The sequence below is a fragment of the Takifugu flavidus genome, chromosome 19, assembly GCF_003711565.1.
Source record: "Takifugu flavidus isolate HTHZ2018 chromosome 19, ASM371156v2, whole genome shotgun sequence".
NCBI classification, from domain to species: Eukaryota; Metazoa; Chordata; class Actinopteri; order Tetraodontiformes; family Tetraodontidae; genus Takifugu; species Takifugu flavidus.
In genome coordinates this window covers 5,827,946-5,934,446 of record NC_079538.1, presented here as the reverse complement: position 1 = coordinate 5,934,446, position 106,501 = coordinate 5,827,946, and the positions used below count along the sequence as shown (strand labels likewise).

Below are 106,501 nucleotides of genomic sequence, written 5' to 3'. Positions count from 1 at the left end.
AGTGATACCAGAGTTAGGGTTAATGTGTTAGAGTGTTAGTATGTTAGTATGTTAGGGTTAACATGTGATGTTCGCTCTGCAACTTCAAAGGGACCAGTCCACCTGGGCTCTGACCACTTTCACTTGATGACTCTCAGAAGAACCCACTCAGCTGTGTGTGGAATTCCTGGATCCTCACTGACTGTGGTTACAGAGGTTGCCTGTTGGGAGAAAACTGAGAGAGTTGTTTTTAGTTGAACAAAATAAGATTTATATTTCATTTTAGTGCTGGGCTGGCCTATGGATTTCCTGCTCCTGGTCCCGGAAAGGGGACACCCCTCTCGCGCTCAAAGGGGGTGAATCCTGTTCGGGAGCTTAACAGAGCGTCTTACTGACATCCAGGCTATTGGAAGCGCCTGTGTCCATTTCATTCCACTGTGAGCACCTATGTTGCCAATTTTGCTCTTCAGTGTTTGATTCATTCTTTCTACCTGCGCCTAACGCCTTCTCTACTTCTTGTAAATCTTTATTCTTAAAATGAGTTCCATTATCAGACCTATGAGTTCCATTATCAGACCTAATTCGTGGAAACCATGTGTCGGATTAATCAAAAATTTAATAACACTTTTGCATCTTCTGCTTTTACGGGAACCGCCTCTGGCCAGCCAGTGTATGCATCCACTGCCACCAAGAGGTATCGGAACCCATTGACTCTATCAATCATATCAGTGAAATCTATAATTTTTCTTGCCCTGTCATGGGGGCAACTGGAAACTTGCCCTCATGTAGTCGAATTGTTGATTTTACATTAAATCGTGTCCATATTGAACATTCTCTGCATCATTCGTGGTTTCCCGCAGTGTTCTCAGGCCGTGGGCCTCTTCCAGAACGGCATCTACCAGACCGGGCGGAGAGAACAGGTCTTCCGTCTGGGCCCCGCCAAATTCCTTCAACTTTCACAGCCCCCCTTTTCCTTCCAAACTGGTTTTTCATGTGGAGACGCTTCTTCTTGATCACAACTAAGTCTTTCCCTGTCGTATCTTGGAAGCATTTCATGAACTGTTTTCTCTGCCAACAAGAAATTGTAACTTGGTTTATAACCTGCAGCCTTCTTTGCTGCCTGATCTGCAGCCTCATTACCTCTTCCCTCCAGAGAGTTCTCTTTGCTGTGACCTTTGCACTTTACGACTGCGACCTCCGCTGGTTCCATGAGTGCCTGTGTCAGTTGCCTCATCTCTGCCTCATGTTTTATAGGAGAGCCTGATGCTGTATTAAAACCTGCCCGCAACCATTGACAAAGTTCTAAGTGAATCGCTCCCACTACATATGCTGAATCTGTATAAATAGTGACTTTCTTTCCTTTTGATATTTCTAACGCTCTAATAACTGCCTTCAATTCTGCAAGTTGTGCTGACTCTTTACCTGTTAGGGTTCCTGTTTCCACTTCCTCAAAATCCTCTTCTGATTTTCTAACTATTGCATAGGCAGCTTTCAGCCCCTCTTGTGGGTGTCTGAACAACAGCCATGTGAATAGTATTTCATCTGGATCCTTTAACGGCTCCGCCTTGAGGTCTACTCTGATTTTTTCATCTTTCTTCACTTTCTCCTCACATCTATGTGGTTCGCCCTCTCCATACCATCTGCCATGATCCCTTCATGTGTGTATGTTATGTGTGGTGCCGTTAAAATCTTGTCCATCCTGGTCTGCCTAAGTGAGGTCATGGTGAATGCTGCTGAGCTGACCAGTGATACCACATTATGTGTGTTGTAAGAACTGTCAGAGCGTAACTAAATGTGCTGTTTTTGTAAAAGTTTTGCTACCCCTGCTACATGCCTTACACATGGTGGCTGCCTGTTTTCAATGGGGTCCAGCATTATACTTGCATACATTAATACTTTCCTTTCACTCCCTTTTTTCTGAAAGAGAACACCATTTACTGTATGTTCTCCTTCAGAAACATTCACCATTGCACGTAGGGGCGTAGTTTTCTGAATATGTAGGAATAAAATGTCTACTATAGCTCGTGAGACCCAGAAATGACAACATTTCCTTTACAGTCTCTCATACCACTCATTTTGTTCAGCAAAGTCGACCTGTGCAGCCACACCTTCAGGCCCAACACACAAACACAGTGATGTAATCATCCAGAAATTTCCCTATAACTTTTCTCTAAACGCATCCTGATACACCTCATTATTCTCACGGTCGTAAAATAGGGTGACATGATAGGGCTCAACTGGCGGGGCAAAGGGACTCAGCATCGACAGCCAGGGCCTCCAGCTCTGAAACAATGCCACAACACCGACACCAGGTGAGGTCTCAGGCTCAAGTTCTCCCCAATAAATATCTGCCCACACCCCCTGTTCTGGAGAGGGTGTCGGACTCATCAGCATTTGTCTCTTCACACCTTGGTGTGAAATACAGCAGTTCAGTTTCATTCCATTAGGAAATTGCACCACCAGACCTTTGTCTCCACACAGAATTGCTACTCCTGTCCTCACCAGGAGATCTCGTCCCAACAGGTTGATAGGGCAATGTGGTGAAATCAAAGGGGTGCAACACAGTCTGTCCAGCAAAACGAGTCACTAATGGCACAGAAAACGGCAGTCTCTCCGGGCTCCCTGAGAACCCCACAAGCTCGACGGTGTCAGATGAGATCAGCTCCGGTGATAAATTCCATGAGATGGTGGAACACTGCCTGGTACCTCCGGGTAGTTGTGATATGGACAGTCCCTTTGCCAATGACCATACCCTTTGGAGGCGTGACACTGATCTCGGCCTAAGTACCCGCCTATCAAGCCGTATCCCTGCCCGCCGTGTCTCCCACACATGCCTCCCCTTGGACTGACCCAATACGGGTTTATCGGAGCAAAATCTTGTTGCGGACCTAACTGATCTGGCTGCACCTGCCGAGAAAACTGCTGAACCATCAGCTCTGAGCATCTCAAGCCCTCCAACACCCTGACGCAGAAGCTCGTCCACCCAAAAGACAAAACACCGAGACACAATCAGAGTAACGCAGCGAGGAACAGCCAGACCTGTATATTGGGGAGACAAAACAACCGCTCCACAAGCACATGGCTCAACATAGAAGAGCCAACTCCTCAGGCCAGGACTCAGCAGTTCACCTGCATCTGAAGGACAAAGGACACTCGTTTGAGGATGATAATGTACAGGTTTTATCCAGGGAAGATAGATCGTTCAAGAGAGGAGTGAAAGAAGCCATCTATGTATAAGTCGGAGGACCATCATTAATTAAACAGAGGTGGAGCTCTGGGACATATCTTTAGATAGAAGAGGCCATTTACACATGGCTACTAACCAACCCCATCGTGTCAGGGGATGTTTCCACGACCCGCATTATGAGGGGTGGAGCCAACAACCAGGTGACTGAAGCTCCAAATGTATTAGTGGCTCCTGAAGAGCAGAAGTAGCTGGAACTCCATAACAGTCAGCCAGAACTGATGAAGCCTCTTGGATGAGAGGTGACGTCTTCAGGAAACTCCAGTTGCTGTGATTCAACTTCCAGAACCCATTAAGTGTTCTATCCACAGTTTTAGAAAAGTAATCTAGATTCCTCTCTAGTTTAAAAACACTTTGATGAGTGAGCCTAATCCTTAAATAGCACCTGTTTGTTTTCCACTCCTGTTTTACTCTCCACTGGCTTTTGGGGCAGTGAGTGAGATCTGGCGGCCTCTAGTGTATGAAAGGGGCCAGACAATCAGTCGGTTAACTTCAGGTAAATCAACGAGAGTCTGCTCTGGCCATCAGCCATATCTCATATCTTTGCAAAACATTAAGAATTGCACTCGCTGGCTTTTTATAGAAGCTGGATTCACTGAATTATCAGAGATAAACTCAAAAAAGATGCAATAATGGGGCTTTTTTCCACTCAAAACCACTTTGGAAACGGTTCTTTGATCATCATCGTCATTATCGGAGTAACTTTTAATAGCAGCCTGCCTGAAATGACTCCAGTCAAATGAGAAGCAATTCGTGGCTGCTGCGTTTCCTACTTCATAAAAGTGTCAGCGAACGCACCTCCTTGCAAGTCTCCAAGCTCAGTCACGTCAGTGGGGAAATAGATTCAAAATAAACCACGTTTACAGTTATGGAATGCTGCAGGGAAGAGCTGCATATGCTGAAAATAAAAGCTAGATTAAGCTCCGGCAGATGGATTCGCTGTTCTCTGAAACATCAAGATCAAGGTGGAAAAGTGAGAAACGCAGCTTCATTCCCTCTGCTCTTGTTCCTCAGACTGTGCGCATGAGGTAATGATCTTCCATCATCCAGTTTGCTTCTGAAGCCTCGGGAAGAAAAAGCTCACCATCAGATTGAATTTCCCGTCAGCATCCACCGGTGATGTTTCGCTCCGTCCTACTGATGAGGCCTTGATCATAGTTGCCGTAGCTTCTACGTCTATGTCAAGACTCCTGAGCCTTGTCTCCCACACTTCCATGCAAAGGTCACAAAGAACTTGCAGCTTTCTAATTAATTGCTGATTTACAAACATCTGTGACTAATGAGATCTTTTATGTGGGAAATTTTCCAGCGACGTCCTGGATTAGCCAGTGTCTCGGTGACAGTGACCCAAAGTTTGCTGCTCCCCATTAAAGATGATTGAAAACTAGCAAACTCGTTCCACGTGGTGCGTTTAAATGGAGTAAACCTGCGATTTTACCCTCGTTTACGGGCAGCACAAGCGGGATGCGACGTCACGGCCCTGTTTAACGACCGCACACGGAACCGTCTCTCTGGACCAGCAGATGTCAGGAGACCAGTATGAATACATTTCATTTGGGTCATAAAAATACCTAAACATCACTGAGAAAATGAGACCCACTTGTCTCTCCATCTGAAGGATCCTCTGCTTCCATCCTGTCCTCTCTCTGCATCCCCGACCCTCTCTGGCCTTCCTCTGGGCCTCCTGCCTGGCAGTTCCACCCTATCACAGACACATTTACTATCCTGTCTCAGTCCATGCTAAGCGGCTCTCTAACTTTCTCTCCAAAACAAGCTGCTTGTCCTCCAAAAGAGATGATACCAATAGGTTTGCATGACAGGAATATTTAAAAGTGCAGGTTGAAAGGACCGCCGCCAGGGGATTGAGTGATGCATTCATTGTCATGTGGTCATCGTAACCTGCCTACGAGTCCATGAACACACGAACCATGACATCAATTCCAAACACACCTTTGTTTTTCCGTTACAGAGTTCTGGATAAAAACGCAACTTCTTCAATCTCAAAGGTAAAATGTTTAGAAGTCAAACACGCTACAAAATCCTCAAGAGGCTTTGGTCGTTTTTAATCGCCTCGTTATCGCAGTTGTCTGAATGGCTGAAGAGGCGCATGGATGATGGTCATGTAAGGGTCTTCGTGAGTGGAGACAAACCCTTAAAGCGGATGAAGTGGTTCCTTCAGCCGTGAGCCACGTTTAAATCTAGCGTGGATCTGTACCCCTTGAATGTTTCCCTCTGCCTTCACTAGAATCTGCTGCTGTCTCTACGCTAGTCCCCCACTCGAGGGGTTAGCATATTCATGAGCAGGGGTCGAGCAGAAAATTGCGCCCCCAGTTGAGATTTCGCATCACCTGGAGACATCAGAGGTGGGCTTGTGGACCATATCTGTAGCAGACCACGATAATTATGCAGCAGCAGGAAGGGATTGAAGAGGAGGATTTCCTGTTCAAACTTGTTTGAGAGCATTCTGTGACGCAGCTTCATGCATGACACCCAGAAGCAGCTACCCGGGTACCTGCGATCCCTCATCAACTCACATGCACAGTGATTGTCTTTAATGTCTAAAAATATGATTCCCATCTATCACATTATGCATGCACGCTGCAGACTGGGGCGCCAATCTCTGCCTGCACCTCCTACATATGAAACTATTATTAAGGCTGCCATAAAGTATGGATTCCATTGATTCCATCAGCTTATTTTGTTGCCGACAGATGATTTGGTAACATGCGCCATGCTGAGAACTGAGATTTTTAGCCTGTGGGGCGGTTTGACAACCTGACTGTTGTACTGTGACAGTTTTCTGCGGCTTGGTTGGCAGGCTGACCTGTGAGCGAGCAGCGATGGCTCAAGTAAATCTTGCAGCCATCTGTGTCTCGGAGACAGTACAACATTTTGTCCTCTGGTGACTCAGTCTGAGACTGCAGATCAGAGAACAGAGCTCAGGGAGGGGGGAGAAGGGGACAGCGGAGTGAAGGAACCGGTGATCCAGTTGTAATTTGGCTCTTTAAATGTTCGGAAGCTAAATGCCAGAGTCCACATTTTAGAGCTGCTCTCTGAGCGCCTGATTGCTGCTTCAGCGGATTCTCGTGCATAAATAACCACAAGTGCTGATATATAGCAGCTATGTATCTTTATGAGGCGTTTAGTTTCCAGAAAGCTGGGCGAGGGTTTGGAATGGTGCCGGGATGAGCCTGATAATTGAAGCTCTGAAACATTTAGAGAGGACAGGCAGCCATACTGCACAAGGCTGCTGGGCTGATCATCACTTCCGCCATCACAACTTGCTTTTCCTCCTCCTCCTAAATCAGCGGCTCCCAGTGAGGTGGACGGCTGGAGGCTGTCCAGAGACAATGGGCTCAGGAGGCCGATATTTAACAGCATCCTCCTCACGACAGCAGCGTTTTCTGACACCTTCTTACCACATTTTTCTGCCACATTTGTTCGTCACTTCAAAGGTCAGAGGCTGACAGACCAGTTCAGGGATCATGTTAATAATACACTGTATTATACAGAAATTAAAATGTAATATGATGACTGTTGTCCCCCCCCCCCCCCCCCCCCCCACACACACACACAGTTACAACAAGCTATATTGCTTTAAAGTAACAAGCAATACAGTTCAGATTAAATAAAAGATTTGTTCTTTATAAAGTTATTATAACTAAGAGATGTTTCCTCTAGCAAGATAAACTAACCAACACTGTGTAATGTTAGCATACCCCCCCCCCCCAGGTCCTGGAACTGAGGGAACCTGCTGGTGATAATAATTACAAGGCAGCACTTTTATTTGCTTATATAGCTTATTTATATATCTTGGTGGGAGCTGAGGTGATGAATTCTGAGGCATTGGTTCTGGTTTTGTCCTGTTTAATCATTCATTATCAACAATTAAGAGGGATCTATGAATAGCTTCTCAATCCAGGGTTATGACGGGTCAGAAACAGGAAGTGCTAAGTGGCTCCCAGGGTTCGTGTTACAGCGATGCTGGAGGCAGATCAGAGTTCACTCAGGACACATAATGTATTTTACAGCAGCCTCACATCCCGAGACTTTTCCAGCGTTATTCCGCTTTTAATGGCATCTTAAAAGGATACAGAACCTGAGCCAGAGTTTCTCAGATGAACACTAAGAGCCTCACTGCTGATCTACGGCTGATGTTGATTTATTCACCTCCATGTTGTTCTTCCTTCTGGATTTTTCCTGAGCTGTAGTTGAAAATTGCTGATACTCTTGCTAATTGCTCCGTTGTATTTGGAGACTGAGGAAACTTTAAAGTTCTTTGTCGTGTTGCTCACTCTTCCAAGGTCGGGGAGCCTCCGGCAACTGGAACTCACCTGCGTCCATGGTTGCTGAAGAGTTCTGGATCGAGTTCTGGATGGGTTTTTCCCGTTTTTTTGACAGTGTCCTTGAAAGCCTCATCAATTCCACAACCATCCATCAGATGCTTGTTTGTTTGCTCACAGCGGCTTCATTTTTCTCTATGATGTGATACTTTTGTGCTCGTGTCTATTTTTTCATTGTATCGTTGATCCTTTTATGCTGTTTGCGTCTGTTGTTACTCCCACAGTTGTCTCACAGAGAGAAAATCTTACGATCAAATGATGCTCAGTGGTGATTTTGGAAGAACAAGCACACGAAGAAGTAATGAATGGAATCAATGCTTATTGAAATTCAAGTAAAAAAAATGGCACTAATTGGGTCAGATGGGAGAGAAAATTCTAGCTAGTTTTTTGATTATAAAAATATATATATTCTTAATTATCTGCTTTGTTTAAAATAAAGAGATCTGAGTCTTCCCAGTATTTCATAGCTATGGGAGCATTTTTACGAGCCAGACTTCTTGGCTGTGCTGTGCGGTGATAATAGTGCTGATGCCGGACTGCAGCAACCTGCACCTCAGCGCGGAGAAGGCCTCGCCGAGCACCAACCGTCATGCCAAGCGAGGCAGCAGCCAGGATTTACTCAAAACGGAGCCGACGGGGACTGAAAGGAAATTTAATACATCCGAAACCAAAATGAGAATTTTTGAAGAGCACACAATCCTCGCTGCTGACATATTCTTTTATCCCTTCTTGTCCTGAAAATTATTCTCTCAGACAATCAAACATAAATCATCTGGGTTTTTTTGGGTTTTTTTGTGCAGATCTCTGTAGATAGTCTGACGGGAATCATTTTCCTTCAACACGAAGAATCTGGCGAGGAGGACGCATGTGAATAGGCTGAATTAGTAATTTTTAGCCTGGCATTTTGAGTCTGAAATATCACATTATTTGATAAGTTGCCATGACATTTACAGCATGAGTTTGAAACTTGGATGATTCCTAACTTTTCTGTGGCAGCATTAATGCAGCTGGTTTCAAACCTGTTGAAAACAGAACGCACATGCGCAGTTTGCATTAAATATGGCTGATTTCGCTGCCCGCCATTCCCCTAAATGATCATCTCATCGGCCCTACGTCAATAACAAAACTCACATAACTGCGAGGTGCTGTCAGTCTCTAACATCACGTTTGTCTTCACCAGAATCCCAACACACTGTCCTTCAGCCCTCTCCTTGTTCCAGGTGATGTGAGGTGCTTAGGTTTCCTTGTCTGACTTCCCTCCGTTGTTATTACAGTCACGTTTCATCACTATTTGTCCAATTATCTCCTCTCTTCTGCGCGTCTGCATACAGAAAGTCTCCATTGTCTCCAGAGACCAGGGCATACGAGCTTTTTATACATTTGCTTTAATTAATTACTGTTTTGTTTGGAATTCTGGACCTCCAATTTGTTCCTTTGGCAGCCTAATTACCCAGGACTGTCATTTCTGTGGTATCCGTGCAGCCATACGTCAGGAGCTTATGGTTAGGAACTATCCTGTCTACATGTGTGAATATACTGTACATTCATTAGAATACTGTTTTTAAAAGGAAGATGGCAGAGTTGTGGAAGAAGTCATGAAAATGCCCTGCAAGCACAAAAAAAGGCAAATCCTGCATTTGTTTATCTGTGCAAATCCACACACATGAAAAGAGCAATAAAGTTGGGCGTCCCGGATGGCTGCGGACGCTCACCAGTGATGCATCTGTGCTGCTGATGCTGCCTTTGCTTCCTGTGCTTAATATGGGCGAATATGCAGGTTTACACTGACTGGGGGAAAAGCTTTTAATCCTAAATGAAGTCAATGAACCGGAATGTCTCCTGCATGAGTACAACACAAGGACGCGTGTGTGTGTGCCAGAATACCAAAATACTCATTCTACCAGCGAAGTAGGGCCATGTGTTGAAATGGGGCTCCACAAGTTCAAAGGACTGTTTGAGGGTTGAGACATGGTTTTAAGGGGGAGGTGGGAATTGGGATTATTATGGTTTGGACCAGGCCAGGTAATGCATTGTGTCTTTAAAAGTCCCTGTTGGTGTGTGTTGTTGTGCTGTGTGTGTGTTCCCTGTCTCAGAGGCACTTTTGACACACACCAAAGATGTGTCAGAAATATCTGGCCCTCTCGCCCTGCAGCACTTTGGAATTCCAGCTCGGCACAGTTCAAATGAGGATTCCCACCTATGAGTCCTGCTCCGGTCCCGTCCCAGTGATGCTGGCATCATCCCTCCTGGGGGCTTCATTCTTCAGGGAGAGTAGGAACGCAGCGAGGCCAGCAGCGCGCCATGCTGTCGGCATGTCAGATATGAGCAGAGCAGGCGGCACCGGGGCCCGCTGGGATGTTTGAAGGTGGACCGAGAAAGGCTTGAACCTCGGGACTCACCTGCAGACCCCGCTGCACTGGGAAAGACGGAACCTTGAAGTCATTGAAAGTTATTGATCAAAATGAATGCAGTTTCTCCAGAATCACATCACCCGGGTCACTAACGCACCCACTCTTTGAGGAAATCACGAGTCACGAATCAAACTCGTGTTTCTGGACTGCGGGGGGGGGGGGGGGGGGTTGAGGGGGACCACCTGGAGAAAACCTGCAAACGCCACGCAGAAAGGTTCGTGCTGTTGCTGCGAGGAAAAGGGTAAAAGTATCCTAAATAGCTGATGGCAGAAATGTCTGTCGTATGGCTCAGTTAGTGGCTCAAAATCAAAAGTTTTTAGAACCAGAAAAGAGAGGAAACAATTGTAGCTGGAGACCCTGGAAGAGCAGCAGGAACCAACCTGGATCCTGACACAACAGTGTGCCCCTCGTGCCCCTGCATGTCTCCCCCACATCATGCCTCAGGTGTTCCTGTAAATTAAGGGCACCTAAATTTAGCATTTTAGAAAAAAGCCTCTGGGTCACAGTACGGCGGATAAGATGGCCGGAACAATGCCAGTTGATGGGATTTATTCTGAGACAGGTAAAGGTCAAACCCCAGGAAACCAAAGCAGCTCAAGACGAGGTCTGAAAATGTCAAGCAAGCGACGCACAAAAGGACAGAATCAAAATACCAAGGATGCAAATAGAGGAACTCCGCAACATGCTGCTCGTGTTTGGCATCAGAGAGCAAACGTAGTAACGTAGGTGCCATCAACAAAAGCAGCAAGAGGTGGTTCAGAAGGAAGGAATGTTATTAAGATGCTGTATTATCTCACCTCATGCTGCCTCCTGACATTAATGTGACCAAATGAGAGCCTACGCCCCGACTTACCTGCCGCTCTGTGCAAATATCACATCTCTCCATTAAACTGGCGCGACCGCCTCAGAAAAACTGTTGGCATGACAACGGAATGAAATGTCTTGTCACGTGACGCAGCCAAGGTCGAGCAGACAAAGCAGGAGCGCACGAGTGCGTTCTCCACAGGGAGAGACTTCACAAGAAGCAGTCAGTGACACACGAAAACAGGGTCCAATAACGAGATGTTCTGTGCCAGTTACCTCAGGGACGTCCATGAGGAGGTGGGGGTGGCGGCTCCACGGGCGGCTGGAGTGGGCGCGTGTTCCAGGCCAGCACATGGCAATCTGACGCGTGTTCCAGGACGGTGAGGAGGGGGACGAGTCAAAAATGCGCAGACATGGAGAAAACATCGATAAAAATCCCGGAGTCACGGCAACCGCGTGTTTTTCTCCCCATCTTGGGTGCTGAAGGACAGGCTCCTGGTCAGACCTGACGGGGTCACGGAGAGCTGATCCCTTGATTGAGTCTGAGCGCCAAGGAGCTCCAGTCGATCACAGCCCGGTTCCCCCCCGAGACACCAGCGGGGGGGGGAGCTACCTTTACCACAGAGAGGTCCAGATTCCCCGTCAATACATGCAGCGTCATTATGCAGAGCCCTGTCAACATTACCATAAAAACACCTTTCATAGCTTTGGTTACAAGCAAGCTGAAATATAAAACTTTGGAAATCCTCCTTCAACATTTCCAGATGTCAACCTGGCACGACTGCGATAGCATAAAAGCATCATATTGATCTGCATCGGTGGCGTGGACTGGACCAGAGCGATGGGGAAATGATGACCTTTTTAGCGGAAACACGCCCGCGTCTGCAGCTCTGATCCTGCCGGAGGTGTGTGAGTGGCCTGATACTGCCGGGGAGTCGTCATTGCTGGAGGGCTCTCCGCTTGGGTCCCCGAGGTCACGCTGGTCTGATCAAAAACCAGAATTATAGGATGAAGAAGACCGAGGATCTGGCCAGAGCCCTGGCCTGGGACATTCGAGAGCACAAAGACAGAAAAAGACAGCAAATTACAGCAAAATAAAAATATTAAAGCCAGGACATATTGATTGATTCCTATTTAGATTTATATTATATTATTATATTTCTTGGGATGAGATCTCAGTCAAGTGTCCCACCTGGCGATCTCGTTGACCTTGGGTCGCCAATATTTCTATTAGAACTTCATAATTCCCTCATCTCTCATGGACCTCAGATGCTCAGCTGCTGTTTGAACTTGTTCACGTGCGGATTTCTTTTGTGAATTTACTGAATAAAACTGTTTTTCCCACTCAATATTGTGACTCCAGTTTTCGTGTTTGCAAAATCTGCCATGGCGAGGTGATGAGAGACATCTGCTGTAAAACAGACTTCTGTGGTCTTCATAAAAGAGCGTCCTCTGGGGCTTTTTCCTTCTTAAGGACGATGCGGGATTACAGCCGTTATTCCGCGTCCTCGTCTCAACGCCGCGATCAGACAAGTTTCCAGGCGTCACCACACAGACGGACGTGCGTTCGCTTCCTGTTTTATGGATTTGGCTGCTGCTAAACTGAATTCTGCTGGTTCTTCTGTGGATGCTGCTTCCTTATGCACAGTTTTTATTACATTTAATTCACCAGCTGCTCCAAACTAGCACTGAATCCAAGGAAACAGACTGACACTGCAGTTAATGTTGATTTTTGTTGTTGTTGATATTTGTGTTGGTGGCTTTTTTGGGGGGGAGGGAAGAAAACGGCATCTGCATGTTTTTAAGAGGCCCATAAAGGAGACAGTTACTGCTGGAGTGTCTTTACATAAAGCTACAGAAGGCTGCTTCATTTAGCAGAAGACAGCTGTGGGGGAAACAGCTGGCACCGCTCTTTCCTATAAATTCAGCCATTTTATGCATCGTTTGAAGCCACCCCCGGCAACAGCAGGCTTTGTGATCCGACGTTCCGAGATGCTAGACATTCATCAAGGAATTGTGCAGTGAAAAAGTTTTGTGATGTGACACTTAAATATAGATTTTAGCGACCTGTCATCACCATTAGTGTGGTTGGTTTGATGAAAAGGTCACTTATAAACCCCAAAAACAAACAACACAAGACGTCGATAATCTCCATTCAGTTAGCCAAGCTATGCTAAGCTAAGCTAAACGGATGCTGCCAGTGGGGTGTTTTTCTACATTTCTGTGGCCATTGAGTTGCTTCTTTAGAAATAATTTATCTGACATTAAACAGGCGGACAAACGCGGTCATTCAGGTTCATTTCCTTTCATCAATCATTGGTATTCCGCTACAAAACTGTGCTGACACGCTTTGAGTGGCCTGATCTGATTTGCAATCACATCCTCATTAAAAGAGGATGAATCCCTGCTGAAATGCAGATAAGAAAACATTTTACCGACCTGCACCTGGAAGCGTACATGGAATGCCTGAATCCAGGACCCCCCAATTCAGGAAAAGTTATATAATCCTCCCCTCATTATAACTTGTGTCCTCAAGGAGAGAAAATGGTCTGTTTTTGTTTCCAGAAATAAACTTCAAGTAGGGAAACTGCAGCAGGATTGAACAAGACGTGCGTCATATGAAGATGAACCATGTTCTATCTGGAGGTGGCTGGTGTGTGTGTGTGTGTGCCTTCCACGTTAGTGTGGCGCTGACGTCAGCAGTTCAGATGGTACAAAATGTACAGACCCGCTGCTGCCAATCATTCACACGTCCCAGAGGGAAATAAACACAATCAGAACAGAACAGAACAGAACAGAAAACCGAGCATTAAACGTATTGAAGGTAGCAAAAAGGGGGTTAGTAGTGAAGGTTAGGCGCTGGGTAATGGATCATGTCTATGAAAAGTCCTCACAACAATAGAACACATGTGTGTGTGCGTGTGTGTGTGAGCAGCCACGGACGAGGGAGGTGTAGATGGTGTTCAGGTGCACCGATGCAGACAGGCTGAAGGGAGGGTGGTGGCTGGGAAGCCAGTCGGTGCTGCTATTGTGTGTGCTGTGTGGATCGTTACTAACCCCCCCCCTTGTGCCTCAAACCAAAAAGACTTTGCTTTTTTGCTGTGCTCCTCACACACAAACGCTCGTCTGTTTACATTCGGGGAATTTTTCTCTGTTGGTGCAGCGTTAAATATCAAGTAAGTTCAATTTTAGCTGTCAGCGTGGAACAAATGGATCCAAGAGGCCTCCCTGGCTCATTCTCATACTTTCATTTCCAGTCATTTGCAATCTTTGACATTATCCCTCGAATCGCACTTTATTCGAGCTTTTTCAGAATGATAGATTATTACTGGATATGATCCCTTGCTTCCGTGCTGGAAGTGTGGCTCCTAAAGGTTAGGAGAATCCTGCTGTTGGACGAAGTTTGGAGGAGCTCCAGCTCGAGCTGGAGCTCCAGATCTGCTCAGAAGGTCGGAATGTATCGAGGATCCATCCACCTTCTTGCTTTCCTCCCACAGTTGGCTTTGATGCTTTGATGTCAGGGAATCTAGCCTGTCGCATCCCTGCCGTGACCTGGATCAACCTCTCCGTGCGTCGCTTCCACGGAGGCCTGTTTCCGCTGCTCTGCTTTCAAAGCCCGACTCCTGCCGACACGTCGCTTTAATTACAAACCGCTTGAAACTGCAACAATATCAAACGTCTCTTCTCCCTCCAGCCTCTGCCTCAAAGTCATCTGCGGCTTTGATTTGAAGTGGAAATGTCGTTTAGACAAATTGGAATGTGAAAAGCTATTTGTAGCCGGAACCACTGTGCACAATAGCCGTGCGAGAGGTGTCCAACACTTGTGTTTTCCATTTCTATGTTTTCTATGAATTTAGAGAAACGAAGGAAGAAGATGTGAAGGCGTGTTTTCCATATTGCGTCCCCCGCCTGATGCTTTCTGGGAAGCGCCAAGCGGGGTTCCGAAACCCACTCCAACGACTGGGGGTTAAATGGAGCCCTCCCAGTCTGAGTCGCTCATCCTTGGCTTCACCACACCTCGCCGGTGGCAGCAACGGTGCCATTAGCATAGCCCGGGGGCAGGTGCAGATTCCCCAGCTGGGGAGGCCGAGGGGAGCGAGCGGCTCTTAGGCAGCAGGGCCGACCTGGTGACGGTGGCGCTGCTGATTTGGCTTCAACAGGCTTTATTAGCAAGCTGGAGACAAGCACCAAGTATCCACGGCAACGCAGCGGCGTTCTTTCATCAGGGTAACAAACATGAAACGTGAGAGCGGAGCGTGAGCCTCCTCCCACTCCCAGCTCCTCGGAGGACGACGCCCGCTGAACCTCTGAAAATGTCAGGTTCCTGACGGGTTGGTGACGGTTTCACACTTACGTCCAGCTTAGGCGCAGATGGAAGGACCAGGAGGGACGTTGCAGCTCTGACCGACTCCCTGGGGGGAGAAGACGGCGAGGGCGGAGGTCGCCACGGTTGAAGGAGGGCAGAGCTTTAACAACTTTGAGCTCCGGAGAGTCATCACAGACAGACGTTCAGCACAAAGGAGCTGTCGGTAATGATTCGTGACGTTCACATATTTCAGATATTTTAACTCTTTTTTGGTGAAAAAAGGTCCCGTTCATCGTAAAACTGGGACGTTTGAAGCAAACAAAAGCCAAGTCTCGGCTCTGCTGATCTAGAGCGAGCTGCCGCAACGAGCGCCGTTTCCTCGGTGATGCTGATAAGAAAGGGAGCCGACAGAGATGGAAGCTCCGCTTCATCCACGGCGGCTCACCACACCGCGCCTTCCAGTGGGCTCTTTTTTTTTTTCTTCAAAACTTTATCAAGTGGAGAGGAAGGTTGGTGGCTGCGATAGGTGACTGAAAATCTGCAGTTTCCTCTTTGATCATCTTCAAAAACATCAGCCGCAGTCGACCTCGTAAAATATGAGTTTGGTCTTCAAAGCCACGTCGCCTTTCTGGCCTTTAAACGAACTCGATTTTCACTCCGCACCTTGGATGAGGATTTGATCTGTAACATACTGTACATATATATATATATGTGTGTGTGTGTGTGTGTGTGTATGTGTGTGAGACGGATTTATCTAAACTGATTTAAATAAACTGAAATGTTCGGGTGTTTAGAGGTTTGTAATGTAATTCAAATATCATGGGTGGAAAAGCATAATAAAAAAACCCCCCAAAAACAGTTTAGACTAATTTTGCAGGTTTTAAAATCAAACCCGGCCACTGATTAAACCCTTCAAATCAAATTGTTCATACTGAAATGATGGATTTTAGCACTAGAGCTAAGAATGCAAAATAGCCTGCGAGCTTGCAGAGCCAGGACAAAGAAAACACCCCTAGACTGCCCCTAGTGGTAGTTAGCAACATAAACGCCTCAGAAATGGGGGTTTGGGGTGTGATTCGGGCACCCCAAATGTCTCCCAGATGTGTGTCTGAATGATGGGCTGGCCACACAGATTTCTGTATTCCTGCAGCCCATGTTGCTAAGTCTCCTGCCAAAATTGGATATATGAAAGGAGACGGTTGCGTAACACACAGCTCAGACCTCTCCAGATCTCATCAACACGCAGCCCCACTTTTATTTCCATGCTTCCATCGCCTGGATGCCGCTGGCCTGAGAAATCAAAGGAAAAGGCTGTAAAATCTAACCTCATTTTGAGGCTAATCCCTCCTGATTTAATAATGATAACAGAAAAAAACAGTACAAACAAGATTTATCTGAATGATATGTGGCCTTGTTGCCGACAGCCAGCTTTTAAACGCGTTAGCGAAAGCACAGAATTCAAAGTGAAATATTTGTTCAAGGGTGCGGGGGTGATCGACAGCCAATCAAAAGCAAACACTCGGGGAGGAACGATTCAATGGACCATCAAGGTCAGAGCAACGCACCCCCCTCCCTCCCCTGAGGATGGGCGGCAGAAGGTCCATCCACCAGAGTTCGCCGAGAGGAGAACCCGACTGTGGTGCTGCCCAGCAGGTGGCTAAATGTCAGGAGCGCACTGCCTCGGCCACGTTGGCGATGCGGATTCATGGGCGTAAGGCGCGCCGCGAGGCTCGTTCCCCGTCTCTGTCCAATGAGCGTCATCCTCGTCCAAACGGGCCCAAGCTGCCATTTTAATGGCAGTCGTCCTGCCTTGAGACAGCTTAAACATTAGCATTAAAACATTAGCATGCACACGTGACTGCAGATGTGTCCGGTGCTTAATCTTAAATGTGGTCCTATTGGAACAGGAAGCGTCTTTGATGGTGTAATATGATTAAATATTAGGCCGTTTAACGCGCATTAATGAAAACCTTCAGGCATTTATGCGCTTGGATTTCAGTCGGATGGAAAATGTATTTTCCCAGGGAGTGAGGCGATGGTGAAATGATAGTTGGGCAGAGGGAACCGCATTAACGCGGCCATTTCGGCAACATCGAGGTCCCCCCCCAGCTGAATGGCCCGGAGCCATCACAAGCAGCCACCTCCTGATTGCTGCTTCTGAGGGAGATGGAGGAGCAGAGGTGCAGTTCTGTTGCCATTCTGCACGGACGGCAGCCCATTTGCTACGCCGCGCCATCGTGCTTCACTGTCAGCCGAAATAGCTTTGCGCCAACGTGTGTAATCAAATGTTGAATTTCACCGCGGTAATTGTGTCGTGCCAGTCACGGGGTCGATTGTTGATTGATATCATTAATCACGTGATTCTGACCCAGCGAGCTCGGGGCTGCTGAGACACGTTTGCAGAGGTTGCCTTCAATTTCTGCAGCGGTGGAAATCAATCAGTTCCAAACAATTCTGGGATTTCTATTGATTTCGTCTGAAAAGACAAAACGCACAAACACATTCAACTTCCTTCTATTGGAGATAGTTTTTTCTGAAGACGCTTGAGCATGAGGCTATTGCTAATGCTAAATGACACAAAAAGTTGCCACCAATTCAGTAACAAATATACCACAAAACAGCTTAATTTATCCGTATATCTGAACACTTTCTCAAGATTTCCAGCGTTTAGATTTGCCGGCATGTACTTCTCGCTGATCTAAGGATGAATGATCGGCGGCGGCGGGTTCGCGTCCCCTAAAAGCCGGACAGGCAGGAAACGCGTCAAATTACCCTCCTGTGAATAAAGGTTACGGTATGACATTATTGGATCACGCTCCATTACACATGATTTACACTTGATCTGTGGCAGAAACAGAACTATTAGTCAACATGCAGATGCTGTTATGGAAGGACCTTCATAATCTCTGGTAATATCACCCGAACACCTGAGCCAGGAAGCGCTGGAGCCCTAATGAAGGTGTTTTTCTGCATCTAGGCAGTCAGAATAAACAGAGATGGGCCTTTGTTGCACAGTGGTAGGTTCTCCTCCACCCCAGTGAAGCAGCATCAGAGTGAATGATGCAGTAACCCCTGCAAAGAGAGATTATTTGGCCAGAAGGGTTTGGAGTGGAACCAGTTGTGTGTAATATTAGACCGGGCGGCCGGTAGCTGAGACCCAGAGGACGCACGGTGCTTTATTTGAATGGATTTTAAGAAGAACAAAGAAAAAACAAACTGGTCTCTCACGCGTTTGCTGATGTGTCGGCGGCGGCGACCTTGTGGCCGAAAGGTGAGCGAGGATTTGGTGACTATCAGCCAAGTTTCATGTGCAGCCACAGGGCAGGAAGCCTGGTGAATGCAGCTCATCTATCTGCTATAAGGAGCACAGTCGCCCCAGGCACTGACGCACACACGATTTGTAACACCCTCGCACATCATCCTGACTTACATTGATTCCCTCTGTGCTCATCTACATGCTTGCATGCCTGACTGATCACTCTTTCCACCTTCACCGTGAAATAGGAACAAATCCTCACATTTGGGCCTAAAAAACCCGTTTCATTGTCTTCCACACCTCCCAGAATGCATCTGTGACAGACAAAAATAGAGAAATGACATGCTGTGCTGATGTTAATCACAGTTAATCTGCTGTACCGTGCAAATGGTGAAGAACTGTTGGGCTCTTATGTAAATGGGACATCATTTTCTATGAAAATAGGATCAAACAGCGGCTGCGACACGTGAATGCAAAGTTTGTATTTTGCACACAGATGGATGCATTTATACAACAAGGACTGTACATAGAGATATTTTCCATCTTTTTTTTTTTTTTAAAAAACAAACCAAAAACCAAACAAACCTGCAACAACAGTGGGCGATACACTGTGCAGATGGGCAACAGTCTTTGCAACATGCAACAACGTGGGCCACGCTACAGAGGGAAAAATGTCTCCTGGCAACAAGGCCTTCCAATAAAAAAATAAAGTGGCAATGATGAGCTTGTTGAAGCATTATCTATCATTAACCCTTCACAGTGTGCTCTGGTTTAGAACCTTCAGCTGTGTGTGTGTGTGTGTGTGTGTGTGTGTGTGTGTGTGTGTGTGTGTGTGTGTGCTGGTTGGCCTCTCCGTCCACCAAAGTTCCTTCAGGCACAACCGTTTGTAAAAGTCCTCGCTGGACGATTCAGCATCACCATCCTGTCCCCTGAAATCAGTGTTTGCTGGAGTGCTGCTGCGGCCCGCTGCCATGGAAACGGCCCCTCAAAGTCCCGCTGGGCCCCCACGACGATCGCCCTTCCCTCAGAACAAACTGTTGGCCGAACATTTCATGTTGTGACATCGTAAACGATAAATAAGTAAAACAAAGGGGAAAAAAAACCAATGCAAGATGTCTGCCAATTTAATAAGAACAATAATTAAAGCCACAAACATGTCTGGAAGCTAAATGTCTGATAAAGCATCGCTGCTTCTCTTTTCTATGGGATGGGCCGGGTGGCTCTTTTGGGAGGAGGGGGCGGCATCAGCTCAGAGTCTGGATCGGGTGGGCGTTTCCGGTTCTGGGCTTGGATGCAGTGATCCACATACTGCAGGAGGTATTCCTTTGTGACGGGGTGCTTGATGCTTTTACACACAGCTGGAGAGAGCAGAAACACACACACATTAGAAATGTACAACAACACACCAGAGCAGCTGATCTGCATCACAAGCATCAACATTAAGAGATGTTCTGCTTCTAGGATTCGGGTTCTTTCTGGAGCTCAAGACTCGGGTGGCAGCGGGAGACTCACTCGGTCCATTTGGATACAACAACTTCCATTTTAACAGTTTAAAGCCCCCGTACTTGCAGGTGGCCTCAAAGTCTGGATTGCTGCTTGCGTTGTTGTGTTGGAGGAGTTCTTTTTCCATTTCCCGGCCCAAACGTACCACGCTAGCATTCCATAAATGATCGGGCTTCTGTCTGACGAACGACTGCAGTTAGTCGCAGATTTAGTTGTTGTGCTAATGTAAGAAAAACGCGGCGCAGCGATGCTCATCATCCGCCTCCTGCGGCTGAATTGTCCCGACTTCAACGTTTTGGTCCCTGGATCTTCCCCTTCATATCTTTAAATGCACTTTTCCTTCAGATTTTAGCAAATCTAAGCGGGTGACTAATAAAGTTTGGGCAGCAAAGGTCTCACCCATGGCTGTGTCGTAGGAGTTAGGGAAGCTCTTGTCCACCCTCTGCCTCATGAATACCCAGCTGTTGTTGGCGAAGGTGCACTCGATGATCTTGTTGTCGTACTGTGTCAGCTCTTTGGTGACCTGCACGGACGGATCAGAGTGACAGGTGTGTTTGTGAAGAAGAAACCAGCCCGGCTTCATTTGCTTGTCGGCAAAAGAAGAACAAATCAGATGTTAAATCTCAAGTTGGGAAGAGAATCACATGACAAAAGAAACCATTCTCAAAATGTTCCACTCCATCAACGGTGAAAGAAAAGGAGCAGCTCCATTATCCTTAATTATGGCAATTAAAAAAAAAAGATCCGTAAATGTTGTGGAATTCGACAAATAGAGCAAAAAGATGTGACTTCATCATCCATTAACCTCAGAGGGAAATCAAGCATTGCGTAATTGCAGTAATTAAGTTCTCCAGAGACCTTTTGCAGCTATTTAATGAGCAACATTAACCTCATTTGGCCATTTTTATGATGATTTGCCTTCAGCAGAAACAGGCTAATCATCACATCTGCCTGATTAGTAATAGCTAACGAGTCTTTTCTTAAGAAGATACCATCATGCATCAACATGGGGAGTAAAAAAAAGTTCATGTCTTGCCCTGACAGCATCTTTGCCCCATCAACAATGTGACAAACCAGTTTCCTCCCAACAGGAATGCAGACACCTGTTCTCCCGTTATCACCTTCCAGCTCCTCCCACAGGATCACGCAGTCCCTACATCAGGCGCCGTCTGGGATTCAGCACCTCGCTGGACACGGTGTGACGCCACTCAGATGCACGGAAAATGGCAAACGGTGACGAAGATCAAGCGTGAGTCAAGGAAGACATTTGAGCATCTGCTGTTTGTGTGTTGAGGGACTGCGAGTGTCAGGGAGAGCATTCGGGAGGTAAAGGACACCAACGGAGCGGGGACACCGGCGTGCTGCCACTCAGATATGTGCAGGGATTAAGGAGTGATGACTGTCAAATCCCTGAAGACTAGGTTTGATTTCCAAAAAGGCCACCAAAAGGCTAACCGTCAAGGTTGAAGAGCGACCGGCGCTCAGGTGTTTGACAGCACGCTAAAATGGGAGTTACTGGGTTCTAAGAAGTGTGAGCCATTTGGTCTCACAGTTGGGTTGGGCAGTGTGATGACAGAAGGTGGGGGGAGAACATCACGACCTTGAAGTCATAAGCCATCGTCTGGACCGCCGCTGTTTACAATTCTGATTTATTCCTGCAGTATTTCTCGGGCTGGAACATTAGAAGATCGAGGATTAAACGAGTGAGAGGACCTCTGAGTTTTCCTGCGGTGCCAGAAGGCGGTGCAAGCAGGCCGGAGCTTTTCCTCGTGCTGTGTGTTTGAAGCGGGGACGAGTTGGCTGCCATTTCACGCGGCCACTCTGCGTTTAATCCATCCAATTGGGTCTTATTACGGACACACACTTGGGAAGCTTGAGCTGCTTATCGGCCAGTGTTGTGCAGCAGCACGGCTCCTCCTGCCCTTTTGTGCTCCACTGGCCATTTATTCAAATGAAAAAGCTTCAAATTTACTTTAGCTGACTTTGTGGTGAGCAGCTGGGGATGAAGGAACAGTGTAGCACGTGTTTAATGTGCTAAACCCGTTACCCCCCAGCTGGGTGGTTTTCTTACGCATTTAATCATGTTTCTAATTTTTACATAGAAATGAATGGTGGCATCAAATATAATTTACATTCAAAGCTGGTCGACGCTGTTACTGGTTACTGTCAATGTTATCCTGACAGGTTCGATTCTCCACCGAGCTGCAGCTTAGACAGTCTTCCAAATAGTTGGAACATTTCTGAGCCTGTTTCTGAACGACACACAGCACCAGGTTCTGGCACAGTCTACCTGGGTCTTGGAGGCACGGATGAGCATAGATCTAAGGGCCGTGTGTAATTTCCATACATAGCCATGCTGTTTTCCCCAGGACCGCTCATTGACTGACCCTGCCCTAAATTAATCAGACCCAGCCCCCGGGTCTGCGACGCACCAGGAACTCGGGTCCATTTTAATAACTCGACTACTTTAATCTAGAAACTAGAGGAGTGGGGAGGCAGAGAAGATGCAACAATATCAACTTCAAGGAACACTCTCTCACAGGGAACGACGCAGATGGATGCAGCAAAGATAATATTCCTACAAGAAAACGACATTATATTCATATCAATGGATGATTAAAGAAAAAAAAAACGTGAATCGTCGAATGCATCGACTCAGGCCAATTACAGCTATGTGTTGCTTTGTTATTTACTAGTAGGAAGCAGATGATGCCTATTGAGTCTGCATCATTATCAGACTGGCTCTATTGTATAAGACCTGAGGAGGAGAGAAAAACAAGCTCATTATGAGCAACTGGGGCAAAAGGAGCTGGATCAGGTTTGAAATGTCAATAGGAGATGAACATACTGCTGGCAGAATAATGATCACCACCTCCCAAGATATTCAATTCAACATATGGATCTCTTTGTCTTTGAAGAGCATGTTGGGTCGTTCAGAGAATTAAATTATTAAGCAAATCTTGTCTAATTCAGAAAGGTAATGGGCACATCTCGCTCAGTGACATTCTTTTAAAAGTCAATCAAATCACTCAGGGTGAATGAGCTGAATGGACATATAGTCCTGCACGGGGAGCAAACCTGATGGAGCAGCAGAAATGGACCAGATCTGGAGTCAACGGACGTTTATTTTTAACAAGCTCTACATACACTTTCAGGTGGGAGTCAGTCGGAGAATGTTTGAAAGTTAATCTCTGCAGGGTCATAATAATAATAAAATATGTGGACACACAGGCTGCGCAGACAAGGTACCACGTTCTACTGTGTGTCCCACATGTCCCGGGCTGGCGTGTTATTAGCACTTTTTACCATAAATACACTTTACAGCCTGATGGCAGCAGATGATCCCAAGGCTGCAGCAGCTTTCCCTTCGGAGGATCACAGAAAGTCGGCAGTAACCTTGTTCTATTACGGAGCCTCACGGCCAACACACGGGAAACAGTACTCAGATGTCAACACGAACATAAAATGTGGCCTTGAATGGGATTATTGAAAGCATAAACACAACTGCCACTTTTTTCTATAGGTACACTGTTCAATTGCATGTAGCTATTTAGCCAATCAATGGCTGCCATGGTCACCGTATTCAAGCTCCAACCGAGCCTCAGAATGGTAGAGAAAGGGGATTTAAGTGACTTTGTACGTGGTATGGCTGTTGATGGCTTGAGTATTTCAGAAGCTGTTGATCTACTGAGATTTTCACCCACAACCATCTGTAAGGTTTTCTAAGAACGGTGTGAAAAAGAAAGCATCCAGTGAGCCAGTTGTGTGGAAGAAAAAGCAGAATCGCTTCTCTGACAGCACATCGAACCTTGAAGAAGACGGGCTACAGCAGCAGAACACCACGCTGAGTGTCACTCCCGTCAGCTAAGATCAAGAATGTGAGGCTACAACTCACACAAGCTGACCAAAATTAGACAAGAGAAGACTGGAAAAGGATTTCCTGGTCTTACGAGTCTCAATTTCAGCTGCAACATTCGGACGGGGTCAGAATGTGGCACAAACAAAATGCATCCTGCCCTCTATTTGTTCAGGCTGGTGGCGTCTTTTGCTGCTGAGCCTTCAAACAGCAGGATAATGCACCGTGTCACAAACCTCACACCCTCTCAAACGTGTGCGGAAAATGACTCCATCACAGTGGAGAACCTGTGAGATGTGGTGAAACGGGCATCACAGATGTGCAGCCGGCAAATCTGCCGCGTGATGTCATCGTGTCAGTACGGACCAAACTCTCCGAGGAGTGTTTCATGTGTGTGAAAGCTGAAATGTCACCTTTAAAGTTTGCAAGACATTTCCAGAATCTCTTCCAATGTGTTAATAATGGCGAGCGCCGGCACAATGGAGGAATTCAAGGCAGCCGCACATTTTACTTTCTCACCTTTATCTCTGCGAAGGGCTGGTTGTAGCTGCCGACGTAGAGCAGGCCGTAAGTCTTCGGAAGCAAACTACCAAGATAGAGAAGAAAACCGTTAGCACCTGCAACAGTGCTGTAAAAAAAAAATATATATATATATATATCTTCCATTTTTCAGCTAGTAACAGAAAGCAGAAATGTGAGATGACACCTCTCCCCACCCTTCTGTCTCTGCACAGCTTGATTAAAAAGAAGAAAAAAACTAATTCATCTTTGATTACAAAGAAAAAAAGAAGAAAAAAATAAACAGCGTAGGGGTGAAGGTTTATTTAAAGCAGTACGCACTGCAGAATAACTGGCACAATGCTCAGAGTGTTGGTTGTGCTTCATGTAGAACCCTAAATAAGTGTTCATGCGAGCTCTCAAGCCAGAGTTCTCTACCTGACTGATGTTTTAATCACACTCTCCAGACTTCCCTCCACCCAAAATATCCCCCGTGTGCACGTTAACATTTCCTGAAGCTATCACAAACAACCAGCTCCATATAGAAAGTGTTTTTAGAAAGGAGAGTATGGACAATAAAGCTAAATTTACAGCCAAACAGTAGTGGTGACACAGCCAAACAGAGCAGATTAGATTGGTCAAATTGAAAGAATTCTGAGAACACCCCACTTCCTTATCGATTGCCTCCTGTGTAATAACAGTTCACACAACCAGGAAGGAAGCAGCAGGAGACAAGAACAGCCAGAGTGGCGCAGTGATGGACATGATCCCTTACTTAACGCCTAAAGAATGTCTGCTACCATCACAGGTTTGATCTGTACCTCTGATGAAGATGCAGTGGTTCAAATAACACAGGAACTGATGACAGTGGCACTGGGAATGAGGGGGACCTATCTGAGTGCACCATACTGCTGTTGTAGCTGGTGCTGCAGGTTTGGCGGTTTGATTTTATCTTTAAAACTTTAACAGAAGGCAGATGCTTTCATCAAAGGACACATCTACTTGAGGCATGTGTCACCTTCTCGCTGTGACACAAGGGAAAATAGGTAAATCATTCCCAATCCAAGACTAATCAGCGGCCTTGGACGTGGACAGAACAAATGTGGAAACCCTAACTTTTAGTTTCCCATCACGCTCGGTTTTATTGTGTGACGGTGCTCAGATGACATTTGTCATCTGTCTGCCCACAGATCCTCATCATCCTCAACCTGAGTGTGGACTTTGACAAAATCCCATCGATGGGCTAATATACACTGGATTATCTGAAACACCCCTAAACTTATTTAAATCATGTCTCTCTGACTGTACTCTTAATCCAGCTCGAAGCATTCATTTCATGGCAATCCTCCCCACTCTTCTGGGGTACCCCAAGGTTCTGTCCTTGGGCCCCTCCTTTTCCTTATCTACCTACTCCATCTTGAAGAATCAGAATTCTTCTGATTAGCATCAAATCCACCCTATTGAAGCAGAATTTATCCGTTCTTTTTGATAATGGCTCAATTTTCTCCTCCCTTGTCTTTGGTTCATCCATAAACCTCAACTGCCTCCTTGACCACCATGGGGTCTGGAGTCTTATTACTTTCCTGCAGGATCCAGAGTACAGAAGGCAGGTTCCATCCTCCACTCCTTCATGTTTGTGCTGAGACAGCTGGTATCATTTGAACACAACTGCCTCCCCTCTCTCCAGTGAGTAGACATGGCCCCTACAGCCTTAAAAAATCATGGTCTGCAGAATGCTTTGGATTTTACAATTGCCAGAGTAGAACTTTAAATAATCGGACCCTGGCATGCAGTGTGTTGGGGGAGGAAATGTGATAGAAAAGGTAAACTCTCTGGGTGATAAGATTCTAAAGAGCACCAGTTCCATCTTCGTGACATTTGACAGCCCTGACTGTGAAATCCACTCCACGAGATATAGACTGGGTCGCCATAACAACCCTCATGTCAATTGAGTATGGAGACAAATAACACAAACCCTTGGATGTTGGAGTCTCAGTCCACCCCTCTTAAAATTATTGAAGAGTTCTACCTCAAATGATCTAGAACTCAAGTAATTTAAACATAACCCTCTACATCTGGTGCAAACTGTGGCATGTTTTATGATAGAGGCGTGATACTCGTCAAAGTTGCACAGCTGGATTCTCCAAAAAATCCTTCAAGGCTGAATATGTGGGCAGATTTACAAGCCCTCCGTGTTAATTTTTTACATGTACGCCCATCTCTTTCCCTCATTTAGGAGACAGGAACACACGATTAGAAAACCCACACAAGACACAGTGACATCTGATGATTACTACATGATCAGTAAAATGAAAAAATATATCTCCATTTAGGGAGAATATCCGAACGTGCTCAGTCGGCAACGGTATCTGTCCGTGTCCTCCCACGCAAGGGGAGGAGTTACAGAAGCGAGGAGCTGTCCTGCTGGCCGGCGGTGGAGGAGGAGCATCCGTGCCCTGCTGTGCTCCTCGCAGTCTGTTGTCGGGTGGTGATGACAGGCGTGTGGCTACAAAGCTGGGACAGTCACCGAGGTCACCTGGCCCTCGGACAAAAAGGATGGCGAGCACGGCTGAAAAGCTCACAGCGGTGACGAGAGAGCTGCCCGCGCACAATCAATACAAAAAATAAATAAAAAATTGAAAAAGCAGCTTTGTGTTGTGCAGCCTGAATAAAACAAGAAATTGTGTTTGCTCCATGCTGTTCCAGAAAATACTAAATTATTCACGCAATCACAGTCACAGTTACAAGTCAAAATTGAAGACACTTGTTGATTTAGATTACAATGACAGCACCTAGAACGATGCACTTTAATGTCTACCAATGCATATTTAACCTTAGATCACTTGACAAACCTCGGCACCAGGAGCTGCAGTGAGGTTTGGAGGTCATTTTATGAACTAGTGCATGAGTGAAACCCTTTAACATACATTAGACTTAGAGGTTTATTCAATTACAGTTCAGTTTCAGAGCGACAACACTGTATGCAAGTTCTGTTGTACACTATCAAATATCCTGCATGTCCATGGTGGAAAGAATACAAGACAAATTGATCCACATATCAGCGAGAAAACACATCCAGACCCGGTAATAACATGCTGGAATTTCTCCCCCAGTATAGAAACGTGTTCTGTTTAAGGGGCTGAGGGTTTACAATGTGCACCATTTGGTCTGAATAATTTATGTTTCTGATGAAAATACACATAGAGGTGAGGGTCAGTCATACTTCTCTTTGCACAAAGCTGAATGACAAATGTGAACAAAAGATGAAAAATGCTGCAGTTTCATTCAAATCAAAGCAGGATTCTATTACCACACTAGTGGTAATAAGATACATATAGCAAATGTGTGCTCCCCAAGCACCCCAGTGTGCCATGAACCGATAGGTGCTGATACTGAGTGTTTCCCCGGCAACAGCAACTTACCCTTCTCCTGTGACTTTGGTGATCTTGAGACGGAAGTCCACGGAGTTCAGATTGGGTGGCTTCCACTTGAGGATATCGTCACACTTCCCGGGTTTGTACGGCTGCGGATGGGAGGGAGAAGAAAGGAGGAAGATTTGGGTGACTGATTGAGATAAAGACATGTTAGAGCTGCATTAGAGGTGACACTGATAACCAGCAGTTTCTGTTGCTGGTCCTCCACAGCTTTAATGGCTGAGTACATTTTGGGAGCGAGGCATAATTTTCAAGCCGCAGTCAAAGTTAATGAGGCTCATGAAATTAGGCTCCAGTGTAATACACTCTTGGTGTCTAATTATGCAGAGAAACAGAATAAATAGAACATGGGCTAAAATTCAAGCAAGAAAAACCTAATTAAGGAATTTGTGAAGGCCTGCGCATTTCCTATTAAATAATTATAGCTCAGCTTTGATGTCACAACAGCAGGATGGATTTCCAAAAGTGTTTGGAAGCATTTGACGCAAATGGGATTTTACCGTGACAACATTGGTGCGAACATAAGACCACGACCCCAATGGGGCGTTCTTCCCTTCCCTCAGATTGCTTATTTATGGGAGCCTGCCATTTCTGTGGGCGAGAAACAGGAGCACTCTAACATGAGACATGGGGAGGAATGGCAGGTCTAGGAGGGAGCAGATGATCAGACTCCGTCACTGTGGGTTGCCCGGTAACTGAAGAGTACGTGTGGGGAAGAAGACAGGCTTCTTCAGCAGAACCTCCACTGTCACTGATCATGACCACAAAAGGACTGCTGGCCCCGCCCACAAAGGTCCCAAAGGCTCAACAACTTCTCTTAATCATCAGTGGCAGAAAGAAACGACTCCTCCACAAACAGAAGCACAAAAGGGTGAGATTTATTCTTGTTAAAGAGTGTTGCTGCCTGATGCTTCATGTCTGAAAATGAGTGTTCAGCTGTAGCAGCAGGTGGGATAAATGTGTCCTCTGGGCAATAATGAGTCTAACCTCAACCCCGAACCGACTTCTGATTCATGATTAAACTTGCTTTTCCTTGAAGATCTGAAAATCAGAGGAGAAGAACTCCAGTGAAGAACACGCGTGATAGACCATAAAGCTCTGAAAGTACTTGGGTATTAAGAACACGAAAATCAACTATCTATAAATGACAAACCATAAAGCAACACAGAGAAGCGATGATTTCTAACGGTAGAGACGTTAAAGTGAAGGAAACAGGAGCGTGAAGTAGCCTTCAGCCTGCGTGGGCGGAGGCCTTCATGCATCTTTGAAACCAGTGGACTCCATTAAATCTATCAGCACAGTTAGTTAAAGAACAAAAAACGCACGTCTCGTTAGGATAATAAAAATACTACCGATGAATGTATCTTTTCTCATTAAAACGTGTGGGTGTGGATTGGAAAGGTGTTAACAGAGCAAATGTGAGACAAGCTTGTTCCAAACTTTTGGGGATAAAGTGCTCCCTTAATTTAGATGAATCTGAAGAGCCATGAAACCAAATTTGCATGCCTGTGGAATAAATAAGCCACCTTCAACGTCGGCCAATAAATAAGCCACCTTCAACGTCGGCCATAAATGAGAAACTGCTGCCGGTTGTGCTCGCTCTATTCATTACTGTTATTTGTCTTGTCAAAAACTGTCTGTGCATGTAAAGCAAGAGGCGAGAAACTTTTAAACCTGACCAATGTGGAACCCATCTATTATGGAGGAAATTAATTTTCCTGTGGTGAATTTCCGCTGCAAAGTGTTGTTTTGATTCTTGTATATTAGAGGAGAAATGAAAGAAAAAGCGACAGGAGAATAAAGTGACAGGACACAAATGTAGCAGCAGGGATGATCTGGAGGAAAACAAAAAGAGCACAAATGTTCCAACTGATCACCAGAATTAATTGCTGATCTCATTGGAAATATGTAGAAACATGACTTGATCCAAAAATGGTCAAAGGTGACAATTGCTCTTTAGCTTCCATTAAATTAAAAATCAGTATGTATTTTAAATGAAAAAAAAAAAAAAATCAAAAAGCTGCGATAGCTGTAAATCTCTTCTCACAGTGGCTGATTTTGCAGTTGTCAACTAAACATTTTCATCGACAAAGGAAAATAAAAGAGCCAAAGTAGCTCAAAAAACTGCAAGGCAAGACTTTCTAACTCCCAATAGCAACCGCAGCTTTAAAATAGCACAGACTGGACAGTGGGACAAGCTATGCATGGAACCATAAAGCTCCTCCAGAATGAATCTGTTATTTCCTTTGGGAATGCAACTAGCAGCAGTTAAACATAAATATCAGTTTGTAGCCATTTCCTGGTGTCAATATGGTCCCATAAAATAATCAGAGCAATGGAAGAGAAACTGCTCTGAAAACCAGAAAAGTCATCGATCAAACGAGTGACATGTTGCAGCTTTACGTCTTCCCCTCTAAACATTGAGCGATTGCTTGACCGAGGACAGTGTAATTGCCAACATTGAAAAAACAGACAAAACTACCATCGCCATATTTTCAGGACATCAGTCTGTGCTTTCTCCCCCCTTTTTTCTGTCCAGAAACAGGTGTTTGCTCCGAGGAGCTGGGCACACTGCTGATTAGGGTCTAGAGGTGGGACAAGTCCAATAAATTCTGCAGAGGATGTCTCCCTCTGTTATGGCTCAGACAAACCAGCTGACCTCTTGCTCTGTGTGTGTGTGTGTGTGTGTGTGTGTGTGTGTGTGTGTGTGTGTGTGTGTGTGTGTGTGTGTGTGTGTGTGTGTGTGTGTGTGTGTTGGGCTTTTGCATTTGGACACACAAGACCAGATTCCTCATTAACTAAGGGGAAGAAAAGCAATGAAGCTCTTTCAATTCAATGATATCAATTGTTCCATGGCTGGAGTTCAACTTTAGCATACTTGTCTATGTTGATGATGATCATATTTCCCTGGAGTAGACATGAAATAATGTAATTTAAACAGCTGAAAGAAGACAGATTTGTTCAGGGCTGCCATGTGTTTGATGAGATAAACCAGCTGCCTTCAGGCTACAGCGGTCAGCCTTTGAGTTAATGTGACCACGGTAGCATGACACCCCTAAGATTAACCATGAGGCCAGCCTTATCTCACTCACACACCACCAGATGAACTTCTCATTGGCAAAAATGCTGACAAAACGTTCACATCGAGCCAAACTCTACAAAACATCTTGTAAAAGCAACGGAGGTATTTTCAAAGGTGTAAACTCGATGTTCTGTTTTTAAGAGTTGATGGGTCTGTATACAATTAAAGCAATCCATCCATCTTACAAAAGAGATAAACAAATAAAGCCCCAAAGAATTCTTCCATATGGACAATATAGAGGTGTCTTATGAGCTACCGCACAGCCCACATGGATAATCCCCATCGCCCATGGCCCATCTTTAATAAACAATGGCTCATATGGTCTTGATATGAGGCCGATTTTATTCAACACAAACTCATCACTCAAAGATTAAATTAGGGAATGGATTACATTAACGGCACTTTGTAAAGCGCATTTATTTTACAAATCATACAAATGTCATGCATTTAAATTATTGGCGCTGTGTGTTGCTGACGTGAGCCTCTCAAAACCTACCAAAGGTAATTTTGTTGAAAATGACAGACATTGATGCAGAGGAACATATTAGCAGCAGTTACGCTCAAATACAGTCAGCACGCAGCGGTTCATTCGTATTCAGCAGCGTGTGTCACCCTGTCATCACCAGGCCTGCCATTACAATTCAAAACAGCCCCTTCGGCTGTGTTTACCTGCATACCAAGCAAATTCCGTTGCTAGCAAGGTCACCATCACACGGTTGCTGTTATCAGAACCCCCCGGAAGAAGCAGGTTTATTGCCATTGTTCATGTAATACACAGTATTACACAAACTAGGAATGTGTCATGGTGTGACGCTGCGACAATCAACATAAAGAAGACCACACTAGAATAAGTTAAATAAAATAAAATAAGACAAAATAAGATAAGACATATATACATTATATACATAAATAGTAGCTGCTGGTGTTTGCAATTCCTTCTGATTGGGGACAAAATTCTTTGTTTTACGTGCCCAGCCTCAAATCCCAGCATTTTAATGATGCCGTAGCAGAAAAGCCAATTAGGGTTGGATTATATATTCTCATCTTTCACATCAGATGGCTGAATGTTTGCATTATCTGTTTGTCACATTAGCCTTGACGGCTTTCGCAATAGTTTTCACATATTCCCAAATCAGAGCGACCTCACAGCTTAATCCGATTATTGCGGTCAGTTTGATGTGGAAGACTACCTGATGAAACGGCATTCAATGAAACGAAGGACTTATAAAAACAGAGGCCAATGCGTGTCTTTAATATTTTCTTTCTAAGAGAACAGCACAACAGTCCTGCTGAGTGCAAACCGCCTGGAAAGAGCACCTGAAGGAAATCACACAGACTTGTAAACGAAAGATCTGATCCATGAATGTGATGTGGATGATTCCGCAATTTCTTCCGTTGGGTCGATAAATGCCTAATACAGCCTTTTATCCAAGCAGCTACAAGTGCTTTCAACACCTTTCCTGTGTTGCTCAGGATCCATCAAATTCGCCGAGGCTGCAGGCGACAAGATGCCCTCAAATCGATGGCTAGCTAAAAGACAAGCAGGAACCCCAGCGCTCCAAATCACAGCCACTTATTTTCCAGCTCCCTAGAATATAATTTCAAAATTGAAAGCCTGTAAAAACCGTCTTATATATCAAGCAATGCTTCAACATTGTGAAATGAAACGGTAAATCGATAAACAAGCCATGCTGGAAGCATTTTACGTCATTTCCTTTCCACATAAATCTGAAATGGGAATCTTGTGAACTTGACTCAGTAAAGTTCTAAAAGAAAGAAGACAATCAGAGAGAGAGAGAGATAAAAGTTGAGGACTGTGGAAAGCCATCTTCTCCCACTTTCATTTGCAGTTCTCCTGAGAGCTATTGCTACCTGATAGGCAGTTATACCCCATATGAAAATTACTTCACAAATCACAAAGTAGAAGTCTGAAGATGCTCAATAAGGGACAAAACACACCGACTGCAGAACGGCTAATTTACAAGCATTATTTGCCTTAGAAAAACAGAAGGTTATCCTGTAAGGCACCATGCAGCAAATTCATTAAATAGCTTTCAAGAAACATAAAAACAAAGAAATTATTTCCATTTCCGGTCTCAAACCGGTCGTGTGCATCCACTGTTAAGCTCCACCTGACCGTGTGAGAGATGAGGTTTTGCAAGGTTCTCAAATCAAATCAAATCAATCTTTATTTATATAGCGTCTTATACAATCAAAATTGTTTCAAGGCGCTTTCCAGAATCCCAGGGCCTGACCCCAGACAAGCAACAGTAGCAAGGAAAAACTCCCCTTTAACAGGAAGAAACTAAGATGTGACCTAATGATTAGACGACCCCCTAAGTATGATAATTTGTCTGTCTATGATAGTAACTGGAACTACAGAATTAGTAGCAATAAGGTTTTTCAAAGAGGTAGGTTTTAAGTCTGATCTTAGTGGCGATGGAGTCAGCCTCCCGTACCTGGACAGGGAGCTGGTTCCATAGCAGGGGGGCTGGTAGCTAAATGCTCGGCCCCCCATTCTGTTCGTTGAAGCTTTGTGTAATTGCAATTTCAGCGGGGTTTTATGATTAAGGTGCCTGAGAATCAAGATGCCCACTCGAAGTGACAAAATGTGCACAAAATAGCAGCCAGAGTAAAACACAAAATGGAAAAGAACATGGGGCATTTCTCTCAAATAAAAGGAGGAAAAATGGTATTTTACAGAGCCTAAATCAAGCAAAATATGAGACAAAAGACTCAGATTCCACAAACTGTAGAGGTTCTGTCAGGGAAATCTGAAGTATTGAACCAGTGAAATTCAATAAGAAAGATAATAAAAGCTTGCCCGGATGAAGAAATCGCAGTCACAATTTGGGAAGTAATACTGTAGAGTAGATGGGTGTTATCTTACCCCACATGGCTGAAAGATGAGTCCATCCACTTCATGGCTGACCTGGGAAGTGAAGCTGCCTTCCAAAAGCTGAAACAGAGATGGAGAAACATCTATAATCCCGTCTAATGAAGCAACAGCTCGTTTATGACAGAACGGGTGGTTGAGAGGTTGGAGAGGAGACACCTTAAAATGATCAATTCATCATAATGGTGTTCCCATCAATCAGATTGTGATTGTTCCTGGTTGAACACTGACAGGATGCCAATTTCATAGTGTAAAGGAGCCTTTTCTCCTCTGACATCCAAAATGACTCCAGTTTAATGCACTATGCGTCGTTGACAAGAGCAATGATGAGATGTTATATTTCCTGATCTGTATCCAACAAAGTCAGGCTCCGAAATACACTAAAGCACAAGTTTGTTCATCAAAATGAGGGCTGTCTGACACGGAGTGACGTGTTGTGGGTACGGCCCAATGCGCACTACTCGCGAATATTTGAAAGAATTAAAATAAAACCATTCACATTTAAATCTACTTATTCAAAGTCTTTAACAGAGTCGGCAAAGTATTATAATGGAGGGCAGGATTACATCAGAATATCTAAAGTTGCACAATCTTTTTTTTTAATATATATATATATATAAATTGGATCCATCCTAAACCTCAGCAATAATTTATGTGATAGATGAGTGTGTCTGAGAGATCGATATCTGTAATATAACAGATCATGTGGAGGACTGAAATAGAAGCAAATCATTATGTCCCTAATGACTCAGAAGAGTGGATTTCAGATCTACATTTACACCGTCTGCCACAGCTGAGAAAAGGAGCCGCCGTCACTATAATAGGAGATGACAGGAGATGAAGCAGTCCTAACGTGCAACTGATGCCCTTGTTCTACATTACCAAGCACGTGAACAGCCCAGACGAAATTATTTATGAGGAGGAATGACACATTTCAAACACTAATCGCCGTTTTATCTTAATTTGAATGTTTTCATCTGGCACAAATAGAAAGAAGCTCGATTGATGAGCCTTTTCTCTGATGTCCGGTTTGTCTATTACCGGTACTTTTTTCTTTTTTTTAAATGCAAAGGGGGAATTTTTGAAGTGTAATAGAGACATCGATAAGAGATGATGAAAGAACCGCTGCTGCAAGGTGCTTAAATGTCTTCTGCAAAAATAAGGCTGGAGGTAACAGCACTAAACTATTGAACCTACACATATATCAGGATATATTTATATATATTTATTTTCCAAAAAGTATATAAAGCACCATCCGAGCTGCCTCATCTCAGCTCTACAGAGATTGATCTGCTGTTTTCTGGGTGTGGAGCTTGTATTTCTTTTTGATCCTTGGCCTGTAATCCTGCTTTAAACTGTCTGTTTGTTCATCCCATATTGCAGAGATAAATGAAACTTGATGTTTAGGAACAAAACCACACAGATTTTTATACGAATATGCTCGTGCATTCTGAACACCTATATATCGTTGTCACTTGTGGTGAACGTATTCCTAAAACCATAGAGGTGGACGGGATTGGAGAAAGGGTGACGTCAGAGGTGAAACTGGTGCCTTATGTTTGACAACCCAAAGTCTTTTAGCTGCTTTAGCAACATTGTGATATTGATTTTGATTGAATTAATCACTGAGAGTTTCAAACTCCTCAGAATATGTCTTCCAATAACAGTCTACAATAACTTGAGCCCTGAATGTTTGGTGTTTTTGTAAGCCTTTTATGTAAAAACCTGATTGAAATGCTGTAAAAGTAGATATTCTGTATATTTGTGCAGAGGATAAATATCTTTAGGAGGCAGGAAATGGGCCTGGTCAATAAAATGGAAAGCAAAGGCATTAGTGCATTGCAGTGAATATCAAGTATCATATGCAGCCATCAGGGTGAGTGGAGAGAGAAAAGAACACGCCACACGGGAAGGTACCGAAGTCTAGATGCTTCAACTTCTCTCTTCTAACAATCAAACTATGATATTTTTCTATTAAAGCCAGGATAAAAATGTTTTCTGTGTCGCATTTGGTTTCATAAAACCAAACCATGTTTTTTTGGGTATTCCTTTTGTATTCTTTTTAAAATGTTATATTGTTTTTCCTCTACGTTTGCTCCATAAACCTCCATTATGTCTTCATGATTGCTTCTCAGCAGACTCATTTTGTGGCTGAAGTACAGTAAATGTTGACATCTGGACCAGACGCAGGAGCCAGTAGGCATTGCTGGATGGAGACCAAAAACAGCCTGAGAGACTAACTCGTGCCAGTTTGATGACAGGAAATCCATTACTGAGGAGATCTGTGGAATTTCCCGATGAACAAATTGCTTTATATTTACTTGCTGAAGCCACTGTTAGAGTTTCTATCACATCAACGTGGGTGCTGTTATCTTTATAAAGACATCTACACCAAAGCAATGGTGTCCATCTAAATAATTGAGTAAATAAATAAAAATAAAAACGTTGGAGCAATGTCATTGTAATAATAAAAAGTCCAATCAGAACAGGACGGTTAAAGAGGGGAAGACAGGCGGTTATTGGTTGTTCTGTAGCACGTGTCACACACAAGGATCGCCTCGCTGGTTTTCATCCCCGGAACAAAAAGCCTGCCCTCCGTGACATGGGGGCTTTAACAACACTTCAGCATCTTCATGGACCGTGCCGCTGTGAGATTTCATCCACAGCCGTCGAGGACATGGCGAGCGCCTGCTGTCTGGCAGATAGCAAAGCTGCTCGGCTGTCAATAGCAATGAGAGCCAAGGAGAGTCACAGCACAGGACGTGACCGACTACCATCATCTGTCCTGCTGTTGCAGGCCGCTAACCAAATAATAATAAGACATAAGTACATTTGTCCGACCCCGTTCTTCTAAAACTGCTCTGCCCTGCTGTGAAAAATGCCATTCCTGTATCTGTACATTCTGTCCAGCATTTTTCCCCAACTGGTCTGTCACAGATTCCCAGCAGGCCATCGCGGAGACAATTAGTCCTTAAAAAAAATCCCAGAACACATGCTGGTAGACTTCAGCTTGAGAAATACCAAACTCTCCATTACGTGTAAACTGTCAAATACAAGCAAGAGGTTTTAAAACAAGCACAACATTTTTGCCTTGAACATATAAACACCTTCCAGGATGTTGAGGATATCAATACAACTGATCTGTAATTAATAATTTATGCCATTAAAGGGCAAAGGTGAGGCATGCCGTAGTCCAACAATCGCTGTAACAACAATTAATAGTTTGCGTGACGTCACCAAGACCACAGCAACTACCAAACCAAATTGCAGCTGCCATTTGCTATTTTGTATTAACTTTAATATGTGGAGTTCTTTAAGTTCCTTTCAGCTAACTGATGAGCTCCTCTATGTCACCCTGATAGAGTGAGGATGGAGCCACTTAGCATCAGAACTGAGGGGTTACTAACACACAAAGTGAACCAGGCGGCCTTTTCGGAGAGAATGATGTCACACTGAACATGACACAGGGTCCAGGACTCTCACCGGGGTTCCACTGTGACAACATCATTGGCCCTGATAATATCAGCTTGGGCAGATAACGAATAAATGTTGAGCCGCGCGCACACACACACACACACACACACACCACACACACACACACACACACACACACACACACACACACACACACACACACCACACACACACACACACACCACACACACACACACACACACACACAGACACAGACACAGACACACACACACACGCGGCTCGGCGTACAGCTGATGCTCAGCTATAAATCCAGCCATATTACCTCCTGCACTGTAGTGTAGACACGGCTTTTTTCTTCTTTCTGTTATCGGTGTTTCACACTCAATGAATGTGTGCATCCCTGTCTCTGGCAGGGAGCGCACGTTGCTTTCGCTGTTCTGGCCACTTAATCTTCTGAGTAACTTTCCTGTTCAGTGACATGCACCACAAAGTGGAGTCATAAAGCAGCGGGGCTGACAGCAGATCTAATTTGGTGGTAAAATCTATTTGAAGCGCCTTTTAAAATTTAAAGATTGATATTTGCCTCCACTGAATTGATTTGCACATGCAAAAAGGAGCGTATCATTCTATTAGCCAAGAATTTACGGTAACTGTATCCATTGAGCACAAAGGAAGAACAGTAGAGACAGTTGTACAGATGATGCTCCTTAAAAAAGGAGGACCTGCATAATAAGGTAAAACTGGTTTCCAGTTAGTTCCCACTACTATGAGGGGTACATGTACATTTATCTAAAACAACAGACATTTGTTTGCTGAATGTGCAAAGAAGGCAGCAGGAAATATAGTGCTCTTCAGCATAATGAATGAGTCAGGGCAGATGACACGAAGCTTGACAACCGTGCTGACACGAAGGGATGTAGCCAGACTCAAAAGAACCGATGCCTTTATGAGGGAATGGCGTGTAGGCGGCAAGTTCTGGGAGTTCCATTTCAGTTCTCTTGCCATCTTAGCACACCCACCCACCACCTCCGGTGAGTACAGTGAACCTTGGACGAACGGTGAGAAGACTTCCACTCACAGATCCTCCTATAGTAGGGAAGTTCCCCGGAGCGATAATGAGGCGAGGGGGAGGGTAGTAAACCTGTTTTTATGGTAAACATTGTAAGGAATGAACCAAAATATATTGTTGATTGAATATATCATTGTGCAGATGAACATCAGTCAACATTTTTTGAGGCCTCCAGTGAACTTCAGACAAAAACAAGCTGCTCCATGAGAAGCAAGTTCTTTCCTCCTGAGACTTTAATAGTCTGTCTGCTACATAATTGCCTCTTTTTCTTAATCTTACTACAACAACAATAGGAAACCCTGAACGCATGTTATATAAATTTCCTAGAAGGAAAAAAACAGCAGAGGAAAAATGAGACAGATTCAAAATGCATATGTTGATGATACACATTTTTCCTTATGTTAAATATTTCTCTTGCTTCCATATGTTTAAAGTGAGCTGACAGTGAGCAGTGGAAGATGGAGTGGGGGCTGTATCAAAGAGTATGGATTTATATTCCAGTCAGTATTCATATATTTTACTAAGAAAAATGAGAAATATGCTGAAATACTTCCAACTTTGCAATTAGCCAATATTCTCAGGTTGGGAATGGAGGGTCCAGTTCTAATAATTCTCAAGTTAACCCTTTTTTTAATTTAAAAAAATTATTTATACACATTTGGTATCAAACACAAAACCACTAAAAGCAAAAGAGCTTCTAACGGAACACTATGGAGCCATTCCACCGTGATGGTGAGCTTATCTCAGATGACCTTTTTTTAAATGCATGAGTCGCGTATTTCAATCCATATCGATTGCTATTTCATGTTCGGCTCTCGTAACACGATCCGCCTCAAATACTCGTTCAAAGGGTCTGTAAAGGCCATATAATGAAAAATCTGAGTCCATTAATGAGCTATTTTGTTGTGTCAACATTCTGATTTTGTGCACGGAGGCTAAATGGATCTCAATCCTACCGAGACAGCTGTGCACTGGGTGACCATTTTAGCCGTGTTTTGCAGAATCTAAAGTTAATAAAATGTCAAACTACAGAAGATATTCTGAAAGTACCAGCGCATGGACCAATACATTCATTTTAAGAGGTAAATGGGTGCCAGTTAGGAGAGGAAGGATAAAGCAGCGATAATGAATGCACAGCGGTGCAGAGCGCAGCCCCCATACTCACACATGCTCCTACAGACAGCAGACAGACAGTCAGTGTGAAGAGGCAACAACAGAGAGGCCCTCACCACAGACTGCTGGTCTTAACCACCACAGGAGAAGAGATTCTACTGTAGTCATCTTTAGTTTATTAGAGAGCAGGCCTACCCTAACTTGTGTGAGGATGAGCTTGATATGTCAGAACCGGAAGAAACAAACAAGACAGAAGCTCCGCATTGTAAAACTGTAACTGCTGCCCTCTTGGGGGTAATCAGTGTAATAAGTAATAAATTAACCCAAAGGGTTGTTCTGGTCTATGAATCTTCCTGTGGTTCAAACTAAGACATTTATGCACATCTATGTACCGTACATGTGACTCACTGGTGACTTTTTAATTCTTTCAGTAGTTTTAATACCAACATTTCCCTTCGTCAATGAAAAGTAACCGCTCGAAGCTTCAATGCCAATTTTTAAGACAAAATGTCGTCTGTCCTCTTATCAACAACCCTTATGTACCTTGAAAGACAATTTCACTAAAAATTCAAAACAACAGGTGCAGAAGCAGATGGGGATCTAATCAGGGGGAACCTATGTTTTGGGTAAAGAGGATATGGCCACCGCAGGGGTGAAAGAGAAAAAGCAGACGGCAGACGAAAGGCGGTGTAGGCGGTGAAATCCAGAACAAATACAAACTTCGTAACATCTGAAGATACCTGACCTGACCCTAAGGAAATATGGTCTCTTCCTTGACTACATCAGCTTTAAGCCTCGGGGCCACAACAAGAGTGGCAAAGCAGAACATATAAAGTGAGTTCCTTATACCACCTCCTATCCATTCCCCCGCTCTAGTGATCCAGAGCTCAAGTACAGAGACGTGCCAGGCACCGTCTGATGTTGCCTCCCGTCTTGCTGGAAAAATAAGAAGCTTTTTGAGTCACTAAATCAAACAAACAGTCATGGATATCATTTGATGTGTAACCTCTTATACAACGGCTGACATGATTCTCCAGCGAATGAGTGCAGCAGTCGTAGAAAGAGAAGACATCACGCTGCCTGCTTCCTGAAACCGAGAAAATATGCTAAAGGAATCTCCATTTCAGGTCACTGTTTCTAAGAGTGGTGGGGACGTATCCACATATGGTAATTCCAGTTTAGTCTGGGCGAACGCAGCAGCAAGTTGCTCGTCTTGTGGCTCTTAAGCACACAGAAACCACAACGGGGAAGTTACCTACCAGTATGTGCATCCATCGGCTGCCAGAAGAAAAGAATCTCGGTAATGAGTTTCACACCGAGCAAAACTAAATGAATGAAACAAAGACCATCTGAATGCTTGACAATTGCAAGTCAAACAAGAGCCTCAGTTGGGCATTAACTTTAAGAGACCTTATTAATAATAGAGCCATTGGGTTCTAATCTTATCCTGAACCTGGGGTGGAATTAAATAGTGAAAACAGTGAAAAGGTCTGGCGAGCTGGTCGAGAGCAACACATAGGTGTTCATTTAACATGATTGGAAACTCCTGCGAGTCCTGCGCAGACACAAAAGGTCAAACAGAGACCCTCAAAAAGGTAAATCACACATCTTTGAAAAACTAGAGCTGATATTGAGCGAGGAAAAGTATGATAAAGTGTTTTTAAAGGTTCATGGCTGATATGCCAAAGTGCTTTGAAAAGGAAGACGGCAGCTGAGCCGCGTGAGTCGACTGAGGTGAATAAAAATGATCACATGCTGGCAAACGCATTAACGGAATTGAATACTTTTTCAGCGTGTTGAACCACATCTGTGATGTTATAAACTGTGGAGCACTGTAACGGTAACGCTGATGTTTTTCTAATTTCAGGAGCTCTTTGACTCCATGAATCTCTACCTTTTAAATGGATTCTCGATGGAATGCCGAGTGCACACAGTGAGCAAGAAAATGGTATTCCAGTCTCATTTTGACTTCCATTAAAATGGAGGAGACGGCTCTCAGCAAAGCAGAGATATTAGTGATTTTAGTAACAGGCATTGGCACAGAGACAATAGCGGTTTAATATGCAGCAATGGTAAGATACAAATTCTAAAACTATATTAGGTAACACAGGCTAGGGCTGTTTGTTTAGTATGATAAAAAACATTTGCACTGTTTTATTCATATGCTGTACTCGTGTGTGTTGTTTTAATAAAGCCTTGGTGGTAAATATAAGGGGCATTCTATTTTGCATTCTGTACTGTATTTATACACATGCATTCTATTGTACAATGATAATATAGTCTGCTCTCTTCTATTCTACACAGAATCCAATAACATAAGTACCGAATTCCAACTAAAAGAAAGCATGTGTTAAGGGGCAGCTGTTCAATTGAAGTTCATAAGGTGGTCGACAAGAAAATGCAATGTAGTTATAATCACTCCACAAAGCTACTGCAGCTGCCTGATGAGTTACCATTAAGACACTCATGTTGTGTTATTTTTTCATGCAGCAAGAACAGCTGTAAAATAGATTTGTTATGGAGCCAGTTCACAGTAAATGTCAAGTAAATGTTAAACACCACCTGAATCCTTGATTGCATGATAATAATACAGCCCCTTGGTCACAGAGCTGAAAGAAGAGCCAAATTATTCTCTCCACACAACATTTTCTGTCTGTCCAAACTATGCATTTGGGAAATTCCCCAAATTTCTAATCCAGTTGTCAGATTGCTAAAGCTCTGTATGATACAAAGGGTCTTTGTAGTGTAAATGGATGAGTTAAGGGAGCAAAGGGAACAAATGGTCTCGACTGGCAGGAAATGGCAGCATGAATTTTTAAGTGTTCGAGATGAAAAAAAGCAGACTGCTGATGTACAAAAGCTCACACAATTTGGGTCTGTGAAGAAATAACCCTGAAAGGAATTTCTGGTCAACGTGCAATGAAGTGGGAGATTGTGCAGCTTTGAATTAATGAGCTAGACCCCCGCTTCACTCTTTTAATATCTGACATAACAGAGCTATGACTGTATGAGCAGCAGATGGCCAATGAACAAAACAATAAAGCAGTCAGAAACCAGACAGAATCGGAGCGACTTAATTTCTACAGCATCAGAGGTGACCCTAAAATGCATACTGGGAAACTGAAAACAGGCCACACTCCAAGATCACTGCTGGCAAAGAATGAACATAAAGACGACAACAAAAGAAAACACTCTCTGCTATTAAGGGACTTTGATGAGCCTGGATTGAGTAAAACATCAAAATAATGGTGCGCCAACCTTGCACAGGCTTGGTATCAGAGCAAAAATGCAGGATGCTGATGAAAGCTCGGCAGTTGTTTTGAGGATAAAAGTGGTCCTTTGTTTGCCGAAAGAAACATATCTGAAAGGTTATTAATCACACCAAATTCAAGTAAATCCCGAGCTTCGCTATGATAATCTTCTTTGCATTTTCAGGGGGAAGAGACACGGCAAGACTAAAAAAACATTACATTCAGCTTTTTTCTGTCCAAATGTACACTAGGCCTCGCATCAGCAGTCAAGAGTAATCCTTCATATTACACCCATTTCCTTCTAGGTGTAACTATTTGTACTTCAGGATGGATTCTTATAGGCAATGTGTAAAGATGAATATTACTGAATGTGCTGACAGCAGTCTAACGAGGAAGTCTCAGAGACATCAAGCACAGGATCGCTTCTTATATAAGCATTACCAAGCAAGATTGAAATTCAGTTTATAACCTCATGGGGGTTTCATAGGTTACTGTTTGGACAAGGAGAAATAACTACAAGTAGAATCTTTAGCAGCTACTTAGATTATTCCAAGAAAATACCATTCTGGGTCTGATGCTGAACCCAGATTTGGGATGCAAAAAGGCCACAATTCAAATTGATAGTAAGCACGTAATTAATGGTAAATATGTGTTCCCTGAGCTGTAAGGTGTCCCTTTAAGGTGTACACCAGTGCTGATACCTTGTATTTTAGTGGAATCTTGAAACCAAGATTGATGGCATGAGGAAGGTGGAAAGAGAAACTTGAGAAGGATAAGAAAACTGTGGTGATGTTAAAGCTACAGTACCTTATTATTAGTCAGATGGTGTGGAGGTAGTGTTACGGCGTTAATGAGTGTGCCTGCTACGCTATATGTACTGATGAGGAGATCGCTGATATGACTACAGGATACATTCTGATGCATATAAAGTCACAGAATGAATCGGATGCATCCCTATGACACCAGGAAATCACACAACAGAGGAATTAGAATACACTGGGAAAAGAACCAAAGATCTTGTCATGACAACGACTGGATATTCCTTAGTGACCAAATCTATAATCCAATCTTAACCCAATAGAAATGCTATTCAGTGACTGAAGATAAAATTAAAGGTGGGAAAAAAGCAAAAACAAGAGGGTCTATCTGGGCAATTTAATGTAGAGTGAATTATATGTATTTCCATTCCTACAGCTGCTCCACATACAAGCACCTAAGCCTGATGGTTTCTTATGAAGGAATAATCTCTGTATCCCTCAGCACTAAAAGCAGGAAGGTGTAAATTGAATTGTTATCTGTAATGCAGGGTTAATAATATTATTGGAAAACATCACAGCAACGTTCATTTTACCTTGCGTGATGCGTGAATGTCAAAGAAAGATTTATGTCGGATACTGAAGGGCTCCTTGGTTTTGTCAATCTGTCCAGACTTCATCTTTTCCATTCGGGGAGTAATGATTTCTTTTTCTATGCACAGCAGACGGATATTGAAATTGCACTGGCCAACAGGCTGTCCCTGCAAAAACACAAAAGCACAAATTAAACCATCTTTATTCTCACCACCAAGAGCTGTGAAAGCCTGTAAATCAGAAAAGCATGCGTGGAACACATAGTGCTGCGCTCCATTCTAACCATATTCTAACCATAATAAGGCAACGTTGTAATGTTAATATGAAGGGTTGAGAGTCAGAACAGATTTTGTGAAGTATTGTTATACTACAAATCCCAAGCATAGTTTATGAATTTTTAAGTTGACCTAATGCTTAAAATGTGTTCCTGGTCCAAAAGATGGAGAAAATTATACTGGCAACCCAAAATGATGCCTTCATCTGCCGCATGAAAAAATATGCAGTTTTCTTGAGAGAGAGCGTTGAATTTCCAGTACAGGTTACTGGTGTAACAGCTGGTAGCGTATCCCACACATTTGGCAGCGTGTGTTAGCCATGACATGCAGACAGAAGCTGTAAGAGCGGCTGATCCAAGGCAGGCACTATCCATGTGTGTTCAACAAAAAAGCAGATAAAAATCTTATTTAGATATCGTAACAATCATAACATGAATCAACAGTTAACATGAATAAAAGGAAAAATGCTCCCTGTAAATATATCTGCAGTCGCTATGAAAGGAAACAATTTTTACATTAGGCTATTTACATTGAACCTTATTACCAAAATTTCTATTCTTCACACATTTGAAAGTCTAATCAGATTACAGGATGCACATTTAATCCATATACGGGGCTGTAATGATTGCCACATGCCCTTTAAGTGACAGAGCAGTCTGTAATGCCTGTGGGGGCATTATCTGATTGAACAGGGAGTCAACGCAGCCGAGCAAACGCAAACAATTACCGTTTCATCAGGAGATTGCGAGAATAACCTTTTAATGTCAAGACCAAAGGTACCAGGTGAAGTGGGTGAATCCTGAAGCTAAAGTAGCATACAAATAAAAACAATAATCTTGAGCTCCCCAGCTATAGAAAAAAACACGTATACAAGCAAGAAAGTCTTGCGAAAAGAGCCTATACTTTCTGATCTGTATAGATATTCCTATTCTGTGTGTGTGTGTGTGTGTGTGTGTGTGTGTGTGTGTGCAAGTATAAGCTAATATTATTATATTTTGGTTAAAATCATAAATCTGATTAATTCTATAGATTATTGTTCAATGAAAGCTCAACTACCAAGTCTGACAGCGTTGCATTCATGGTATTGCCTGGCCCATATTAAAGGACAGAAACAACTAACAGCATAGGCGATCTATATATAAATGCACATTAAATGTTAAACGCAAAGAACTGCAGAAGCAAAACTAAAGCTTTTTTTGCTGAGAGGCTTGAGGGGCTGGAAGAGTGACTAAAAACACATTACATAAAGCTGACGCGTAGGGAATACTTTGAAAACGCTCCTTTCTTTGACAGTTCAGAATTAGTGACATTATACGGAGGTGAGAAATTAGCATCAGCCATCAAAAGCTTATAAAGTGCAGCTGTCACTGGGCTAGCACTGATAGTGGGAGCTCTAAGCAAGCTTCTGAGGAAACAGAAGCAGACAAACAACACGATGCCTCAGAAATTAAAATCTGCATTCATGTACTCCTGCTGGGATCTGTGTGTCAGTGTGTGATTAAGTATGCGTCACTCAAACTACCCCACTCTGTTCTGTATTATCCTGGCCACACGTACCAGTACTCCCATAAAGCTTTTGGCAGATATTTGACACCTCCGAAGACAGAATATGTTTTTTTTTTTTTACTTTAACTTGGATCCAACTAATGAAAGTTGATTTGAAATATTTGCATATTTTCCAACGTCACCAAAACGAGCTGGGGTCTTAATTAACTGGTCTCTGTCTTGGGGAAAAACCCAATTTGTGTCTCCAGACTTTGAGGGTGTATGCTGTATAAATTACCACGGGCAGAAAGAACCTCGCCTATCTATTGTCTTTGCTCCTTTGACTTCCTTAATGTACATGTGGGCTGCAAGACTCAAATGAGCCCCGCAATCATTCTAGGGCAACGGAAAGCTCAACAAACCACACACTTTTAGCTGGATTTTGTGTAGCAAAACCTATAAAAGAGGTATTTTCAGAAATAGATTCTGGCTAAATAAAAAAAATAACAGCAGTCACTTGCATATATTGTGATTTATGATCACATTACCAACACTGACAGTAAAGAGACCAGAGCCAGAGAGCAGAATAATCTGTTTACAGCATATCCAGCTCAAGCCCCAATGAACTGAAAATTGTTATAATGAAAACTCTGTTTAGTTCTGTGCCGTCGGAACACCCAATCCTCTTGTGCCAGTTTTACACCCTCGATCTCGCTGCCTGAATCTCTGTATATTTATATACTCTCTGCCAATAAAACGTCTAACAGACACTTTAACCTAATTTAAGCTCACGAGCAAAAACTCTGATTAAGTCAAAGACTGTTACCACAGAAAAGCCTGAAACCATGAAGATTTAGAGTTTCAATGTCACAGAAAGCTGCTCTCCCCTCACTATAAATCAAAGCGGCCACCACATACTCCAAAGGACATGTCTGTTAATGAAATAGGGGTATTAGGTACAATCAATAAATCTAAACTGATAAATTGACTACCGGTAAATGGCAAATATACAGGTCATAGATGAGTAGTATTGAGAGGAATCTTGTGACTGACACTGCTGTGCTCGTTTGAAATAATCATTTAATAATTTGAGTCATACAATGTCCACTCTTGATGTGCACTCCTTTCCAACACAGCAGGTCTTGGCTGGGAGTCCTCACATCATTGGCTAATGCTGATGAATGCAGGCCTGTCAGGATTATTGGACTTGGCAGACTTGAGTGGCTCGATAAGCTCGTTCTCACCTGAAGAACTGCAACCATTCCCCTGCACGTCGATTCTAGGAAAACAGTTGGAATTCCCCTATGGGGTGCAAACTAAGCTCCTACCTTAGGGTCAACAAAGACAACTGGTGTTAACAGTATATTTAACTAACACATATCATATCGCATCCTACGATTTTTATTTACAATTAGGGTCACTGCTGCAAGATATCGTGTGTAATTCCAAAATAAGGGCATTCTTTTCTTTATATCCTTTAGAAATACAACTCACTGCAATCTAGTAACAAATAACACAAGCTCTCATCATTTCCAATTTGTGGAATTCTGCCATTATGGGTAAATGCCCTCAGGTGGTACAAGTTCTGTCCTCTTCCGACTTCTTTGACAACATGTCCTGGGTCCTATTGATGACAGCTGGATGGTGAATGGGTGGCTGTATCCCTGCTTTAACATGTCAGCAAACACTAAGGACAAACAGATGTGCAGCATTTGCTCCTCTGTTTGTCTCAAAATAAAAGTGAAGCTCTTGGTGTGACTGTTTTCTTGCTGGTCCTGTGACTTTGTTCCCGACAAAGAGAGTGAGAGGTTTGATTAACACCCGCGTGCGACGGAGTCTAGAACCCGCTCCTCAGCCAGGGTTAAATTAGAACTCAAGGTTAATCCAAAATTGAGCCAAAGCTGTGAATCATATCACACTGTTTCTACTTGTAGTCATGAAGTCGTCAATAATGCAGTTCTCTGGGTTGTTCTAACGGGCCCTTCGACGGCCAGCTGCTGGGAGGTGACTGCAGAAGGTGTCGGCGTGTTGTTGAACGTCAGGAGTTACAAACTACCGGTACGCCAGCAGTCAAACGTCTAATTTGAAATTAACGGACCTAATGCCAGTAAAGTACACATATCCAGGCAGATATGCCCTTAGCAATATATAAACACTTCTTTTTGTTCAGACTTTGTATTTAATTCTGCCTAAGCTCAGAGGCAGAGCTGTAGCAGAACACATGGCTTCATTATTGTTTCTAAGATTCTGGGTCTCCTTGAAGCCACTCAGTGTAGATTGGCAAGGTGAAAAAAAGAATTTTTAAATTATTTTTGACATGAGGCTTCACCGTGAAGAAAACATAATGAAAGAATGAAGTGTGAATACTTCTCATAGCCACTGTAAGAGATTCATTTGGCAGCTAAACTGACAAGAAATCTATTTCTTTTGCAGCTGACAAAAGAGGATAAACAATAAAAAAAATTCTTTACTAATTAATTTTTTTCAGTCGGAATCTTGTCTCCTTAAATTAGCTTTTATGGCGAGAGGAGATGATTTCTCATCAAAATAATTCCCAGTACTGTGCTTTACCTGACTGAAATCACTTGAAACGAGCACCCTGCTCTGGCAGGAGGTGTCTTTTTTCTCCTCCAGTGCTTTAAGTAGAGTCGTACCTCTGTCAAGGGTCTAAGGATGCAGCCGAGGTTCAACACACCACAGATAATAAGTCTAATAATGGCCCGCTGCAATCGATAAAACTGTTCCTTGGTAATGGAGCAGAGGAGGTCATGTAGCCTTACTAACCCCTGCACCAGCTCAAAAGAAACCCCACTTCACCACTGGAGACCTTACTGAACTGCTTGTTTGTGCCCATGTTCTGACTGATGGTGAAAGGAGCAGAAAGAAAAGCAAAGTATAACTAACAACCTTAACAATGCCTGAGGTTTCCATCAAATCTTAACAAAGGGGATGGTCAAGACTTGCTAAGAGCACATTCAATGCTTAGTTGTGTCTAGAACGTCATTTACAGGTGAGTTATGTAAAGGAATACCAATAAAAGGCATCATGAAATCAGTTTAATGCTGCTGTAGAGGAAAACGCCAACTTGAAATTGTAAAAATACTCATCAGAGTGACCAACGGCTCTAACGGCGCTGGCAAGGTGACTTAAAAAAAAGCCAACCAAGTCATTTTATGTGTGACAGCCTGAGTAATATTGAGTCTGGGTCGGATGCAACCAGTGTTGATTTGAGTCCTGGTACTCTGGTCCTTCATCCCAGTGTGTGACAGTCTGCACAGCACAGCACTGTATTTTCTAGCATTCGTGTTGACAGGCCTGTTCATGCCGCTGCAACTTGATTTAGTATCGTCTTTGAAGCAAAGATGTGAATATAAAGATTTCCCAATAAACACCTCAATTCCATGTTAATGCTTTTTCTTGACTTACAGCCCTTTTGTTATAGATGGATATAAATCTTGACAGAACCAACAAAATTTCCGATGTCCAAAAAAACAGCCTTGTCAAAGCTGAGAGTGTAACCACACTGTGACCTGGGGCGACTGGATATCCCAGAGAGCGACAATACATTCTTTGGTAGCGCTACTCACATTGAATTTAATGATGTCGTATATCAAGTAGCGCGGGACCGGCTGACCATTCACCTTGTCGATGATCATCTCCTGCAGAAAAAAAAATTAAAATTCGGATCAGTGGAAATGGGAAAAGGTGACAGTTGTAAATGTTCAGAGGGAGATGCCTGCAGCAATGGGAGGACAGCAAAGAATCAGGAGGGAAGTGTGTGCTGGGGTTCACGCTACTAGCACATGAAGCAGAAATAGCCCCATGCATCCATTATGCAAGACGCAAGTTGGGAGTCAGGTGCAGTGATGGCGAAGGACACCCAACAGACATGATCGACTCTCACAGAAACGGTGCACGATCGTGACTGCAGCTGCAGCAAAGCGCAAACATTCCTGGCACTCGAGTAGCGCATCTGAAAGTTTGGTTGCAGCTCCTGCTTTGTTGGGGTTAAATAAACAGCCAAACACTGCATTTAGAGAACTATATTTATACCTTTTTTGCTCATAAAGTATTTAAGCCTATGCTGCACCTTTGTAGCTTTTGGTAAAAATGGGAGCTGACGCAAACACAATATTTTTAGGACTAAAATGATTGCGCTGCCAACATGAGTGAGCTGGGAAAACAACAAACAAGATACTTAGTTATTAGAATATACAAAATGTGTTTATTAACTGGTGTTATGTAAGGCAAACTCAATTTAACCGATGAAGGAAGGGTAAGGGTAAGACCAGAAGATCATATAAATAATGAAATATATAATCTCAAAACAACAAATAAATGTACCAGGATTCAATTGCAGTGAAACCACAAGGGTAAAAGTGCCTAGAAGATGGATGGATGATTGCCTCAATAACAATGTTGCTTCAGACAGGAGCCTTTTTTGGGCCCCGTGGCCCCTATTTCTACAGCTGCGGAGTTCTATCTGCCCAGAATGTTGCCGAGCTGATCCTTGAGCAGTTACTGCCAATTTGCATTAATACAAAATACAATGTGGGGTTTCACTAAATATAATTGTGGTTGGCTTGGAGCAGCCATTGTAAATGGTTTTCAGACATTCTGACAACAACTTCATACATTCTGATATAGAGGAAATTGAAGGTCAGATGTTTTAAATATAACAGTGGCTCCACTGCTGCCTGGAGGTGTCCAGGGGCATGCATTATGGCTCTCCTAGCCACAGACTGTGCAATATAATAAGATTACTTTACTCATGTGAGCATCATGGACTCATATTAAGGCTTTCTAAATGTCGTTTGCACAGCTTCGTAAACCACGGTGGTGCCGTTGACTAGCTTCTAACACGTTTTAGTTGCAGTAGAGCCAGTAATAGCAGCACATCATCTGGACAAAAAAAAACCCATATAGATAATTTTCCGAATTTACATAACTGTTTATTTATGCTGCCAAACTGCTGCAATCACAGCGTGGAACACTGCAGCGCATACACTACACAGCAGATGCTATATGGTGAGATGTGAGGTACTTTATTTTCAGAGTGGTTTGTGAGAGGCTTTGGAAGACGTGAAGTCATTTCTAGGGGCTCTCTGTCATTGCTATGCATCCAACGCACTGAACTGTTGCACTGATAGACGATAGCAGTAGACGAATACATAATGAGGCGAAAGGAAAACAGGAATGTGTGTGCATTCGTTCAGAAATGGCTGTAAAGCCTTAAACGCTCTGCTACAACACATGTTGAACAGGGAAAGAGCTGATCTTTTGGGGTGAATATTAACACATCAGACAATAGAGCGGGGCTTGAACAGGCCTCGTGTTTAACCAAGCGTAGCTTCTCTGAAGTGAGAGTCTGAAGCTCCAACAGATGATTTAAAAAAGAAGGGGAAACTTATCTTATTCAAAGAAATTCTGGGTTTATCATTAATACAAGATTTTTAAATTTGAGATTTTATTTAAATTTTCTGCCAACAACAGCACCTGGCACTGAGAAGTAAAGAAATTTGCATCATCCAAACAACAGCAACATGTCAATAACACCACTTTCACACTGAAATTAGCTGCAGGATTTTCTAACGCGGGTCGACCCACCTTTGCTCAGAATTTGGGCGTTTTCACATTCTCAGTCTGGGTCTGACTTCAAGCTGAGGTGTGTTGTTTCTTTACTCTACACCAACGCATTGACGTCGTTACACCTTTACGTGCACGGAACGCTGCCGAGTAAACAATGGACAGCATGTTTGTTTCTTACTTTGCGATTTTGTCCGTTCGCAAAGTTTGAAGCTCAGAACAGATTGAAGAATGTCGGAGTGCCGATGCAGCGAAAGGCGGATGGAATTTGTGGCTAATCTGGAAAAGGCCTTAGAAGCTCGAGGCGGAGGAGGCGAGTCTTTAGTGCTTCCATGGTGGCTATTTTGGGCGACGCTGCTCGTCATATGTGCGCAATACAATTGCATCAAATTTAACAGCAATGTTGTCAGGCAACACTCGATTTGTTTTTTGTGTTGTGCTTAAAAAAACATAATGGATTATTTTAGAGTTTTGCACTGAAACATTGAGAGAAGTGCCTTTCAACCCAGGTCATGGCACACTCGGGTGTTGTGAGAGATTTTAAGATGAACCATGGGAATTCATCTGAAATCACCGAGTTTAACTAAAAACTTTTTTTTTCAAAATCTATTTTTTTTGTTTGCAAATGATCCAAACATCTCTAAGTTTCACAGAGTATAAATATAGAGTATATAGTCAGTATTAACTGAGTGTCAACTCCTAACATTTTCAGTCGGCGGTGTGCAGTGGGACTTTCTCAATTTAAAAAAAATACACCATGGCTTAAAAAAAAAAGACAGAAGTGACTGGGAGAATATGCCAAAACAATTGAAAATAACTGATTAAGCTGGCACATTGTCATGCCGCTCCGGTTTCTGTTTGGCACTAGAGCTTGACAACACATTGAAGGAGACAGGGGGCACCTGTGGTGCAAAGAGCGAGCTCGAGATGCTCAAGGAGTGTGCCAGAGCTGAGTGGCTGCATATTCATTTGTAAAGTTCATAATAAGCCACGCGGTGCATCCGATGCGCTCCAGCTTCCTCCTGGTTTTGATTTCTGTTTTTCACCTCATTCAGCTTGTTTATCACCTGTCCCTGCATCCGGTCAAACTCGTGCTCTTCCAACAGGCTGCAATATTGCCATAGAAACAGAAAAAATCTCTGCCAATCAGAGGTTGGACCCGGGGAGATCAAGAGAATGATTTATAGGAGATTTCTTTCATGCTGCAGACCACAAATTTCCCAGGTTGCTTGAAAGTTCATTTGACACAGGACGCAATGCCAGAACAAGCTTTTCATATTGCCAAAAAGACCAGCATCAAACTGGGAAAACGCAGGAACTTCCTGCAGTGTGAAAGGGGCTTAAGAGTCTGAGCCTGGTATTAAACAATAATGTTAAGTCACCGTCCTGTTGCCCCCCAGAGCGCATTCTGCTGTCCATTCTAAAACAACCGAGTGACAGGAGGAGCGACAATGCAAAGTCATGTATTTCATTCACAGTACGCAGGATCATTCGCTTTATTAAAGGTCTTTGGCAGTTCTATTCCTCCACCTAAGGCTGGAGAGACCTATGGCTGAATGAATGTGCATCAGAGGAGAAAAGTAGAGCAACATGAAGAGATGCAGGAAAACAAGAAAAGCCTTTTGGGAGCAAAATGTTGCATGCAGCTTTGAAATGAGATGATGACAAATAAGAATAACTCACCCCATCCAACAGGGTATTCGCTAAATGGGTGCTTGGATCCTTCCGGAACGGAAACTCAAGGTTTGCTATGTGGAAGACTGAGTTGTCTCTGTCAATCATGAATACTTCATTTTTTCCATTGATCAACATCATGTACCTGTGGGAGAAGGCAAAACTATTAAAGTTCACAATGTCACCAGAAGGAGAGATGATTGTTACATTTTTTGAATGTCAAATGTTTGCTTTTTTGTAGAAACATTGATTTTTCTAAATACAAAGCTGCTTAAGCCAAGCAGCGAGATTGTGATGATTTGAAATGAAACAAAATGAGTATTAAAAGTGTAATTGACAGGCACCTTGACTTTAGTTAACATGTTATAACCTTTTATGACATTTAGCACTTAATTTCCCTCGCTAGATGTGTTAATTGCTCATTCATACATCGAAAGACTAAACTAACTGATGCAGAGAGAAAAAAACAATTACACTTGACATACAGATGCAGCAACTAAACCAATTAAACCTCCAATAAATAAGAAGGCTCTTTCACAAATACAAAGGTCTTTAATTAAAAGCGTCCTCTTTTAAAGGCACATTTCATCACTGTTTTTTCCCTGAGATGAGTACGCAACTGCGGGTTTTTATAAACGCGAGACAACCCATCTTAAGGATTGTTTTCAGGAGGTGGTCAGATTGTTTCTCCCTCCTCGGGCTGTCTGGTTGATTCCTGGTTCGTAGCATGTGGGTCTATCTGTAGCCCACAGGTTACTTAGTGCCGCTGCTGTAGGAGGGCCAGAAGATTTGTGGTATCCCCTAGCAGTGTCAAGGGAGTAGAGGAGGTATAAGGGGGCAGGCCAGTACACAAGGAAAGTGGTGGGACCACAGGAGAGCAACAGCCCAGCAGCAAGGCCACTAGCTGCTCCTTTGTGAGATGCATAACAGGAGGAGCATCACCAGAGTTCTCCAGCAGGTCACGCGAACTGTCAGAAACTGTCAGACTCATTAAGGGTGCCATAAGGGCCCAACATACATGAGTGGGGCCTGTGTTTACATCCTAGGAGTCCAGCTGTCACCTCAACAGGAGCAACACAGATGCTGCAGAGAGTGCAGAGGAAAATGGAGGCCAGATACACTCATCCACACTATCAGTCTTGAGGAAATTCGAAGAATTTGGATCAGCCTGTGGGCTCATTTATTTCCTAGATTTTGAGTATGATTCTAAATACAGTTCTTAATGGGTTTCTGATTGAGATTTTTAATTTTTCCTACATTATTTTGTTCTGAGTGAATTACATTACGTAAGTGGAAAGTTTCAAAATGAAAACAGGATGCTTTTAAAAATTGAAAATGTAAAATTTGAGTGGGGCATCTGGTTAATCAGCCATTAAACCAGGCCAGATCTTTACACTAGAGTACAACTGATCATGTGGCTGGCATTAATCTGCTTCCTTCCTCTGCATCAGTGGCAGCTTGTTGGATTATAAAGCACAGAGTTTAAGTTCTTTGCAGTTTGGGGGAAGAATGCTCTCAAACAGCAAGAATGAATAATTGTAAGCAAGTGTAATCTTAACCATTTACAGAAATAGGAGCTAATCCATAGATACCCAGAACCAAAATACAATCCTGAGCAATCATCTCGCTCCCCGCACATTGCCCAATTTCCAGCCTTAGGCATGTTCTCCGCTTTTAGGCGCAACAGGTGACTACTAAACTATTTCAGATGTGGTTTTGTTTAATCAAGTTAAAAATAATTGGTCTCTACCACTGATTAATTTATTAGAAATTTAAAATCAATAAATAAACAGCAGGAATCAGAGGGTGGCGCAATACACTCCTCCTGATTTACGCCTGGAGTCAAGTGCCCACAGCAAATGTTCACTGTTTGATCAACAAAGTCTGCTGATCACTAAGTTGGCAGGCCTCGTGCGTAAATTCAACAGCAGGGCAACGAAAAAGGCAAAAACCTTGATCCTCCCTTCTGTTGGTTACCAGAGAAAGGAGAACAGATGGGCCACACCCAACAAAACAGGCGCCACTGTCCTCCAACAGAGTCCTGAAGTTCAACAGCAGTGAGCAGTTACTAATACAGCATCTTCATCCCAAAGCCATGTACACACTTAAATAAGATGGATTTTCAAAAACATCATCTGTTGCCATGTGCTTCCGTCTATTCTGCCTTCCCACCATAACCCTCTGAATCACAATGTAGAGGCACTGTTCAACACACATAGAGCAGTTTCCCTTAGTTTGATGCAATCAAACTGACAGAAACATGTTTTTCCTTTTATACATGAATGAATTTATGAAGCCTCTTATATACTATAGGGTGCTTCTTCTGTTCTTACAGCAATAAAAAAGAAAAAACTAAAGACAACCAAAGGTTAAGGGTTGTAATCAGACCTCTGAAATTGAGACGATTTTTGTGCAGTTTTTAGTTCCTAAAAACTGGGTAAAATGTTTTGTGGTTAAACCAAAAGCTACTGCAGAATGATGCGTTTTTCAAACCGGCTTAATTTTACCGCCATCATCACAAAGGGAGCCGATGCAATGGAAGAGCCATCAATACCAGCTGGTTCCAATGGAGAGACTGGCACGAGACCAGCTCTGAGGCGGGGTGGAGAATAATACACCAGCTGACAAGTATGAGCTCCAAAACCTCTAAAACTGTGTTATAAGCTACGCGACTTGTTTTCACTGTTGATTCATCAGCTTAATAACGTCTCATTTACTAAATTAATGAAGTGATAATTTGTTTTTGTGGCTAAACTGTGAAACTCTCACATGAAAAAAGGAGTTTTGTTGAGAAGGCAGATCCGCTGTTTGTGATGGGAATAAAACTACTGCTCTTAATAAGTTATCGACTAAGGATGTGTGGGGAGAGGAGGACCAGCACACCATCAGCACCAAAAATCTGACCTTAAACATTCAGCCTTTTGTTCCTCCAGGCATGAACGCGTAGGCAGTGGGCACTCCCTTCAGTTAATCAGAGATCGTTTTCACATAAAGGAAGCGTGAGAGTGACACACTGGACATAATGCTGCTGTGGTAGCCAAGAGATCAGACACTACGCTCCCTCTGAATGAACACAGATAATGACATGGCCTGGACCACATAATTTCAGATAATGTTGCTTTGAATGTATTTGCATTTGCAATATATAACCTGAAAGTGCACATTACGTCTGCACATAATGTGCTCTTTGTTTTTTCGTGTGTACGGTTTAAGCTTTAGGCTGAAATTTATCTGCAGGGAATCACAAAAAATATGGGGGAGGTGGGAAAAATTGAATAGGGATGACATTTTTTGCATGGGAGTGGGCACAAAGCAAGCATTGTTCAGAGGAAATGTTTGTCCAGAGGTTTCACAGTGAGCTGTTTAATGATTTCCACGGGTGGGAGGATCTTCTTGGGCTGCTTTATTAAAGAAAAGGAAAGTTAAAATCATACAGGTAGGAAGAGTGTCACACCATTGAAGTGAGGACACGTCTAGTCTCCCACCAGGAGAAGGGCTTCCTCTGCTGCCTAATTGGCTATTTAAGCACAACTAATGCTGTCAAGTACATTCAAAATGAATCCATGTCTGACCATTACCGGGATACCTGCCGCACTTCCGTTTATCCATTTACCACTGTCATCTCGACTCACTCAAGTCAGACACCTTTTCTTTGACAGGCCATAAAACCCCACAACGAATGTCCACACCAGTGTGAAGCCCTCTCAACCAGTTTCATCCATTATGCTCCACTCCTGTGATTGATGCTGTGAGCCTCATGTTTTAGCCTTTCCCTGAGCTCCATCCCTAAGAAATTTAACCCTAATGAGGCACAGGCTGCTATTGTGTGGCCTGGACCTGTAGCATGACTGGGAGCAGATGAGCCCCAGAGGAGGTCTGATCCAGCAGCTTCTCACGTCATTAGTGGCACATCAACGGGCCTAGAAACACCATGTTGAGCTTTCATTTAGACAGCACAGATAAGAGACAAAAACAGAAAGATCAATCCTCCAATGTTGTGGAGTGTTCCCTCACAGGGACAAAAGCAGGATATTTAAGCCGCTTGAAAAATTTGAAATGATGGTATAAGTATTTTCCTCGGCAAATATGCTCAACCACCACCTTTATTCTAGACCTAAGTATAAATTAACTACTATGCAATTTCTCCTTTATTTTAAGACTTTAAAATGGAGAAGTTTCACTAAACTCAAACTCAGCTTTAATTAGCCATTTTTCTATACTTCTGCCATATAACAATTGTAAGAAGAAAGTTTTTCACCCTAATGGGCTTTTGAATATCTAACTAGCACGATGGATTGAATTTAAAGTGGACTTTTGATTAGCAATAACAAAGCCACAATCTTCCACTGCAGATCCTCTGGAAAGAGAACAACAATATTCAAAGTCTCAAAGTCTTCACTCCCCTTCACAGGCAAAGACTCATCTGGCCAAAAGGAAGCACCACCAAAAGAAAATATTAGAACCTGCCCATCTTTGTCCTGGTTTGTTCACTTAAGGCATCTCTGCTGTCCTCTCTAAAGCAAATTAGAATCCACAAAATTGTTTTCTCAACACCAGCGAAGTTGTGTTTTCTCCAGTATTATGAAGTAATTCCATGTTGTCAGAGATGGTTCAACGCACGGTAAAAGGAAACAACGTTCCCCAGGAACCATTCATGCAAGAGAAATACACAAATTAGTTGTCTGAAGTGAAGACATTCACCCATTTTCTCCTTTTACTGCAGAAATGGTAGATATTAAAGGCTAAATGATCCAATTAACAAGTAAAAATGACTTCCATTACAATAGGACGTTTTCCTTAAAGCAACAAAGGGAAGCAGGGCTGGAGCATGAAGTGGTTTTTAAGTAGAACCTCAGGCAAGGAGGGAAAAAAACATTCCCAGACTGCCTTAAAGAGACAAAATTTCCATTAAAAATCCATTTCAGTTCTTAAAAGGCCACTGGGCCACTGGTAGGAAGGTATGGCATTTCTCTGTGTGCTCTGAAACGTGTGCCTGGAATGTCAAATTGGGATCACAGGGGAAACGCTGCGATTAGTAAATCTCGCTGAAAGTGTTCAAAGCTCCAGTCTTATCTGATACGCCAAAAGACCTCTATATTAAATCTGATTAATTCATGCCACTTATTCATGCCATTATCAAAATCAGAGCTTTCAGCAGCGACGGGGCTCGAGCGCTGGTGATTAAAAGTGGAACCGCTCTGGATTGACAGTCTCTGCTTAATAAGCAGTGGGCCTTAAAAAGCTCACGCCCTTCTGGTGTTTCTTGCCCATCAATCAAACACTTAATAATGAAAATCAACATGACAGGAATATTAAACATCTAAAAATTGGCCTTAAAATGTCTCCTTAATTCTTCGCGCAAGTGTAGAAAATGAAGATGACTTGTACATGAAAATGGAAACACTATATTGCGCGAGTAAAAAAAAAACCTAATAATAATTAAACAGGATCTTTCTCCGTCATTGTCATGACAGCGGATATAAAGAAGCTGTGGAAAGAAAGCTCAAGGCTAGAGCGGAAGAGCATAGAATCCCTCCCTGCATTAACTAGAGAGGAAACTTTAAAGTACTGGCATTTGCAGAGGTAGACGCCACATAATTGCTGTAGCTTTGTTGGCCAAATCTGCACTCTGCTCTTTTTCTTCCAGTCTGACAGGAAATTAAAGCACCAATATGTAGGACCCTTAAACTGACTGCAGTCATTAAATATTCACAAGCACATTTGCGCCAGCGAGAGTCACGTTGCTTCACCGCTGGAACGCTGGAAATCCATTTTTACCACTCAATAGCTTTTGGGAAAACAAGCCGTGGAACAATAGTGACATCCTCTCCCTTGAAATGTGAAAGTGAGACTAACGAGTTCTACAAAGTCATCCCTATTAGTGGTCCCTGACCTCTGTGGGAGATGTGAGATGCCTGTGTGGACATGCGTGGACAACAGACCCACCGTGTGCCGTCAGCCTTCCAGCTGACTTTGTATGGACTGTGTTCTAGGAAAGTGATATTTTGCCGGTCCATGGATACTGGCTGAGCACCAGGAAACCCAGATCTGCAACAGCAAAGAAGACATGAGTAGACAACACCATTCAGGTCTGGAAATGGGTAAAGTCCAGAGGGCTAGAGGAGAAATCAGACTGTAGCATGACCAGGTTGTAAAGTGACAGTGTTTTAATTCAAGACAGGAGGAAGGAAATACCAGACTCTGGCGAGCATGTATTTATAATTAGTTCCCCTGTCAACAAACACTAAAGCACTGTTGCCTGCACTCTGGAGTTTTACGGCTGTTTACTGAACTTGTGTTGCGACAACATGATGATTAAACACTGGCGTAAGTCAGAGCCACAATGCGCTGAAATAAAGATGGAGGACAGGGTGTGTAATGATCCTAAAACCATTAATAAGGCCAAGTCGCTTGACGTCAAACGCGACGCACCGTCATCTTATTTCAGAAGATGAAGAGCTGTTAAATATTACATTAACCAGCTTCGCAGGTGCAACGTCAACATGTGTCAAGTTCTTGACTGCTTCATTAATGTGCTTTTCTGTCCTGCGCTCTGTTCTTCCCTGCCCTGTTTCCAAGGCACAGCAGCACAGCTACACTCGCACGTCTCTCCCAGAAAAGAATAATCTATTCTGGGGCTTAGTCGAAGATGTCAAATCTCAAAATAAATAAAAAAGAGATTCAGACATATGAGTCACTCCCAACAGTAACACACACCCACACACTGCATGTGTACACACAGATCTCCAGAGGGCTGAGGAGGAGGAGGCTCTTACCTGTCCCACTCGGACATCTCTTGACATTTTCGTTGGATTTCTCCAAGTTTGGGTTGCACTGCAAGCTGTGTGACGCCTTTCACACTGATGCCTTCAAGGAATACTGCACCCTAGGGGGAAAACAGAAGGCTGAACTTGGACTGGAGTGAAGGACCCATGCTCCTACACATGCGGCGCAATCAATGCTGTTGATTTCCAAACAGACGCTTCCTTGTTTTGAGCCACTATGTGGAGACAACAGGTAGAAAGACCTTCTCTCTGTGTTCATGACCTCTTTTCAGCATCCACCTCAGCCATTCTGTTCCTCTGCTTCGACCTCCACTGGGTGTGATTCAACTGATGAGTCCCCTCAGACATCCGAGCCTCCTGAACGCATGGATCTCAACACGATGACGTCTGACGCACTCACATTATATTTAGAACGACTATTACGAATAATGCATGGTGATATATGCTGAACAGAGCAGAAATACATCTGGTGTGATCGCTCCTCTCACCACAAATACCATTAGTACTTGTGCTGTCTGTATCAATGCCTGCAGTGAGAATAAATAAGGCAATAAATGTTTAATAACGTTTAGTGAACCAGTTCATCATGCTTGCATCCCACACACAACGAACACCAAACTACACTGGGTGTTACTACGAAAGCTTATAATAGTTCCAGCAGCACGTGAGGTCAGGTCAAAGGGAGTTTTCCCATTTCTTGGTCTAAAGAACATCCGATGCAAATCAGTGACGTCTTTAACAAAGGAACAATACCACAGCCTTGAGAATTTATTATTTTATTTCTGCCATCCACTCCTGGAAGAGCACCAGACTGTAAATTCAATTTGATTTAGTGGACAAAGCGTGTAATTGCAATAACCTGAGACACACTCGGCTCCAACAGGTCTCCCCCCCCCCATAAAGAGGATAGCATGAAAGTGGATACTGCAAATGTGGAGCTTGAAAACATTTGATACTGACTTTTTTTCCATTCACTAACTTTATCTAAAAAGCTTAAGTTGAGTGGGAGCGGCAGAGTGAGCCGAGCAGCTACAGGGATCGGTGCCTCACGCCCGCTCCGATGTGAAGCTGAGGACACACTCCGCTGGGCAGCATTTGTAGCTAAACCACAGGGTCACTGAGGTCTGTCGCGTTTCACTATGGAAGACGGAGCTAAACAAAATCCACGAAGAACATTCGGAACAGGATTTCAACTTTTGACACATGCACTTCAGCCTTTGGCGATTTAATCTTAAAACTCCTTTTTGAACTTTGGAACGGAGCGCTGAGACTCAACCTCAGGACCGTCAGAATCAGACGGACTCCAACAGGCTATTCAAGCGTGCGACAGGAACCTTAAAAAGAGGGAAAATAAAGCTGCTGCCATCTAAACCTCAGGAACAGAATCAAAGAAAAACATGCTAATTTTATTCGTCCCACCCAGCCCACCTCCCTGTATTAGTCACCGATGATTTAAATGATGATATTTTGATTTAATTTCTATTCTCCAGAGCTGGTACTTCGTTATCTTCTTCCTGGACTCTTACCAGTTTCAGCTTCTCCTTCTTCCGTCTGCCAGGTGCAGACCCAGAGGAGCTGGGTCCCGACTCCTGGCCGACGGCATTGCCTTCGTCGTCCAGTTCGCCGCCGTCGTCGTCTTCAAAGCACCACTCGGGGAGAGCCGGGGGAGAGGGCGCGTCCTCCTCGTCGCCGTAACGACGGAAAAGCTCTCTGAGGTAGTCTCCCTTGTAGATCCCTGGAGTCCGGGCTTGGCTGAAAGCCGCCACAGCGGCCTCGACGCTGATGAGAGGAAGTGAGCACAGATGGATGTTAAAAATAAGCTTTTCAAGTTCTTTTTGTTTTTTATGCGTGCGATGTTGAAATGACTCAGAACAATCATGTAATAATTGGATACGTTGGCAAGTAAACCAACTTTGAGGCGCTACAATGTCTCATACGACTTAATGCAACGAGGGGGACAGTTACAATGAAGTCTCATAATTAAGGAAGTTAATTTCCCCTGGAGATCGATGCAGGGTCCGTTCAAGGGTTTCAGGGTCTGGGTCAATAGAGAACAGGAGAACAAAAGACCCCACTGAGCATCGGGAAAATTAGGACGGCCATTTTTCAGCATTTCATCAATCACAGAAAGACCAAAAAACATCACGCTGCAAGAATAAGAGCAGGTGGGGAGCAGCAATCAGAGCAGCGATACGTTTTGGACATCGATCCACCGAGACACACATGAAGCAGCAGGAGGGATGTAAAATCCTCTGGAAATAGAACAGGATGGAGTAGGTGGTGGGAGGGTTTGTTCGACCTTCATGTCTACAGCTGTGAGAGATCTCCAGCTAAATGACCCCCCCCCCCCGGCAGCAGCAGCCTTCTCTGGTGACGCTATGGCCATATGTGTTGGCTCGGAGGGTTGATGCTTTTTGTGCGAGGCAATTGTGAAGGCAGTAAAGAGCACAAGCGGTGCCGCTGATCAATACCTCCAGTCCATTTTCTCAACCAGGTATGCACATATCAGGAAGCCTGTTCGGTTGAAGCCATGCGTGCAGTGAACACCTTTGAGACAGAGAGAGAGCAAATTAAAACACACACCAGCTAACACTTGGAAATCCCAAATATTAAACTGAAAACACAGTGAGACCTACAAGACTGAGCCTTCGCAGGAGCTAAAGGGTAAAGAAATGTTCTGAAATATGAGTGAAAACGCAACAGTCGTAACAGCAGCTAAATTAAAAAAGTCACACACTGTTCCCCGGTAATGGACGTTTGCCTGGCAACACCAGAGCCACTGCAGATGAATTCAACCATCAAAGGATGAGGGGGTGTCCAGATTTATCAGCCCAACTGGCTAATTTGGACACAGATTCCACAGAGAGAATGAAATCTAATCACCAGCTGGATAAAGACAGGATGTAGCCGAGATGACATTCACAGTCTGCTGTGATGTTTGAGCGCTCTGATACACAAACCACGCTGCCGGTGGGAGGTGGGGACGGTTCTGGACAGGATGTGAAGCTTCTGGGGTGAAGTATGAGAGCACCCTGCTGTCAGCAGACTGAAACCGCAACTTCAAACCAAACCACCAACAGGCACAAATATCAAAGTAGGCCAAGCTGCCAAATCAGCATGAAGGAAGAAAAAGGAAGGAGGGCAATTGAAAACAGGCCGCAGCAGCTCTGAACGACCCCTGACCGAAGGCAATAAAATGCTTAATTAATCAGTAATACAAAGCAAATATGTCTAGGATGCAGATGCTATTGGAAAATGACAATAAGCTAAGATATCAGCAATCACCTGCCCACATGCAGACATCTGCACGATGCTCAGCTGACCTCTGAAACCAAGGCAATCGGACACGCTCGCGTCCTTTCACCTTGAAATCACCTGCACGGCATTCAGGGGGAGGTGTGTTGTTTTCCCACAACTCCCACACACACACAGAACCCACACAGAGTTACACAACAACACACCGGGATCTGATCCACGACCCCGTGAATTGGAAAGCTTCATTTGCTATTCTGTCATCAAGAAACGAACTTTGACATGCTCATTTCACAAAAAAAGTGATCACAAAAAAGTCTGTGTAACAAAAAGGCACAACTATTCCAAATCCAGAGAAAGGATGACCTCTGCTGGACACATGACACGATGCTGCTGATGACAATAAGTCATCAAAACACTGAACAGATACCAGGAAGGCCATATCTTCAGTTTTCATGCACATCATCGAACTGCTAACCCAGACACAAATGCCACAGATGTATATGAAATCATACAAATGATTCATAGGGATAAAAAAAATATTCTTTCATAAAAAGATTGAATTGTAAAAAGATAACGATCTCCTGGTGGAAAGTGGAGTCAATGCATGGAGGAAAAGGGATGTTTGTGAGTTCCATTCAGGGGACTCTCTGAGGAAGCCGGAACACTCTGATCTGACCTCTGACAGCCGGCGTTAGAACCAGAAAACTGCTTAACCACAGATACAAACACAGCTGAAACACGAGGAAGAGAGACTCACCTATTAATTCCGTGGGATTCCTCTCAATGAAGTGTTCACAGAGTCTGATGAACATTGCAGTGGTGTCTGCAGAAGGACACTCGCCGTGGCTAAAACAATGGGCGACACTGCTGTTGGAACACATGGGAACTGCCCTTCCACCAGCATACATCGATGGCAATGAACTCATACCCTTTACAGTGAAGCTTCACATATTTGATGCCTTCTTTTTCAATGTCGTTGCGGTCATAAAAGCGCGTCGTGTTCGTCAGGTCCACAAGCAAACCCATTTTCACCTACAGTCAAAGAGAGGAAAAAAACACGATCGCATGTATGTTTTTTATTTAAAATGTCACTGTTGAACGTCGTTCTTTACACTGCCACAAACCTTTAAACTTTTCAGGAGGTTGGACAGCATGCTGGGATGAAATCTGTTCTCTGCTGCGACTTGGTCATCATATCTGGGGCCCAACATCGTTTTCATCGGTAGAAATTTACCTATGATGAAAAAATCCACTCCGATTACAAATATAAAAAGAAAATGTTTGGTTACATTCTAAAAATCAATGAAACACTAAAAAACAATGGTCAAAGTAATGCTCGAAAGGCAAATACTGTGCAATGCATCTACATATTTAGTAATTTCTTATCAATAAAACATCACTTTATTGTGGTGGAGGTTCGAGTGCCTTTAGCAGCCTAGAAAAAACAAATTACATTCCAATAAGAGAACTGCTCATTCAACAAATAATGGTGCCCTGAGTTCTACACTTGTTAGTGTAAAGTTTATTAAGTTAATACTGTAATATATCGTTTGGTGTTGTTAGAGTCCACAGGGGATAATTCATTTTCTCAAACTGACTTGAGTTCTTCCCAAAATTGGCTCATCAGCAAAAATAGAGAAATGTTCTTCAGGTGGTTACAAAGGTGCGGTTTAAATTAAAGAATTGAATTTAGAGTTAAGGTGTAAAAAGAAAAAAAAGCTGTGAGAAGGCTGGTTTGTTTTGACACGTGACACTGCAACAGTAAAGCTAACATCACATCCCTCAGAGTAAACGAAAACACATCTAGCACCAATTTAAAGCACTTTAAATCTTGTGATGGTCGTCTAAAGATTATGTTCAAATTCTACTAAGGTGGTTGGTTTGGGGGGGGAAATGAAGCAATGTTTGTGAAGAATAGATAATGTTGTTTCTGTGGCAGTTAGCCATGGATGTCAAGTTAGCTAACAAGTTAGTAAACTAGCGACCATTTTATCTGCTAGTCATATTAAAATACACTGGCTCTTCAAATGTGCGCTTTATGGTTGACACCAGCAACTGTTTTGATGTATATAACTGCGGCAATCCGACGGGTTGTCTTCAAAAACAAAGCAACAGCATCAATACTTACAGCTTAATGATGCTAACTGGTGTTTGCTTTTGTCTTACCTTCCACGGGTTGTCCTCGTCTGGGACAGCTCCGCCATCTAGGTGGGGGTCCGGTGTGTGACATGTCCAGGGAATGTTTTGGTGCAACAAATATTTTAAAAAATAGCCTGTGGCTTGATGGTCCCTCTCGTAAAGGCGGTCGAGACTCTGGGCCGTTTAGCTCCTAAGTCAGAAAGATATAACCAATTTAAACTCTTTCAACATTCTGCTGCAGATTTTTCCCGTTGCTGCCCGGACTAACTAGAGACTGGCGCTACACAACAAACATAATTAGAGTACGGTTTTCTTAAGTTTGAATCACAGCTAATGCTATCACAACACCAATGAACTCTTCAACGTGCTAGCTAGCTTTAGCTAAAGTGGCACCACTAGCCCCTCTTCTTCACGAATGTCGTTCAGACGAACAATCGTGTCAGTTCGCCACCTGCTGGTCAATGTGAGAAAAGACAACTAAAAAACACACAAACCACCTCATCATTGAAGCGACACGTTTATTTGATGCGTAATCTTGCGCACACAAAATCTAACATTTAAATACCTTTTTTTTACATCAAAACAACAGCCTGAATAACACACTTCCGCACATAACACACCTCTTTCCAGATTATATGTACAGCAGTCTTAATTAATTACCCTCAGTCTCAAATTTATCTATATCCAAGACTTTAAAAGTGACAAGGAGATTCGCAGTTTGATCACTGGTAAATTGGACACATGGTTATGAAAGCACAAAAGAGTAATAAGGAACATTTGTAAGAGTAAAAACAACTCTCATCTACTTCCCCATCTTAATGATCTTTACTCAGCATTTGTTTCATTTTGGAGCCCTCTTGTCCTTGTTTAAAGCTGTCCAGAGTAACATAAACAATGTGTGATGGCTTCTTTTCCTTCTGTTTGACGAGAACATGCGTATGCATGGGGCTCTGGCTGCGATACGGGCTGTGAAGACACCTCTCTGACACTAGCAGGTTTAACGTTTCCCCAGAAGGTGCATTCTGTGTGTGTACAGGGTTAACGGACTGTCTGTACGATCTGACTATAATATGGTCAGGGGTCTCCTCTGAGCTCTCCTCTGCCTCCTCATTGGTGGGGTCATCACCACAACATGTGTCTTCCATAGAGGAGTCTGGTCTGTGAGCTTCCTCTGTGTAAACTCTGTCACAGATGCTCTCAGATGGAGTGTGGAATGGCAGCCGTAGACACGTGTTCTGCAGACGTATAGTATCCATAGGTCAGCATTCAGACAGATTGAAATATTAACAGAGGAGGTGCAAGTGCAATGATGACATGACTGACAGCCAAAGTACAGTTTCAAGCCCTGTCAAAAACCCAAATTAAGATATATTTATTTGTTTGTTTACTGGGACGCACCCGATAGCGTGTATTTGGCTCCATCTAGTGGAAGGAAGACCTAATAAGCTTAATATTCTAGGAGTCGCAGAGTTGAATGAAGAATTTGTATTAAGGATATTGAGTGCTGTTGTCTCTTATTTTCCAATGTAAGGCCATAATGATTCTGTCTCAATTATCTTCTGCAGATTGAGGAAGTAAAAGATCTGTTAAGAGTCCATACCGTTTCATATGTTGATGGCCACGCTGCCACAGAACTGTTGCCAGGGTTTGGTAAAGGTTTCTTTCTGTGTTTCATCCATCTAAAAATCAATCAATCGATTAGCATCAATTTGGGCTGCTGATGTTTAGTCCGATATCTGTTTTCCACGTCAAATCATCACTGATAGAGTGAAACGTACTGAACGGCGCAGCAAGATCCAACAAATATCACAAGCACTGTAAAGATCCCCCCAGAGACAATCATTGCTGTTCTGATCCTTGGATCTGTCAAAAATAAGACAATAAAAGATGCAAAGAAACATGACAAAACGTTACCAATGCAGCTCTTATGCCTTCTATTTTCATGACATTATTTATACTGTTAAAAGATCAATAACTTTCCCCCAAAGACATTTTGAAAGGAACAGAAAATGCAACATAAAAGAAGCGCAACCCTCATTATGCTGAGAAACTCCACAACTACACGTCTGACTTGCGTTTATGGAGGATGATGAACGACCCTTATCAGGTTTGTTGTCGTCCCCTGATGGATCCACAGCGAACATGGCACATTCCACAAGAGCGATAAAGCCTCCTCACCAATTTTTTGGGTTTTGAAGAAGCTCTCCTGGCTTTTACTTCTTCCAGTAAGAGTAGCAGCCTCCACATAGACGCTATACTGGGTTTCTGGTGTGAGTGCTGTCAGGACCATCTCGTGCTGCGTGCCATCTGCTGAAACATCTGCAGAAAGCCAGGAGAGAAACGTCGCTCAAGCAAAGACCTTAGTTCATTCTAAACATCAGCCGAACCTGTCGGCCTTACTGAATTGTCTTCCATTATGGATCCTGTAAAAGACGGTGTAGTTGACAGTGACGCCACGACAGGCGTCCTGGGACTCCTCCTTCCACCTCACGAGGACACTTGTGTCCTCAGCCTGAATGCTGACGATAGTGATATTCCCTGGGTCTGAAGGAACAAGAAAAATCAGCAACAAAACCCACCAGGCTCACCGTCGGTCTCATAATTTACCTCCGCTGGAGCAGATCTGAAGGACCTGAGATCCGTGCCCTGTCCCGTCATCCAAGAGGGGTGTTACAGTGACATCATACGGCGTCCTATCCAGCAGGTCTGTGAGGGAAGAGGAGACTATTTAATTCATGCCTAACTGATGAGAACGCATCCCATCCTGTCTGCAGTTTCATCCGTGCCGCCCACCAGACAGCGTCACATTTGTGTGTCTGCTTTCTTTCCAGTGATATCGACGCCCATCGTGGGTGTAGTCGATCATATATCCACTGACAGGCTGATCCGGAGCCTTCCAGGTGACCAGGATGACGCCCTCGTGACTTCTGGCCTCAACGTTGCCGACCTGAGGGAGGCCTGTGGAGTCAGAAATATAGCTCAGCACCAAACGGTGGTCCGGCCCCAGGTTCGAGCCTTATTCAACCATTTATGGGCAACAGGTTGTGGCGATTCCGTCTGCAGGCAACACTCACTCGCTCCAACCGCTGGAACGTAAACAGAGTCCCCGGCGAACAGGGTCCCGTCCCGGAAGATTCTGAGGCTGATTCTGTGTGCGTCTTGAGTCACAACACAAACAGAACCTCCGCAGGAAGCGCCCGTGGGGTCACCGTGGCGACTCTGCGTGAGGGTGAAGGTCAATGCATCGCGGCACGTTGGGGGGATCTCCTGTGAAGAGGTCAAAGCGCACGAAAACGCTCGCGGAATTCAGGTGTCGTTTGGAAACCGCGTTCCCAGCATGTGAGTAAGGAGGTCCTCACCTTCCACATGGTCAGCACTTTTCTGACTCCATTCTCTGTCGAGCCCATAACCTTCCTCCACAGACGTGGTTTGAAATCCCCCTCTAAAGAGGAATGAGACGTTTAAAATTGCACATCTGTGTTATCTAGGACAGTATATCTGTGTCATTTGTAAGTTTTTTCATCGTCTCACTGTTTAGCTGGGTTAGAACCGTCGTCTCATGGCTCCAGCCGCTCCAGGGTGCCTCGGACAGAGCGCAGCGGACTGCAAAGGTGTAGTTTCTGCAGGACTCCACACCTTCTATGGTTGCTGCTGCTTTGTTACAGTTCCTCACAGTCGTATTGATCACCCACTGGCAATATACGAGATCTCATGAAATGTTGTGAGAATTTCGATATGGGGGAAAGGAAGGGCTCTTACCTGCGGTGGGTCAACACTGACTGCCTGGAAAGAAGCAGAAACATCTGTTCTAAGATGCTTTTGCACATTTGAATTGCAACACAACAAGGATCAAGCTTGTTTTCCGTCAACAGGCGAGGGGAACTACAGTTTACAGCCATTTCCTGTATGCAGTGCTGTCGCACAGGTGACTTTGGGGAGGATTCACATCCTCCTAAATGTGTCATGGTAAAGCCTCTTGTGAAAGATATGTGGAATAACCAGGACTGGGGGGTGGTAAAAGTTGTGGTGTGTTTTTGAACACCTCATCCTGCTTTTCACGTGTCGTTCAGAGAGCTGCCGCAGTGAAACTCTCTCCACTGCCACCATACAAATCTCTCTCCTTAAATTGTGGGTTTGGGCTGTACTAATGAGGTGCTGAGTGTAGATCAATAATGTGAATTTCTGATTTGGACATGAGGCTTCACCATAAGAAACATTGAAAAATGAAAGAGGGTGTAAATCTACTTTCCGTACCCACTGTAGCATGAATATTTTTGGTATCCCCTCCCATTTATGAGCCTAATATTAACATACCCTGTATTTCAGTTGGCAGTGATACAAATACTCTGAAAGGCATGACTGGATCTTCCATTCGACCAGCAGACTGTCAGAGACAGTGGTGACGCTGAGCTCTGGTCGGGTAATATTCACTGAGGGAAAAAGATAATCATGAAACACCCAAATGCAGAACATATGTACAAAGAAAGGGATGTTTTTTCTTTTTCTGTAGACTTGACCTTACGTATTGTTGACAGTGTAATCTCATAACGGTCGGAGAAAGTTTCCCAGGAAGCCGATTTCGCGCTCACGGTGACAGTGTAACGTCCCCCGAGATGCATTTCTTTCATACGGCTGAAGTCGGATGTGCACGTGGTCTCGTTCGATCTGCAAAGTTCGGTCACAGACGTGCACGACAAACTAAAAGAGAAGCATGTATTATTACATAAAAAGAAAACTTTCATTCGCACAGTGAAGGAGCAAGACTCACCACAGTACAGAGTAGTTGGTTTGCAGTGAGTTCCCCTGATGTTCCCAGCTGCATGTAAACAGTCCTGGTAGATCTCCTGCTGTCTGGTGCAACATGCACGACAGCTTTGTAGGTTTGGCTGTAAAGACAACATAAATTAGCATCTAAAATAGCTTAGGAACACCAAAAGCACTTCTTACTGTATGTTGTGATGGTGGTGCCTCCGAGAACCTGCTGGATGTCTGAGCTGTGGCACTGCAGCGTAGCCACGGGCTCGGTGATGTGTTCCAGAGAGAGCACGGTGTGGGAAGCGTTGATGGTTTTGGAAAGCCTCTGGTGTAGTATCCTATTGTTTAAGGTCCAGAAGACTTTACCACGGACGCACCAGGAGAGACAGGTTATCTCGGCACTGGATCCCACCTCAACGTACAGATCTTTAGGGACAACGTTGCATTTTCTCCCACCGAGGCCTGCAGGAGACAACAATGCGCAATAAATTCTGCTTAGTCATTAAAGGTTGCAAAGGTAGGTTGCAACCAAAAAAAATTAAAAAATTAAAACAGGGTCAAAAATTAACAGGGTCAGAAAGACAGAAACCATCATCTATCGATAGAGAATATTTATGACCATACTAACAATAGGACTGTTGCCAGACTAGTAGTAGCTTCAAGATGTTAACTTTAGAACCATCCAGAACTTTACAGATGACGGATATAGGACATTAACTAGCACCATTTGGACTGTGTGATGGTGAGTTGTAGTTCAGGAATGATTCATACAGTATTAATACATACAGTATTAATGGAGTGACCATCTTTCCACTGTAGCAATTGGATTCACAGTTATCTTTATAGTATTGTATAGTATTGTATGTAGCCAGCACCAATTTGGTGTTGGAATGCAGTATTAGCAAAAAAAACAAAAAAAAAAAACAAGAAATTTAAATTGTTCTGCTTGTAAAATTTAAACATCCTGTTTTTCTCTTCAAATTTCCTGACTTAATAAGCCTGATTTGACCAGTAAGCAAGCTACGAAACCAAAAACAGGTCACTGTTAGACTCCAACTCCCTTTGTTGCGTGTTTCATTTGCCATACCAAAGATAAGGAACAAAAATATATTTTAAAAAATATCAGATTTACTTACCGCTACACATGTCAGGGATTAACATCAGGATGAATATAGTTAAAAGATACAACATTTCCTCAATTCCACAAGGAACTTTCAAAGAAAAACCACTTGTGGAGTTATGGTAGATTCAGTTTCTTAAGAAAAACGCCTAGCTGCATCTGTTGCAGCAGACTGTACTCCTACTACACACCATTGCATAATCCACACCAACGGAGCATTTCAGCCATCAAATAACTGAAACTGGAGCTGACTGTGAAACAACGGGATGTGTTGCCAGACTGGTAATAGGGTGAGCAAAGGGGAAGTTGAACATGTCTCTGAGACTTGGGCTGAAAATAAAAACCTCTCCACACTAAATATGCTGTCATGTTGAAGTGATAAAAGATTGTTTAACTATAATTCTTACATGATCAGGTACTATTTGATTCAACAGTATCTGTTCTTGCTATCTTTTTTTATTTAAAGGACTGTATATTCAATTACACTTAGCTCAAATAAAGAACAAAGGAAGGGAAGATAAATCACATGTTTTATTTGTTTCACAGCATTGTATTTATAAGTGAATTTATTGAAGTACTGCTTTAAAGTATCTATACTTGTTTTTTTCTTCACTACATTTGAACCACAGGTTTTACTCCACAATAATACATGAATAATCTCTTAACGTGTTACGTTTTTCTAATGTAAGCAGTTTTTAAAATAAATAAATAAATAAATTCGATTTACAGGAATTCACGTTCATGTGGTTTTTTGTCCACAACGGGTTGCCGTACCTTGATGGCTCAGTGACCCTCACGTGATTTCATGCTGCATAGTAATGGTGGCCGCTGCAGTTAAATAAAAGTCCGAGCCGCCCTATAGCCCTTATTTTAGTATAATAGATGGTGATTATGGGAACCGAGAAGTAGCCGGCTAGTGATGGAAAAACCGAAACATTCTGTTTTAATACGAATCAATTGTGTTGAAATGTTCAGCGCTTCGAAACATTTGATAGTTACATTTGGCGACATCTGCTGGCCAATCTTTAACATAGCACTTGAATGAAATTATTCCATGTGCATCTTGAAACGTTTGAATGTTTTTCCTTTAAAAGACAAAAATGGTATACTCGTGTAAAAACATGATTTGTGATGTAACAACGATATGCTTTAGAGTGATAGAAAATTAAATTGAAGTTTTAGAAAATGAATTAATGTGAAACTCCACTGTTGCTTCAGCCAATGCATTTCAAAGTCATTTAGCTGTATCTACAGAACAGAATTTTTTTTTTAAATAGTTGATATATTTGTCTTAAAGGATGTCAAAGCCTCTTGATTTGCGCAACAATATACAGTAGTTGTCGCCCCCTCAAACCATAAAATGTGAATAATTATGCCAAGTATGACATTATTTCTGAATGCGTTGAAATGTAATGAATGCGTTGAATAAGGTCCTAAACACATATTAAATGGGGGGAATAAGAACTGCGTCATAAAATAGGGAGCATTTCAAATCCAGCCCCGGGTTCGAGCGCGCGTGACGCAACGTGTGGTCACGTGACTTTCGCATGGCGAAGCTAGGTGACGAAACATCCTGAAGCTAGACGCTAGACTCAGCCGCCTGCTCCGCACGTTTCTAGTATACGGTACGTGTTTCGCTCTAAGCGTCTTAATAAAACAGGCGTTTCTTAACCATCAAATATCGGTCAAACAATCGTAATGCTCCACTGTTTGCATAAATGAGGTTATTATGGTTAAACAAAAAAAAATGTTAGCTAGGCCAACTCGTTGGCAAGCTAGCAGGCTAAATAAGTAGGTCAATCTGTTGTCGCCAATTAGCATTATTTTAGTGTTATGAATCGAGAAAGGTTAGGAAAGAAAAGGGTTTTTTTGTTTTCTTTTCGCAGAAAACTTCGACGAATCATCGATCATGAGCGGGTGTCGTATTTTCATCGGCCGGCTGAGCCCCACAGCCAGAGAGAAGGATGTGGAGAGATTCTTCAAAGGCTACGGCCGCATCAGAGACATCGACCTCAAGAAAGGCTTTGGCTTTGTGGTGAGTCGCCTCCATGCACAAGAACATCCATACTCTTCATACCTGGTGGGAATAGTCCTGCTTTTGTTATTTGAACGACGTTCATTTTTAGACGATGGGATCTGTATTGTATTAAAGATTGCTGCATTTTGGGTTTGCTAATTAAAGATTTCACTGTCTCCGTCTTGGTTTTAGGAGTTTGATGACCCGAGAGATGCTGAGGATGCAGTTTATGAGCTTGATGGAAAGGAGTTGTGTAATGAAAGGTGACCTTTCTATACTAGCACGCTATATTTAGAGTGATGGGAATAATCGAGGCCTTTACTCTGCCCTTGTTCTCACTGACTGGCAACTAATTAAAAAGTTGTTATAATTTTAGGGTGACCATTGAGCACGCCCGTGTACGTCTGCGGGGTGGCCGTGGCAGAAGGCCTGGCGGGGGGCGCTTCTCAGATCGATATGGTCGAGGATCACAGAGCAGTCGGAGGTAAAGAAAAAAGGAAACATTTCAAGAAGTCTTGGTACTTGCCATCAGTTGCTATCAAGCAGTGATCAGTCCTAGAATAAAGATTTAATCATCTCTACGTTTTTCTGTCTTTTTCAGTCGCAATCCTCCTCCGGTGCGCACGGAAAATCGGCTCATTGTGGAGAACTTGTCCTCTCGCGTCAGCTGGCAGGTCATTATTACCACATGTTTCTTTAAACATAATAGGCCTCAAAATATTGCAGAACTGTAAAACTTAAATTGTTAAAATGATGCTACAAGTCAACTAATGATTTAAGTAAGTTATAATTCTTTTGTATTGTTACAAGTCAGCATTTGTTCTGCTCTCATGAAATTTTATGCAAGTAATGATAAGATCAAAGAGCAAAAACATCAAAGCCAGATAATTGTTCATTTTTTTCTAAATTTTAACCAATTCTCCACCCCTTTATTTGCCAGCCTGACTGTTGTGTCATGTGGAAGAGCTCGCTTATGGTGGCGTTAACCCCTTCTGGGTCCCTGTGTCTGGGTTGAGCCTGTGCTGTCAGCCAGTCTGTCCTACTCCTAGTTGATGCCTGCTGGTCATGTGAGCGCTCGTGCCACAGTTGTGGTGCTGGTGGCCTCGACGTTCGCTCACAAATCGCCTGTCATGAGGCTGAGCTCGAGAGAGGAAACAGTGTTGGCAGAGTGAAAGGAAAGAGCGAGTCGATGGTGGTGGCGTATTGATCGATGGTTCGTTAATTTGAGGGGCTTCGGTCGATCGATATCTCCCTCTCCCTTACCCCTACTGGTGTCATCGTGAGAGAGATGATGTGAATTCCCACCAGGTGCCCGTGGATAGAATCTGCTGTTATCCCAGGGTTTCACTCTCAGGTAGTAGTTTCCTCTCTTCCACCCTGTTCACTCTCTTTACTGAGGTGGGGTGCCGAGACAGGGGCGATGCCGGCACGGAGCCCCTTGATTATCAAAAATGGGGCTCTCTGTGCTAATTGCTGCCCATGCGGCACCACTGCAGTTCAGTTTATGCAGGTGGTCTTAATTTTTCTTTAGCTGCAATGAGGACAGGATCCAAGAACCTCAAATCTGGAAGACACAAGTCTATTAACTAAGTGCGAGTCCAAAATGGTCGCGCACCAGACCTTCACGCACGCACCTCATCATCTATTTGAACAACTTGGTTGACCAAACTGTATCTGAGTTTCTTGGACTCCTCCTCATCATTAGCAGGAACCTGTAGTCTTCTCAAAAATTGATTTTTCTCTGTATCATTCCTGTGTTTTTGTCAGCCTGTACCAATGTCATGAGTTGATTAAAGTTTGCGTGTGTAGGACCTGAAGGACTTCATGAGACAAGCTGGAGAGGTGACATTTGCAGACGCACATCGACCAAAACTTAATGAAGGGTGAGGAGATCATCTCCGTCTGTGTCAATCAGCAGAAATGCAAGCGAAGGCTAAAAACTCTCATTTTGAATCTGTGTTTTCCAGGGTTGTTGAATTTGCATCTTACAGTGATCTGAAAAATGCTCTTGAGAAATTGTCAGGAAAAGAAATGAATGGCAGGAAAATCAAACTTATTGAGGCAGCAAAGAAGCGGTGAGTGTTGTCTAACATTTGCTCAAGTGTAAAAACACATTATTCTGCATTCTGATGGAGGGAAAGCTCCTGTCCCAGCAGACAAAAGGTGACCTTCTCTTTTTTTTAGGTCTAGGAGCCGTTCCCGTTCTGACAGCTCCTCCCGTTCCCGATCCCGTTCCCGATCCCGTTCCCATTCCCGTTCCCGCTCTCGATCTCGTGGGCGCTCTCGTTCTCGATCCCCGAGACGTTCTCGTAGCCCTTCCAAGGTTCACTCCCGCTCCCGTTCCCGCTCCCGCTCCCGTTCCCGTTCCCGCTCCCGTTCCCACTTGCGCTCACGGAGCCGCTCCCCTGCTGGCGGGGCTTCTTCTCCACCTACCAAATCAAATGAGCATGTAAAACCATTCAAAACCAGCAAGTCGTCCACTCCGGTTTCCCCGCTGCCAGCCCAGAGAGCGTCCCGCTCCCGTTCCCCCTCCACTGACAGCCAGCGCTAAAGCCTGGGTTTTAGTACAGTCAAATTTCGGCAGAACTTCTGGTTGCTTCGCAGAAACTTGGTTCCTGCTGGGGTGGATGTTGCGAGTTCCCCAATATTCCTTCCCAACTGCTTTTCAATGATGGCTATTTTCTTCAGTAGTAAAGGTTACATGTCTGAGATGTTTCCACTTGGTGTTTCATCTTTAAGTCATCCAGCTGCAGGGTTTGGGTTTTTTTTGTTTTTCTATTTTTTATTGTCTAGTCATCGTCTTTTTCCCCAAGTCCTGTGAAGTATTTTTGTGTGTTTATGGCACATAAACTTCACAATGTCCGTCCTAACACCTGATTAGGACCCCTGGCTCGTTGGGAGACTGTTTAAATGTTTTGTCATCAAGGGATTTTTTTCCCCCTGTGATATTTGTAATTTGTACATAGTACAGTTTGTGATATTTAGCCTTAAATGCTTGTATGTTTAAAAAATGTTGATGCCATCATCATCATTGTAAAGACTACTGTACAGATGGATAGACTGCTCACGAAGGCCTAGGGTGATTTTACTTTTATAGGTTATTTTCATGTGAACTTTTTGGTGAAGGTGATGATCTGTTCTATTGACTGTATGGACTTCATTTTATTCTGATTTATTGACTTGTGCATCATCACCCCCTGACCCCAGTTGGTAATTCGTTTGGAAAATGGAACTTTTGTACGTAAGTATTTTATTTGGGTGTATAAGCAAGGACATGTTTTTGTGTAGGAAGATGGGAACAATAAAATGATTAAAAGAAACAAGACAATGCTCACTTTATTGGGAGGGGGGGGGGGTAGCAAGTGCTTTATCAAGAGAAACGGCAGCTTTTATTGTGCACGTGTTTATATTCGTTAGCCATGTGACTCTTTATTCATCTCTCCCCAGAAGGGCTTGTATATCTCAACATGTTTGTTTGTGCTTGCTTGTCCAAGTGTTTTGGAATTACACTTAAAAACCTCCTCAATTTAAACCTATAAACTATAAAAAGCACATGGGCAGAGCAGTCCTCTGCTGATTATAATTTCCTGAAACAATCAGTTCATAACCTTTTGTGTTATTTTGTTAACAAGCTGCTGCTCTCACCTGCCACTTTTTTTAAGGATGTCAAATACATAATTTATGTAAAATGGTATTACAACGTATGTGGCACCAGCAGATCTACTGGATCGGGACTACGCACATAGGAACTAATTTTCCTTTCGGGCGCTCCACCCGGAAGATAAACACTGTTGGACCGCTAAACCGGCTGCAGAATCGTCTGAGCCACCGATAAGATTTCCCTCTTTAGAGATGTTTGTCTATAAGATTACCTATGATTCTCACTTCATCTTTGGGAAATTTAAAAAAAAATCCGAATTCGACTGATCGCAATGATATACCGCATCGGAATGTGTAGGGTCGTTAAGCAAAGGAAAATTATTGGCTGTTTCCTTGGCTAAAATTCCACCCCGCTTACGACGCTTTTTATGTGAATTCCGGTCTTGATTAAAACAAATAATCGTTAGGTAGTATAGGTGTGTGGTTTTCTTTTTAATGGAGTGACTGCACTGCTTGTTAGTCAAATTTTCTAGATAGATTAAACAGCAGAACAATTGTATATCCTTCCCGTTTCGTACGTCCATACTTAATTACTGTTAAGTCCGATATTCCTCGACCAACAGGGCAGTTAAAAGGCACTGCTGGGATTCGAACCCAGGATCTCCTGTTTACTAGACAGGCGCTTTAACCAACTAAGCCACAGCGCCGCGCTTCGACGTAAAAAGGGGGGCAATAAAGCACAACTCTTATATTAGGTGGGCGAAAAACCATTATTTCTGAATGATTTTAAAAAAAAATAAAATAAACAACAAGACTTGTTTGGCTGCATTACAGTGCTTATATGCCGTCCATACTGGATTACTGGATACAACATTTAGCATGTTGTATAAAATAATGAGCTGTAGTCCTTTAGCTTGTCAGCTGTTGTTCAAATGCGAAACCTTTAAACTCCTTCCACAACATACAGGCTACTGTATATGGCTACTGTAATAAAGATGTATGCAAATTGTGCGAAGGGCAACTTGGATAGGTAATATCGTAGCCTATGGGCAACAATATCTATGTGTATATGTCGTCAGTGGTGTAGGTCTGCAGGTGCTTTTCCATTTGGTTTGGTAAGCATGTACGTGTCCTGTGTCTTGTCATTTTCAGACTCAGCATAGAGGAGCAGATTTTCCTATCAGGAGGTGGTGCCATGACTCCTTGGCTTCCAAGCAAAAGACCACTGTTGAGACCACCACAGCAAATCTGGCCTTTCTACTGACCATCTGCTCATTCTGCTTTAGAGGCACCCACCATAGTTTGTGGCATCAAATGTGTGCATGGATGTGTACATTAAATGGAAAATTATGATCTTTTGCTTTAACAAAAGCTTCCAAATTTGAGGCTCAGCTAAAATAATAATAATATCATGATGATGATATCATCATCATCATCATCATCATCATCACACTAATAAAACATCACACAAGTCAGTACCTTCTTATATCTTTATCACTACAGTTTATGATCTGGTTTTTATTCAAAGAGCACCTGACAATCATGTCAACCCATAGAGGTCCACCAACTCTCCAAAGATAACTTATGAAAGCTAACATCTCTTTTCAATACTCAATAAATAACTTTTTGTTTTGTTGTTGTTGTTGTTGGGGGGGGGGGGGGGGCTTTAAATCAAACAAACAACAAATGCAAACAGAGCTTACAATATTTCTGACCAAGGCTAAACAATAAGATGCTGAAAACTACACCCAAGTTTCTTGGACAGAATCAATCAGCCTCAGTTTGGTGAGATAAGTGTCTTGGCCTGTGGGTCAGTGTTCATTCTACTCTTTGGTCTCGTTCTCGTGAGTCATGTCCCAGGTGGGAGATGAAGGTTGCTGCAGCACTTATGCGCCATCTAGTGATCAGAAGATCTCAGCAGGCTATCAGATGGCAGGAGAACTCAGAGAACCCTCATCTCCAGTGTGTCAGCTCAAGCCTAAATATATTGATGAGAATTTAAAAAAAAATCCGAATTCGACTGATCGCAATGATATACCGCATCGGAATGTGTAGGGTCGTTAAGCAAAGGAAAATTATTGGCTGTTTCCTTGGCTAAAATTCCACCCCGCTTACGACGCTTTTTATGTGAATTCCGGTCTTGATTAAAACAAATAATCGTTAGGTAGTATAGGTGTGTGGTTTTCTTTTTAATGGAATGACTGCACTGCTTGTTAGTCAAATTTTCTAGATAGATTAAACAGCAGAACAATTGTATATCCTTTCCGTTTCGTACGTCCATACTTAATTACTGTTAAGTCCGATATCCCTCGACCAACAGGGCAGTTAAAAGGCACTGCTGGGATTCGAACCCAGGATCTCCTGTTTACTAGACAGGCGCTTTAACCAACTAAGCCACAGCGCCGCGCTTCGACGTAAAAAGGGGGGCAATAAAGCACAACTCTTATATTAGGTGGGCGAAAGACCATTATTTCTGAATGCTTTTTTAAAAAAAAACAAACAACAAGACTTGTTTGGCTGCATTACAGTGCTTATATGCCGTCCATACTGGATTATTGGATACAACATTTAGCCTGTTGTATAAAATAATGAGCTGTAGTCCTTTAGCTTGTCAGCTGTTGTTCAAATGCGAAACCTTTAAACTCCTTCCACAACATACAGGCTACTGTATATGGCTACTGTAATAAAGATGTATGCAAATTGTGCGAAGGGCAACTTGGATAGGTAATATCGTAGCCTATGGGCAACAATATCTATGTGTATATGTCGTCAGTGGTGTAGGTCTGCAGGTGCTTTTCCATTTGGTTTGGTAAGCATGTACGTGTCCTGTGTCTTGTCATTTTCAGACTCAGCATAGAGGAGCAGATTTTCCTATCAGGAGGTGGTGCCATGACTCCTTGGCTTCCAAGCAAAAGACCACTGTTGAGACCACCACAGCAAATCTGGCCTTTCTACTGACCATCTGCTCATTCTGCTTTAGAGGCACCCACCATAGTTTGTGGCATCAAATGTGTGCATGGATGTGTACATTAAATGGAAAATTATGATCTTTTGCTTTAACAAAAGCTTCCAAATTTGAGGCTCAGCTAAAATAATAATAATATCATGATGATGATATCATCATCATCATCATCATCATCATCATCATCACACTAATAAAACATCACACAAGTCAGTACCTTCTTATATCTTTATCACTACAGTTTATGATCTGGTTTTTATTCAAAGAGCACCTGACAATCATGTCAACCCATAGAGGTCCACCAACTCTCCAAAGATAACTTATGAAAGCTAACATCTCTTTTCAATACTCAATAAATAACTTTTGTTTGGTTTGTTGTTGTTGGGGGGGGGGGGGGGCTTTAAATCAAACAAACAACAAATGCAAACAGAGCTTACAATATTTCTGACCAAGGCTAAACAATAAGATGCTGAAAACTACACCCAAGTTTCTTGGACAGAATCAATCAGCCTCAGTTTGGTGAGATAAGTGTCTTGGCCTGTGGGTCAGTGTTCATTCTACTCTTTGGTCTCGTTCTCGTGAGTCATGTCCCAGGTGGGAGATGAAGGTTGCTGCAGCACTTATGCGCCATCTAGTGATCAGAAGATCTCAGCAGGCTATCAGATGGCAGGAGAACTCAGAGAACCCTCATCTCCAGTGTGTCAGCTCAAGCCTAAATATATTGTTGAGAATTTAAAAAAAACAACAAAAAAAAAACTATGCACTTATAAGGATGTGTGCATTTTTGCAGTTTCGGGAGACGCTGACGTGGGTTTTCAAAACATGACAAATATAGAAATGCAATTATTGTAAAATGAAGAAATTGTCTACATTTTTCAGTACATCAGAATGGCGTCACCAATGCACTGCTGCTCCATATGGAGTTTATCTGTTAACTTTGGCCATGTCTATGAAGGCACTGTATTAAAAAAGTCAGCAAGTGGATGTTTGTGCCACTGCTATTTGCAGATGTTCTTAATAAAATCCAGTTGTTGAACTGAAAGCAAATTTCTGCTGAATGTGCAGCGAATATGCAACAAATATTATTCAATATCAATCCAAAGGAATTTTTGAACTATTATTACAGAAAAACTGTGCATCATTTATATTGTTAATGAATACTGTGTATATAGTATGAATTATTTAAATGTTAATCAGTGCTGTGTTTCACGTAAAATGCCTCTTTTATAAGATATATGCTTCATATCTTTACTCTTCTTTCAGTGACAATGACTGCATGAGAAACAAGTGCGTTCAAGCTTCCAGCAAAGGGAGACACACCGATCTAACCTTAATCTGATACTATAGCTCTATACCCCTCTCCCTCCCTTTCATAAGTCTTCCACGGATTACAATAGCAGGAGCAAAGTGTAGTCCAGTTTAGTCTGCAATATGCTGGAGGGGGACAAAAGGAGGGCATTTTAATGGTTTAACAAGCCCGTCCAGGGAGGACATGGGGGAGGGGAGGGAGGCTCGGCCCGGACTGATCAACCTTTCCAGCCGTAATTACAGTGCAGTGCTTCAAATACCTTTTTTTTTTTTTTTTACTGCCTTTTTCCATCCTTTAGTCATAGCCCAGTTATTCAGTGTCTGAGCTCCCTGAAGCCAGATAATTATGGTGAAGAAATGGTGTTAAACACTTCATAAGTCAGGTCAGAAGGGGTGGGGATGGACTTAAGGGTGTGGCAAGAAGGCGGATGACAAATACAAAATCCCCTTTCAGTTCATCTATCCCTCACAATGTTTTATTTGTTTTTTTTGCAACAATACAGGGATTATTTCAATGTGGACGTCATGAGCAGTGTAGTTTGACACTTTCTCACTGTCGCCCATGAAGTCAGAAGGGCTTTATATGCGGTGGATGTATTATTAAAGTCACTGCTTTAGTATGCTCTCATCTTTTACAAAGGTTATTATTTTACACACAAAGATTCTTGGACCCTTTTTGGCCCCGACACTGCACTGCAGTGCACTTTTATTGAACAAAATAGATGAAAGAAAACTCAATGGCAGGGGTACTTGAAAAGAATGAGAATGGAGATCAGTAAGGAAGTGGGGGTCTTGTACAATCAAGGTCGGTATATGTCCAAGGGTGTCTGTCTGCAGGGAAGATAATGGAGGGCAGGGTGTCGCCTGCAGCTGCTGTGGCCCCTTGACCTGCTGGGGAAAGGATGAGGTTGCTCCATGCTTGTTTTTGTGCACACTTACTAACCCACTGTGTCAGTTCAATATAATCCACACTGTAAGCTTCTTATCTTCAGTCCAATTTTGTGGAAAAGGAAGCACCAGAGCAGATTATTTGCAATTTGTCCTTAGATCAGCCCCCAATGTTAGCTACCCTCACTAGACCTAAAGTTATTATTTTCAATGAGCATTTAATAAAAGGCAGATATAATAATTTCTTTTGAGTAGTATACATAATCAAAATATAGCTCATAATTAATTAAGTAATAACTGCATCTGTTACGGTTTGGTCACTGTGGACAGAGTTTACCTTTCTTTGATGTATCTTTAAAATCCACGTGTCTCACCCCTGACTCTCCCTGAAGTCCCTGACATCTAAATATGATTCCGACTACGATTCCCACAATGCTTTTAAAGCAGAAAGACGGTATGACGTAGCAATTAAACCAAATTACCCTTGGGTATTGTAGTTTTAATATAAAGACTTAGCGTTTTCTTAGTAATATCGACAATGTTTATGGCGTAATTTATGATCAACAACACGAAAGTGAGGTTCAATTTTTTGTTCCCGTGTTTAAATCCATTTTTACATTAATATCGTGAGTGCATTTTAGGAGCGATAGTTATCAAGCCTACAATTCCCAGGCACCACTGTTTTATTGCGCATGCGCAAAGAGCAGCGGTAACCGTGCTTGTGCGGTGGAGTCACGTGGAGACTGTAGAGTACTACTCTTCGGTCCTCTCCAAACAGACTGTGAGCATTTAGCAATCTGTCTGTCTGGGCGCCGCTTGGTGCTAAACTGATTCATGTTGTTTTTGAGTCAACTGTCCCTTTAAATAAGACTACTTTGTCGAAGAATGAGCGATAACGATGATATCGAAGTCGATAGTGACGTGAGTATCACATTTCCATATGCTTGATGTTGTTATTTTGGCTGTTGGCGATTTAGCTCAACTAGCGCCCCAGTTAGCGTTAGCTATCGAAACCAATAAGCTGGCCACTTGTGCTTTTCTGTTTCTTCTGACTATTCTTATCGGGATTCCTGCTAATTTTTTTGAAAGGGCTTCAACATATTATATCACAGAATTTCGCTAACCTGTCAGATTTGACTTATTTTTTCCTGACCCTCAAGAAACGGTGAGGTTTGCGAAAGACTTATGGCCACAATTGTACTTTTTGTTCTGTTTCTTTGCAGGAAGACTCACCGAGATACAACTGTTTGGTGCGTAATGCTGGGGTATTTTGTCCAATGTCGAGAAACGATGCACCGCCGTTGCACAGTTGGTTCATTCAGCACATGAGGCTTATCAGTTTGGCGTTGACACGATTTGCAACGTTAGATCACTCCGGCTTACTGCCATAGTGAAATGAAACGCGAGGCTTCTATTTTCCGCTTAGTGGGGCGATTCTGTTAATGTTTTAAATGGGCTTAAGTCGCTGCACAACTGCGTCTTTTCCCGGAGCATTGGAACAGCTTGTGGGCATCAGCGTTCGCGGTGCATTTGCAGGGTTTCCCCTCGTATGTTGGTGGCCATAGGGAGATGGTAACACGGCGGCTATATTTAGACCAGTACTTTATCCCCGCGCGTTTCTTCGCGCAATGTGCACGTTTGTGATCGGTTCGAGGCGTTCTGCCGCTCGGCGACGATCGAACCGGTGGCTTCGGATGGTTTTTCCCCGAGCCGGTCGCTTGGCACGACGGGGGTTCCGCTCCCTGCCGGCTCTGCACGACCCGCATCTAGGTCATCCGCTGAAAGAGAAGCCGCTCACTTTTACGCCGCAATCGTGATGATGCGGAAGAAACGAGGCTGTTGCATGTTCGGAGGAGCCGCGCCTGTCTCGGACGAGCCTCCCTGACAGGAAGGGCTGCCGCGGGATGTTTTCCTGTATTGAAGCCGTGATTAGGAGCCAGCTCCTCTCTGCAGGCCACTGAAGGACCGGCAGCCTCAATAAATGACGTATAGCTGCATCGCATATCAGCCAGAAAAAACCAGCCCGCACGACATGCGTGATGCTCGACATACCCGACAGTGTCTCGACGGAGGACAAGTCATTTTGATGCTATCTAGCATGAGGGCACGGTTGCAACATAACCTGATGTAGGTCCTGCCTTTACCCATTACTAAAGATTGCATAAGGTGCGGGGGGGTCCTGTGTGTTTCCTATCTGGATCAGACGCATCCATCTGGACGTTTTCCCTATCAATGTCATCTTAAATTGGTCATATGGGGCTGATTTCTCCTCTGTTGATCTTTACGCTTACTTAATATGCCTCCCAGAGGCTCTGCTGGGTTCTCTTGATACTGTAAATTTTCCTTCACCACCTTATCTTTGGAAGTGCAGGTTTGTTTTTATTTAATTCTGGTTCCCAGGAAGTGAGTGGCCTCTGTCGGGTGGTCCAAGTGTCACCTGGGATGGTTCTATCAGGGGGACAGAAGTGATAAAAATACAGTTGTCAGGCTCTGGTTGACTGAGAGATGGCGGTTGAGGGCGGGAGGTGGGGAGAATGAGATGACAGGAGAGGGAACGCTCGGGAACGCTCCTGGATTTATTGCCAGGTTATGGCAGTCTTGGCCGTCGGTCTGGCCCCTCCCCTCGCTGATCACACAGTAGTCGTGATCACGTCAACTCCTGCATCCAACTGGGACTCGTCACCAGAGAAGAATGTGGTTATGCGTCCTCTACATTTAGAAATGTAATTAATGTTCCCACCTTGAGTAGTTTGTTTTTCCTGTATGACGAAGATCAGTACTGATTATTCACCACTCGTGTGATTGTGCTAAATAGAATCATGGAAACAGTCGTTTTACATTCACTAATAGCCTTCCTGCCGCTGCGCTGCTAGGATTTACCTTTACACCCTGTAATATTTATATTGGGTGAATAATTGGCTGTCTCAGTTGCGATTGTGAATTTGCACAAATATGATCAACCCTGTGTTTATTGACACGAACGCGCACACAATCGCTGCAAAACACGCGTTTTCAGGTTCCAGATTTCTTTTTCTAGAGGTGCCTGTTAGCTTCCAAAATGGGAAACGCATGTTTTTAAATACTGGTGTTGGCAACGTGGACCTTAAAATCTGTCCTGTCAGTGTTTAAACACATGATGTATGAACCCTTGTGCTGGAGGTCAGACTTTATTTAGGTGTTTATACGACAGGCGTGCACCTTTATTATGCGTCAACCGGCTTCCCATTTACTGTAGCGAGACGTCTCACTGGTTGGTGCACATGCCATCCAGTCCAGTCACGTGTGGGTTTACGCCAGTCGTGAGGGAGGGAGTGGACTGGTATTATGCATCATATCAGGAGTCATGTGGTCAGGATGGATTCCCTGGGATGGTTTATAGCTTTGGAGCACCGCCGCACAGGAACAGCTGTTGGTGTTGGAGCTTATATGATAATATAGATCTTTAGTCCGGTGCCTGTGACAGAGTTGTTATTAGAGACGCTGTTGGAAGCGAACTGCAGCTTGGATTTGGTTCATCAAGCGGCCCGTCGAACACCTCTGACGCCTGTTAGAACCTGTGTTGCGATCTGGGCGCAACGTGAGTCAGAAACCCAGTCGGTGACTTGTGCCTCCCGAGCGTCCGAGGCCTTGTCAAACGCCGCTGATATTTCCGTCATGCATTATATGAAGGGTGACGATCAGCTGAGCTGTGGGGCTCTGCCTCCATTGGCTGCTGGACTTAATGTTCCAGCCTGGCGACGGCGTGGATTAGCCCAGAATCACGTGTGATTGGAGGCTGGAGTAGTTTGGCCTAAAAACAGGTCGGACGACTGCAAGGAAACCGGTCGCTGTGGACAGTGGCAGTTTCTCCCGTTCAATTAGGATATTTGCTTATATTGAAAGCATTGATGGACAGCTTCATATCTGGTGTTGGGTTGATATTAAAGCCCGTTCGTGACACATCATTTGAAGAGCCGCTCCATTTCCTCCTGTATGGAAATGGGAGAGAGAAACGTGGTGCTGGGGGTTGGGTGTAATCAGCCTTGTATAAATAAAGGATGGGGGGTGAAAGCTCAGCTCGGCAATTAAGTGGCGATAAAACCATCTTTTTTACACCGCATATAAACAGAAACCTAAATGTTGCATTGGCATCAGCAATCGGACTCTTTGCTGTGACCTTTGAACTTTAGCTCTGGAGCTTCTGGTGTTTACAGCGGCTGGGGCAGGGAGACGGATGAAGATGGAGGGGAAGTGCTCGCCGTTGTCAAACATGGGATCGATGGGAGGATGGCGCTCGCTGCGTCTCGTAGGTGGACGTCCCACACATGTGGCGCCCCCCCCCCCCCCCCCCCATCCTCCTCCACCCGCTCGGTCACACAATCCTCTCGTCCGTCAAGGGCTGCTTGCATTCGTCTGGAAGGTCATCGGGTCGGTCAATTGGATGATGTTGACATCTGCACACAGTAGACTTTACTTTAGTCATGGTTAGTGTATGAGGTCATAGTTCATTTACATTTTTATGTAAAGGTCTGCTTCAAAATGTTGTCTCTGGGGTATCGGACAATACCCAACACGGATCCTTTTTATGGCGCAGTATTGTCACCGGAGTAAAAGTCCACCGTCCAACAATGTCAATGACCCTAAACGCACCGCCAGGAGAACACAGGAGGGTTTGAGGACAACCTTAAAATGGCCACAATGTTATTTAAAAAAGCTTAAATTAGTGCCAATCACTGTGTTGATGTGCAGAACACAGAACGACGCGCATACACAGTAAAGGGATTAAATGATCGATGCTTTGTGGTACAAACAGGCTGAACAGAGAGCAAATGTGGATTGGAAATGGTTTCTGTTTGCTTTGGGATGTTAAACATTGAATTACCGGTAAGTTCACACACGCAGCCTTTGCTTTAGCCCCGATGAGTTTACATTGTTTGGACACGGATGCGTTTGGAATGTTTACGGCGGTTTGTCCTGTAAAGGCGGCAGAGCAGCTGGAGCAGAGACGCTGGGACACGCTCCGTCCCACCGACGCCGCTGTGCCGCTCGGCTGAAGGCCCTGTGACTTTTGTTATTACAGGCAGACAAACGGGCACACCACAATGCACTGGAGCGCAAGCGTAGGGACCACATCAAAGACAGCTTTCACAGCCTCCGGGACTCGGTACCGGCCCTGCAGGGAGAAAAGGTTAGTACGGCGCCGAGCCTGGATGGTGTTGGTTCAGGTTCCTTTTATTCTCCCGATGAGACGAGCAGGCCCGGACTGGTAGAGTCTGAACGCTCAGGCCAACAGCAGGAAGTCATTATGAGGACAGTTAGACCTCTCTTCCTGTTGTGGCATCAGTGGTGCTAAAGCATTTGGTGTTTTACGTAACCGGAGACAGTCTCGTCCATCACGCCACAGATTTTTACAGACATCAGCCCATTACACGTCGATTAGATTCCAATTTAATGACACATCTTTAATGTTTTGGGCTTTTGAAGGCACATTGGTCGCTAGTTTCTTAAAAGATGGTGCCAAGCTTCTGTATTTTTACCTCTGAGCTGTTAAGTTTGCTGCCTTTGTGTGAGTTGCTGTCAGTAAATGTAAATGAAGCGTCCCGGATGTGTCTCTACCAGGCATCTCGAGCCCAGATCTTAGACAAAGCCACAGAGTACATCCAGTATATGAGGCGGAAAAACCACACGCACCAGCAGGATATCGACGACCTGAAGCGGCAAAACGCACTGCTGGAGCAGCAAGGTACCTCAGGCGGCCCCTCCTGGTGGCCCCCCCCTCATTTTCTGCCACAACCACGGCTACTTTTGGCATCTGGTTGATTTTCCTCTCTGTCTTCTGGTCACCTGGTCTTCAGTCCGCGCCCTGGAGAAGGTGAAGGGCTCCACTCAGCACCAGGCCAACTACCAGTCGTCTGACAACAGACAGTACACCAATTCCAAAGGCACCGCCGTGTCAGCATTCGACGGGGGCTCCGACCCCAGCTCCGAGTCTGAGGCAGAGGAGCCTCCCAACAGGAAGAAGCTGCGGGTGGAGGCCAGCTAGAGGACTTAAGGGCGTTAGAAACCTGGCCCAGGCCCGGGCAGCAGGGCTCAAGGGCGAGACAGAACGCTGCAGAGGTTCACTGCCTCCTCCCTCTTTCATAACAGCGGCCACCCTCCTCAACCTCTCGAGCTCCGGCTGAGAAATCAACGCCGCCGCCGCCGCCATGATTGTCTGTGCTCACAGGAAGTCAGCAAGGTGGAAGGCGCCGCTTCAGTCCGCTGAAAGAGCTTCAGATTCCATCCCTTGTCACCCCCCCCTCTATCTCTTCTCCTTGGTTCTCCACCATCAGCCTCCACCGTCTAACGTGGACAACTCAAAACCCCAAACCAGGCAGCTTGGCCACTTAAGAACTTTATGCTTTGTTGTACCCTCTGTAAAGCCCCTCCCACTCCCTCAGGTGTTTATTTTTTTTTTTCTCGGGGAGGAGGTGGAGCACGCCAGGTGTACTCCTCCAAGCACTGCTATATTATATATATATATATATTTGTTTCTTTTGTTATTCTTGATACAAACCCGTTTAGACACACACACACACACCTAGATAAATTATCCAGAAGTTTACCTTTTTAAAAGACAAGTTTGTAGCTGACTTTTTCCACTCAAGAATGTGATGACACGTTGCAGCCGACATTAACGCGATCTCCACCTCAGGCCCACTGGATTGCAGATGTTTTCAGACCTGTTTGTTAGAAAAATACGAAGTGAAACACCAACCCTTTGATGAAATTGATGTTTTGAAGGAGAATATTCCTTAATAAGCTGTATTTTGTCCTTTAGCTTTAAGTAGTGAACTGCATTAGGTGGCTGAATATATTTGGCATCTCGTTTTATATATTTAAAAAAAGCATTAATTGGGTGTTTAAGGTCAAAAGTATGTTATGCATTTTGTAGTAATCTCACAAGACTGGGAAAAGGTCCATTTGTCAGTTTTTCCTTGGTGGTATGAAATAGGAATTGTCAGAGGTAGATGAAGGGAAGCAAATGAAGCCCTTGTTGATGTGATTGTGCTTTAAAGTTAATGTTGAATTCCCCCCACCCCGAGGTTAAAAAAAAAAAAGCGTTATCTAGGAAATGTGTGTGTATGTATATTTCAATTTTATTTCCATTTAGAGGACATAATTAGTGTTAAAGGGTCTTTGTCCGATTCCATTCCATGGAAATTACAAGTATGTTGTACATACTGCCAACAATTGTCTTGCAAGTTGAGGCCTACCTTTACTATGAGACTATAAAATAAACTATTTTATCCTTTAACCTGCTCCTGGTTTATTCAGCGTTCACTGTTGTGGAGGACCGGACGTGTGCTGGTGCAAACACTTCCTGGTTTTTCTGGTTTCCACGGATGCGGGCAAGAACCGAAGAAAGCAGCTCTCGTCTTACACGATGACGCTCGGCTGGTGAGCGTCGCTACGGAGTTGTTGCACGTTGACCCACATCTGCGTTGATTCAACTTCCTGATGAAGGAATATGCCTCTGAGGTGAGCAAACCTGAGTAGGTGTAAACAAGACACGTGGGTGCTGCTTCAAAAGGTTTATTTGCATTATTTAGAAACTGTAGAAAGTTTCATTTTTGCTTCAGAAGAAAACATTTCAAGCACAAACGCAGCCGGCGGTGTCGCCGCTGACACACGCACAGCTGCTCCACTGTCGAACTGCTCCAAAGCCAGAGGTGGAGAGCGCCGCCCACCTGGTCGTCGTGCGTATCTACATCTGCCCTGACAGCGGGGGTTGCAGGTTCCAGTCCCGTCAGACGGGCCGATTGGCAGAGGAGACTACGACTGCTGGTCACCTGACCCAGCCGTGGGTTCCGACGGTGTGACATCACCGGGACGCGTTTCGGTGACGGACAGGCGGTGGAAGTGCCGCAGCGCCCGGGCCACCTTCTCTGGACAGATGTTGTACACTGGATGAGTCGGAGCCTGGAGCAACCGAGGATGAGAAGACGACACATGCAATTAATTATTACAATTCACTGACGTCTCCTGTGCTGAGCAACCATCGGGGACACGATTGAAGACGCTTTTTCCACGGATGCGATGAAACAAGTTACGGCCTTTGCTGTAATCTGCTGCTGGCGTCCGTGAGGAAAGAGGACAGATGGAATAAGAACCACCCAGAACGCCTCGAAACCACAGCTTTGCTTTGCTTTAGTGTCCAACTGCATCTACAGCAGCACCTCTGGATCAATATGTGACTGGAAATAACCGGAATGAGCCGCAGGAACACACCGAGGTGCAGTCCGTGGGATGTATTTTAAGGTCAGGGAAATGTAGCCACTCAGCAGCTGAATTTATACCAATGTATAGTCGGGAGCAATTTTTGTTGCCTGGCGACTGTGAGAAATGGATGCTCCGAGACGTCCAAGAGGCTCCGTCTGTAAAAGGGGAGGACGACTGTGCTGCCTTCAGACAGGCTGGTGGCATTTAGCAACTGGATTCCCATTTCTCCCTTTTCTTGCTCATACTCTTGTCAATGAATCAACCTCGCCACAGCCTCACCAGTCGGTTCTCCTCCTTGCCGAGGATCGTCTCGTGATGGAGCTCCATGTTTCCGAAGTGCTGCGCTACGGAGAGTCCGCTCAGGCAGTAACACGTGTGGTAGAAATCTCTGGATCTGAAGACGGAACAAAGCACAATGTGGAAAACCGTGTCAATGGCACTGGGCCGGAGAGCGCGCGTGTGTCCAGATGGTGTGGGACTGACTTGCCAGGCTTATCCAGCAGGCCCCCTGTCGGGCTCTGACAGCACAGGAGGATGTACTCCTGCAAGGCCTGCTGCTCGAACAACCATCGCTGCTGACTCAGCTCAGGCTCTCCTGTTCGATAAGGAAAAGTGATTAAAACTACTGATCAAAAGCAATCTAGAGGTTTGTAACCGTGACACCCTACCTTCCTTAAACAAGGCTCTGTGGAGTAGAGGCAGCAGTCCCGCCTGCCAGAAGGAGTAGCAGCCGTCCACCAGTTTATTACAGCGGCCCTGGAAACCACCTTCGAAGCGCATCTGTCTGCTGACCACCCACCGCTGGGGACAGACGGACAACCAGGTATGAAGAGCCGCCGGGTTGCACAAGCCCGCGCAAACAGTTGGGAAGGAAGGGCCGAGGGAACGCTAACGTGGCTGAAGCGGCTGGGCAGTTTTGCAGTTTTGTTGCCATGGAAACACCAGCTAATTGGTGCCCATCCAGTCGGCTCCTCTCTGATGAAATAATCACCGAGTGCGGGGATCAAAGCCAGCTGGCGTCTTAATCTGATGAAGACGGGGGAAACAATGATCTGGTGCTCGCTCTTGAATTAAACGGTGAAATTGCAACGGCGGGGAAGAATTTAACTGAATGAGCCAGAGTGTCGGCATGCTGGAGAAAACCCTCTGGAATCCTCAGCAGGATGGTGTCCTGCACACTGCTGCACGCATCCGGCTGGTCTTGATTTGATTAGAGCCGCTGCACCAAACTGCACCGCGGGAATTACTCTGCTTCCTGTCCTTCGCCAAAATCTGTTCCTGAACTATTTATTTCTATGAGAACCTGGGAGTGTGCAGTCGATCAGAAAAGCTTTTTATTTATTGATTTTTTTTTTTTTAAAAAAATAGAATTTTAATGGTAAGCAAAATCTTTGAAAATGAGTCTTTAAAAAAGCCACCACTGTCACCCGGGGGCCTCCGACTGGCAGAAGAAAGGCGGCAGCAGCAAATTTATTGTTCTACAAATCATGATCAAATCATGAAGCCGCGCTGACGGCTACTCAGGCATGTACGGTAATTCTGACATGGTGACGCCTTGCACGGAGCATTCCTGCCCCCTGAGGTCACCCGGCGACTCCATTTTGCCTTGCGTTAAACTGCGATGGCAGAACATCAATATTTAAGCTTTTCCAGGAGACTCGGAGGGCGGCTCGCTCGACCTTTGGCCCAGTGATGAGTGGATTATACTCTCATGTTTGACCGGACAACAAACATTTGGAGAACAGTCAGCCTGTATTTAAATCCACATGGCGACAGTTGCTGGTAGAGGACAGAAATATCTTCTCTGCTCCTTTCATTGAGTATATTCTCATTCTGGTCTCAGATATTTCACCCCAATAAAGAACAAACCCTCCGTTGTGAGCAACAATAATAGCCTTCTCTATGGTTTTATATATATACACACACACACACACACTCGACATAATGGGGGGTTTTCTGGCTTGTATTAAAACCTCAAAATAGAAAAAGAAAAGCGGACCAGGAAAATGTCGAGCTTCCTCACCAGCAGCGATTTGAGGTCCAGCATGTGTTCTTTCCCCAGGATGACGAGGGCAGCTGTGCCACAGAACGAGTAGCCGCCGTGGGCCTCCAAACCCGGCACGCCACTGAGACCCCCCTCCCAGTTCTGACAGCTAAACACACAGAAGCAGCGCCCGGTAAATTCCATGGTTTTAGGAGAAATGGATGTAAATAGTTCGAGGTGTACCTGAGGATCCAGTTTGTCGTGTTCTCAAACAGTTTAGGAGTGAGGATGTATGTAAGGGATGCTACGGAAGCTGCACAATATGCACTCCTAAAAAAGAAAACACAGGTGTGGGTGAGCGGGAAATCTCCTACGCTAGGACTGTTGCATTTTTAGAGTTTCAAATATAACTGCCAAATCTCCCTGGGTTTGACTTATTTGGTTCTGAGGGTTTAAATTAAAATAAAAGGAAAAATCCTCAGGTTTAAACCACTTTATACCCAGTTGGTTCTGCTGATACAAACCGAGCTCCTCTAACGAACATTGAACTACTTCATCGATGATGAAAGTGCAGTGCTGAGAGGGCAACTATTATTTATCCAGTGTTGAAACCAAAGATGAAGAGTTCTGCACTCACCTGACGTCCACCTCCCCCCCAACGTGCATCATGAAGGAGCCATCTGGCTGCTTCACTGACCACAGGAAATCTAACAGCTTCTGTCTGGTGAAGGACGGCAAAGGGGGAGAACAGAAGAATGAGAAATACGGAGTCAAGATTAGTTAAGTGGAGCTGGGATCGGTGTTTCCAATAAAAGAGATGAGGTGAGGACAGAGCGGGGGGGTGGCAGAGGCGAGGTATGAATGTAATAAAAATGTAAATTTACTCAATACTCATGAGGGTGACCTTATATAAATCATCACATTCAATAACTTGAGGATTTCATCAATAAACTCCCAGGACATAATGGGGCATTTATGCAGACTCCACTGTCCAAACCAGAGCCAGGTTTAGTTCCAGCCACCACCAGCAGAGGGAGACAGATTATCAAAGACAGACAGGATCTGCAGCATCTGACTGCACATTAGTACCACAACAATGCATGAAGAAGACAGTGACTCTACCTGTCTATGACATTATAGGCTTCTTCTGTGCCAATGATGCAGAGCGCATTCACAGCAGCATAAGTAGGTGCAAGGTGGGCATGTTGTCCTGGTCCCCCAGCAAAACCTCCAGTTGGGCTCTGACAGCGAGCCAGGAACTGGCACACGCTAGAGGAAAGAATAAAATGATGGTTTGTCATGTAGTATCAATACCATAGAGGGAAAACTTTCAGAGCAAAATGTCTGTAAATCATCCACCACTACACAATAATGATAATTACTACTGTACGAAACCCAATCTGGAAAATACGGCTTTGTTCTTCCGCACAAACCCCCAGAAAATTAGAGATGTCACCTTCCCCTGGACGACAGAGTGAGGAAAGAATAGTGTTTGGCATTCAGAAACATCTGTGCCTAATGTTGAGGTGGGTGAAAATACGCTGTAGCTTCAGCTAATGTGGTGGAGGAGCGAGACAGGCGTGATGAACAGGGCAGATGACAGATCACGACTAGAGGTTCTCGCTGCCGCTCAGGCTGCTATCTGATGCTGCACTGCACCCTCCAACCGTGGTCCAACCACAGTTTCCGTTTCTTCCACTGTTCACAGAACCACTTTCTCAAAAACACACGCTTCATCCTCTGCCATGGACAGAACCCAAAGAACTGAACCTGTCAGGAGCCAAGCGAGTTGGAAAAGAAAGCTAAATTCATTAATGTCAAAACGGAGACCAGTTCTGGACAGAGGAACACAATCAGGTGACCATCGTGTGTTGGAAAGCGTGGCGCCGTCACCGGCAGCAGGCGGCACCAGCCATGGCGTTGCTGTGGTTGCAGTTGGCAGAGAAGCACAGGCACTTATTACAAGCTCTGCAGTCATTTCATCAAATGATATATTTTAAATGAAGCTCGTCTCCAATCCCACCTGCGCGAGCAGATTCTCTACTGTGATTTTGCTCCTAGGCCTGATTTTAAGCTGCTTTAACCGTTGTAAGCTGCTTGCAGGCCTATTTAACGTATAATAACTCCCTGTTCTGTTCTCTGACAAGTTCTATGAAACCTTCATGTTAAAAGTTACAATTAGAGTAATTAATTTAGAGGGGGGTCATATAGCTTTAGTATTCCATAGTAAATCCCTTCTTTTCATACTGACATTTTTGCTAACCAAATTAAACACATCCGTCGGTAGATTTGCTTTTCATCTGTTGTCACTTAATGTTTGCAGCAGCATTCGCTCCCCGACAGGAATTATGACAACTCCACTGTGGCGATAAATAAGAAAGTCTTTATTCATCTATATTATGTCAGCAGAAATTTGGCTGTTTAATGTGTGTGTGTGTGTGCGTGTGTGCGTCTCACTCTGAGGCGACAGCAGAAGGTATCGGCTCCTCGAGTAACTCCAGACTGTGAAGAATCCAGAAGCAAAGCCAGGGCCTGCTAGCATCCAGACACTGCTCACACACACACACACACGCACACACACATACACAGACACACACACACGCAGCATCACAAGCAGAGATCAGGTCAGCAATAAACCATGAAAGGGAAGCCTGGATTTCATCCTGCTGCTTCACAGCTTTGTAATACTGTACCTCGTAGGCGTCAGATAAGTGCCGTAAGCCCTTCTTGAGATATTGGTAATGCTGTTCTCGCACCAATGCCGGCCTGAATACACAACGCAGAAGAGTCGGTCACAAACGGACCACCGGGCCGCAACAGTCAACACTATTGTCTGGAAACAATATTTGCTGTTGTGTTATCGTATGAAGTGCCGGGCTGCACAACATTCACAACCCAGTGGTAAATTGCTTTGCACCCGTGCCCAGAGAAGTGTTTGCACATCTGCAAAATGTGTTGGCCCAAAACCGCCTCTGGCAACTGCAGCTTGTTCCAACCGATCAAACAAAACTTGGGTTTTTCACCAATTCAAAACCAGCACGTTCAACTCAGACTGTCATGGTCACCAGCGAGGGCCAACAAACTGAACCCGTCTCTGCTTTTAAATATCTACTGGTCGATATTTTGGAAATGGAAGCTTCGGCCACTTTGCAGTATCAAGAATAATTGCCTTAAAATAAAATAAAAAGTGTCCAGTCCTTCTTTTCTTTAGGAGTGAAACTGATGGAGTCAACCTTTCTTATGATTATTGATTGTGGCGCGGTGCTACCGCCTCTATGAGCGCCTCACCCTTGTGGATAGTGCGAATCGCGGCGCTCTGAGGGTTATTACAAACTCTGGAGCTCTATTTCATCACTGTCTCATATACCAGAGTAAATTGGCCGTCTCAGCACAGCCAATGGCTTGGCTCAGTTCTTGAGATCTCTTGTAATCTTGAATAATGGGGCCAACAGGCTCCGTTGTCGGAGAAGAAAGCTTTTAGGGTTTCTGCTTCATCTACGTGGAACATTTTGTTGGGTTAGGGTTAGACCAAAAACTCTATCAAATTCCAAAATCCGGTGCGTCTGAATGTATTTAAATCCATGAGAAGTATTGTTTAATTTAGGCTTCATGAGTGCAAATGTTTTTTGGGGGGTATTTACATCTGTTTAATGTGGACATGTGTTGAAACTAGTTTTGTATCTCCACCAAGCTTATGTGAGAGCTGACGTTTGCCTGTAAATAACTTGGTGATAAACCGATTTTACTGACATTTTCAAGAAATTTAGAGCTGATTACAATTTGCTGATGTTCTGGATTCCGGAGGGACTTCAACCTTTGATCTTTCAAAGATCAAAGCCCCTTGGCAACATCTTTGGAGGAAATAAAAAGGACACAATCAAGATGAGCGGAGGCCACTGACGTTGACCAGCGACCCCGGCCTCTACACCTGTGAAGGGCAGGGAATAGAGACATTTGAGACACTTACTGGGGTAGACTGTGTATTTGCTTGTAGTTGTTGATGACTTCTTCAATGCTGGATTCAACCTTTTTCTATACGAAAGAGAAAGAGCAGCAGCATCAACACTACCAACATGCACATCATTCAACAGAATATATCACATATTGTTAACAGGACTGCAAAGATGGAACATTTGCAGCTCTTCTAACAACAGTGCCTCTCAGAACTGTGGGACAATCATGCAATCAACAAGTATTAAGTGACATATATAACAAAACACCATAGATTTTGTCGGTTCCTTTAGTGGTTTTTAGGCAAAACTTAACACAATAGTCAAAGGCGACGTCGGGCACTGTTTTCACTGCTTCGCTAGCAGCTTGGTTAATCTCGTTAAGTTACGGGATGCTAGCTAATAACGATCTCTGCGTTGCTAAAAGTCCCGCAAAACACAGTGAGCCAACACAGGTGAATTAGTTGGCTTTTAGTTTTCCTATTAACTGGACGGTAAATAAGGTGAACCTTTTCCCAGAGTTGTGGCTGGTTAACGGACACGCCTCAAGAGAATTAGCTTTAACCAATACCGAAGCTAATCTCTGCCTCCACTGACCTGCTCCAAAGAAGTCACAGATTCCACTCCGTCATCCACGAACTTTTCCGCCGCATGGCACTCGTTGAAGCACCGCAAAGGTGTCGGTAGATCCTCCATAGTGGTGTTAAAACGCCTCAGCAATGATGACAATAACACGCCGCCACCGCCGTACCGAGTTTTGATAGTTGTCACTCGCTTCCTGTGGAAGTCGGAATGGGCGGGAAGCGCGTGCACGCTCACTATGGCGTCTCAAAGAGGACAATCTTTCTCCATTCGCTAAAATCAAGCGTCTAATTATTTTTCTATTTAAGCGGAGAACTTGTCAGTGGTTTGAGTATAATTGTGTTTGCCTCTTGTTAGGGTTTAACTGCGTCTGACTGGGTTAAGTTTATCATAAAATAATTTTCGCCGGCGTTATCGCATTATATCTTCATCAAGTAGCTACTTAAAAACTAGAGCGATACCGGATGTGGTAGAAAGCAACTATACAAACCTACACGACCGGACAGAACAATACATGTGGACTATAATTAATGTGCTTTAGTCTACAAAGTCGTTGCCTCAACATCTTCACACAATCCGTCAAATTGCCCAATTATTGACATAGATTCTATACATGAGTCATAGTTCCAATCTCATAGAACGCTATTAGAAACTTTGTAGACTTTTACATATGAGAAATCAACTGATCAATATTTGTGAAACTTCCTACCAAATATGTGTGTATTTATTTTGGTCAAAATAAATACAGCGATGTTGTATGCCAGAAGATACAGAAAGATTACAAAACAAACAAATGATTACAGTGTCAGTTAATTATAAATACATAAAATAGATATTGCGTTCTCGTTTTGACATGCAGTAAAAATCTAATTTTAAACGTATCGTCGCGTCAAGCGCCTGATGCTTTTATGGTGAAAAGCAATAACGGAAGTTAAATCCTCATATGAAATCTTACTTGACAGTGGTCCACCGCACCCACTGGAAGCAGGAGGCTGCCTGAGAGGCTGGAGCATCCCTGTTTTGTTAACCAGGCGTCGGTGAACAACAAAACCGAGCACGTAGCGAAAACCTGTTCACCTTTTGAGCAGGCATGGGTTGCAGGTCAGGAGGAATTTAGCTGGGCTTGGGCTTGTATTATATTTTATTTTTTTCCAAAAAAAAAAAACAACAACCCCAAGAACACAACACCTAACACCATGGCTAAGCAGTACGATGTGCTCTTTCGACTCCTGCTTCTTGGAGATTCTGGGGTTGGGAAAACATGCTTGTTGTGCAGATTCACGGACAATGAATTTCACCCGTCACACATCTCCACAATCGGTAAGAGCAACTTTCCGAATTTTATTTCCTGACCTCAGCATTGTTAACATTCCTGTTCTGGTTGCAGTCTTTTGTGTATCACTCTCCCTTTACTGGCATTGTCTTTTGATCGGAATTTCTCAAATAAGACGATCTAACTTTGGAAGAAAAAAAACTATAAAATAGAGAGACTATAAAATCAAAGGGTTTTGGGTCAGTCCTGAGGAATGTCAGATAAACCTATAGCAGATAGTTCACCTATAAACACAATGCATCAACAGTGCAACCAGTCGTCCTCCATTATGAAACACTTTGTTATTTTATTAACCTCCTGAGGATACGGTGGTGGTGGTGGTGGTAGGTGACCATTTACGTTAAGTTTAAAAATCGTGTTTGTTGTCACTAAACAACGGGAAACATCCGTCAGATAGGAAACTTTGAGAGGTGAGCTCTGCCACAAATGTTCCGCTATTCCACTTGCTATCCTTTTCTATGTTTGCTTGTTTTTCTGGTTATTGTGATCTCCACTCCCTTTTATGAAAGTATAGTGGCTACTGGACCATCAGCCATAAGAAATACAACAGAGCTGTTTTTCTTGAGCCCGACATGGGTGTCCAAACTCAATTCCTTTCTATATTCTGAACATCCCTGGTAATATTTATTGCATCAACAATAAAGGGAACGTCCTCCCTGCAGCCCAGTGTGCGTAGATTGATCTTTTATGCTTTTGTCGCTGCCTGCATTGTGCAGAGTTTTCCAGAGCACAGCTGGGTGCTCAGAAATCAGCCACTCCTGTTTTGTTCAGCCAGTGGACTCCAGCTTCTTACTTTAGAATGAACAGTCTTGAGCAACAGAATGGATCCAAATAGCACACTGGGACCTTTCATGGCCTGGAACTCATTAACAATCCTTTTGTCAGAAAAAACAAAACAAAACAAGAGCTGGCAGAAAAATAATTGAAAGAAAATATAGAGCAGAAGATCAAAGTTGACCACTATCGACGCTCTCCATCTGAGGATCAGTAAATAATTCCCCAACCTTCACCGAGGGATATACATTCTCCACCGTGCCCTCCACGTTGGTAACTCCATAATTCATCAGTTTTCCTTACACTCTGCAGTAATTCCTCCATTTTCTCTTTTAATTAACACATAAACTGCAGGAGTCTTTCACCCGGGGGAGGCTGCATCAACAAGCCTTTTGAAGTTTTCCACCTGAATTAGAGCAGGAGAGGGGGAAAAACAGTCCTCCAGTCCTTCTGACAAAATAATGAAGGATTAAAATGACACACAGGAGCTTCCAGTGAACAGTTTAACCGTGAATTGCTGTGTATGACGCTGCCTGCTGTCAGAATCTGAGAAGACGAGCCCGGTGATTAGCACAACTACCCTCGGTGTTGCTGCCCTTTTTGAACGATGGGAACAAGGAAGCCCCGCGGTGCTGCGGAGATCAAAGCGGCGAAATCATCACAAAAGGAACAGTTTTCCTGCCTGGAAATGGGACTGTCCTCGATCTTGAAATGACCAAAAAGCCAAAATATTTAACTTACAGTGAGAATTCCATAATCTGGTCTCCGAATACTGGTACATATACCTTTTTTAAAAAAAAAACAATCTGCAGAATTCCAATCACCTGCATTTTCTTAGCTCGTTGATTTGACAATTATTGCTTCATTAATATACTTAACTTGCATGGCGTGTGTCTTGTGATGTGCTCGTGTCCCGTCAGTCTGCCCAACGGGGACCCTTGTAGGGGGCTCCAGCATCCCCCTGACCCTGAATAGGAAGAGTTGGCAATACCAAGTGGGTTTAGCTTTTAGCTTTAGAACAGTTTCTGAAAAGGTCGGTTTTTTAGAAAGCAACTGGCCTGGAGACAGCTAATGCGGCGCAGCTGTTGATATCTTATATCCTGGCCTCCTGGAGAACACAGTGAAGAGTTTGTACTCAGACCATTGTCTCACAGGACGTATCTGCGAGGGGAGAGGCCTGATTTTGAGTTTTCTCTCTTTTATTTGATTTCTGAAGGCCATTATTGCACGCAGGCGTGCTGATACTGGTGGACATTCTGATCTGACCTCCAGGATAAATAAATGTTCCCTTGCTCTGCTATTTCACGTCATCCCAGCCGCTCAGTCTGTTCTGGGAAAGATGAGGAATCATAAAAGACCCTGAAGAGATGATGGAGTGGGCGCACTGCTGCCGTAAATCGTCCTTGTGTTTATCTCCATCCTTTCCTGGCAGGACTCTTCGGGTGACCCATCGCCATCGCAGCGCCTGGAAATTTACAGTTTCTGCTCTGCAGTGTGTCATAACTGGTAAACAGCTGTCCTCAGGGTCCCAGGGGCGCCACGGTGTCACGGCTTGCTGGCCGAGCTCATTATACACATGTTTATCATCTCTTATAGTAGTTATGAAAACATCAGTGACAGTTATGGTTTGCTTTGCTGCTGCGTAAACAGTGTCAGTGGTGGGGAGGAGATTAAATCAAGCAACAAATACTCGTTTTCTGCTAATTTCCGTGTTTTGTCTTGTAACGCTGTCATTGTTCTGCCCCAAAATTCAGTTCAGAACTCAGTCAGGGGGTATTAAGGCGTTAAAGGGGAACAACAGCCTGCTGGGTCATTACCGCTGACTGGCTCCAGGCTGGTGACGCTCTCCAGCACGTTGTCTCTTCTGTGGCTTGTGGATCTCTAAACACCAGCTGCTGACTATTGTTGGGTGGCCTCTGTCTGTCCATCCATCCATCCATCCATCCATCCATCCATCCATCCATCCATCCATCCATCCATCCATCCATCCATCCATCCATCCATCCATCCATCCATCCATCCATCCATCCATCCATCCATCCTCCATCCATCCATCCTCCATCCATCCATCCATCCATCCATCCATCCATCCATCCATCCATCCATCCATCCATCCATCCATCCACCCATCCATCCATCCATCCATCCATCCATCCATCCATCCATCCATCCTCCATCCATCCATCCATCCATCCACCCATCCATCCATCCATCCATCCATCCATCCATCCATCCATCACATCTGTCCGCTCCTCTTGCTCATTAGTCCCGTCACCGAGCGTGTTTGTTGCTATGCGTCTCTCAGGCTGATGATTGGAAACAGCTGCCATGTTAAATTAAATGCTCTCCTGTCCCCATTACTCTCCATTTTTTCTTTTTTCTTGGTATCTAGAAAGTGTTTGACACACTGAACTCCAGGAAATATATTGACCCTCTTCCGTATCTCACACTCACATATTGATATTTGAAGGACTCCTTGATGTTTCTATTCAACATCAATGTGTATTTTATCCACTCAAGTAGGTGGAGACAAAAACAAGATCAATGCTGGATTTCCTCGGAAGGGGATGTCTTCTAGTGCAAGTGTAGTTTCCTCGTCGACGCCCACGGTGGAGCAATGTGCCTGCGGCTGCCTTTGGGATTACACAACCTCCTTCTGGCTGGACTTTAACGCCGGGTTGAACGAGCTCTGCCATGTGTGAGGAGACACCCTCTTCATTATCTGCTGCTTCTCCTCAGGCCTGCAGGCAAAGGGAAGCTGCTGATTGTTCAGCTGACCTTTTTATTCCTTTCGCTTGGCCAACGTGATCTTGAGGCCAACTCACCATTCCAGACATTCGGCCGCAGCCTCATTTGTTGCAAAGCCAGCCGGCCCAGGAAGGCCATTACTGTCAGCTGGAATGCTCTGAAGTGCAGAAACGCTGCTATAAAACCCACAGCAGCAGCACTTCCTCCATTATGCACATCGCTCTGTCTCAGTCGCTCTTTCTTGGAGTGTGATTCCGACTGTGAAGCGCTGACTGCCCAGTTAATTGGGATGAAGTGCTAATTGATTTCTCGGGGATCAGCGTGGTCTGCAGGAGCATGCGGGTTGGCTTCTGACAGACTCAGACGCGTTGGAGTGAGCAGGCAGCCATTGAGCCGACACATTAAACATTAAACAGGAGGTGGACCTTTAAATAACAATTCAATATGTCTTAATAATTTCCTTAGGAGTGTTTGAAACAAATGCGTCTGGTGGGTTTTGTCTAAGGTATTTCCTTTTCAGTAAATACATAGTATTTAGACTAATTTATTAAACATATATAACAATTATTAATAGGTCTAATACTCAATCTGCTATTGTGTGTTTATAACATATGTGAACGTGATACTGTGTTGAAATCCATAGTGAGTTATTCTGAACACCTTTAAGAGCCAACAGGACTAATCTCCATAGCAACCACAAACAACCACAGAGCCAGCACAATAAAAGCACAAATCCATGACATCCACTGTTGTATTAGCCGAGATGATTCCTTTATCCATTGTCATGTCATCAAATACAGACACCTATCAATAAATATCAATGGATAATAATTCATCTGCTGATCACTACCTCATATTTCCTACATTTTTTCCATTAAAAACATGCTATAAAGACCAGGATTGGACACCAGAAACATCTGTGGAAAAGCAACAGCTTTGCAGACTTTATCCAATAAGCACCTCTTCAGAGTAAATGGTCCATATTTTAATCAGATTTCTCCAAGTATAAAGGTTTATTCAGAGCAGTGATCAGTGTCTCCTCCTTATTGTGTTTTGCCTTCAGAACAGGGCAGCTCTCCTCTGGTTTATTCCCCGTGCAGCTCGGCGGGGTTCCCTTATCATTAAGGCCCTTTCCCCCCTCTCTCCCCTCCCATGTGATCAATTCAAAGGCACCAACTAAATGAGGTCTTAGCTCCCCGGATCATTAGCCTGATCTCCTAACAGGGTGATTACGCAGGGATAATGTAGCTCCAGTGAGTGCAGCTGAGGAGGGCGGAGGTCTGCCTACAGAAGACATTTCCAAATAGATTTTTTTTGTCATATCTGGGCTGGAAAGTGCAAATGCAGCTCATTTTCAGGCTCCTCAGGGGAACGAGGTTTTCTCAACCTTATCTCTCTCTCTCTTTTTGCCAGGAGTCGACTTCAAAATGAAAACACTGCTAATAGATGGTATCAAAGTGCGGATACAGATATGGTAAGGCAGCGGCAGGGGAGCGAGTACTGGGGGGGGCTTCGTGCGTTTTGACAAATGTGTGTTATGTCTTTCGCTGCACATGGTTGTAGAACTGATAATGATCAGGACAGACGCACGGACAACACAGGGGACTGTCGCGAGAGGACAAGAGAAAAACACAAAAAAACCCTCCCGAAAACAGTGGGGGAAAATCAGAAACTCAAGTTTTGCTTGAGATTAGAATGAACTTGTTCTAGTTTCCCATTTACAGGGTAAGAGATGCAACAAGACCAAATACATTTTCCTTGTTGTGATGCAAGAAAGTATTGAAGTACTCTAAAGTAAAGTGGAATAGGGAAATACCATTAAATAGTGTCGGGCTGTATAATTCTGGGCCTGTGTTCATGATTACTCATATATATTTGTTGGTTTCAGGGATACGGCAGGCCAGGAAAGATACCAGACCATCACCAAGCAGTACTACAGACGGGCGCAGGTACCACGAGTCTGACGGTGGCGCGTACACATGCACTCACGCGCTGCTCTCTAAAGTGATGAAGCTGCACCACAGGCGCTCTGAGCACCACAAACCCTCCACTTTCATGTTAATGACCCCAAAGTTTTATGATAACATCCCCAAATTCTTGTTCCCATCCTGATCTGATGTCACTTCTGCTTTGGGCTTCAAAAAAGGCTCAACCTCCTGGAGTTTAATGGAAGCGTAGTGAAACTGGAAGCTGCTGCCTGTTTGATGGAAACAAATAGAAATTGATGCTTTTTTCCAGATTAAGATGACTGAGAACTTTCGTTTCTGTTTGTCCTCCTCTCTACGTCCATCCAGGGAATCTTCCTGGTGTACGACATCACCAGCGAACGCTCCTTCCAGCACATTATGAAGTGGGCCAGTGACGTGGACGAGGTGAGTCTGGACAACATCTACAGACGTGCTGCCATCAGCCATCTCACAAACAGTTTTTCCTCTTGGAGTTATATTTTTCTGGAGTCTTTGGGTTACGGCCTCATACCCTGCTTCCTCCTGTCTTTCCCACATGATTATATGATGATTATATTTATTTAGTCATTATGGGGCTAATTTCCTCCAGAGTTCCGTATTAAAATGTACTCCGTTGATGTTGGCATGCCCCCTGTCTCATTTCCCGAGCTGTGTCCTTTCTGTTGACTCTCCCCTCAATTCTCTTGACATTTGAAATCCGTCTGCATCCTTTTCTTATCTTTCTTTTTGGCAACGCCCCCACAGTACGCACCTGAGAAGGTCCAGAAGATCCTCGTAGGGAACAAGTCAGATGAGGTGGAAAAGAGGCAGGTGGCTACAGCGCAGGGCATCAAGGTGGGCTCATGGCCTAGTTAAAAAAATATATACACATATACATTAATCTGTGTTTTATTTAGCTTCTGATTTGTGGCTTTTCTGCCTTTCATTCAGGTATATTTGCCAAAAACATCTACATTTACATTCTTCCACAAGAACAAGAGGCAGTTTTCAGACCAGTTACAAAGCAGTACAAAAATATATAATATATTTAACTGCCCTTATCCCCATGCATTAAGACCTCTCCTTCCAGAAGCTGGAACCCCAATACCTTTTTTTTTTTTGTAAAGAATGACACAAATGCAAGGTTTGGCTTCCTTGGGGAAAAGAAATGAAACACATTTTCTTTTTCTTGTGGCAGCTTTGTTTCACCTAAAGCTGCGTCTGTCAGAGCCTGGGAAGTGTTAGCTGACTTATTTATACTGTAACTCTGGAAAGCAGCGTAGCTGTCTCATTAGCTTCCTTTCGCCCTCTTGGGTTAATTATTTCCTAGATTGAAGTCGTTCCATTGCTGTTATAGATGTAGTTTATGGTTTTGCAGAGGTCTTACATCATTATTGAAGGCCACATATCTCGCTGTTATTTGTCTCCCAGCTGGCCACGGCGTATGGAATGGATTTCTTTGAGACAAGTGCCTTCACCAACCATAATATAACAGAGGTGAGAAGCTGATCTGAAAGCCTGCCAATCAGCAGAAGCGGACATTTATAAGCATTACCAGACAACTAACATCATTAAAGGAATGCATTCACTCCTTGTTACATAATGGAAAAGGAAATTACCTGACATATTTATGTTATTTATATTAATTGTGACATTAATGTCCTCTGTCCCTGTTTCCCCACAAGACATTCACACGTTTGGCCGAGCAGGTGCTGGCAGCTAATAAAAGAGACCTGGATCTGCTCCGGATATCTATTAATGATGAGATCAATCTGGCTGCTCTGGAGGAAGAGGAGGGTCTCCGTGAGTGCGCAGGAGGCGACCAAGACAAAAGCTGCTGGTGTTAAAGAAATATCGGAAAAATTTGTCTCTCCTTCTTTCTTTTCTTTCTTTTCTTTCTTTTTTTTTTGCTGCGGGTGGGAGAAAGACTGAGTTGCAATTTTGAAGCCCTGCACCTCCCTGTTTGACAGAGCGTTGCAACAAATGTGGGCATTTGAGAGCTGTTTCTCTCATGAGACTGAAGGCTAAAGCATTTCAGATCATCTGACAGTCTTTGATGCAACCTAAACTCCTTCAGCTACAGATTTCACTACTGTCAGACCAACAGAACTGATTTCAGGATGACTGAGATTTGAGGTGTTGTTTCTATGGGAGAAGGATTGGAAATCGTGCCCTTCTGACTTAAATCGCATCAAATCAACCTTGTAATCCCTCTCGTTTGGCCTTCATCGTCCCCTCTATCATTTTCCTTCATGCGGGATTTTTTTTTTGGGGGGGGGGGGGGGCGCTCCCAAATGCGTCTGATGTAGTACTAAACTCTCATCTCAAGGGGGCGCTGCAAGCGCAGGCATCGAGGCGAGGTGAGTACGGTAAGTACTTTTGCAGTATTTCAAATGTCTTTAAAGGGTTATGAATACATATGCACTCATCCTTCATTTTTCTTTTTGAGCGAATATACAAAATAAGTCTCACGTATTACCCATCTAAACTAGGACCATGTATTATAAGTGAGTTACACATTGGCACTGGAATAAAAGGAAGTTTCCTGTAGAAAAACATCCCCCCTAACCCCAAAATGATCTGTCCTAGTAGCACATATGTTGTACAAACGTCGGATGTTTCAAAAGGATCCTAGGATATGACCTTTATGATCTGCCAGTGGTCCCTAGATATTTCAACCAAGGAGATGACAACCTCATGGTCATCTTATGGTCTCATGGTCTCACACTTATCCTTTTCGTTCTTCTATCGTGACTTCAGTGAAGTTAAAACCAGAGTTGACCAGAGTTGCCTGTTAAGGAATCATCATCATCGTCATCATCCTCATCGTCAACATTTTCCATTTTGCTACTTACCTTAGATGCTACTTAAACAAATGTTACTGTGTGTTCCTGGGCTGTGACCCAGACACATAATGTGTCAGTGTTGTTTTATTGAGATTTTACTTTGTTTCTCATTAAGGCTCATTGAAATTGTATTTGTGGACATACTATATTGGAAATGAAGAAAAAAAACAATGTTTATGAATAAAATACTTGCATATATGCCCAGCTGTGCGTTGTTGTGTCATCTGGCTGTAAATATTAATGTAAATGACTCCAACGCATGCTTTACACACAAAATGGGGAAAGGAGCCATTTTCATGAAGGTTTATACTCCCATAAATGAGGGTGAGGAACAGAAGGAAGGTTACTGAACCCCAGACTTCTAAAGAGCCAAATACTTTTGCACCATAGACATTAAATTATTCCTTAAAAAAACAAAA

General features: G+C 43.8%; 6 protein-coding genes, 1 long non-coding RNA gene and 2 other non-coding genes across 11 annotated transcripts; 4 read left to right on the top strand and 5 right to left on the bottom strand.

The window, feature by feature from the left end:
• Positions 1–18,801: 18,801 nt before the first annotated feature.
• Positions 18,802–65,444, bottom strand: rngtt (RNA guanylyltransferase and 5'-phosphatase). Of its 2 annotated transcripts, XM_057016744.1 has the most exons (16): positions 65,056–65,444; positions 64,014–64,123; positions 63,818–63,921; positions 63,647–63,735; positions 62,106–62,181; positions 61,161–61,413; positions 59,626–59,735; positions 58,796–58,897; positions 52,859–52,994; positions 49,177–49,248; positions 43,832–43,996; positions 33,607–33,675; positions 27,623–27,723; positions 24,222–24,288; positions 20,246–20,369; positions 18,802–19,701 (listed from the first exon to the last, which is right to left on the bottom strand). In XM_057016744.1, exons 1-16 carry the CDS (start codon positions 65,117–65,119, stop codon positions 19,544–19,546), a joined length of 1,800 nt encoding a protein of 599 aa, XP_056872724.1. In that variant the 5' UTR covers positions 65,120–65,444; the 3' UTR covers positions 18,802–19,543. The 2 variants fall into 2 exon arrangements, with proteins under 2 accessions (XP_056872724.1, XP_056872725.1); XM_057016745.1 differs by lacking the exon at positions 58,796–58,897.
• An 85-nt stretch (positions 65,445–65,529) lies between these two features.
• LOC130516392 (interleukin-6 receptor subunit beta-like) lies at positions 65,530–71,173 on the bottom strand. Its single transcript, XM_057017447.1, has 16 exons — positions 70,920–71,173; positions 69,976–70,245; positions 69,797–69,914; positions 69,551–69,726; positions 69,343–69,458; positions 68,788–68,811; positions 68,560–68,719; positions 68,388–68,470; positions 68,103–68,295; positions 67,822–67,986; positions 67,636–67,734; positions 67,429–67,572; positions 67,207–67,347; positions 66,807–66,891; positions 66,629–66,707; positions 65,530–66,263 (listed from the first exon to the last, which is right to left on the bottom strand). Exons 1-16 carry the CDS (start codon positions 70,972–70,974, stop codon positions 65,844–65,846), a joined length of 2,328 nt encoding a protein of 775 aa, XP_056873427.1. The 5' UTR covers positions 70,975–71,173; the 3' UTR covers positions 65,530–65,843.
• A 1,204-nt stretch (positions 71,174–72,377) lies between these two features.
• Positions 72,378–76,248, top strand: srsf5b (serine and arginine rich splicing factor 5b). Its single transcript, XM_057017015.1, has 8 exons — positions 72,378–72,528; positions 72,790–72,938; positions 73,113–73,183; positions 73,297–73,404; positions 73,522–73,594; positions 74,730–74,803; positions 74,888–74,995; positions 75,105–76,248. The coding sequence occupies exons 2-8, from the start codon at positions 72,813–72,815 to the stop codon at positions 75,469–75,471; spliced, it is 927 nt and encodes a 308-aa protein (XP_056872995.1). The 5' UTR covers positions 72,378–72,528; positions 72,790–72,812; the 3' UTR covers positions 75,472–76,248.
• A 905-nt stretch (positions 76,249–77,153) lies between these two features.
• Positions 77,154–77,227, bottom strand: trnat-agu (transfer RNA threonine (anticodon AGU)). Its single transcript has one exon. It is a non-coding gene; the product is annotated as a tRNA-Thr (tRNA).
• Positions 77,228–78,530: 1,303 nt separating this feature from the next.
• On the top strand, positions 78,531–79,585 carry LOC130516167 (uncharacterized). Its single transcript, XR_008947375.1, has 2 exons — positions 78,531–78,972; positions 79,367–79,585. It is a non-coding gene; the product is annotated as an uncharacterized LOC130516167 (long non-coding RNA).
• trnat-agu (transfer RNA threonine (anticodon AGU)) lies at positions 78,851–78,924 on the bottom strand. Its single transcript has one exon. It is a non-coding gene; the product is annotated as a tRNA-Thr (tRNA).
• Positions 79,586–82,402: 2,817 nt separating the features above from the next.
• max (myc associated factor X) lies at positions 82,403–88,954 on the top strand. Of its 2 annotated transcripts, XM_057016353.1 has the most exons (5): positions 82,404–82,599; positions 82,902–82,928; positions 86,738–86,845; positions 87,277–87,400; positions 87,513–88,954. In XM_057016353.1, the coding sequence occupies exons 1-5, from the start codon at positions 82,564–82,566 to the stop codon at positions 87,698–87,700; spliced, it is 483 nt and encodes a 160-aa protein (XP_056872333.1). In that variant the 5' UTR covers positions 82,404–82,563; the 3' UTR covers positions 87,701–88,954. The 2 variants fall into 2 exon arrangements, with proteins under 2 accessions (XP_056872334.1, XP_056872333.1); XM_057016354.1 differs by lacking the exon at positions 82,902–82,928 and having other exon boundaries at positions 82,403–82,599.
• Positions 88,955–89,216: 262 nt separating this feature from the next.
• On the bottom strand, positions 89,217–96,660 carry fntb (farnesyltransferase, CAAX box, beta). Its single transcript, XM_057016350.1, has 12 exons — positions 96,451–96,660; positions 95,871–95,935; positions 94,597–94,669; positions 94,361–94,452; positions 93,026–93,172; positions 92,541–92,624; positions 92,147–92,233; positions 91,943–92,072; positions 90,588–90,720; positions 90,403–90,514; positions 90,199–90,313; positions 89,217–89,619 (listed from the first exon to the last, which is right to left on the bottom strand). The coding sequence occupies exons 1-12, from the start codon at positions 96,547–96,549 to the stop codon at positions 89,473–89,475; spliced, it is 1,284 nt and encodes a 427-aa protein (XP_056872330.1). The 5' UTR covers positions 96,550–96,660; the 3' UTR covers positions 89,217–89,472.
• A 737-nt stretch (positions 96,661–97,397) lies between these two features.
• LOC130515832 (ras-related protein Rab-15-like) lies at positions 97,398–106,286 on the top strand. Its single transcript, XM_057016352.1, has 7 exons — positions 97,398–97,755; positions 102,704–102,764; positions 103,179–103,239; positions 103,585–103,662; positions 104,002–104,091; positions 104,668–104,733; positions 104,922–106,286. Exons 1-7 carry the CDS (start codon positions 97,632–97,634, stop codon positions 105,081–105,083), a joined length of 642 nt encoding a protein of 213 aa, XP_056872332.1. The 5' UTR covers positions 97,398–97,631; the 3' UTR covers positions 105,084–106,286.
• The last annotated feature ends 215 nt before the right edge of the window (positions 106,287–106,501 follow it).

What these genes read in the sequence shown, in the direction of transcription:
- fntb (XM_057016350.1), bottom strand. Translation starts at nt 96,549, where the DNA reads ATGGAGGATCTACCGACACCTTTGCGGTGCTTCAACGAGTGCCATGCG. An exon ending in ACGACAAACTGGATCCTCAG is followed by an intron (nt 92,073 to 92,146) that starts GTACACCTCGAA and finishes CTGTGTGTTTAG; the next exon opens with CTGTCAGAACTGGGAGGGGG. An exon ending in TGGACCTCAAATCGCTGCTG is followed by an intron (nt 90,721 to 91,942) that starts GTGAGGAAGCTC and finishes GTCTGTCCCCAG; the next exon opens with CGGTGGGTGGTCAGCAGACA.
- rngtt (XM_057016744.1), bottom strand. Translation starts at nt 65,119, where the DNA reads ATGTCACACACCGGACCCCCACCTAGATGGCGGAGCTGTCCCAGACGA. An exon ending in ACGAGGACAACCCGTGGAAG is followed by an intron (nt 64,124 to 65,055) that starts GTAAGACAAAAG and finishes TTTTCATCATAG; the next exon opens with GTAAATTTCTACCGATGAAA. An exon ending in GTGAAGCTTCACTGTAAAGG is followed by an intron (nt 63,736 to 63,817) that starts GTATGAGTTCAT and finishes CCATTGTTTTAG; the next exon opens with CCACGGCGAGTGTCCTTCTG.
- max (XM_057016353.1), top strand. Translation starts at nt 82,564, where the DNA reads ATGAGCGATAACGATGATATCGAAGTCGATAGTGAC. An exon ending in ATATCGAAGTCGATAGTGAC is followed by an intron (nt 82,600 to 82,901) that starts GTGAGTATCACA and finishes GTTTCTTTGCAG; the next exon opens with GAAGACTCACCGAGATACAA. An exon ending in CACCGAGATACAACTGTTTG is followed by an intron (nt 82,929 to 86,737) that starts GTGCGTAATGCT and finishes TTGTTATTACAG; the next exon opens with GCAGACAAACGGGCACACCA.
- LOC130516392 (XM_057017447.1), bottom strand. Translation starts at nt 70,974, where the DNA reads ATGTTGTATCTTTTAACTATATTCATCCTGATGTTAATCCCTGACATG. An exon ending in GGTTCTAACCCAGCTAAACA is followed by an intron (nt 68,471 to 68,559) that starts GTGAGACGATGA and finishes ATTCCTCTTTAG; the next exon opens with AGGGGGATTTCAAACCACGT. An exon ending in CACAAATGTGACGCTGTCTG is followed by an intron (nt 67,735 to 67,821) that starts GTGGGCGGCACG and finishes CTTCCCTCACAG; the next exon opens with ACCTGCTGGATAGGACGCCG.
- srsf5b (XM_057017015.1), top strand. Translation starts at nt 72,813, where the DNA reads ATGAGCGGGTGTCGTATTTTCATCGGCCGGCTGAGCCCCACAGCCAGA. An exon ending in AGAAAGGCTTTGGCTTTGTG is followed by an intron (nt 72,939 to 73,112) that starts GTGAGTCGCCTC and finishes TCTTGGTTTTAG; the next exon opens with GAGTTTGATGACCCGAGAGA. An exon ending in CCTCTCGCGTCAGCTGGCAG is followed by an intron (nt 73,595 to 74,729) that starts GTCATTATTACC and finishes TTGCGTGTGTAG; the next exon opens with GACCTGAAGGACTTCATGAG.
- LOC130515832 (XM_057016352.1), top strand. Translation starts at nt 97,632, where the DNA reads ATGGCTAAGCAGTACGATGTGCTCTTTCGACTCCTGCTTCTTGGAGAT. An exon ending in AAAGTGCGGATACAGATATG is followed by an intron (nt 102,765 to 103,178) that starts GTAAGGCAGCGG and finishes TGTTGGTTTCAG; the next exon opens with GGATACGGCAGGCCAGGAAA. An exon ending in AGTACTACAGACGGGCGCAG is followed by an intron (nt 103,240 to 103,584) that starts GTACCACGAGTC and finishes ACGTCCATCCAG; the next exon opens with GGAATCTTCCTGGTGTACGA.